At 42.6% G+C, this 144,179-nt stretch overlaps 1 protein-coding gene and 1 pseudogene across 1 annotated transcript; both read right to left on the bottom strand.

The window, feature by feature from the left end:
- Positions 1–23,512: 23,512 nt before the first annotated feature.
- Positions 23,513–26,916, bottom strand: LOC134510234 (C-type mannose receptor 2-like; annotated as a pseudogene).
- A 64,664-nt stretch (positions 26,917–91,580) lies between these two features.
- Positions 91,581–142,715, bottom strand: EPSTI1 (epithelial stromal interaction 1). The gene is made up of 12 exons (XM_063334925.1): positions 142,482–142,715; positions 132,506–132,564; positions 129,402–129,485; positions 125,587–125,660; positions 124,863–124,946; positions 119,101–119,174; positions 108,242–108,335; positions 103,799–103,882; positions 100,981–101,054; positions 98,862–98,967; positions 93,899–93,931; positions 91,581–92,587 (listed from the first exon to the last, which is right to left on the bottom strand). The coding sequence occupies exons 1-11, from the start codon at positions 142,676–142,678 to the stop codon at positions 93,911–93,913; spliced, it is 951 nt and encodes a 316-aa protein (XP_063190995.1). The 5' UTR covers positions 142,679–142,715; the 3' UTR covers positions 91,581–92,587; positions 93,899–93,910.
- Positions 142,716–144,179: the final 1,464 nt, after the last annotated feature.

Below are 144,179 nucleotides of genomic sequence, written 5' to 3'. Positions count from 1 at the left end.
AACAATCTTGCATTTGTGTCAAAATTAATTTTTTTAGTTACTTTAAATTGTCCTCTCTTGCTGCAATTACAGCATTGCATAATGAACCCTTCATGTTTCAATATCCAGAGGGAGGTGCTTGAATAAATATTTTTAATTGCCCTTTTTGTGTTTCACAGAGGTGAGATTCCCAGTATGAAAAATGTCCAAAATGTCTTATTATACTCAATTCTTTCTCTCATACTAATTTTTACGGTATCATCCCTGACGGGACATCACTATTTCCCAGATGAACACAGATCTTCTGTATACTCAGCCATTATTAGAAGCACCCTACAAGGATTTCAGGGATGGGCATTTGCACCTATTTTTTGGTGCCAGTGAAATATCAAACAGTTTTCAGCTATAATACCCTCTGACTCAGGAACGTTCTCTTTATCTGCTTCAAGAGGCCACTTGGTAAATGTTTATCTTTTACTTTTAGAAGCATGAGCTGTACTCATGTACAATCATCGTTTTCAATTGCTTGCTTTCCACAAGAATTCTTTATCTTTTGGCAGGTTGAGTCAGATTCACAAAGTGAGGTTTTTCTTGCTACTACGCATGAATAATTTACCTGTGTGCAAAACTGATCAGCAGCTTTCACATGATTTGCAAGGAATAATCACATTTAAAACTGAAGGCTGGCACATGAGCTTTGCAAGTTGAATTTCCACTGAATCTGGATCCCAAGGATCTTCCTTGCCTTCCCTATGTTTGTGGCTTTTAATGATGCATGTTCTCTGCCAGCTGAGAACTTTACCGGGTTTCTTCTTTTTATCCAGTGTCTTGCTAATTAGGCACAGTTATACCTCTTCACTTCCCCTTTAGGTTTCCAGGGAATTTTCTTCCCTCCTTGCTGGTTTCTAATAGATAAAATGAGAACTCAAATGCTCTTGTCACTTCCTTTTTCATGTCTTTTAAAGAAAACTCCCAACTAATTCACAGGTTGAAATTAAAATCTCATGTTTTCAGGGTAAGAAACTATTAAATGAACAATATAGATATAGACATTCTCTTGATAACAAAGAAAGTAAAATTAAAAAAAAGCAGTGGAAAAAAATGGAGAAAAAAATGAGCAATAGACAGCCAATGGGACTGAAGGACAATCTGTGTCCTTCCCTTCCCCTCCTTTTTTTTTTCCTCCCAGCTTTTTGATTTTTAAATTTGTGTATTGTGAAAGATGCTGTGTTGTGACCCCTCGTAAACTGGAAGATCAAAACCGAAGGACGCTGCCACAGGTCTCAGCTCTGAAAGATGACCAGGGAACCCCCTCAGAGTCAACAAGGAAAAAAGGCCACCCAAGAGACGCACATGGAGGAGGTCAGCAAGTTAGTTCCCGCTCATATTAGAATTAAGGGGAATTTTTCTGTTGAGTTTAAAGGAAGCAGAAGTAGGTCAAAAAGGCAGCCGGGATGCATTTTGTGTAAGAGTCCCAGCAGCTATCTCCTGCTTGGACACATGTTCATAGCTCAAAGGGAAGGATCGTGTGTCTGCAGGAAAGGTTGGGACTCTGCCCTAAAGAAGAGATAGCTCTCAGAAGCATCACTTCTTTTATGTACCATCAGAGTGGAAATGTCAAGCCACATAATCATCCTAAAGCTCAAACATTTAAGATAGAAGAGACTGATAGCAGGAAAAAAGCAATGCCTCCATCTACTGAATCATGCCCCGTTTATGCACTTCTGCACTGTTCTGTAAAGGGTAACTTGTAATGCTTTTTCTGGATATCCTAATGTTATTGCCTCAGGAGCAGTTATTTTCCTCTAGGGAGAGAGGGGGCAGAAGGGCCAAGCTGTTTAATGATGAAATAACCTGCAGGGATTTCTTTTCTTGTTCCGTTTATAACCTGGTTTCTTGCTCACTGGTTGTGTTGTGGTAAGAAAAAACCAAACAACATTGGATTGATATTGCCTCCACTGTTTATGTTTCTTCTGTATTTTTAAAATAATACTTGAAGTTCTACTGCTTCTTTATCATTCTTAAGCCATATGGGTGTGTACATCTTCTGTCTTTGTGTCAAACTATTATTTGGAAAAAATACTTACTATATAGTTCAAGAAACAAGATTCCCAAAGACTCAATATATTGAATAAAATATTTCATTTTACGGGGCAGAGCTTGTTAAAAACCAGTTATGCTCAGAAATCTGCCTGTCTGCCATCCAGACAGCTTTCCTGAATATTTTGATCAAGGTCCCTGCCATCTAGAATGGCATTCCTGTGCCCAAAGCTAGGCACCAAGGAATCCAGTCTCCCTGGTGTAGAGAAACTAAAAGTAGATGAATCTCCGAGGGAGGTTCCTCAGCTCCTAGGTTAGGCTGTTGCCTTCCAGAGTGCTTACTTCTCTCTCCAATGACTATGTCAAATTTTGACACCATGCTTTTAGATGATCTCAGGTAGGTGGATCCCACCTGTAGGATTGGGAAAGGAGGTTGTTCTGCTCTGGTGGAGTTGTCAGTTATTGCTCACTCTGCCCCTGAATGAAGGCAGAGATGGGACCCTGTCGTGCTCCTCAACACACACAAGAGTTTTCATTGCTCTTGCAGTTTCTCAGCCAGTCATGCATCAAGATAGTGATGCAGGTGTGTAAAGGTGGCATGAGATTATCATTACATGAAAAAGCATAAGGTAACAGAGTTTAGAAAAGAGACACTGGCAGACGGCAACTTGACTTCTGGAGAAACAGCACAATAAGGAAGCAGAGAGAGGCAAGATAACCATCCCCAGCTTGGGACCATCTGGCCAGCATATAAATCCATCATCTGGAGAGCAGGGGGAAAAAAAATAATAAATCCAATCAAACAGCTGGAAAATCTGCAAGCTAGCCAACAATCAGATGCATAGAAACTGGCTAAAAGCCTGCAAGACTGCAGATGGCTTTGCAGGGACCTTCGCCCCTTATTTGCGGCTGTCTCCCACCGAATCCAGCGAGAGCTCTGTTGGAGAGGAAGAGTGCCTACAATTGTCAGGCACCCACAGGGAACACCTGGTTGTCACTGAAGTGAGAGTAAGATACACTCTTAACTTCAGTCACTGATTCATAGCCAACCTACAGCGATGTAAAAATCCACTTTGGAAACAGAGATGAAGGAGCAATGTTAATCCTACAGTCTCTGATATGTCCCTAGACCTAGCATTTACCAGCTCAGTGACCGTGATGGAACAGCAGAGATGTTTTTCTTGGTTTAAAGATGAATACACAAAAGAGTTTGGATAAGAAATGTTTATTTCTTTCCCTGTAGCTTCTTCCCTTTTTCCTCTTCCCCCACATGCTCTCTCTGCTCCTTGTAAAGGTGTTTTTTAGAGACACAGATCCACAGACCTGGATAGGATCTTTGGTCATCCTCTCATCCCTGCATTGCTCATCATCTCACCTGCACCAGCTTCAGGGTTTGGACATCCACATTAATAAGGATCCAGAGAACTTGCTTATCTCAAAGGAAAGGCACTTGTAGGGTGAGAATGCCTTCCATGAGGAAGTTGATGAATGTCTAGGCTTTTTTTTTTCTCTTATAATTATTACTGGCAACAGGAAAAGGCTGTGGCTGCCCCTGTCCCAGCTGGGAGGAGACAGCAAAGACGGTGTTGAACAGTGGGCTGAGATGGGCTTTGTGTTGGTGGTGCTGCTTTATATCTATACACGTGAGCAGTGTTCAGTAGCAATCTTATTGAACCTCGACCACATGAGGAACATGCCACGGCTCTTTACAACTGCCACTAGATGGAGAGCTTTAGATACACTCTGCATACATACATCTATATGCAAAGATTCAAAGACCGTAAGGCTGGAGGGTATCTGCATTATCCTTAAGCCTGAGCTCCAGGAAACAAAGAGCAGAAAATTTTACGTAAAGATTTCTGCATTAAGGTCATCATTCCTTGCAGTGCCGAAACATAGCTTCTCGGAAGACAGACATCCTTTATTTCAAGACTTCAAACACGAACCTACTGCATCTATACAAAGTTGTTCAAATGGTTGTTCAAAATATGCACTTCGTTTCTCATCTGGTTCTTGTCTGCTTGGAATTCTAGCCATTACTTTTATACTTTTACTTGTTTTAACCATGATGTCTATAGTTTATAACTGAGCTTTTATCTGCATTTTGTCATTTCTGACCTGTATTACCCTGACCTGGTGTGTGTAGGAGTTGTCCAGCATTACTGGAGAAGCTAAGTGCTCTGTATGAGTTTCAACACTTTGAATTTTTAAATCGCATTTTTGTTTTAGAAGCACTAATTCCACACTTAACACAGTTTAGAAGGGGGAAAAAAAAGCTTTGCTAAAGTCTTCTGCCATTAATTTAGCAAGTTCCAAGGAGAGTTCAGCACCGCCTGGTTTAATTTAAGCAGGGTTACCTTGAAATGCAGCGTTCATGACTACAAATTTCTACTTCAAAAAGAGGCTGAAAATCAGTCATCAAATTGTTCCATCAAAGTCCAAAGCAATGTTAATAACCCTGCTTCTGTCTTGGTCCTTGCTAGTTCTGCAAATATTTGCATTAGGAAGCTGAATCCATACAGCTGCCTCACGTCACCAAGTCTTTTCTGCCACTAGAGGCAGAGAAATATGAACAATATAGCAGAGGAGGTTTCTCTCAGCAAACCAGCTTTCTTGCTATGTTTGTTCTAAGTTCAGTCCCATTTCCACGTCAGGTTATGTGTAGTTGCGGATTCCCCAGAAGTTGTCTGGAGGGCTTGGGAGCATACAAATAAAATGGGAGGGTTTCTGCTAGTGGCATAGCTGATGGTGCTCTCCCTACTCACCAATGTACAGCGGCAGAGGACTTCCTTCCCCCATGCAGACACCTGCATGCTTGCCCTTGAGCTCTCCTTTCCTTCACCCTCAGGTCTTGCCCAGGCACAAGTGGGGGATAAGGTACCACCACAAGGATTCCCACAGGCTTGGCCTGATGCTGCTTGCAAGGGACAGCAAATGAATAGAAAATCCTCTGCAGATCAGAGGGGATGGGCACGTAATATCTCCAGGCCTTCCTGACTCAGGTACTTCCAGGCAGAGCAGGGACTGGGCACACACTTGCCCCAAGCACATGATGTTACAGTCCTTCTCACGGCTGCCCCACCACATCTTGCTGAGCGGTCACCTCTTAATTTGTGCCCTCCCTATCCAAGACCTCCCCAGGTTGCAGGACATCATCACCTACCTCCTCCTGGCCAGCACCAAGCTGTCTGTCGTGGTGCCAGGAAAAGCAAATTTCCTAGTGAGGATATAACGAGGCCTCTAGGGCTAGCTTCCGTCCCTTGACCATTTGCATATCCAAGTGGGACACTGTCAGACAGTGGCCACCAACCCAGATGTCTTCTGTGCATGATGGATACTGCCAGAGGTGCTTTGCTTGGCCGCCTCCTCCCATTACCTTCCCATTCACGTCTGAGCCCTTAACCCTCATACCTCTTCCTCTCTTTGCTCCCCATCATTACTTCTCCTCATGTCTCTGTTTCCTTTAGCTTCCTCCTCTCCCAAGAGGCCTCTCTCCTGGCACCAAAAGAGAAAATGACAGCAAGTCTGCCTGTGATTTCCTTTTGAGTAACGGAGGCTTACAGAAAACACTCTTGGACGGCTCTGCCACGGGGTTGTGTCTGACTCATCCACGCTGAGGCTGCCTCATACTCAATGGACGTGAAATGTACTCAGTGCTCTGCACTTCATGGGGTTAAGTCTGCAGAAGGTCCTTGAGCTGTTGAGAAGGATGAAGGCCTTGTGTTGAGTTGAGGAACTGAGATGAAAAAAAAAAAAACAATCCTGAGTTATTTTGGTGCCACCAATGTTGAAAAAAAAAAAAGGACAAAGAGAAAAGTATTGCTCTCACTGGTAGAGACCCCATTTAAAGGGATGAGGTTAGGTGCAGGAGACACTGTCTAGTTGGGAAGAAAGCAGGAGCTGGTGGGGATCTCAACAGCAACCAAGGCAGGAACACACTGCCTGTGAGAGATAATTGCAGCAATGGCTCTATAAGAGCTGGAGTCACCTCTAACTGCTCAAGAGGAGGAAGATCCAGAAGTCTCAGGGAGGTTTCAGAACATCAGGAAAGAGAAAAAACCTGGAGAAGAAGACATGTTTTGCCAAACAAAACTTCCTTCTCCGGGGGGTGTTTTTATGTCCTTAATTTTGCTACACCCCCACCCCCTCAACCAAAACCAACCTCAACACTGAAGCATCTGCTCTTGTTCATGCACTTATCAAACAAAAAAAAAAAAAGGAAAGTTTGACAGGAATCTGCTCTTTCTGAAGTCTGCATTTTCATAAATATTTCCTTTTACGAGTTTGTGAAATTGAATTTGGGTTGATAACCCTGCTTTGTTCGCCCAGCCTTACATCCTCAGAGTGTGGTGAGAAAAATGAAAAGATTTTAACAAAATGTAATCATGGCAATTCAGTACAATGGCATGGAGACAAAGATAAGATGAGAAATAAGGCACTGTTCTCTCTGCTTTCCTGGTTCCCTCGTTTAAGTGATAATTTTCATACCTTACCTTTGAAAGATATAATTACAGTAATTGGAATCTGACTATTTCTGAGAGTTATGCCATGCAGTCCTTTTTCCCCTTGATATTTGTGTCTTTTTAACTAATATAAGATCTTTAATCTACTAAATAAATACGTGGGACCTGATTGTCTGCTGTGTACATGCACTTTGTGCTTCTCGGGCAGCTAAAAGCTGCATTAATGCCAGCATAAGCAACCGTGGGAGTCTTTATCCTGGAAAAAAAAGGGCAATTGAAAACTATTTTAGAATTTCTGGGACCATAATGAGGTACAAGCACTATTGTGGGATATGTCTTACCTGGCTCTCACCATGTAAACATTAGGCTGATTAGCTGTTCCTAAGAACAGAACAGGGGAAGAAGGTGAGTCCAGAGGGGTAGGTGTTCGAGAGAGAGAAAAAGAGGTTTCTGTTTCTTGCAGATGGGAGGAGGGGTGAAAGGCAAGATGAAAATGTGACCCTTAGAGAAATGAGGTGGTGAGTGTGCCTGAGATGGTGTGCAAGCCTGCAGCATGGCTCTGGGAAGATGGACACAGAATCACAGAATCACACAGAATCCCAGAATGATAGGGGTTGGAAGGGACCTCTGAAGTACATCCAGTCCAACCCCCCTGCCAGAGCAGGTTCGCCTAGAGCAGGTTGCACAGGAACACGTCCAGGCAGGTTTTGAATGTCTCCAGAGACGGAGACTCCACCACCTCTCTGGGCAGCCTGTTCCAGTGCTCTGCCACCCTCAAAGTCAAGAAGTTCCTCCTCATGTTTAGATGGAACTTTCTATGTTCAAGTTTGTGCCCATTACCCCTTGTCCTTTTGCTGGGCACCACTGAAAAGAGCCTGTCTCCATCCTCCTGACACCCACCCTTTAAGTATTTATAAGCATTGATAAGATCCCCCCTCAGCTGTCTTTTTTCCAGACTGAAGAGACCCAAATCCCTCAGCCTTTCTTCATAAGAGAGGTGTTCCAGTCCCCTAATTATCTTGGTAGCTCTTTGCTGCACCCTCTCCAGCAGTTCCCTGTCCCTCTTGAACCGGGGAGCCCAGAACTGGACACAGTACTCCAGGTGCGGCCTCACCAAGGCAGAGTAGAGGGGGAGGATGACCTCCCTCACAGTCCCTAGAGACTTCCCTGGGAAGGTGGGAGACTGCTGCCTTCCAAGTCCTTCAGCCCCTGCAGAGGGTGGGAGTTAGTTGCCTAAACCTGCACATCTAGTTCTGGTTTAGATGTTTTGTTAGTGTCAGGAGAGAGGCCCAGCTTAGTCGCTTCCCTGAGTATGTGTATGACCAGGAATTTTCTTCTGCTCTGTCTCTGAGCTGAGGTAAATGGAAGCAGAAATACTCTGGGGACCAGACCACTGCCCAGCCAGCCCTACAATTTGGGAAGGGCAAAGGTCCATGTTATGTTCTTTACTGCTCTCAGCTGCCTCTTGGCCACTTCTCAAAGCATAGCCAGGATACCCGCTGTCTTCCAGTAACACCGTCCTGGGCAAGAGCCAGGTTACATGACCAGCGGGCTGTACAAAGAGGCCAGTGCTGCGAGCATCAGTGAGCTATAAATAGACTCCCACAGAGTAATACACATGCTACAAAAACCCTTTAAATATGGAGATCCTGCATCTTGTGTTCAGGCATGCATATGAAGGCAGGGAGGTTTTGAGCAGCTGCAGGAAATTGCGGGATCTGGACGTATTTTAGAAGTTTCCACCCTAGAATAAGGCTTCTTAAACTTTGTTAGCTCGATACCACCAAAAGCAGTGGCAGTATCTACATCAGTGAATGCTGCTGTTGTTGGGGAGAGGGCAGGACCCACACCAGCACCCATCCCTGATGGTGCCTTCCAGTCTAAACCTTCCTGTGATTCAGTGTTGACTATGGCTGGGCCACCGCTCACAGCAGGGCTGCAGGATTGCTGAGAAAGTGGAGGAAGCCCGAGGGGCTACCAGGATGGCTGGGGACAGGGACAGACCATGTACAAGGGAGAGGCTGAGGGAGCTTGGCATGTTCAGCCTGAGAATAGACGGTCTGGGGAGAAGCTAACACCAACCTAGTAGGGGATGTAAAAAAGGCAGTGCTGGACCCTTTTCAGAGATGCACAGAAAGAAGACAAGGAACAACAGACCCAAGCTGTAGAAAGGGAAATTCCAGCTCAATATGAGGACAAAGGATTTCACAAGTTTTTTTAAGAGGTGGAAGAGGTCGTCCAGAGCAGCTGTGCAATCTCCATCCTTGCAGATACCCAAAACTCAGCTGGATAGTCTGACCTAACTTCAGGGCTTGGCTTGCTTTGTTCAGGGAATGAGATGATCAGGGTTATACTAGATGATATCCAGAAGTTCTTCTCCACCTGCATCAGCTTTTTGTGATAACCACCTGCATCAGCTGAGCTCTATTTAGCCATGGGGTAAGTTGCTTGACACTTTGGCACCACACTATGTTCAACTAGTGTGTGTCGTTCTAGTGGTGCATATGGTCTAATACATTTTGGTAACCTTCATCCTTGCAGAAATAAATTAGGATTTGCTTTTGCTCTTTTCCCTGAATGTTCTTCCTACTTAACAACCACACAGTACAACTGTCTCCACTGATTAGGGTTAAAACCTGTCTTCTTGAGAGTGACTAATATTTTGTGTTAATGAGCTTAAGAGTCTTTTCTTCAGCACTGCCTCGAATTTATGATTGAGGGAACAAAGCAGGAGAGGGCATATGTTTCTGCATGTGTTCACACTCTTCTGCAAGTCTAATACTGGGCAGGTTTGGCACCTTGGTGTGGTCAATGCTTTTGTTTGTAACACCTGGATGGATCACAAAGGCCATGCTACAGCAGATATCCATGACTTTGCTGCTCCTTAGCTCACTAGATGTGTGTTTTGCATCTGAGCTCCTCTTAAGCTAACGCCAGCACAAAAGGTTTCGATGCTTGGGATCTTTAATCCAGTGCTCAGCCTGCATTTCATTTTCTGTTATGGATATAGCTTTTGTGCCTGCACCCATTTCTTTGTGCATTACCTGGGAGATGGAGTCAAAGCCTTGGGAGAATACTGCTGGGATCAGAGGAGGAGAACGGGCTTGACACTTTTAATGTCTTTTCTGTTCATGCCATTACACCGTGTGAATAACACCATTTTACTTATTTTTTTTTCACTTAAGTTTTACTGAAGTCTTTTTAATGCTTGCCAAATTGCTATGTACCTTTCAGTACAGAAATGTAAGATAAATGCATGATAATATAATTTCAGCTTCATTGACTTTCCATCCAGTTGCAGGAAAGGAAAAAAGGTATATCTTGACGTCTTCCATTTTAGCAAGTACATTTCAGTAGTTTCTCATTCTGTTCTGTTTTGTTCCATCCCTTTGAAAATGATGATGAGATAGTAAATAATCCAGTGAAAATGAGAACAGTAAAATAACAGTGACTCCCAATGTCCCTTTGGAAAATGGCAACTGGACTTGTAGGTCAGTTTTGCCTCCACAGATAGTTTCTGTCGGCATTTTCTGGTTTCTTTTAAATGGAGCTTCCTTTCCAGTATCGTGAACCTGAGCTATCTAGGGTGATTATCTTTTTGGGAAGGTGCTTTATATGCCAAGAAAGCTTCCAGAGACATCACATGCATGGTGACTCAACAAATAGCTTAGTCAGAGTGGGTACTTTTTTTAGTGATTCCTACTTTTTAAGCTAATTTGGACTGGTATGATTGAAGCACAAGAAGGTGGAGTGACTTCCTTACAGTCACACTCTGAGTCAGTGGCTCAGTACCTCCAGGCTTCCCATATTTTTATTTCAACCACGGAGGAGACCACATGGCTTCCTCTTGGCGTGCTTTGGGGTTTCACAGCTGAGAGGTGCAGGCTCTAAAGGCTTTTGTTGCTGATGTGTGAGCTGGTGATTTTACAGCAGAAGTTCTTAATGTAGGAGGACAGGATCCAGCCAGCAGCAATCAGTTGGCTTCTCATCCATTCAATCCACCTCCTGTTTGTGGAGCTCTTCTCAGACATTTTCCTACAGCACTATCACTCACCACACAGTCTCTGCTTACCATGGGAGACAGGAAAATCGCCGTGGTTTCTGTTCCCAGGGCTCTATGTCAACCTTTCGTAGTTTTGGCTGGTGAGGTTCGTAGACTCTTATTTTTGCTCATCTCTTCAACTTTTGAATGAACCTTCCCTCTTCCCTCTCCTCCGCTCCAAAAACCCAAAGCAAAAAATCAGCTGAAATGGCCAATTTCTGCCGGCTTTCAGATGGAAACCATGCGAAACCACCAAGTTTGGCCTGGTGTCTGCCGGAAACTATAAATAGGACTGCTCAACTGAAACTCAGCCCTGGTTTACTCAAGCCACAACCCAAAGTTGTGAGACAGTCTCTGAACCCGGGTGGATGTTTTAGAGTGTGTTGACCAAGTATGGTGGCTATAAGAAAATCAAAATTCTGCTGAGTTACCTGCTTGCTTTGGGGTTTCATTGCAGAAGTTTCACACAGCTGTATTTGCCATCAAATGCTCTGAACTTGTTTCTAGGTACCTCCTGGCCCTCTTTCAGTTTAGGTAGCCTTAGGGAGCCTTGGCTTGATCACTTCTCTTTCTCAGTATCTCTAATTCTCTGTCTGTTTGGTGAATTCTAATTCTTCCTTAACTTTTCAAGATGCTTTGAAATGAAAAGATGAAATTGTGTTTGCACACTTCTACTCTGAGCATAATATGATCTATTCACACCCCAATTTTCTTAGGACCTAACCCAATAATCTCAGTGAGGTACAAGGGCTATTGAAGGAAAACATGTTCTTCCCTTCTATTTAAAGTAACACTAAAGGCCAAAACAAAGGTAAACATTCAGGGCCTAACTCAGCACCTCTTAGCCTAAGACAGGGCACTAAACTTCTAATATGTTCCAAAAAAAGAAGTTAGGCTATAACGGTGTTTGGATCAATACCTTTCCCTTACAGCAAATAAAATACTTTTTAACCCAGAAATTAAATTAACTTTGTGTATTTAAATTATTCCATCCTTAGAGAGTGAAGTGTCTCATTGCATCCTGTTTCTGTCCTTTGCTCCTCCCAATTTTGCGGCTAGGGTAGATTAGGATTTCTGTTGGATTATATAATGAGACAGGAGGCCTTTCCAAAGTCTTTTTTTCCCCAGCTGATACATTAGATGTTCAGTTTATTCACCTGAGATAACAATGTATTCTTGTGTTAGCAGAGCTGTCACACTTCATTTGATAATTCAGAATTTGTTCTTTGGTTTAGTGGATGAGGTGGTTTGGCAAGGCAGTGTAATTTAATGAATTTATCTGCCTGGAAGGTGTCACCCAGAATCTCAGAGAGATCTATCTTTATATATTAGTAGATCAGCCTTGACTCTGGAAGCACCTCTAGGTCACGGGGCATTCAAACCACTTTAGCACCAGGCACGTAAATAGGGAGCAAGAAGCCAGCTCCCAATCCAGCTGTCACACAAGCGCGCTGGAGAAATTAATCACAGGGCCAACCGTGTTTATTGCCAACCAACCATGAAATACCATAACAAGGACCCCTTGTGAGACCATAAACACTGTGTCTTCAACCAGTAATGAGGGCGACACCACCCAAACCAGAATGTCTATCTCGTGCCCTCTGGCCAGAAGAGGAGGCAGGGCTGCAGTTTCCTAGCCCATCTAGGCAGGCCGCTGATGTGCTGCTGTTTTATCGTATATTTCTTATTTTCTGAGAGCCTGTCTTGAGCCTCGGATCTCATTTGCGGAAGAGTTGAGCATTCACAGCTGCAAGCGAACACCAGCAGCTGCACTTTGAAGCAAGAGAGTGCCAGATCACAGGGCGTTACAAATGAGAAACCCTCAGATTAATGGATATTTTTTCTTACTTAATCCCCTCGCTACCCCATTTCTTGGTCTTTAATAGAAAGGGAACACCATTTCCTCATCCTCTGGGGGTTGTGAAGGACTCAGGAACAGCAGTGGAGCTGGGGGAGCACTAAATATCACACAAAGAGCTGACTAGAGCACAGTGAAAACTACATTTCCTGTTCTATGAGAATTCGTGATTTGGCAAAAAAAAAGGGCACAGTAATTTTCAGTCTTATCTGTATCTCAAAAAATAAAGAGGATTTTTTTGGGGGAAAAATGGGAATGGGTTTGTTGAAACTGTATTGTCTTCACTTTCCAGAGCCTTTTTGTTTGCATCCACCACCCCCTTTCATTTTGTGACCTATTCTTAGATGAATTGATATAACTCCATCCTCCTCTTCCCCAAGTTTTTTTTTGGGGGGTTTACTTTTCAGGCTCTCTCCCTCCAGGCTGGGCCCAGATTCCTGCTGGCTTTTTCCCCTCCAGTAACCGGGCATCGCAGGTAGGAAAGACACTGGAGAAAACCTCCCCCTAATTTCAGTTCAGCTTCTGGCTATGGCTGAAATGGCAGGAAAAGCCTTTCTCAGCCCTGGGCTGGGGCACAGCCAGGGCAAGTAGAGCACTAGCAAGCCTCTATTAAGCCTGCACACGTGGTAGTTTATCAAACCGTCATAAGCTGGCCCCATGTAGGCATGAGTTTTTGTTTTCTTAACACTGGGCAAGCCCTTGAGCAAAATGAAGCCTCCCTGTCAAATCTGAACACCTATAGCGTGGTGGCACAGAAGGCATCTCGGGGAACCGCGCAGAGAAATCGGCGTGTTTCACCTAGCTCCATTCACAGAAATGGGTGGTGTTTTTTCAATGAAATTGTGTATATATATGTATAAAAAGACCGACCTGAAGCAGACACAGAGAAGGGGAAATTTCAGTCTAATTGAAAAAAAAGAAAAAATTGCAAAGGGCAACTAAATCCTGTGGCAGGTTAAGCTGAACTGTACTCTATCTGCTCTGAGCTTGTGTTGCTTTTATTCAATTTGTCTGTCTAGACTAGTCTCTTCTTCTGCACTGAACAACTCTCTTTAAAGCAATACTGAGCTCTTCTGAATGTGTAGTACAAAAATGAAACATTAAAGAAGGGGGCATTTTAAGCTGACTGCTTAAATATGGTGTCTCTTTCTTCTTTAAATAAATAAACAGGACTGCCCTGTTACCTCTATCGCAAATACAGCTTTTCTCTGTTTGTTTGCTGGCTATAAAACACATTAAAAGGACACACGATGCTGATGCTGATGGGTCACATGATCCCAACCCAATCAATTAGCAGCTTTTAAAGATGACTCATTGTTTTGTCTGTAACATAAAACAAAAGTCCACAGTGAAAGCCCTCGCACAGTCCTTTAGAAAAACTCCCGAGACTTATTTTTCCATTTGTGGTTTCACTTTTTAATCTTTCTCCAAAGCTGGGAGCACAGATCGTGATGAGCTGATACGGTACGTGCCTGCAGCAGGCTTTTCCTTCTGCTGCCGCTCACATTACTGCCTCGCCTCACCTCACCTGCAAGCACAATTTTAGGGTGGTACAATTTTAGGGTACACATCTGATTCCCACTCCTTGTCCTGAAACAGCTGGGTTCACCCAGCAAGATCCCCAACTTTTGTACAAACCGCCCTATTTGTGTCAGTGAGAGGAGACTTTTATGAGCGGCAAACAATTTCCTCTGCCTGAATCCGTGGAATCCCAACTGTTTGTTTTCATTATGTATTTCGGGGTGTATTAATTCATGTCAAGTCTGTATCTGACTTATGCTTTCAGATGCAAAGAAACTGGAGAAAGGCTGCACTGAAATAAGCTCTCCCCATTTCATGTTACGTTGATAGTATCCCGTTTTAATTCAGAAGACTTGAAAAGGGGCTTTCTTGATTGTCGCTTTGTATTAGTTTAACTTTGAGTCTCGGAACCTATCTTACATCGTATTTTCAGCCCTGAAAATCCACTACAAAGTAATGTGTCAGAAAAACAACAAACCCAAACCAACCAAACAAAGAAAAGCAAGCAAACAAACAAAAAGCTCTTCTCTAAATAAAACCAAGAACGAACTGGAACAAACAGGCATCCCCTTGCAAGATGGCTCTTTCTAATGGGACCAGCTGCCTTCTAACATAGAAAAAAATACGCCTTTCCCACATCTCCTCTCAGACTATAATTGTTAATCACTAGCTTCCTTCTTTTTTTTTGTAGACCCACTAAAAAACATTGAACGCAACGAGCGTAACAGAGGAAGACTTGCTAAGTAGTGGTAGGGCTCCAGCTAAGTTTTCTCATGTGAAGAAAGGGAAAAAGTAGCCCTTGACAGGAGAAGAGCTTGTACAGCTTACTCCGGACAGAATAAGGGAATAAGCCTGCATGCTGAGTGCTTCGCTTGCTCAAGACTCTCTGGCCTGAAATCCGCATGAGTGAAGGAAAATACTGCTTGAGCCTTCCCTCATGCTTACTGTCCCCATACTTTTTCTGGAGAGCCCAATGCATTGCCCTGCCTGAGTGACCCATTGTGGCCTCATGTGCTTTGCGCGTCTGCTTCAACCTAATGAAGACAGTTTCTCACTGAGCTGCACCATCAATCACCTCCTCCTGGAAATTATATACACTTTATATTCTGCATGAGAAGCAGAGAATTAATAATTCCTTGGTTCATCTATTAAAATATTTATTCACAAAGTTCTTTCTACCCTCTTTTTTTCTTAGATATGGCAGTGAGTGATGAAAAGATCTGTCCTACTTTAAGGGCTGTTGCAAGTAATCCAGAAATCTACATTATAATAAAATATTGTTTCCTGTGGTGAAGGCTCCTGAATCTCAAAGTACAACACATCTTTTCAGCTGCCATCGGTGTGCATACAGAGCTGACTAATTAGACACTAACAAGCATATTTTGCCTGAATCTATTAGCACACAGTCTGAACCTGAGTGTTTCTACTAGCAGTCTTGGTGCTGCCTTCCCTGAGCTGAAGCATGAGCTGCTGATTGCAGGGACATAGGTCTGAAATAAGGAAAGCATCTTCGTTTCACTCAAAGGCTGATCCTGCTGATCACCTTCCCTCGCTCAATAGATGAACCATGTTTTTTATCCAATATGTGGATGCTTTACGCAGGGGAAGCAAAACTGCTGTGTTTTTAAGGTGATTTGCATTATTAGCTAAACACGCAAATGATGAGCTTGGAGGAAAATAGGTACCGAAGGAAAAACACAGGTTGTGATTCAGGCTGAGACAGGGGGTTTGGATGGCAGCTACTCTCTGCGATATTTGAAAGAAAAACAGAAAACATTTTCTCTCTGCAGAGATCTCGTACTCATTAAGCTGCTCAGGAGACACCAGAGAACTGCCTTTGCTCACCAGGAAGGGCCTCGTGGCTTTATGAAAGGGGTCGGCTTGGTCTCTTCCAAGGCACTGATTTGTAAGTGTACGTTGTCTCCTGCGTCATGTCAAGACTTCTGCCTTGCTGGTGGTGCTCAGGGCTTGGGCTGCGCTCATGGCTTCTTCACAGTCCATCCACAGAGCTGGAATCCACTTTGCCCAGCTGTTGTCCGAGCAGGGTGACTGGTTAACCTCCGTGGCTGTCTTCCTGCTGATCTGAGTAGTGAATTTTCATTTTATCCAAGAACCTAAGGGGGTGAAGGGAGCTGTCTTTTTCCTCAAAGTATCTGGCTTTGTTTCTTTACCTGTCTCTGTAGCCTTAGCTCAGTAAGATTACTTGATATTTTTTGTTTGAATGGACACAGAAGCACTTAAAACAAGAATCCTTGGAAAATATCATTGGTAGTATTTGCGCCAGTAAATTGTTTCCCTTGTGGACAAAAGCCCTTCAGAATGCAGATGATGGTGCTATTTGCCTGCACGTAGGCATCTATCGACACCTGAGCTGTCTGCCCTCCACTCTGTTCATAGCCTTTGCAGAGAAATGGGGGCTTCTAGGTGTGATTCACTTAATCCTAGCGTAGATGGCTGCCTGTGGTTAGAGGAATTGCTCCCTAAACATGCCAATTATTTTTCAGAGCCTAGGGAGGGAGAGTAGGCTGACTCTCCCTACATGACAACATAGGCAGATGTCTAGGGTTAAATAAGTGAAACACACTCAGGCTTTCATTTTGTCTGCACAAAATGTGGCACAGCAGATTTGTGATTTGTCAGCTTGGGGTCCCAAGGCACTACCATCCTGTAGCTCATCGACTCTGATAATGATGCTGGGAGAAGCAGACACAGGGAAAAGGAGCTCTTCTACAAATCTGAATTTGTGAGAAATGCTTTTGCCTGCGTGATCAATCTCTCACTTCTAAAAAAAAGACCTCCCTGTCTTGCCAACATTGGGTATACTGTTAAAGCTGGGTCAGCTAGTGAGGTGGGGAGGAGTTCAACCTCTTAACGCTTAACGCTGGCAGTGATCTGCATGGACCAGCACTAATTGCCTGTGGTCATAGGTGGTTCCTCGCTAGCAGGTGAAGATGGGCTTGATCTCTGGCCACTCAGGCTCCCAGCACAGTGACCACTTTGTAAAGCAGAGAAGGTTTAGCAAGAGTGGAAAACACTTCTGTGATAATTTAGTGTAACAATGTCCTAGAGAGGTAGCTCAAGAGAGACCTACTTATCTTCTCACCCTTGTACACTAGTGCAGTTCATCTGCCTCCTTGCAGTAAAAGAAAAGCAATATGAGGTCCTGCTGATTCGGTTCCCAGATGAATGGGGTCAGGTCTTTCTTTTGTGCAGTTTTGAGCAGGAATCTCTTTGTTTCTCTTTTTACTGTCTGCTTTTCCACTGGGCCATCTTCGAAGAGGCATTTCTCTATGGATACACAGGTCCTGTCCAGTGAGACTGAACACCTTCTTTGACCAAGTATTTTATTTCTGGGCTACTAAATGCCCAACGAAATTGTCCAATGGTATTTCTTTCTGGATTTGGGGTTTTTTGTTGTTTTGTTTTTTTTTTTTCCTTTAATAACGTATCCCCTTCACAAGCAGAACATAACATTTCAGGAGGAGAAGTGCTGTTTCCCAGGAAGAGCTGCTGGCAGCACCTCCAACACCTTCAAGGAATGATGAATTCAATCCAATATGTGTGCATGGCATAGAGTGTTTTATTGCCCCTTTGTGTATTTGAAGCCTGTGTATTAATCATCACCTAGAAGCAAGAAGAAAATTGTTAGAGTCTCTTGAGGTGAATGCTGTGTGTAAAGCAGCTCTGGGCTTTGTGGTGTATTGTAGTGGTTTGGAAGCTGAATTAACCTGCATTCTTTATTTTTTTTTTCCTTTAGCACAACCAACTGTGGTTCCAGAAATAGATTTCTTACTGTAGAAAAAGAAAAGTAGGGTTTTATATATTTCCTATCAGATCAAAATGAAGAGAGCGGTAATGTTTCATCCTTTCGGCATGGTGATACGGGATTAGATGCATTTGATCTATGTCATTTGTGGACTCTGGTGGACTTTTTATTAAAATTCTATGGCATTTACCTTAACACTGATAGGCACTTTTAATAGCGGAAGGCAGATTTCTGACCTGGCAGAAAAGAATTAATACATTTTTTTCTGTGATCCAAGGATGGTCTTTAATCTTGTCCATGTACCTGCAAGTAGACATGTAGTCTGCGTATGAGATACCATGCAAAATCTGACATTACATGTTCATATGAAGAGCTATGCTTTTTCCCTCCTGGTTAGTGGGAGGAAGAAGACAAAAAAAGAAAAACCCCATCAAAAGAAAAAACCCCAAATAATCTTGGTATGTTTGTTAAGAACATGAAATGTAATACAAAACTGGCAGGTCGAATCAAATGTTCTTCTGGTCCTGTGTACTGATTCCAATGCTTCTGAGATCTGGAGGCTTAGGGAAGAGTGTAAGAGAGGGCAAGCAATTGTAGTGTTTCCCCCTAATACTTTTTCAGCTTCCACTCTCTCTAAAGTTAGAAAATTTCTGAGCCTTTACCAGGGTTTGTTGACCTTTAGTGGACTTCTCAAATCTTTTCAGTCTTCCTTGGAACCTATATATACTTTCTGGATCTACCATTCCTTTGTCAAGGAATTCCATTTGTGAAGAACCACTTCCTTTTGTTTATTTTGAATTTCCTTCCTATTACTGTTATTTGATGTCCTCTAGTCCTACTATTAAATCTTGGCATAAGTGTGAAGTTACAGGTCCAGTCATGGTTAGTTTTGTGTGGAAGGACGGTTCAGAATGCCAGCTGAGAGGCATTTTTACCAATCAAATACTAAGAGTACTTGCAATTTTCTTTTCTTTCCAGAATATGTTTTGGTGTTTCGTTCTGGACCGCACCATCACAAAACAAACACGATGCCTAATTACTCGTATTTACCCCTTTTGCTCGCATGTTGTGGTAGCCGCTTACACAAATCAGGACTAAACTTTTGTTTGCATAACTTAGAGAACTGTGTTAACACGACACCAATCTAATGTCATCGACTGCCTGAGGGAAGAGAACCCACAAGTCAGGCCAAACATGTTGGTTGATTGACTGATGGCAATAAAACTGTCGCATGGGGCTACCACAAAGTTCAGATGGTTTGGCGAGGCCCTCTCAGCTGTATTGTCTCACATTTGTCTCCAATTGTCTGCGAGTAGACAATTTAACGAACACCCGGTCAAATATGTCTTCTGTGGAGAGTGGTGCTCCCCTCTCCATGCCTCCATGTTGTGTTTTGCCACACAAGAACAAACAGCCCAGACACTTCAAAACAAGGTCATCATCATTGCAAGAGAGCATGGGAAATTAGAACGGCAAATTAGGTCACAGCTTCTAAGAACCTTTCTCCTTCATCAGCCTTGAGGCTCTTTTTCATAAATTAAGCTATAAACTCTCAGGGCAAGAGAGTATGTCTTCTTGGCAGCATGGATCGCACCTAGGATAATGAAGCCTCCTTCCTTCTTATGGCCTCTAGGCACCACCGTAATACAAATTATGAATAAAATGATTCTAGTTCATGGTCACCATGTATAGATAAATTCATTCATGTAAGCTGGGAATACAATAATTAACTACTTTTTGAAAAGGAGTTAATAATAAGTATTCCCAAACACGTAAAGCTCGGGGAGTACACTCAATTTATTGTCTGAAAATGGAAGGCCTTTGCTCATAAATAGGATGTGGGAAAGTTTTCAAAGTTAGTCTGCTGGGGTGCCTGTGGATCACATTTCCAAAAGCATTTGGACGCCTAAAGGCGCTGGCATGAAATATTCCACCCTGTGAGTTTTTCTCTGTCTTTTGGCACCCAGAGGTACTGGGCAATTGGTGCTGTCATGCTCTGGAAGGAGGCAGCCTGGCTGAAAGGCCAGGCTGTAGGGCTGGAAGCCGAGTTGTGGTTTCTCTCTCTCCAGTCACTGACACTGTCCTGCAGTGTTAAAATAGGCCATAAACTTATCACACCCGCTCCGGCACCTCATTTCTGCCCTTTTGTAAACAAGATACGGTTTTGCTCACTTTCTGAAAGTTCTTCGGGAGCAGTGAATGATAAAAAGTGACTATGTTCATTCTGGGGCAAGACTCGAGTTCATTGTCCAAGGTCTTGCTATTTCTGCTGACCTTGCCCACAGATATGCTAAATTGTGAGTTACTGCTAACTGTGATAAGGCTTCTCTGGTGTGAACAAATATTCATTAGGAACTTAACTGAAGCAATTGCTTCAGTTTAAATAGCTTAACAGTGATCCACTGAATGCAGATTAGGCTACAGATCCTGTAGTATGGTATGTATTGATGCTGAAGATATGGAGTTTACATTATGAAATCCCTAATCCATTCATTCTTCTCCCCTTGCTGTGCAAAGTCTTTCCATCTTGAAAAATATTGGTTATAGCACCTGAGTTTTCTTAGCACGTGTGCACTCCTCAGGATTAGCCAGGACTTCCCGCAAAGAAATTCCTACTGTTGCAGAAAACTTGTGTTGCAGGTACACAAACTGAATGCGTGTATATAGTTAGGGAATTAGGGATTGCCATCATGGGAGTGTTTAGAAGAGTGTCAGATCAGGGAAGTTTTAAACTTTTAACTAAGTCCATTCATTAAGAACACTCTTTGTGCTCGTGGCTGAGCCCCACACGTTGTTCAACATCATCCCTGTGTGTACAGAACTGTTGGTCTTTAACGGCCATATCGTAAGTCAGCTGTGAGCACACAACACTGGGGAGATGATGCTCATAGTTGGCTGTGGTCTTTGGTGGTGCCTAGTTGTCAGGGTTGGGTAATCAGGTCTGAGAGTTCATTGATGAGAGAAGCCAGAACCGAAGTGGGCTTGTCTTCTTTTTTCTTTGATTTTTTCTTGCTTATGCCTGATGGTTTTATGCTATTTCCTGCTCTCAAAAAGAAAGAACTCATCTGCTCCGCGTGTAACTTATCTTGGTTTTGGCTTTGCCAGTCGTCTTCCTGGTGTATTTGGCAGGGTGCCCTGACTATTTGCAGTCCCTTGCACTTGTCTTACCCTCTGTCTGGCAACTTCTGTTACGTGGATTCCAACTACCTGCAACTACACCCGTCTTTGGTAGTCATGTTGCTCACATACTTATGCAAAATGCTTCTACCTTGCACCTTCCCATGCCTTGAGTGTAACAAAATACTTACATTCTGTTGTTAGTTACAGCATCTTTGTACATATTTGGGTTGAAGGCAAATGAATATTAATTTTATTCTGATTAATACATTTATAATTTCTCGGTGTCACAGACCTCTGTTTTGCTACACCTGCATATTTGCAATGTTGTCCACCTTTCTGACCTGTCTTTCCATGGCACAGCAGGCCTGTAGCCTTTACTCTCTTACTGTCTGAACACTGGTGGCCACACTGTGTCGTGACCTTGTAAAGCAGATGGATATTTTGTCAGCCTTTCCATGGCTATTTCTGCAGATACTGCATCTGCAATAGCCTGCTGGGGAAGAAAAAGAACTGCATTCAATGACTAATAAGGCTCTTCATAACTCTGCCTCAAGGACACAGAATCCTTTGCTCTCTCTAGGGAAAACAATTCTGCCAAAAAATAAGGTGAAGGAGTGGGACGCATCTCTGGCAATATGATGTAGTATCATTTGTAGAAATGATGCTTGGATTAACTGGTCGGTTTGTTTCTTCCCCTTTGAACTCATCCTGTCACTTTGATTTGGGAAACTGCATTCCTTGGTAGATAGAAGGTTTGAAGAATGAGAATGATATCCTCCTTGACTTTGTCCCCAGCTCTGATGCCATCTTCCCTTGTGACCCTGAAAAAACCACTGCAGACATTACTAGAATACTGAAAAAACAGCCAGGAAAAAAATATGTTTTGTATAAAACTTATCTTTTTCTTGGTATGGTTGGCATTGCTTGAGATAATTACAGGGAAAGTAATTGATTTTGAGGGAACACAGCTATCCCAGTGCTCAGGAAGATGAGTCTCTGGAGTGGCCTTGTGTCCGGTGCCCTCTGATCCTTGGCAGTCCTCCTGGGCAGGACCACACCTCAGGTGGCCTAGGTGAAAAGGTATGTGCTGTCCACACTAGATGTTTGTTCTAACAGCAGGTGAGTTCGATCCCCAGGAATCCCTTGACCCAATCTTACTCTTAGCTGGTTCATATCCTCAGTTTACTCATGAATGAGGAAATATGATACCTGCTTTATAGCGAACACCTAGGTAAATAAGGCAGCTGCTGTTTATATTGGTGTAATCATTCTCTGAGGTTGTGCTGGATAATGGGATGGCTGAAATGGGAGGCCCCACCTTGAGCTATTTTTGTGTGTCCATTTTTGGGTTCCTCATCACAAAAAAGATGGTGAGGTACTGGAGTGGGTCCAGAGAAGGGCAACAAACCTGCTGAAGGGTCTGAAGCACAAGTCTTTGAGGAGCGGCTGAGGGAGCTGGGGTTGTTCAGCCTGGGGAAAAGGAGGCTGAAGGGAGACCTTCTCGCTCCCTACAACTACTTGAAAGGAGGGTGTAGAGAGGTGGCGGTTGGTCTCTTCTCCCAAGTAGCAGGCGATAGGACAAGAGGAAAAGGCCTCAAGTTGCACCAAGAGACATTTAGATTGGATATTAGGAAAAAATTTTACACTGTAAGGGTTATCAAGCATTGGAACAGGCTGCCCAGGGAAATAGTGGAATTGTTGTCCCTGGAGGTATTTAAAAGACGGGTAGACATAATGCTTAGAGATATGGTTTAGTGATGTTTTTTGTCAGAGTTAGGTTGATGGTTGGACTCGATGACCTGAAAGGTCCCTTCCAACCTAGGAAATTCTATGATTCTATGAAATGCTAACTAAATTTTTGCTAGTGTCCTTATCCTTCCTAACTAATGATGTGTTTTGTCATCACCCGGATGAGTCAAGCAAGCATTCCTGGCCCAAGCTTTTTCAATTATCTTCTTGGACAGTGAGGGACAGTACCTTGGAATAGGAGTTTGCAAGTAACTGATGGAGTCAAAAGCAATAGGAGTACTTACAAATAAGGAGAACAAAGTGAAAACGTTTGCCTTTGGGGAACACAGTCATGTATCATATTGAGAACTTAGACAAACCTAATCATTACAGCAAGGTGTTTTTTCTTAATTTAACAAAGTGTCATCCTATGCGGTGGTGCACCACCTCCTGGGCCCAATGACGCACTCGTGAATTCTCCCTGTGATTTGGGCCTCAGCTTATAGCTCTATTGCAGTTTATTGAACTAGCCATTTAACTACTTAAATATTAAAAACATTCAATTAACTTTCCTTGAATCTATCTGGCACTAAGAAAGGAAAAATTCTAGGGTTTAAAATGTATGACTTGGCATGATTAAATGGTGAAATGAATAATGTTTTAATGAGTGATTTGTAATTATTTAATAATTAAAGAGCTCTTATGAATATTCTTGAACACCCTGTGGAAAATCTAAATGGTATGCTGATTTCATCAAGCATTCAAATCTAATCAGAATTTATTTTTATAGCATCATTTTAAACATAGTCTACAAGAACACTGCCACAATAATGCAAACGGAACAGAAAAGTGTCATGCTATAATAGCTCTGCTTTTTTAGTATAAGATCTTGATTTTTCCATGCAAAAGATTTTTCTGCACTAATGGACTGCAGCTGAACTCTGTTTCAAGTCCCGCAGCAGCCAGTCAGGTTTCATCAGTGGTTCAGCGACAGGTTAAAGGTGCATCAGTTTTGGTTTGTAAACACAGATGAATGGTAGCTTCTCACGGCAGGGCGATCGGTCCCATTCACCCCTGCCTGGAAACAAAGACAAAGAGAGACCACAAAGGAAAACAAGGAGATGTGAAAAGGGAACTGTTTCACTCCTGACATGAAATCATTCAATCTCAGCTCAGTCTCTGGAAATCCAATTTTCTTTTAATTTGTGTTTCCATAGTATGTACATTGCGGCTTTGGGCAACATTTTAATAAGATGATGTTTTCTCTAGCTAATCCTGGAAATACTCATCCCAGAGGGCTAGCAGAGGTTCAAGAGAAAGGTAAACTATGTGAATCATAAATCATCCCAGGTTTTTCTTAACTCCAATATTCAGGGTCAGGCAAATTTTTATGTTAAACAGGCAGTAAACTAGTCCTCCAGCAGCTCTGAAAAGGGATAACAGAGGCCTGTGGACGAAGGTTGTCAGAGGTCCATCACTCCATTTCAAAAATGACCCCTGCAGGCAAAAATATAACTCCAGAAGCTTAACAGAAACTGCAGGTTGCTATTAAATTCTGAAAGCAGCTTGCTATACTTATATTTGCTGGGATGGAAGAAGGACTGAATGGGGGCCCTCTTCTACATGGATGTCGATACAGTTATTGCTTGTGGGGATATCGATGTCCTGTAGAGCTACATGAATAATTCATTTTTAATTCCATATTACATTAATTTCACCTCATCCTCTCTTCGTGAGTTGTCCTCAAATAAATTGTAATTTTCTTGAATATATTTTTATTCAGAATAGACTACAGCACTCATGAGTAATTCATTGCAGGTAGGTGACATTTAGAATTTGAGACATTCAGGGTGGACACGCAGGTCATTGTTGTGCCCTGTTACATAGGTAAAACTTACAGAATCAAGTTTCTACTTCTAACATGCACTTACAAATCTGAAATTCACTTGCTTTTACTATTCTACAATGTTAATTCTAAATTCACCGTATTAGAAATAGCTCCGGTAGATTCATTGGCTGGAATACTTGTAAGTAAGAAGACATACCAAATGAATTCATTAGAAGAATCTGAAAGAAAATATTAATGCAAGCTTTTTATAACACAAGACTAGTCTAGTGACCTGACACTCTGACAAACAGAGATTAAATAGAGAACTTATTATCCACAGTCCAGCTTCTCCTTTGAACTTTGTACCTCAACTTTCCTTCTTTAGATGATATAAATGGAATATGATTTTGATCAGAGTTTATCACTTCAATTTTTTTTTTTCCTAAAGCTCTCTCCTTCCCCCATTCCCACCCCACAAAACCACTGAAAGATAAAAAAAACCATAAGTTTTTGATCACTCCTTAGTTTTGCTGAGACTGAAAAAAATTTCCATGGCTACAAAGGGAGACTATTTACTTGAAAGCAAAAGCATTTTTTATAGTAGAATTTTTCTATCAATTGAGTCATAAAGTCCTTTAAGCTGATGTTTGTTTTTTCATTTCTGGGCATGGAACACTCGCCTTTTCGTAAGCTCCCCCGCACCCAGAACTGTGTTTCCTTCTGTCCCTGAGCAAGTTTACGAAGGAATTCATTCTCGTCTGCACTGGCAATGCTAGTTAGGTGACCTTCTGCTCTTTCAAGTCCAGCAGGTTTTCTGCACAGTAGAAAGGGTTAAACATAGGAGATGTGAAATGGCTAGAACTTTGTGAATAAGAGGTAAGCAAAGCCAAATGTGGAACAAATGATTGAGGGTTGGAAAGGTACAGGGCCGCAAAAGAAAGTCCAAGAAGGGGATATCTAACAGAAGTGGAAATGTGAAGTGAAAGGGAAATCCATGGAAAGCTTGCATTTTCAAAGGCAGGGAAATCACAGATGAAAAAAGAGAGGAACAGAGAGAGGGGTTGCTCAAAAAAAATCAAAAACCTTAACAGTGGGACGCAAGCAGCTATTCTGCAATTGTAAGTTGGGCCTGTAGTGGAAGAAATTACATGGGCTTTCTGTACAGCCAGTAGAGAACAGGAGCTATCTCCAGACTCATATACCCAGTGTAAGAAAGACACTGGGGGGAGTAGGATGAACTGTCTGTCTGTCCCTGGAGGGCCCTACTGAACAGCACAGCCTAGGTCCCTCCACATTTTTGACAGCTTAATTCAGGAAAAATGAACCTTACACTGAAAAGAAGAAGTAAAAGAAGACAAGTGAGCAGAAATGGAGAGATCAGAAGAACTTGTCCAAAAGGATCCTACTTACAGTCCTTCTTTGTTGTGTCCCCAGCTAGCTTGGGCATGGAATAGACAGGGACAGTTCTCCACTTGGAGACTGTCCAAACAGACTGGGTCCTCAAGAGTTTGCCTTTGCATTTGGGAGGGAAGCATACTCTGATCCATACCTTGAAGCAAGACTATGTATTGTACTGGTCTTTAGGCTCCGGGGAAAACTCTTCTCTTCACCATCCCGCGGCATTTAAATTTTGTACACCCTTCTAGGCACGGCTTAAAAGGAGTATGGTACCTCAAGGCAAACATTTATGGAAACATTGGAGTTTGGCTTCTGAAAGTTACAGCAAGTATTTTTGGAACAGGGCTTCAAGTTACAGGGCTCACCTGATACAATCTGAGCAGGTAGCAAGGTGAAGTCAGAAGGTCTTTTAGCAAGTATGTCTTGTGAGGTTGGAAAAGGGTTCACTATTCACAAGGGGTTGGATAAATCACAGAGAAAGGCCTAGTCTGGTAGGCATCATGCTGTGTGTCATGTGGGAAGCAGAGGGAGAAACCCCTCAACTATAACCCCTCAGTTTTGTGTCCTGTTACAGCCAAAGATCCCCAGGAACCTCCTTGACTTCTCTTCACTGGTGTATTATATATACCTTATTTTGCCACAGAAGGAAAATAGGTCCTATATTCAAAACCCTTGACTTAATAAAGAAGGCAGGATGACATGAGAAAGGAACAGAAGCTCCAGAAGGTCCAAGTTCCAAACGGGATTTGGTTTGTTTCTACTTGACTGTGTCTTGTGGCGAGGCAGAGTGCAATTAACCTCACCAGCAGCACTGAGCTGGAGTATCAAGTGCTTTTGGTCACCACTGATACACAAGAGGAGAAGCAGAAAGAGAGAAAAAAAGAGTCAGGTGCAAGAAAGACAACTGTGGGAAGTAGAGAAGAAATTATGGATACTTTTGTTTTGAAGAAACCAGTACCTTGGGTCCATTCTCTTTTGAGTAAGTAACAGCAACCTTTGTAACTAATTCAGCCTTTCTGACACAGATTTTGGCAGGTCTGTTTTGTGAATGAGTCTTAGTGAGGCAGATCTGGAATTACACTACGTGCAGGATTAAGTCTGGCAAAGAAATCGGAATAAGAACAAGGCATTGCAATGTTTGACTGTGGAGTTCTCAGCACCAGAAAGAAACATAGAAGAAACGCAAAAGGAAAGTCTCACTCATCTTTCCAGAAGATAGAGTATTATCTCCCTATTATCTCTTCTGATTTAACTAAGCTGAGTTCAGCATTTCACAGGGACATTCAGTAAATTAAAACTACAAAATGAAGGGCAAATGCTAGTAGATATTCAGGATCTCGCTTTTTTTCCCCCCTTGCCTTCCAAAAAAAAAAAAAAGTTAAAATGTGTAAAGCATCAGCATATGAAGCGCACTAATTTAGTAGTCAGATGCCATTTAGGTTACAGGCCGAATTAGTTTGCCGCTGTCGTTACAGGGTCCAGTGGGTGCAGCTGTGCTTCAGCAATCCATTTCAATGCATGGTGCAATGCATCACCGTTTGTGGATTCTGCTTTGGATCTGCCCTCTGGAGAGACACCAGCAGGTTCAGCAGGTGCCCTGAAAGGTGTGCGAGTCTTTGCGCATTCCCAAGACTCGGCAGCAAGTGGTTTGGCAAGCCTGGAGCATAGTTTATTAGTCCATCTTTGCTGGGGAAGGCCTGTCTCTGCAATAGTAATAGGGAATTCAGGCTGGTGCATCACGTTGCTTTGGAGAAGGAGAACAAAACAGATCTGTCAGACTTGAATTAAGATGGATTTTTGTTGAAAGTTCTTGGAATTGATTTCTTTCCAGTTTTCTTCTTGGTAAGTAGTCAGCACAGTTGGGTTCAACTTACAAAATATCATTGATTTCTCTCCCCAAACCACGGATGATTCAGCTTGTAATTTCCTTTACAATTATAGAGCAGGTCTCCTTAGAAACTGCTTGTATCCATTCAAAGTTTCATCTTGTGGAAACCACATTTCCCCTCTCTACGGCCAGATGTGCTTGGCACGAGTCCAGACAAAAAAAAAGAGGAGGAAGGTACGATAAATATTCTCTTCCCCCCGTTCTCTCTTTTCTGCTTCCTCAGAGGAGATTCACAGCATTACAATTTCAGCTCTTGGGAGTGCTTTGGGATCTCGGATCATCCCCAGCGGTGGGATCAGCTATAGGGCTGCTCGTGGGTCTGCAACAGAAACGGCCAGCACGTTGCATAGCCTTTCTCCTCCGAGATGGGACAGGGTGCAACAGAGAGGTTGTGGTTCCTCTACCCTGATACAGTGTCATGCCACCAAAGGCTAGTCAAGCCAAGCTGATTGCACAATTGGCTCTGCCTTGGCTGGCTGTCATATGTTTCTCCTCATATAGAACTTCAGCAACACACAGGGGAAGTCTCCACCTTCTCTTGGCATCCCCTGTGACCCTTAAAGCAACCCGTCCTCATGCAGGGAGTCCCTGTCATGGAAATTGCTTGGCTTCTGGGTTTGAGAGATAGGCTCAGATAAACCACAGGATCTACTTTGGACAGATAAATCATAGGACCTAATGACAGTTTGCAGAGATTTGCAAGAGGGAAGCTTGTGCTGGGGCAAGGTCACACGCAGAGTGTCTCTAACCTCTGCTTTCCCCTCAGTAATTTTCTGAAAAGGTCAAGATAACATTAAATTCATTTTACATTTACAAAAAAATACCCCTCAGATTTTCTGCCTTAGTAACTGCAAAGTGGGTCTGTGCTGGCAACAGACGCAAAAACTGTCCCAGTTTGCCCATGTTTTCATCTTCACTGTGCCACAAGAAACCCCCAGAGTGATTTAATTTCAATCATTGCAGTGGCTGTGGATTGACACTTGCGTAAAAGATGTTGAAATCATATCTGCTGTGTGGAAAACTTGCATCCATACCAGTCAAGAGATAGAGAAGGCTTAAGGAATAAATACAAAAAAACCCTGATGCCTCTACAGGACAAAGAGTTGCAGGTATGTGTAAATGTGTCTCTATATATAACGCGCACACACACACACTTATGAAAGTGCATGTATAAATGTGTAGATACATGTTTGTGCACATTTATGCAGACTCATGCACATATGCGTAACAGCTACGCAGAGCTATTAAAAATATGCAAAGAATATCAAACCCCACTACCTTACTAATAAACTGAGAGGGACCGAAGAAAAAGATGTAACAGAAGAAGACATAGATCCCACTTTTATGACCTTGTGCTCTTCTTCCCTGTTATTCCTTCCTCCGTGTAAGGAGACAAATCTCTGTCCTTGAGATATTTATGTCAGGCCAGCTTTTGCATGGTTCTTTGTTCTGGAAAATGAAACCACTTCCAGTATTACACCTGAAAGCTCTTGTTGTGCAAATACTTGTCCTCAAACACAAGTGGATGCCATCTGCTCTTCCCAATACCTTTGTGTACATCGCTTTAAGTGACTTTGTGTATCAGGCCCTTAATCTGAACAATTCATCGAGAAGCCACGTGGATGTGGAGGGCAAATTCCTGTCTCAGAAGGGGAGGCAGCATGGGACACAGCCATCACCCCAGCATTTCTGCTGGCACTGTAAAGTTGTTTTCTGAGGACAGAGAGGTGTGTGCGTGGAGGTTTAATTTATGTAATTTTTTTGCGTGTACCATGATGTGGATAGGTGCCTGCTCATCCCTGCGTCAGCCACAGGGCAACACCCGACGGAGACTTTGCATAAACTGTCCCTTTGGGAGAGGATTTTCACATAATGCCAATATTGAGGTCTGCTGGTAAAACAATGCTATGGGAAAGAGCGGAGAAGCTTTTCAAGCTCTGTTAAATTTACATAGGCTCTTACCCATTTCTTAAATCCTGTTCAAACATCCTCATATAAAACAAATAGCTCCCCCTCTCCCTTAAAAAAGCACTGACGCATAGTGCACATTTGCACTGATGCACTTATTTAAAATACAAATATTTAGTAAAGGGGCCAAAATAACCTCTTCCTCTACACAAACACAGGCTACAAATACACCACTAGGCTCAGAGAAATCTGTTCCTTAAAATTACTCTTGACTCTCAATTGGGGGTGGGATTTGTTTTGATGAGGACATGCTTTTTACAGACACCACAGACTGGAATCCAGGTCTTCCCTAAGACGGGTGGTGTGGGTGGTTTTCAAGAGCTTGCTCAGCAAACACCGAGGTCTAAACCTCCAGCAGCTTTTTGGGATGCTCTCTTGGAAGTCCACTTTGGGACGTGTCCCCAAGCATGGTAGATGCCTCTTACAGACAGCACGGGAGAATGAGATCTAAAATCACATCAGGGAACTCTTTCTAGACGAGCACTTGAATTCAGAAAGCTGCTTCATCTTCCAAATAATACACTGCAAGATGTGCTCTCTGTCTTTTGCGATGAGCAACAGTGGATGAGGATTATTGTGCGAATCCTGCAGAACAAGCGACCAGAATTTTCTACCCACTCTTCAGCCTCAGCACTAAATATTTGTAAAAGACGTCCTTTCTGAGTGCTTGCCATTTGCAAAAAAAGCAGTCTCGCCACTGCAGCTAGATACATAATTCCTACAGGTGCCGATACATTTCATCACCTCTTTTTGTTTCGTTCTTGAATAATCTGTGAATTAACCGTGATCGTCCCAAATGCATTCATTATCTGTTACTACTCACTGCACACTTTTGACAAACAATCCTTGGCTTGTCAGCTCTTTGTGAACAGCCATATTCCAAATATTCATGCAGATGCACAAGACGTGTTGTCTGCGTTTTTCTCGACTCGATAGAATTAATTCTCAGCGGTAGGGTTTCAGATTGTGAATTAAAAATTTTATTTCTATGCATACCTTACAATACTTATTGGAAAGTTACAGTCTCACTCCCTCATTTGATACTGTATTTGTAGTAAATTAGTACAGAAAGTTACAAGGGTTCAGGCATCACATGTGAAAATGTGATTTTTGGATTTTCAAGATTTTCAACAGACTTCATAGCCCACAACCCCCTGATGAAAATCAGTGGGACACTGTAATTCCATTTCATTAGAACTTAAATGAAATGTTCTGCCTCTGCCTTATTAGCACAGCTGAAGTTGGCTTGTTTGAATCACAAAACATTTTCATAGGGTTTTCCTGGGTCTGTTCTTTCTGCCTTTATGAAGATGTCTGTTTGCTGTCTGGTTTTCATAGCATGGACATGTTCTGCTTCCCAAAACAGGATGCGTGATGCTACTCATTTGCACTCAAGCTCTCAGCAGCCCTCTGCGTCCACGCAGAGGTGGTTTTTGAAGGCTGGGCAGGGGTTTCACAGGGGGAATCAGAGCAGCCAGATGCATTGCAAAACAGAGAAGATGTGGTCATCCGAAAGACACAGTGGCGCGATGGCTGAGGTTGGGCAAAACATGTAGATCAGCTCCCAGAGCTCTCTGTCACACGTTCTGTCTCCTCTTCCTCTACCTCTATGTTGCTAGGATATTTGTCAACAGAACAGAAACGATCCTGTTCCTGGGGAGAAAGAGAATTTAATATTAATACTGTCTCCCGTGGAAAAGCGAGAGAGTGAGTCAGAGCTGAATAGAGTTTGTTTTATATACGAAGTCTTTCATTCTGCAAGGTAACTCAAAGCACAGCGCTGTGAATTTAATGCTGCCAGCTTGGGTGGCTGTGTGGGCAAACACAGCAGGCTTCATGCATTAAGCAGCAACAAGCGCTGCTGTAGCCATTAGGAGCAGTTTCACTAACAAAGAAGCAGGGGAGAAACGCTCATCAGAGTCTTTCTCAGTGGGCAGTATTTGCTAAGTGCCACAAGAAGCTTTGAATACACACTGGGCTGAAATCAGGTAGGAACACCTTGCTTTAAATGGACTCTGCTTTGTCTCTGTCTTTCCAGCCTTCTTTGGCTTCTCCTCTATTTATATTCCTCCTCAAAATGAAGCCACTCTGCTCTCCTCAGCAGTGACTCCTATGTCCATGCTGCCCTTATTTCCAAGCAAAATAATAGAACACAGTTTAAAATATCAGGATTCAACGCTACAAAGCTCAAAACAAGCAGTTTTTCCCGTTCGCTTAAGTAAGAACTCCACCTTTCCTTTCAGTGACCTTTCTGTCATCTCTCATCGTAATTGTCCTATGTCCTGCCATGTCCTGATAATAAGTCCTACCAGATGCTGTCATAAGTAGCTGGTGCTGGGTGGAGGTTACCTCCTGGGGATGGAGGTTACCTGATGAATTAAGCCTGTGCAGCTCTGCGTGCTGGTGTACGGATATCACCTCCTGGTCAAACCATCCCGGCAAATGAGAGGCCACAGTTACTTCTATTCTGCTCTGAGATGCTGTTTTCCCTGTTTGTGGCCAGTCGTGGGCAGACATAAGAGGAAGGAGGAGAGAAAGGATAGCAGAGCTGGGGAAAAATATGATGTTTTGTTGATGCTTGCAGGATCCAAGGCAGATGGTCAGTCACAGATGGATGCTTTGGGCTGGCAGGTCAGCCACAACAGCTATCGCTCTGGTTGCTGGCTCTCTTCCCCAGTTAACTGTGTGGCCTGGTCATCCCTATCTCTCTCTCTCTCTCTCTTTTTTTACAGATCTTTCCCAGTCTGGGCAGCTCTGGACGGCTCGTAACACCTCAGCCTGCTGGCTGCAGTACAGTCAGTCTCAAGATGGCTGAAAAGCTGAGTGCAAGATGGAGAGAAAAGGCAGATGATGGAAGAGGAGCTTTGAGAGAAGGGGAGACAGGAGGACTGCATATTTCTGGGTCCTTGCCAATGCAGTGGATGTGATTGGAAATGGTTCCAGTGGGGATCTCATGGAGCTACTGTGATTCTTCAGGTCCAAAAAGGCTTTTGTTACTAGAGTGGTGCAGATGCAGGCTGGACCCTGCCCTTTCTACAAGTCCTCCTTCCCTCCCCCGTCCACTTGTCTTTTTTTTTAATTATTATTATTATTTTTAAGGATGCAAAAAGGGAGACAGACTCATCCCTTCATTATCTTATCTCATTACTTCTGGTGCATCTTTTAATGAACTAATTTCTGACTCCAAGCAATCTCTACACATTCCTTGAGCTTTTCCAGCTGGAGGGTTTTATTGGTGTAATTCAATATCCCTCTCCTCCTTTTGCATCTTTTCCATTTATGCTCAGTGTTCAAGACTAACAGAATATTTATAAATCTGGTGTACACTTCCCAAGATTGTATTCCCAACTAGTGTAAGCCAGCAAAGCCTCAGTCGTTACCATGCTCGCCCGTAGAAGTCAACAAATGAATTCAAGGAACCCTCAGCTTTACTAACACTAATAAATATTGGCAAAAATGCTTTACTGGTTCTTTCTTCCTGTCCCCATCCTTGGACTCTTAGTCCCCAGCAGGTGTAGAGCTGCACTGGCATGACTCTACACGTTGAGGCTTTGAGCTGCCATTTTTCTGTCTGTTGCCATCAGCCACCCATAAGTACCAATCCTTTTGGAGGTAACAAAGGGGGTCTATAACAAGCATCGCATCACAGAAATATGCTCTTAATGGTTTTAAATGGTTAAAATGTTCCAATATAACCCTCACTCCATAGTTTTCGTTGTTTTTATTCCCTGCTTCATTTAATAAAATCTCCCTGCAAGAGAACAGTGGAAGAAGAAAAAAACCCAAAAGAACAAACCCTTTCAAAGCCACGTGAAATTACTTTTGAATCAGATGCAAATTCAGTCCTATTGTTCACAAATTGCTATGTGCAGCCTTTCTCTGCCGGGTCCTGAAGCGAGGGCAGAAATGTTATCTCTACAGCACCATGAAGCTTTATGACAGCAAACCTGTGAGGGAAATACTGTACCACCGATATGAGCGCAACCTCCAGCGGCAGAGCTCATCGGGTAAGTGCCTGCTGGCGTTGTTACGCGCATCACTAACCTAAAGCAATCAGAGCCTGGAGGACAAGGCTGGGGTTGGAGGGTCTTATGAGAAGGGGTTTACGGGCTGTGCAGCCACCGCTCACACACACACAAACGCACACAACGAGGCTAGGAGGATCTCAGGAAGCTTACGGCTATTGAACTGTGCCGATCCCAGCAGAGAGTATGATCACACCGACAGGTACAGACAACACGCTTCCTGCTTTTTATGTGGATTTCTTCACTGAGAAAGTGCCTGTCCCTTTCTGCAGGCAGAAGTGTTAAATGCAGACAGCCAGAGAGTAAGTGTTCCAACGGGCTATTGGTCCTATCCACCAACTTGCCCGGTAGCCATAGCCTTTAGTCAGCCATTACCATAGAATCATAGAATCATAGAACGTGTTGGGTTGGAAGGGACCTTTAAAGGTCATCTAGGCCAACCCCCCTGCAGTAAGCAGGGACATCTTCAACGAGATCAGGTTGCTCAGAGCCTCATCAAGCCTGGCCTTGAACTTGTCCAGGGATGGGGCCTCCATCACCTCTCTGGGCAGCCTGTGCCAGTGTCTCACCACCCTCATTGTAAAGAAAGTCCTATGTCTTTTGTCTTCTTACTCTGCAGCTCCTTGAAAGCTGGGAATCCTGGGCTTTGTGGCTCTGTTAAAGTAGGGCTGCAGAGTTTTCCTGAAAGAGAGCAACACCAGCAGCACCTCTTGGAGATACGTAATGGCATTTCCAAGCATTGCGTGAGCTCAATGAATACCCGGGGATGATTAGGCCCCAGACGATTAAAGATTATTGTAGGACAAACGCAACATTGGTTGCACCATTTAGATTTCTAGGATGAAGAAAGGGAGAAATGCCGAATGCAACCAGTTTCCTTCTCCTGGCTGAGCCCATAACCCTGATTTATCAGACAGGATTGCTGCTGCTCTCACGAGTCCCAGCAGAAGCAGTGCAGAGTCACCGTGAGAAGCCGACTGCCAACAGAAGGCTCAGCAGCTCCAGCTTTTAATTGCGAATGGTACCTTCAGACCCCATCATTCACATTGGCAAAAGCCAGTCAGTTTTACAACCTTCTGCTGCCTTGACTAGTGCTGCTGCGTCTGTGGTTAAGCTAGCTATTAGGTACTGCAGGAGGCTTCTCCTGCACAGCCTCTTCAAAGCTTTTAGGGGTATGTGGCCTTGCCACCACTGGGACAGCAGCTATGGACCGCACGTGTGTATTCAACTGACAACAGATTTATTTTCATTTCCCCCACCTGTCATCCAGGTCACATTACCCAAGAAGAAGTCAGGTTTTACCTCTCTTCCTGGACTGTGCCGGTGAGAGGTCCCCTAGGACAGTCTCAGCTAGAAAGAGCATCTCAGTTGAAAGGGTTCCTCTTGGTGTGAATGAGATGGATTGTACAGACATAAAAATCCCAGGAAAAGAGACGTCAGAGAACTGCTAGCTCCTCTCTGAACACCACTTTCTGTTGGGGTCTTACTCTGTCGCTGGTGGATATATTAAACTGGTATTAACCTGTATTATTTCCCTTTGTCCTAATTTCATCTAGAAATTCATGTAGATTAAGTCCCACAAGGTGCACACGGTGTATTCCTGTCCATGTTAAAGCTTTAAAATGTATCCTAGCTTTAAAACAAAAATTAAAAAATCCAGGTTGCTTTTTCTGAACTATGTGTTGATGTAAGTGATAGGAGGAAAGGCAGATCTGTGGTAGGAACAGTCCAGAAATGGCATACAAAAGACAACATAAAACTGTTCCCATCTGGCCATGGCGATGATTTAGGCTGGGATTTTTAAAGGCACCTGGTGTAGTGATGTGTCCAAAGCCAGAACGCTTTGCCAGATTCCCAGACTTTAATGTGGGATTAAGAGCATCACTGCGTGGCCCACATCTGAAATGCTCCACTCTACTAACATGCTGTTTTTTTTGCTGACCAGCTTTATTTTTGTTTTGAAGGAAAATGACTTGAACAAAGCCAGTGTTTCTGCTTTCTCTCCCATCTCTAAATCAACTGTAGCTGTAGAAGTACTACTTTGGTCCATTCACTCCCATTTTAGAGTCTTCAATGTGCATCAGTATGTCTACTTAAGCTTGGCAGATAAATAGACATGCTAACTGGCTGTTCTACTCCTCCATTCCCTGGGGAACTTTTATTCTTTTAGCAACAGCTTAAAAAAATGGGTTTCTACCTGAAACAAGCAAGGAACAATTAAGACTCTTCATCCTGCTTCTCCAGCCTTAGACAGGGCACCAGTGATCTTACGTTATGCTTGGACCCCTTGAACAGCACATCAGCCTTCCTAATTCTCTTGAAAGGTGACAAGGATGGGGGTGAAGTGAAGGAACCCTACTCTTTGGTGAGGCTTCAAACCTTTTTTCAGGTTTAGTATGTGCCTTCAATGGACCATCTCCCAGAATCATAGAATCATAGAACCAGAAGGAGAGATAAAACAGAGGATGGGGTCCAGATGTTCCTGGCAGAAGCATCTTGGGCTTAGGTAGCACAGAGCCAGCACTCATGATGCCTTTTTGTGCTGCTGTTGTTGAACTATGAGAGGGACTTACCTAAGGGTTGCACTAGCTACCACTTTTCCTGCAAACTGAAGTGGCCCTACTACAGTTAGTCAACAAAGTTCCATCTAGTTTGTTTCTCAGAGGAAAATTATGCATTCAACTAAGAAAAGGATCGTTTCTTCCAAGGAAAACCTTTGACTTGGGAAGTGTAATCTTTAGTTTAGAAGACAGAATAGGGTGTGATATGCTATTATGATACAGACCCTGTTTGGGGCTTGACGTGACAAAGCTTGTGGATGTAATTTTCTCTCAAAAATGTATAGATTTGAGTCAAAAACAAGACCCAGCTTTTTGAGAATTGAAAAATAATAAATTTCCAAAAGAATAAATAAATTCTTATGAGTGTAATTAATATTGTAGTTGCTAAAAACACCTCCCTCCCCCAAACTAAGATAGCTGTGCACATGTACAGGAGTATATTCAGACAATGTTCTAACAACCTAGTAAAAATATTTACTTACATCGACTTTGATTCAATTAGAGGTTTATTCTAAGTAACCAACAGAAAGGAACTCCCTTTCCTTATTAGACCCTTAATAAAATAAGTTCAGTTATATTCTACCTACTTGAATAACTCACAGGGGGAAATTGTGTGAAGAACCAAACACCCTGTTGTGCCTGGTGAGGGGTGCAGCCTGCTCAGCACCTTGCAGGATGAATCCTTCTGAGCCCTCGGCTCTCTGGGGGCTCGCTCTGCAACTCCCCAGCCCTTGAAGGGATCACAGACACATGAAGGGATAATGAAGTCTCTGTCTATACAATTATAATGGATTACTAAAAGTATCAGAGTTGCTGTAAATAAATCATTATATCAGGCTCATTTAGCCTGATTCCTAGCCTCAGATGGCTTGTAATACGGTCCCGGCTCTGAAAGTCAGCCATTCCTTTGCAATTAGATTTATCACTAATCAAAAATGGAAGCTATCCTGCCAGCTCTGAATTGCACTTGGAAATGCCGAGTTGGGCTCAAGCCTCAAAGCTGTATTTATTCATTTATTCAAATTTAAAAAACACCCATCTGCAAAGATTTAGATGGCCTAACTATTAATTAAAACTTACAATGACCATCTAGTGAGGTGCAGCACCCACATTAACCCAGCCATCTAGTAAATCACAGCAGCAGAAGAGCTCCTTTCACCTCCCGTCTCCTGGCAACACATCTTCCACCTTCCTCAAAAACACCATCCAGTAAATGGTTTGCAGCAATCGCATCTCTGCAAGCTGCAATTTTCCCTTTTCACAAAGCCCAGTGGATTAACCAGTCTTGCAGGGACTGTGCGGACCGACCTATGCTGACTGTACTTGGGGCAGAGCTCTCGCTGAGCCAGGGTTGGTGGCACGCTGGCAGGACTTGGTTTGGTGCTCTCTGCCCATCCTCATGCACAAGGCGAGTTTGCACTCCAGGGCCACAGGGGACTTGCTCCTGGCCCAACACTGTCTTAAAAGGCATCTCCCTTGTCTCCCTCACCATCCCACTTGCCACACCAGACTGCATGGTTGCATCTGAGATTGCATGATGGTAGATTTAGATTACATATTATGAAGAAATTTTTCACTATGAGGGTGGTGAGACACTGGAACAGGTTGCTCAGAGAAGCTGTGGATGCCCCATCCCTGGAAGTGTTCAGGACCAGGTTGGATGGGGCTTTGAGCAACCTGGTCTAGTGGGAGATGTCCCTGCCCATGGCAGGGGGGTTGGAACTAGATGATGTTTAAGGTCCCTTCCAACCCAAACCATTCTAAGATTCTATGATCTGATGCCCGGTTCCCCACTGAGCTGCGCTTGCTGCTGACTCTCTCCGTTTCCTCTCCCTTTTGGGTCCCAAATCACTGCACGGAGAGAAAAAGGATTTTGTGTCCTGGAGGGTCTCAGGTCACTTCTAATTCAGGGCCAAATGGTTATGCAAAGGTGAGTATGATCCCTCCCCACTACTGCCAAGGACAACCACAAAATCCCAGCTAAGTAAATTAATCTTCTGCAAATATATATTGGGCCAGGACACCAAACAACATGCTGTGTGGATGGATGTAAATAAAATCCCTTTACCATTGCAATCTAGCCATCTCTCAGCAGCCTTGGAAACCAAATAACAGTACTCAGATTCTGACATTAGTGACAGAGCATAAAAGTTTATATATTGAAACACAGGATAGGTTTACACCAAGTTTCACACAAGGAAGTCAAAAGTAATAATGTATTTACCTGGAGCTGCAATTGGAACCAGGCGTGTGTGTGAGCAGACATCTGAATGTGACCGGATTATATTTTGTAGTTTAATCCCTTTACTATCTTGTAAATAGATTTAGGTGTCAAAATACTCTTTGAAATTACCCTTCAGTGAAATTCCGTTCAATAAGCAGCATTCTGCGAGTCTCTATATGTAGTCTCCAAGGCCACTTTGAAGACATGAAAGTATTTTTCTACCACTGCGTGACCTAATGAAATACTAATATCAGATATACTTCACACGTAATCCTTGGCCCCTGAGGGGATGATGAAGGAGCGGAAGAAATTTTTTGTCTAGGGACAGGAAATTTGTGGGAATAAGAAGTATCACGTGGAGCAGAAGTCCGTTCTGCACAAGGCAGCAACCCAACCCCAGCCTCCATCCAGGTATCCTCCAAGGCTTGTTCTTCAGAAAAGTACAGTCTTAGCTATTAGATAGGGACTGGTAAGGGGATAACAGTCAAAGAATCTGTCTCTTCTTTTTCCTAGATTAAATTCTCTTGCCCAAAATATAACGTGTTGCACAGAATGGTCTAATTTCAACATTGTCTCGTGCTGACTATAATAGATAAAAGTGAATATAAACCAGAAACATTAATAGTATCTCAAGTTGAAGTTTTGTCAAGCATGACATAACGTTTTTGCAATTTAATTTTACTATTTCATTACCACATGTTGTTCAGTAGAGCCCAGTTAGCCATAACTATAATTATTCAGTATATGGAGCTAATTAATGTAGTAATCCAGTGGCATCATGCTATAGATTTCAGTAAAGTGGTCGCAGTGTGCTAATGTGTATGCTTATCTGTGGTAGTGTGGTCCAAGAAAGCTTCTGTCAGCAAAACCACGTAGGACTTGGTGTTGCACCCAAGCCAGTGTACAAAAAGTAAACAAGCTGTCAGCTCTCCATAGCATGGAGGAACACTGCGCAAACACCTCACACGAATCCATACTGCTGGTTTCCAGAACAATTCAGTAAATATCTCATGGCTAAAATCTCCTCTAAGAGCTGATGGTAAAGGTAAGGCTGTTGATTGGATCCATGAGACCTTACTCCCTACTCTGTCACAGTGGTTTACACCTCTCTGACATCAGCATTACAGTAATAAACTGAATCCATCATATTCATAGGAAAACCAATAACGTGCATTGGAACTAAGCAATTAAACAGGATAATATGTTTCAACAAAACAACTGTTTCAATCCAGCAGAAGCAGCAGGAAATAATTTCATTTTATTTTAGAAAACTCTTTTTTTCTTTTTTTTTCTTAAAAAGAACATTTTAAAAACTCATAACAATTCGGGTAAATGTGAAAGGAAGTCTTTAGTCAGCACTCAGAAAATGAGAAAATGGATGATTTAAGATGCAGAACCTATAAAGTTGGCCTCATTGAAGTTATCAAAGCTAGCAGAGGATCTGATGATAAAAGGGACAATTTAAAAGAATGAGAAAATGCAGTAGAATAAAAAGCAGGGACAAAAGCTAAATACATTACTGCAATTATTGTTCAACTTCCTGCCATGTAACACATTAATATAGCACAAACTTTATGTGCAGTTTTGTGAATTTGGCAAAAATGAGAGGAGGTAATTTTGAAATCTTCAAATCAAACGGATACGTAACAGATTCTGATGGTTGATCTGGGCATCACTTTAAAAGCAGAAATGGTGCCGTGGGGTCGAGGTCGTGAGGTGGGGTAGGCTCGTTAGGGTGAACAATGTCCATATTGCCTTGCACAAAGCCCTCCGGGGCAGTCTTGTCTTGAAGAGAGCTGGCTGAGACAAGCCAGCAAATGAGCCATTTAGATGATCGAAGACGCACTGTTTGACCTTCTTCCCTGATAACATAGACCTATACAATCTAATCAGTTATGCAACACAGACCACATGCTGATGTAACATTCCCAGTATGAAAATGAGGAAGAAAAACTAGATCTACCTGAGAAGGTCAAATTCTGCAGTCTAAAACATTATCTTAGGATATAGCTCACAGTATTTGTTAGCACTTCTATAAATATTGAGATAGAGATCCTCATCCTATCAAGATATTTCCAGTAGCACTTACATTGTGCAAGACATCTCTCAAGCATTAGAGAAAAATCACGTCCTTGCCTTGTAAATCTCTTTTACTTTTTTGCAGAGAGACCGACACCTTTTTTATCCCAGCTGCTCCCTTTTACAGGAGGATAAGCTTGCTGTACTGTGAAGGAGGTAATGAATGCATTCTTGAAACTAATTCTGAGCTAAAGGGGATGAACCAGATGACTCACAGGTTTTGGTTGCAGCAATTTTGTTAAGCCCATCGGTAGCAACATCTGTTCCTTGAGTGAGTGAAGCTGGAAATGCTTTTTCTCCTTTTTCAGTTAACAGAGTTATTAAAAAAGGAGGGGTAAGGTAGAGAGCTGGCTCTAAGGAACTCCGTGGTGTCACAGCTAAGCTGCTACTTGCACTTGGATTATTTCATCTGAAGCTTGCTCAGGCCTCTACACTGGACCACAGGGCAAATAATCCTTTACTGGGCCACTGTGGGTATACCTGGAGGGAGGGAAATGTAACAGTTCCATCAACGCTTTTCATTTGACGAACACTCATCCAACACGCAAATGGTCTATTTCCTAGCTTTGGAGAACAGAAAAATCCTCCTGTAGTTTTAACTGTGAATTGACACCCCTGAGATAGCTCAGCTGTAGATGCCAATAATTACAAGAGGGACTTCATCTTCACAAGCCATTTCCACTTCCACCTGCTTTGGAGGAGAGGGAAGAGTTCATGTGAGGATGCAGGTGGTGATGCTGTCAGACTTGAAAGTAGCATTGCACAGGTTCTTGTTTGGAGAGAGCCAGGTAGACCTAGTCCTAGTGCTGTCCTAGATGTCTCATACAGACAGATCCACCAGTCCTCAAATAAGAGGCAGATGGAGAACTTTGTCCTTATAATAGAATGCAAACAGTTCCAGTGGGACTACTCAAGGGACAACTCACTTGTGTGAGAAGGAAACTCCTAATTCAGCCACATACTGAAAATAAACATGTAAACAGAAGTCCTTCACCAGGAGGCTTCTGTCCACCTTGCCCATGATCATTTGGATTCATTCAGGCCTCCTTAGCGCAGGCAGCATGTTAGTCTACACATAATCACACTGGAATCAATGGAGTTTAAGCAATTACTCCTGGGGATCCGTAATCCAAGCCTATGTCCACTGAGTGGTGCTGTACAGCACCCCTCACTGGTTTATGGATATCAGCGATACCTCAAGCACTAAGGGAAGGTGCCTCAGCCTGCTCTTGTCTCTTCACACTAAGTGCAGGAACCATGTTGAAAGAAGGGGGCAGTAGAAACTGGGAGAGAGGTAGGAGGGCTTGTCTTGGTGAACTGAGGAAGGAGAGACACAAAGAATTAAAAAAAATAAAATCATCCACTTTTCTAAAATCACAGAGCGTGGTATTGCTGAGACTGTTTAGTTTGAGGAAGAGGAGGCTGAGGGGAGACCTCATCGCTCTCTACAACTACTTGAAAGGACATTGTAGAGAGGTTGGTGCTGGTCTCTTCTCACAGGTAATTAGCGATAGAACAAGAGGGAATGGCTTCAAGCTGCAGCAGGGTAGGTTTAGGCTGGACATTAGGAAAAAATTCTTCACAGAAAGAGTGGTCAGACACTGGAATAGGCTGCCCAGGGAGGTGGTGGAGTCACCATCCCTGAATGTGTTTAAGAGTCGTTTAGATGTGGTGTTGGGGGATATGGTGTAGGGGAGGACTTTGTAGAGTGGGGCTGATGGTTGGACTCGGTGATCCCAAGGGTCTTTTCCAACCTAAATAATTCTATGATTCTATGAATGGATGAGATGAGGCAGGGCCCTAGCGATATGCAAAATAATCCTGTGCCCAGTTAGGCAGCCCCAGGGTGGCTTTTGTCACACATAGAGGGACTGGCCCCCAAATCAGGAGGCGCAAAATTCCATTTCATGTTTGCTTTCTCTCACATCCTCCCCATCCATTGCCCATATTCCTGAGGCTCAGCTTCTGTTCTTTGTCCCTTTGAAATCCATCTAGGATCCACACTCCCTCCCCAGCACCACGAGGGTGTCAGAATCTGCACCAAGCAGGGAATATTAGAGTAAAGCTGACAGAATGGGGACTAAACCTTGTTTACCCTTCCCACACCCACGCAGGCACAGTACCACACAGTAAGGAGATTGGACGCATTCCTCCTGATACTGGCTGTAATGAGAAACAAGAAGTAATGAGGTGATTTATTACCCTCTGTCCCTCCTGAAGACCTCAGCACGCTCTGGCTCTGTCCTGTTCTCCTCAGCAATTGATTTCAGAGGGACAGAACTCTATTCACTCTTTTGCTGTGGCAAAATACCCTGCCTGTTCCCCAACACAAACAAATGAGGAGACCAGGCAAGTCGCCAGGTTCTCAGAACTTTCCCTCATAAAAGCAATATATGTGCTTATTGTTCTTCTAGATTACAAAAATTGGAAAGGACAAGAGAAAACAGTAAATTGCACAGTTTATTTTATGGAATGGAAAACACAGCAGCAGACCACGACGGCAGTGAAGTCCATTTAGCCATAAATGTGTCAGGGCTTGATGGAGGGTGCCATAGTCATGCAGATGAGTCAAGATTCCCCAAGAGGAGTTTCCACCGAGTTCAGCATGGTTTACCAAATTTGATGGAGAATGAAGAACTGTGGAACTGCTCCAGTGGCTAACTATTCCCGGGCTTCAGACAGTCCACCCCTTAACTGCTATCAGTCTTCTGTGCTCCTGGGTGCCCCACAGGCTCTGAGTCAGCCCTGTTGTGCCAAACATTTTACAAAGAGAAAGGAACAAACAGTCCTTGTACCGGAGACATTATCAGATTATCTTCAGATTTTTACAACATTTTTGAACGGAATCTAAGGAGAGGATGAGATATTTAATGTAGAATTGCGAATTTCTTGCTCCCAATAGATTAGATTCTTAGGCTTTTATGTTAGAATGCTTTTCTTCTTGATCCTCTTGGTTTCTTTGAGGGTCCTGGTGAAATAAAGGCGAAATGGATCCGAATCATGCTGCTAGAAGGCAGGGACCAGTACACCCAGTGATACTGCTGCTACCACTGAGCATACAAGCAGCAGCAAGCTGCCCAGGCTGGTCTGGCTGAATAGGCGTCTCTCCAAAAGAGCGGTGTTGATACAGTCATGGTATACTGAAAAGTTTAATTAATGTTTACTCAGTCTCACACTGTGTGGGACAACAACAGTGGGGTGAACAACTCAGACTGCCTCCAGTCCACAGCCACAAGGGTCCAAATTCTTACATCACTGATGGAAAAAAGTCACAATCACTCAGTTAGGCTACTGTGTCATTTGTCAGCCTGGCCCAGTGGCTGCTTGGTGTCACCAAAAATGTCAGATGTTTTTGCTGGATTGGTCTTTGTAAGCCCTGCTGGGTCTGATGGTACTGAACGTGGTCTACAGTACCTCGTTTAAATGAGGCAGCACTAGTGTCATACCAGATTGTAATCACAAACTGTACTGATAGGCCTGGTGGCCTTCTTCATTAGAAATATAAACTCCACAACATGAATCTGGGAATCTAGACAGTTTTTCATGTGCTGATTAAGTTACAGTGACACGAAGCAGAGACAACAAGCTTGAATTTCAAAATAATTCAGAAGAAAAAAAAAAAGAGTCCTTCTCTAAGTACAGAAGATTATTGTTCTGGGAGACAAACACCCTAAAAATGGAGCTGGCATTCTCTCTGGAGCACTTACAGTGCTTATCTCATGCTGTTTTGCATCACTATTGCTTCTTGCTCTGCAGCAACGAGACACCACACACCCGCTGCTCATTGCCATCCATTTAATCATAGAATCACAGAATGGTAGGGGTTGGAAGGGACCTCTGGAGGTCATCTAGTCCAACCCCCGCTGCCAGAGCAGGGTCACCTGGAGCAGGTTGCACAGGAACACGTCCAGGCAGGTTTTGAATGTCTCCAGAGACGGAGACTCCACCACCTCTCTGGGCAGCCTGTTCCAGTGCTCTGCCACCCTCAAAGTCAAGAAGTTCCTCCTCATGTTTAGGTGGAACTTCCTGTGCTCAAGTTTGTGCCTGTTACCTCTTGTCCTGTCCCCGGGCACCACTGAAAAGAGCCTGTCCCCATCCTCCTGACGCCCACCCTTTAAGTATTTATAAGCGTTGATAAGATTCCCCCTCAGCCGTCTTTTTTCCAAACTGAAGAGACCCAAATCCTTCAGCCTTTCTTCATGAGAGGTGTTCCAATCCCCTAATCATCTTGGTAGCCCTTTGCTGTACCCTCTCCAGCAGTTCCCTGTCCTTCTTGAACCGGGGAGCCCAGAACTGGACCCAGTACTCCAGGTGCGGCCTCACCAAGGTGGAGTAGAGGGGGAGGATGACCTCCCTCCACCTGCTGGCCACACTCTTCTTGATGCACCCCAGGATGCCATTGGCCTTCTTGGCCACAAGGACACATTGCTGGTTTGGGTTTGGGGTCTACTTTGGCAGGCTAGGTATAAGACACACCTGCAGTGTGCTACAAGACACCGGGAGGACAATTCTGAGCTATCAGTGAGCAGGCTTTGGTGTGAATATCCCAGCCAGCACAGTGTCAGCACACGCCCCAGCTCCATCCCAGAAGAGCTGTGGCTGCATTAGGCTGGTGCTGTGCCCAGAGTAATTAGATCCGCCTCTCAAGAAGACTAAGGAGCTTGGGCAGAGTGACAGGGCAATGTAATTATAACCGCTCCCGGAGCTAATTCAGGGACCATAGCATTAGGCTGAATTGCGTAGCCCAGATATTTCAGAAGTTATTCCATTTTGAATTATCTTTGATAAGAATTCACAGGGGAGAGATTTAGCACTGCAGCTGTAGGTACCCATCTATCTCTCCCTCCTACTTCTATCAGCAGTGCCTCCTGTGGTGTTTTCCCTTGCAGCCCCAAAACCCATGGTGCAGCCACATGAGCATTAGACCCCTCCACTTTCCATCAGGATCACAGTCCAGCATGGCTCTCTGTCAGAAAGGCATCTGACACAGCTTCCCATTCAACCTTGGAAAAGAGCTTACTCCAGCAGTTTTCAGGATTGCGGAACTGGGAAGCACAACGTTAAAGGAATGAAAACTAATGGTGTCAAGCATAAAGGAATCAGGTTAGGTTAATAATATTGGAAGGTCATTATTAATTTTTGCTGGCTTTTCAGAGTTATTTTTTTTTTCGAAGCAGCTCAGATATGTTACTGTGATAAGCAGAGCATAAATGCTCAGCCAGACAGTCAGACACTGTACCTTCACCTTATTACGTGTGACTGAAACTGCAAACAGCTCAGATCAATCTCAGAGATATTAAATTAGAGCTGAATCTCTCTCCATCTCCCATACAAAGTGAGCTGAGCTAAATCTGAGATAATGCCCATATCAAGAGACATTACAAACCGTATTCTACTGGGTGAAGATTTATTTTTAGTTTTTCCACAGAATATTTCTGGTTATATGAACAATGGGAAAGGAGAGAAATTCTTGGCATTAGAAATGCATTGAATCTGTACATGCATTATGTAGCAGCTAGAGGTTCTATCTTTAAGACAGGACCGAATAATGATTCTTGCATAATGTAACAATATGATAACTAAAAAGAAGGCCTGGGCTGAAATGGGTAGCAGAGAATATTACAGAATCACAATAACAAGGACTTTTGAAAATGAGGGCAAGCAAGTAAGCAACCCAAAGAAAGAAAAAGTAGATATAATGAACAGAAAGGAAACGTTCATTATGGGGTGGGTGCAGAGCAAGGAATAAATTAGATTCCTAAACTAAACTAAATTGGCACGTACTGGCAGTTTTCTGTCTCTGCATCTTTGAAAAAGCATCTTCTCCCACTCCCCATACCGTTACTGCGGTTCTTAGGGGAACAAAACGGATCCTGCATCCTAAGCACTGAGCTGAGCATCATTGTCACCATCGTTAGAACTAAACGGGTTTAGGCCATCTCAGGCAGTTTTGTGATCATTTTTTGGCTAAACCTATAGTCATAACTAGAACAGAGACAGGTTGTAGGCTAACCTGCTGTCCTAGGATCACCCAAAGTGTTTATTGCTAAAAGCTCTCTGGCATATTTTTGTCTTTTTGTCCTACTATTTTCACAGGCACTTTCTGGGCACAGATGGGGAATAACCCGTGTGAGGAACAGTTTGAATGTGAACACTCTTTTCTGATGAGTGAGGGGAAAGGTTTGCCATGTGGAGATGAATTGTGCTGTGCCACTTGGCCTCGGGGCCAGAGTGTGCTCTTCGGTCTGTTTTATTTGTTAGTGCAAAATGAAGCTTTTGAGAATCATTGAGGTCAAATAAGGTACCAGAAGACAGGGAAAGTGGCAAGCGTAGTGGTTATTCTTAAATAGGGAAAAGATCGAACAACATCAACTCCTAGAAAAAATCTAGAACAAATAATTGACTAAACTATGTGTGAGTACCTGATGGATAACAAAAAGATAAGTAGTAGCCCACTGGAATTTATCACAACCAGGCTGCATTAAAACAATTTAACTTCTCTCTATGACGATCTTACAGATGGAGATGAGGCAGTTCTTTTTACATATTTTGATCTCAATACTGTTTCATATGACATTCTCATTAGAAAATGTACATGTATATAGCCTTGGTGGAACTTCTATAGTATAGGGCAAAATTGACAAGATAATCATATGCTAAGAATATTTTCTGTAGTTCACTGTTAAGATGGCAGGAGGTACTGAGTGGTGTGCCAGAGGGATATGTCTTGAATCTCACTCTACTTCATATTTTAATTAATGACCTGGATGATGGAAGAGAAAATATTAAATATTAAATTTGCAGATGTCCTGAAGACAAGAAGGGCAGCAAATGCACTGGAGGACAGATCTAGAATTTCAGGAAAGTTTGAGAAATGAAAATACTGAATAAAATTCTAAGTGGATAAACGCAAGATATGGCACTAAGGCAAAAGTAATCAATATGTGGTATGCAGTACAAACAATTCTTCAAGACAGGTTCTGAAGGTTGTGGGGGACTTCTGTAGAATCGTAGAATGGTTACAGTTGGAAGGGATGTTAAAGATAGTCTAGTTCCAACCCCCCTGCCATGGGCAGGGACACATCCCACTAGACCAGGCTGCTCAAAGGCCCGTCCAACCTGACCTTGAACACTTCCAGGGATGGGGCATCCACAGCTTCTCTGGGCAACCTGATCCAGTGTCTCACCACCCTTATACTGAAAAATTTCTTCCTAATATCTAATATAAACCTCCCCTCTTTCAGTTTAAAACCATTACTCCTCATCCTATCCCTCCACTCCCTCATAAAAAGTCCCTCCCTGTCTTTCCTGTAGGCCCCTTTTAAGTACTGGAAGGCTGCTATAAGGTCTTTCCAGAGCGTTCCTTTCTCCAGGCGGAGCAACCCCAACTCTCTCAGCCTGTCCTCACAGGAGGGGTGTTCCAGCCCTCTGATCATCTTCATGGCCTTCCTCTGGACTCACTCCAGCAGGTCCATGTCCTTCTTATGTTGGGGGCTCCAGAGCTGGACACAGTACTCCAGGGGGGGTCTCACAATAGCAGAGTAGGGGGGCAGAATCACCTCTCTGGATCCACTGGCCATGCTTCTTTCGATGCAGCCCAGGATGCGACTGGGTCTCTGGGCTGCGAGAGGACATTGCCAGCTCATGTTGAGCTTCTTGTCAACCAAAACCCTCAAGTCCTTCTCCTCAGGGCTGCTCTCAAGCCATTCTCTGCCCAGCCTGTATTTGTGCTTGAGATTGCCCTGACCCATGTGCAGGACCTTGCACTTGGCCTAGTTGAACTTCATGAGGTTTGCACAAGACCACCCCTCAAGCCTGTCCATGTCCCTCTGGATGGTTTCCCTTCCCTCCAGCATGTTGGCCACACCACAGAGCTTGGCACTGTTGGCAGACTTACTGAGTGTGCACTCAGTCCTACTTTTCATGTCACTGTCAAAGATGTTAAACAGCGCTGGTCCCAATACTGACCCCTGAGGAACACCACTCGTCACTGGTTTCCACTTGGACATCGAGCCACTGACCACAACTCTTTGAGTGTGGCCTTTCAACCAATCCCTTATCCACCAATTGGTCTGTCCATCAAATCCATGTCTCCCCACCTTACAGACAAGGATATCGTGTGGGACAGTGTCAAATGCTTTGCACAAGTCCAGGTAGATGGTGTCAGTTGCTCTCCCCTTGTCCACTAACGCTGTAACACCATCATAGAAGGCCATCAAACTTGTCAGGCAAGATTTGCCTTTAATGAAGCCACGTTGGCTATCACTGACCACCTCTCTTTTTTCCATGAGCCGTAACATGGTTTCCAGCAGCATCTGCTCCATGATCTTGCCAGGCACAGAGGTGAGACTGACCAGTCTGTAGTTCTCTGGGTCTTACTATTTTCCCTTTTTAATCCTGCAGGAATACCCAAGCAGTGCTGTGCAACAGGAGCAAGTTTGTAGAGTGAAAAAGCTAGGGCTGAGCACCTGAGAACTCTTGGGTTCACTTTTAGAGGGCTTACTTCTATCTCTAGTCTGGTCTTGTGGACTGACCGTCCATTAGCAGAAAATGCTCAGCAAGTCCACTCTTGAGGAGCATCTTTTGGTTTAGTTTCACCCCAAAGGAAAGCAGGCCATGCACTTCAAGACTGCTCCATAACGCAAAATAGAACGCATTATGTGGCTTAGAGTCTACCACTTCAAAAGTACTCTTTTAGCAACTGAAATAGTAATGTACATGCATCAGCCACCATGAGCTGAACCCAACATCATTCTTCCATTGCAAAAATGGCGGGTCAGGTTTTACATGCAGAAGAACAGCTTGCAAGATGTACTGTTTTGTTCCACTTTTCGTAAGAGCTCAGCTGAAGTGCTCTGTTTAGTTCTGGGTGTCAGAAAGACAAGCTGGAGCCAGTCTAGAACAAAGTGATTTTGAAAGCATGATCTATTCGGGAAGATTAAAGGACTTGCATTGTTTAACTTAAAGACTGATCAGGGAGATGACAACAGATCACAAACACTTAAAGAGAGAAGAGAATAATCTGTTCCCTCTTCCCATAATGGACAGCACAAGCAAGAATAACAGTAAAAGCCTTCTACATCTATGCATAGAGAAGCACTGGCATAGATTGCATATGGCAGTCTCTTTCCAGGAGAATCCTTAGCAATTAGACAAATAGAAGGTATAAATGATCCTTCCTTAGGTTAGGTGGGCAGACTAGGGAATTTCTGAAGATCCTTCCCTATCTATGACTCTGTGCTTACTCTCATGACTCAGTGGAACTACACTATTTTTTTTCAAATTTCCTTGTTTCATGCAGTGGAGACCAGAATATTTTTGTCACAGAACAGCTTATGAACTGGTGTTTAGGATGTTTTTCTGGAATACAGTCTGAAGCTGCTAAGGTGAGAAAGTCCTAGAAACCCATCTGACTCCTGTGGAGGTCTGATTCCTCTTGCCATTGAACTACTGGAGAGAAGAGGTGTAGCCTCCAGGTCTTCCTCCTCTTCAGACCATGGTTTCAAATAAATGTGTTTATGCTTTGCTGGGTGACATCATGGAAGTGGAGATCACATGCAGAAATAAGAGTTTTAGGTGACTTGGAAAATGTATTCCCTGTTTATATGTGCATCTGAGGAAGTGTTGAGAACTGAGTTGTGGCCCTAGATTCTGCTTAACTTTCCACGTCAAGCATCTGAGCTCTTTTGTACATCTTTTGTATAGGTAAAGAACTTCCTTCAAATGTTTGTGAATGTAAACAACTTCCTTCAGATGACATAAGAAGATTGAGGCAAAGACTGGAACATAGCCTGTATATTCTGTGATTCTGTCAAGTGCCTTCAACAGAAGAACATAAGGACACCAGAGAGTAAAAACAGGTGAGGTAACTGGAATTACCAGTTGCAGTGGCATATCCACAGGGAAAATAAAACAAGCATCTGACCACTGAGTGCAATCCTCATGTAGAACAGATACTATCTAGATCCAGCTAGTAGTAAATTGCTGTTAATTGCATAATCTGTAAGTAAAAATCTAGTTTATAGGCAAACTCCAAGGCGGAAAAGTGACTTCCTGTTGGTCTGCACCGTTCCACCTTCTTCCCTGGCATAGTACAAATGCCAGGGAGGAAGGCGCGGTACAAAGGATGCCTTTTCTGAGGGAGCACATGGTCGGCCACAACGGGATGTGGGCGTGAGCAGATGCTCAGAAGCTCAGAGTACTTTGCCACTTGCAGAACGAAGGCCAGACTTCTCACACATCAGAGGGTAGCTGCTCTTCAGCAACAGCATGACATTTAGCAGGGAGTCAAGAGAAACACAATGGCCTAAGCGGTTCTGAATTATTTTGCTGATGACCACATGTGCAGTGACATTTTCAAAATGAGCACTGGCTTTTTAGTGCTCTACAAACTACAAACCTGATCCTTTAAAGCCTCAATGAGTGGAATTCGCATTGACTTCTGTATATGGAGGGCTAGCCAGGTCAAGCGCTGAATATTAAATAATCACTTGCCATTCCTGATGTCGCTGCTTAGAAGTGACATCACATTCTTTCGTTTAGGCAGAAAGCGTTCAAGATTTTTTCGTGCTCTAGGCTTTACTGAACTCAGAAGAGCAATATTTATAGAGCAATTATTCCAGGACGGAAATCTATGCTCTTTTTCATTCCTCAAAAAAACCTCCAAATCTGAAATGAGTATAACATTGGCAATATCTACCCACAAAGCAATCACTGAAAAAAATAGTCAATGTTAAAAAGAATATAAGGCCATCTCAGAACAACCTCCACCTTATTAGGCAGTCTAGACAGTCTGGCTGCAATAACATGAAGAATTTGGCTTTCCCAAGCGACAACATATTATTTTTAGCAGCCAAAATGCTCCATAGGCAACGAGAGCATACAGCCAAGTTTTATTTTGTCAGTGCTGCTAATTTTTTATATAAAGTGGAATAAATTGTAAAGGTGGGGCATTAGTCAGTGGGGCCTGAATACAATGAAATACACAGGTGGGGAGACGGTGTCTCCTGGCCTCCAGGACTCTGCAGTTTAACTCTGTGTCATCCAAACGTTGAAGCCTGACTGAGATCGACTCCTGCTGAAGTCAAGATCAGACTTGTCCCTAGAGGAGGTTAACTCTAGGAACTGTAGTGGTCTGCACAGTTCATTTACTCTCCAGGGAAAATATATTAAGAACCTGTAGCTGTGACATGGCTCCCCTCCTTACAATGTACGAGAAGCTGCAAATCCCTCCATTTTATGGAAACAGAGCATGTCCCTTAAGTATCTGGAAAGCAGCCACGGTGGTTTTCCATCGGGCGAAGTTTTGCTTCTCTAAAGCAGAACGAATAAAAATGGAAATGCAAGGGTAAGAATGAATGCTGATTTCTAGAAAACCGGGGACCTGTAATATAATTGACTAAAAGGTAATATATAGAAGCAGCGCATTTTTACGCAGTGCTTGATATACCTACTAAATTGATCATATTATTTTTTTCTCTAGGAGAGTTTAACAAATGTGCAAACAGAGTCCATTGGGTAAATTCTTGTTAATTGCAAACTTGATAGCTAAAAGATGAATAGTCCATGAGTAGAAACACCAAAGGACTAGCCATCGTTATATGAATGGCAGATGGCCTGAGCAGCCTTGCAAACTTTGTTTATGAAAGTTGTTTTCCATTTGAATGAACATGAAGAGGAAATGTAATGAAATGAGGTTGTTCTTTCACCATCCATGGGTTGGGTCCAGCTCTTGCTGAAGTTGATGATGGTTTTATTCCATGAATAGTGGCCACCTGCTGTAAATGGTTAGTTAGATTCTACTTTCAGGTATATTTTAGGGAAGAATCTGGGAAGAACGTGACTCAAGGTTTCCTTTAGAGCAAGGCATTCAGGCTCACTTCCCAGCCCCCCACAAAAGCCAGTCCATTTTTATTTCTGCCTTTTTATTTCCTTCAGGGTGATAATATATCTGGTACTATGTGCTTGTACAGCACATTATTACCCTAGCTTGTCTGGTGTCCCTGGGCAGTGCTTTCCAATAGATGACATCATTAGCAATATTAATGACAAGGAAGAAACATCAGCATCGGCATTAGTTCCCTCTTCTGTGAGGAGCCTGAAGGTGTGCAAAAGGCTGGAAGGCACTGGTCCTCTCTTTCCTCTGGGTCAGGATTAAAGCTGCCATAGAGAGCAAACTTCCCATACTGCTGTGCATGAGGCACAAGTCCAGAGACTTTTAGGTCATGCCCATTACAAGCACCATGTTTATTTTTGTAGTACTAGTAGTAGCAGTAGCAGTTGTAGTAGTAGTAGTAGTAATAGAAGTAGTAGCAGTTATAATAATAAATGTTCAGACATTAACTGACCAACCTTTCTGAAGGAATTGCCATCATTTGGTGCCAGGAGAAGGAAGACTGTAGGTCTTGATAGGCTGAGGCACTTGGGTCTTTTTAGTCTGGAAAAATGACAGCTGAGGGGGGATCTTATCAACGCTTATAAATACTTAAAGGGTGGGTGTCAGGAGGATGGGACCAATCTTTTTTTCAGTGGTGCCCAGTGACAAGACAAGAGGTAATGGGCACAAACTTGAGCATAGGAAGTTCTATCTAAACATGAGAAGGAACTTCTTGACTTTGAGGGTGGCAGAGCACTGGAACAGGCTGCCCAAAGAGGTGGTGGAGTCTCCGTCTCTGGAGACATTCAAAACCTGCCTGGACGTGTTCCTGTGCAACCTGCTATAGGTGACCCTGCTCTGGCAGCGGGCGTTGGACTAGATGATCTCCAGAGGTCCCTTCCAACCCCTACCATTCTGTGATTCTGTGATTCTGTAAGCGTGGGATCTACTACCCCCACTACACTAATTCCCCCTGTTACTGAGCCTATTAATCTGTTCGGTTATTTCATTAATCTCTTTGGCTAGAGCTAGAGTTAATGTTAAGGCAGTTGTTGGGTTTTTGGGGTTTTTTTTGTTGTGTACTTCCCCTGGCTACGATTCGTCCAATTTCTCGTGCATTACAGCATCTTTTGCAGGCAGCTTTGAGAATATTTCCACCAAGATATGCATAATACGCTATTTACTGAGAAATTCCTAAAGAAGAAACTGCCCTTTAAAATAAACTTTTCTAGACCTAGGCAAATAGATTTAGAAACATTAGAGTCAGAGCATTTTCATCTACATGAAAGGATTCCTTTTTTTTTACCAGCCAACAGCTGTGCTTCATGGATAAGCCCCAGCAGAAGAAAACATGTCCATAGCTGTTATAGCTACTTTAAAGGACTATTGCCAATATCCAGCTTTGGCACTTTCTTCTCAGTGTTTTTCAACTTTAAAATACAGTCATTTCTTTTCTAAATGTCCTCTCAACTGGAAAACATACCCTTCAGGATTTTCTCCAGGATTTTCTGTAGGCAGGCAAGGTGAGCAAACATAGGGCTACTCTGAGACAGAAGCGCAGAAGCTTTTTAATTTGTATGAATGTGGTTCTAATAATCAATGCAGAGCGTCCTCTTATCCAAAACACAAAGACTTTGGTGGTCTGGGTTCTTCTGGTAAATGCATTTGCTTTCCTGGAAGGCAGCATGTAATTTCACATAGGCTCTGCTCAGGGAAGAGGACAACTGCACTGTAGGCACTTAAGTTTTGTATATACTTTGGAGGATGGTAGCCAGCATATTTAAACATATTAATTGTCACTTCATTCCCTGATGTCAGTTCCCAAGAAAAGTCTTACAAGAAGGCCAACAAGGACCAGTTGTTGTTTCATTCTCAAGGCTAGGTGAATACGTTGCAAATACTGGTACCACAATCAGCGTTGGTTACACTGGCTGGTAGCACTTCTGTGAGACAAGTCCAGGTTGCAGCTCATCAGGGACACAATACTACCATTCAGCCTGGGAAAAGCCATCTCTAGTCCACTTTTGCAAGCCCATTTGCAGCTGGGTTGCCTTGCAGTTGCATATCATTCCTTAGGAGTGGTACCGCAAACTGTCTGGTACATCAGGGAAGTGCTTATGTGGTCTATGCACCTCCCTTCGCTCCAGCCTCTGTTGCCTTCCATTCAAGGACGCCACCACTCAGACCCTGCTTTTGCTCCTCAGAAAAGATTTTACCTATCCTGTTTAATTTTTAAACATACGCAGCTGACTCTTTGATCAAACTTCATGTCAAAAACCTTCTTTGAGTGTAGCTTGGAGCTATCGTAGTAACATGCTAGAAGCAGGGCATGTCCAAGGGACGTGAAAACATTAATGCTGGTTGTGCTTTAGTAACACGCTATGCTGGAAACTGTGCTGATTGAACTATCAGCGGAATATTGTGCTTATTTGTGGTTGACTGCCTCATCAATTTTCGTTTGGGAACTGAAATGGATTTGGAGGTGGATATGGTATTAATTAGGAAGGAAATTGGCTGCAATATGCTGGGAGATAAAAATCTTTTCTGGTGGGAATCTGGTTTTGTATCATGGCCAAATTGTTAAAGAAGCATTTTACTGGGAAAGACGTTTTTGTGCAACTCTGTTACCTCTCACAAGAGAAGTGAATTAAACATGGAGATGACTGGATTAATGAGAAAAAAAAAACCCAAACAACCAGATCTAGAAAAAAAGACCTTCTGACTACGATAGATTCTTAAGAATAAACCTTTGGTTGGCAATGTCCACTACATAGCTCCTATGTCTGTGGCAAAAGTCAGGCAGCTCTCATCATTGTGGCACTTTACATTATTCCTTTAAGCAGTCAGAAATGTAAGATCATTATAAAACGTTCACAGAGACATGCATGGCTACAACTTCTGCCCTGTAGTTCATAAGTGCTATTAAATCACATCTTACATACAAGCACCATATAATGGTGGGCATTTTTTTAAAATTTAGGTAGGAATTTGTCAGTGAGTTCTGACTTAAGGGTCTCTGGCATCGATCAACCTCGGACAACAAAACAGAGCTTCTTCAAGCTTTGAAGCAGTTCAGTTTGCTTCCCGATTGCAGAGCACAGCTTCCTGCAATTGAACTGGCCCTGCATGGGGTTTCTTGCTCTACTGGGTCCTAAGTGTAAATCGGGGCAAAGAGACAACAGCAGCAAGGCCAGAAAGAGAAAAAAAAATAATATAAAGGGTACACACTGGCTATAGTCAGATGTAAAGCAATGAATAGCATCACAGAAAAGCAGGCAAGGAGAATCACGGTAGAATACAATTTGGGAGAGGAAAAGGCAGGCTAGAGAACATGCTAGGACACTGAAATTCATTAGAGGGCTTGTAAGACAGAGGAAGAATGAAATATAAGGAAGAAAAGCAAGAAGTGACTGAAGGGTGTGGAAAGACTGAGTGGAAACTGGAGAGAACAACTCCAGCAATCAATAGGAGAGTTGAAAGCTGACAGCAATGCAGGAATTTAAATTCAAGGAGTGAAAGATTAGAGCCAGGCCGACTGTCAACATGAAAACTGAAGTCTGGTCTCCTAAGGAAGAGAGGACTTGCAATAGAGAAAAAAAAGTAATAAAAATTCATGGAAAAGGAAGCTGGCCTCACCAGAAGACAGAAAAGAGAGAAGTAGCTGGATTTCCAAAGATAAAGGAAGATAAAAGAGGAATAGAGATTGACCTGGCAGGAGAAGGCAGTAAGAGCGGGAGTGTGGCATCTCTGCAGTGGTTTTGGGAGTTGGAGGACAACTGCCTTGAGGCAGGTATCAGCAAGACCTAGAAAAGCAAAGACCAAGTGAGGGAGGAGGAGTCAAAAAAACCTTCGTCGAAAAGCTGGAGAAAGCCAGGGAGATGGGTTACTGGTGGTCCTACCATCTGTGTGGTACCAGAGAACTGTGAGAAAGAGACTGTAGCCCAGCAAAGGAGCTAATTTGGGACATGCCATTGTGGTTTGATGCCAAGAGTCCAATTGCTTTGTGGGGAGTGTTGTGGAAAGGATAGTTCTGTTATTTGTTAGACCAAACTTAGACCAAACTAAGACTGCCTAGGGCCTGAAAAACTGTGGTTGCACCTTGTGCCTGGTGGCTTGAGGAGAAGAGGTGTCTTAAGTAAAAGTTTTTACCTTTCATATTAAAGTAAATTTTATTTCTCTGCACAGCACAGCTGGTAAATTTGAGAGAGACCGAGCAAGCAATCAGAAGGAGCAACAATTTCTCTGTCATAGTGGAAGACATTGGGCTTTTCTGGAAGCTCAGAATTACAACTCCCCTTAAAGACCTTCTCAAAGAGAAGCAATCTCTTACCTGGATGTACTTGGCTGGAGCTTTTAGCCACAACATTAAAATTCGATGTCAGAAAACTCAAAGTCAAGCTTCTGTTTCTATCAAAGCTTTAAAAATTTAAAAAATTTAAGGACTTACTTTAGAAAAGGCCCATGGTTGAAATGCTAGTGGAAATGTTTAGCAGATCTGCAAAGCAGCTCTACTTATTTATACGGAAGACCTCTTCTGCACCAGAGCAATTTCAGTCCATGAAATGCTCAAAGATGCAGTGCCACCTTTTGGACAAACCGATGTCATGTTAGGTCAGGCATGAAGTTAAAAGAGGGAAAAAGAAATAACAGGTGACATTCGGGCCCTGGCTAGAATTGGTTCTCCGAGAAATGATCAGTAGTAAACGGAGAAGATAATTGGGAGCAGTACTCATGAATGTGTCTCTGGTTTTTCTTTAGGAAATTTATGGATTTATTTCCCAATCTATTTGAAAAGCTTTTTAAGGTCAGTGAAGTCTACAACTGTAAAAAAAAAAAAAAGGAAAAAAAAAAAGAAAGCAAAAAGAAAGAAGAGAAAAAACCACAACTATGGTTATATAGAACCGGAGTATGGGTGTTAACTCACAGCGCTGAGGCCTGCCTGCTGTAACGTTAGATAAGCAGTACCAATTTCTCCAGTGACTACAAATCTACAGTGCACGATCTTCATGATTTAGGGAAGAACATTCAAACAAATATGTACGCCATCATCTGGATCCAAGGGGACCACCTCTGTGGTCTTGAAGATTTAAAGGCTGACAGCACGGAAACTGCGTGCAGTTCTCATCTAGCAGAGGGATACTTCAAATGATGTATCACTCATCTTCAGTTAACGGCAAAGTCTGTGTATTACCTGGCCAAAGCATCAGCAAACAAAAAGGAAGCTAACCATACAGAAAGGTGAACTGATTAGTCTGGAAATCGCACATACACCCGGTGGTACTCTCCTGCTGTGCTGTACCTACTTTAGGTAATCTCCACGGGTTAATTGTTTCCCCAAAAACACTATAAGGAAATTGTACAAATAAAGCGCTGAACACTGGAAGCATCATGAAAAACACTAGGCTCTACATCTTCCTGCAGCGTAAATCCTCTGGCTCGTACCCAGGCCAAGTCTGACAATAAGGTCCTAGATAATTTCCTCCATTCCTTCTCCATCAGCAATTGCAGCCCTTGCTCAGAACAACTCCTGTGGGCCCCAGTAGTTTGCCACAAAATAATATCCATCTGTAGATCAATCATTAGGGTATCCCAGGGCTTTCCTGCAGTCTGGAGCAGGACAATATTCTGCTGTGGGCTCCTGGCGCTGCCAGAGCTGTTACCCCACCAAAGGAGACAGCAGGCTAAAACTCCAGCAGCACCTGCAAGCATCTGTAAGACTTCTCCATTTTGTCACTGCTGCCGCCATCTGCAGCCTCCATCTTATCTCCTAGTGACCAGAGCTAGAGTTCAGGGATCTGGGAAACCCTTCTTATTTTGTGTGAAGCTACTGGTAGGTATCTTGGTGGTCCTGGAGCTCACCAGATATTTAATCTGTTCCTCCCCTCACAGGGATTGTTATTAGACTCCTCTGTCTACTCCCTTTTCTTCTCACCAACTCGGCTGATTGCAGTCGCAGATAGTTTACTCCAGAGGGGTGAATTACAGAGCATGCACGTATTGCTGCCTAGGAGGGAAGAGGCACTTTCAAGAGCGACGCAAAGTTCCTGTTCCCAGCGGCGTACCTCTGCTAAAGCAACTGTCCTCTCCCCAACGCTTCCCTTGTCTTTGACAAAGGGTATTACAAAGCATCCTCTCTATCTGCCAGCCCATTCCAATAATACTGCAGATTGAATACGATTCAATCTATGGCCTTGCTCATACCCCTGTCGTCTTTTTTTTTTTTTTTTTTAGCTTGGCAGCTAAAACAAAAATATAATGAAGAAAATAAATTTCAAGTGACAGAAATCTTTTTCGTTCAATCCCGGATGAGATATTTCAGTTTAGTTTTGTGCATTTTTCTCATCCTTAAAAAAATTAAGTTGGTCTTGAAATACCACTGGAAGAATACTACCTATGCTATGTATAGTATGCTATATAAATTTCAAAATGTTGAAATATTGTTATTGTTTCGGTATTAGAAAAGAAATTATTAGAATTGCATCCCCCACCAAAAAAAAAAAAATAATCTGTTTGATTTCACCTGTAAATATTCATGGTTTTTGGCAAGAATTCAAATATTGTCAGTCCGAAGCTCATTTTTCCTTAGTAAATAAATGATGCATATGTAAAAATACATCTGACTCTAATCACATCTTTCAATTCAGGCATGTGTTAGGAAAAAAATTGTGCTTGCTTTCAGTTAGCAATAGATCTGAAAACATCAAAGGAATAAAGACAGACCTCTCACAGAAAATGGTATTAGGAGTTAATATTCTACTCAAATTTAGTTCAGATGCCTCTGCTTCACCTCTGCGCAGTGTGGGCACGTACCAGCGAATGGCAATTAACTGTTTGTGCTTGTCTGTAATTGTGGCGCTGCTGTACTGGGCTGTGTTGCAGTTTTGTTGTGGGTTCTGTTTTCTTTTGTTTTGTTTTTTTTTTAAATACGTGTCGTGTTGTGGGGATGCGATACAATATGACAAAACAGTTAAACCAAAAGAAATGCGATAGCGTGTAATTCTGCACAGATGCAGAATCTGTACCTACGATTCTGCAAGGGGGAAAAGGGTGAGCGGGGAATGCAAAGTGAAGGGCCTGACTCCAGCTCTTCTCTCACACCAGCTTTACGCAGGCACCATAAAATCCAGACGCAGCAGAACGGAGAGTTTGAGCCATGGTCCGTCTTGTCGTGGGCAACTAAACCTCTTAACAGGAGCAAGGCTTCCTTTCACTTTCCCCAGATGTAATCAAGTTTGGGAGAATCTAAAACGCTAAAATAGGAGGACACGCACATTAAAGAGATGGACCAGCAATCTGCCGGGCTTAGGGAAAAAAAATGTCCAAATCTCATTCACACAGCAGTCTCCAATAAATGAGATGGAGGAAATAAGGTGTTAGCCTTATTAAAAACACAGAGTAAAGTAGCTGCCATGGATAAGAATAAGGCTATGGTTTAAACCTGAGGTCACGCTGCAATTATTTTTCCTGAGGTGCTAAGCATCTCCAAATCACCATCCGATATTCATGCCAATACGCTACAATTAGAGAGATGACTAAGTAGCAATACCCAGGATGCGAGGGAGGAAGAACTAAAGCCAGCGAAAGCTTTTTGCTTCTCTTCACGACTGCAACAAGAAGGTCTTCTAGTGGGTGCATCAATTTCACTTAGGACACCAAGTCCAATTTTCAAGTCCACACACAGAAGTTGTTTTCCCTTAACAGGACCGATACTGTTAAAGCAATATAAACCCCCTCCAGGACAAACACAGCTGCAATGAGCATCTTTTGAGGTAATAGATTGTCCTCTGTATTAGAAGCTGAATCAGTATAATTACTTTTAAAACGTTACTCTGTAGTTACTCTATAAGTACACCCTCTATAGTTACACACGGAACTGTGTTTGGCTCTTCCTCAAATGTTTGAAATGCAGTGCTTTGCTGTCATGGTTGGTGAGACACGAATCAACATGCACCTTACTCTTATTTCACATGAATGCCATTAAAAACCAAACGATGCACCCATAGCTAGCGTGAAATGAAATGACAGTGCTTGCTAAGTCCACAGACTGCAGGTTTCCTTTGCACCTCTTTTTTCCTGTGAAGGTTTTCAGTATTTCAGTGTAAACTCCTCAATGCAATAGCATTGAGTCCTCTTGTAACCAAGAGTTAGTTGTTCTGAGAAACACGTAGTCTTGGTGTAAAAGGGTGGGATTTCACCCACATTATAGCTTAATCAAAGCTGGTTTCTCTGAGTTCAAATCTGGTAGGAGGTTTTCTTTGTTTAACAGTCATTTTTGCGGGGGGACAGAGAGAGTCGATTAAGCAACACAACAGATTTTGCAGATTCTGTCCACTGTGTTCTGGAGATAATAACACACTGAAATGTTGTTGGAAGGTTGTTGTAAAACTCCTGGGACCAAGCTCCTCAAATCTTCCCGCCTTGCCCATAGCAGTTTAGGCAGTTGTTAGAACCTGTCGGGACGAATCACAGGCCGCTCGAGCAGAAACCACAGTTCAGCAGACACCAGAAAGTGGTACCTCAGAACAGAGTGCCCAGACTTTTACTTGTACGGTTCCTAGGCTATTGTCGTGTGTGTGGAAATACTTTGCATGCAGAAGGTTTCTACGCTTGTTGACACTTCGAGCAGCCCTGATGCAGCGGTTGGTGGAGAGCAATTGGTGCAGCTGGACCAGTTTTAGCTCGCTGTGGAGAGAAGCAGCAGTCAGATGCTCTGCTGATGGGGTGCTTAGCGCAACCTCCGTGTGTCCTCCCCTATTCCTAATTGTCAGCACTGGAGCATCTATATTAATGGTCCGCTGCCAACTGCTCCTAAGAAAAGCCATGTGAGTTGCCTCACATATTCATGTCTGCTCTCCATGTGCAGCTGTGGCACTGGAGTAGCAAAAGAGAGCAAATAAAACATATATGGGCCTCTGCCTTTGTTTCTGGCCCTGTTCTGTAGACCATAAGTGCAGTGGACTGTGCAAATGTACTTTCTAGACGAGCAGATTAGCTTATACTTTATTCATCAAAAGAACGTTAAATACTAGACGGAGGAAGGATTTCCTCATCCAGATCTCCTCTGTCTGATTTCGCAGTCTCCCTATAGATTCTTTCAGGTGAAAAATGCTCAAAAATAAACATTCATGTGGTATCAGGCAGCGTTTATGATGCAAAAGAGAGTGTATTTTGGCAATACCAATGTTTTCTGTAATGGGTAAGACTGCAAAAGTATGTACTTGACTGAACTCTTGAGTGGCAAGTATTTTACTAGCAGTAAACAACAAGATCATCAGAGAGGCATTCACAGGAGAGAGACCAAATCAGTGAGTGAGCAGCAGATGGGGCTTGCGATCCAATAATGAAGAGCATGGGCGACTTCATCTCCTAAATCTATTATTGATTAAACCACGAACAGTCAAGACTCTCATTTCACTGACGTTTAGCGCAGCAGCTCTTGGCTGCCAGGCTTAGGGACTGAGGAACAGAAATTAGAAAAGAGTTGGGTAGCAGAGTCTATGCAGATGAAGAGCAGTCATACAATTACTATTAATAATAATTCATGCACTGCTGAGGCCACTTGCACAGGGACTAAAATCAGAGATGAGGGAAGAATTCTTTGCAGTACTGGTGGCAGCACAGCTGCACAAGTGCGGGCCTGGCACAAATTCCTTGCTGGTGAGTGACTGATGCCCTGAACACCACTATCTGCAACACCTCCTTTCGCTCCTTCCTACCGAGAGTCTCTCTTTCTCATCCTGTTCTTATCCCTGTAGTAGCTGACGCACATCTACAGAAGTACAGGCAGCTCTGCATCATCAGAGAGTGATGCTTTGATTTTCCTTCTCTCCCTTAGCACCTGGTCCAAAATAACAAATTTTCTTTCCTACCATGTTGTACCCCTTTTTACACAGTTGGGTTTTTTGGGGGGGTCTGTCTAAGTTTTGTCTCCTCTTGCTCTTGATCCCAGCCTGCTCCTGAGCATCTTATCCAACCTTTTTTTTTCAGTACAGGATTCTCTCTTTCTTCAAGCGTCTCTTCTGATAAAATCTAGACACTTTTCTCAGGGTGTTAACCTGGTGACAATGTAGTGACCGTCTGTTTCTGCAAGGCAAATAGTGCCTAGGCTGTTAATGGAGTTATTCCTCAGTCTTTCCTACTTCCTATTCTACCTTGTGAGTAGGGAAGCTTGTGTGGCTCAGGTAAGCCATTGAATATCCAAAAACAGGTGCATAGGGTTTGAGTTCCTATTCTTCTGTATTCCTTCTTCTTGAACCTGATTGATATGATTCCTGCTGACTTTGAGAGATTTCCCTAAGGGCACTTGGTAGCACCAACAGCCTTTTGAATTACAAAATGTTACTCATGCTAATCCTGAAAATTTGCTGTCCTCTTACTTGCAAATTGTGACCTGTATCTGAGCTTTTCAGAGGCAGCACTTTTCAGAGGCAGCACTTCTGCTCGACTCCTCTACCTAAGCATGTACTTCTAACAGTGTGTGTAGAGCAGACCTTGGGAAAGCAGGTGCAATGTGACAGCCTCTGTGCCCATTGCTCAAAAAAAAAAAAAAAAAAAGCCTGGCTCCATCTTCTTTACTTCCTCCATCTGGCTTTCATCTACATGGATAAGATCCTCCTCAGCCTTCTCTTCTCCAGATGCTGAACAGTCCTGGCTCTCTCAGCCTCTCCTTAAGTCATAGAATCATAGAATCATAGAATGTGTTGGGTTGGAAGGGACCTTTAAAGGTCATCTAGTCCCACCCCCCTGCAGTAAGCAGGGACATCTTCAACTAGATCAGGTTGCTCAGAGCCTCATCAAGCCTGGCCTTGAATGTCTCCAGGGATGGGGCCTCCACCACCTCTCTGGGCAACATGTGCCAGTGTCTAAGATGCTCCAGCTGCTTAACCATCTTCATGGCCCTTCGCTAGACTGTCTCCAGCATGTCCATGTCTCTCTCGTACTGAAGAGCCCAGAACTGGACACAGTACTCTGAATGTGGCCTCACCAGTGCTGAGCAGAGAGCAAGAGTCACCTCCCTTGACATACTGGCAATGCTTTTCCTCATGCAAGGAGGCTGACGGCCTTTGCCATGAGGGCACATTGCTGGCTGATAGTCAGCTTACTGACCACCAGGACCCTGAAGTCCTTCTCTGCAGAGCTGCTTTCCAACCAGTTGGTCACCAGTGTGTGACCTAGGGTTATTCCTCCCCACGGACAGAGTTGGCATTTCCCCTTGTTGAACTCAGTGAGGTTGCTGTCAGTGAATTTCTCCAACCTGTCAAAGTCCCTCTGGATGGAAGCACAAACCTCTGGTGTATCAGCCACTTCCCCCAGTTTTGTATCACCTGTGAACTTGCTGAGGGTGCACTCTCTCCCGTCATCCTGGTCGTCAATGAAGATGTTGAACAGTACCGGCCCCTGTATTGACCCCTTGGACACACCAGTAGTGACTGGCCTCCAGCAAGACTTTGTGCCACTGATCACAGCCCTCTGGGCCTGCCCACCAAGCCAGATTTCAGATCACCTCACTGTCCACTTATCCAACCCATACTTTGTCAGCTATGTCTATTTTAAGCCCAAGTGGTAAAAACTGGAGTTTCCAGATGGAGGATCCTCTCTTGGGCTAGAAAAGGGGTGAATTTGAGCTGTTGGCTGTGCATATAGCACAGGGGAGTTGTTACAATCAACCACCTGAGTGCTTTTGATTCTATGATAAAGAAGATGGTACCCTTTTCGGCTTCCAACAGCACTTAATCCAAACAGAGCATGACCTGATCAACCTGCAAACTGCTGCCGTCATGTTTTGCTCTCTACTTCGTCTCAAGGGGTGGTTACATCTTGCTTCCTGCTAGACACACCTGGCCACATTTGATTCTGCTCCATTTTTTAAGAGGTCAGGTCTTTAGGCAAGCAATAAGAATTGCCAGTGGTGTTCAGAGATTTACAGGTTTGTTCTATATCCTGTAGGCTTCAGTCCTTTGCATTTGTTCAGAAACCCCTGGGATGGCTAGCTGAGCTGGTTTGCTTTTTTGTACTGGGCTCTTTTTTCTTTCCCTTCTAAATTTATTAACATGATTTTCAATTACTTTTAGAGCCCTGATAGTAATTTATTTTTAATTATCTACACTATGTAGCTGTAACTTGCTAAATACGCAGGTCAGTTTCAGGTCTCCCTCTGAAAACGAGTATTACGGTCATGGAAAGGCTCTCAATCTAGTTCTATTATTGTTATTAATTCTAATTAAAAGAATACTTTGTACTTATCTAGCAGTTTTATGTCTGGACTATTTTGCAAACATTTACTGATTAATTTTCACACAGTTATTGCAAGGTAAGCAGGAAATAAAGGTGAAAAAAACTGTAGTATAGAGTGAAAATAAGAAAGTCATTTATCTATAATAAAAGGAGTTTGTGAGCATGTGTGGCCCATAAGCTCATTCTCCTGGAAGTCTATATAGCTTCCTGCACATGCATGTGGACCTTCTGTACGGTAGCATAAACCGTGCATCCTGAAAGCATGTAAGTTAATGCACACTCTGTTTCCCCTCAGAAGGGAGTAGAGAGCAGAGAAGTTCACGTCATTATGTTCAGCTTGAAAAGAAGAAATTTAACCAACCTAGGATCAGGGCTTAAAGAGACAATAGGTCTCCCTGTCTTGATTCAGAGCCATAAAAAAAAAACGGGATTTCTCAGCACATGGTTAAGTGCCGAGGGAAAAGGACTAAATAGACAAGATTGGATTGAAAGGAAGAGAATGGATCTAAAATTCAAATTAGGCAAGCAATGATAAGCCCTTGGCCCTGTTACCAAATTTGACACTGACAGAGATTAGTCTTGGCACCATCAGTAATGAGAGAGTTGGGGTGCTTTTTAAGCTAAATTTGCTGCCAATATCTAAAAGGTTTGCCATCCATGGGTGAGCACATCGTGTCAGAAGGCCAAGAGCTATTAATACAGTCACCACATAATGAGTGGGGAAGACCAAAGGAGCAGCTTCTGTAAGATTAAAGGCAGTTCCAAGTCAACACCATTTCTACAGTGTTACAGTTCGGTGGACCAGCTACAGCTGAAGTCTGGGACTCCAGTGGAGAACATCAGCGATGCAAAGCCATTGACCAGCACATTTGCCAAAAGAAGCCCAGGGGGCACAAGCAAGTGATTTGCTCAGGAAAAAAAAAATAAATTAAAAAAAAATAAATTGATGGCTCTGCTTCTTGGAACAGAATGGTGCCAGTGTGACACTTCCAGGCATAAGATGGATGCACAGTCTGATCACCAGCCATCAGGAAAGATGATGAAGAAGCCATCGCCAAGACTTCCCAGGACTTTTCCCATAAATGGAACAAAGTACCTCAATGTGTCTGTGGCTTGCAAATGGCTCCTTTGTGTGTATCAGAGGGCAGGACCCATGCAGTCAAACGAAACATGAAGCAGGGTAAGGCAGAGAAACCACCCTTATCCAAGACTGGCCAAATTTCAAAGATGTAATGTCAGAAGACATTATGATGATGATGATGATGATGATGATGATGATGATGATGATGATGATGATGATGTAAAGGATAGGCTGGGTATGTGCAAGAAAGGATGTTGTTTAAGGCATCCAAGCAGTTATTCCTGTTGTCATGAGATAGACAGGTACTGAAACAAGCCAGAAGCACCTGTCAGGAATTACTGGTGGGGAGTATGCAGGAAATAGCGAAAGGGGTATACAGAAAACAGAGAGGAACGTCAGAAGCACATCGCCATCCCAATGTATTGTCTCCACCTACACCCAAAATGAGAAAGCTTTCTTTACTTTTACAGGACACAGCAGAGATCATAGTTGTTTTCTGTTCTTTTGAGCTGTGAAGACTATCGGGAGCACACTCAGATAGGACCCATGGCTAGGAAGGAGCACTTTCAATAGGAAAACTTTAACAAAACCCTTAATAGCTAAAGCCCTGAATAGCCCAGTTCACTACCTTCTACTCTGGTGGGCAGCTGCAGGGGGACCCTGGCTTGGACACAGTATAGGTTCCTACCCTGTGTCAACAGAAAACCTCAGAAACTATCAGCTCAGCCCATTATTTTTCCCTTTTCCATTGTTCCTTAAGGAGCTGTGCATACCTACTTCACCCTGCTCAGGAGTCTGGCATTTACAGGCAAGAAACTCATTATTTCCTCTCACAAACAGAATATGTTATTGTGTCAGATGAGCAAACTCACTGGAACCTCTAATAAGAAGGGTTGGTAGCCATGGCAAGGGTAGCAGTGTCGGAGCTCAGCCTACATGAGCCTCTGGGTTAGTGTCCACAGAAACAAAAATCTGCTGGAGCAGAGCGTATGCTTATTCGAAGCAGGGATTCATCCTTCACTCAAGACATCACCATACCATGTGGAGTGTAGATCAAAAGGTCTTCTCCGTCCAGTCACCCGTGCTCTGCTCTGCCTGTTTTCCTTCAGCTTTGAAGGCACGTCAGGGGCTACACTGTCCTGGAATATACTCTGGTGAGGTCTACTGGCCCACATCTTCACAGGCAGTAGCTATGGATGACCCACAGGCAATGTTTCCCACATTTGTTCTCGCATCAACATCGCCAGCACCCTCCCACTCCTCATGGGTGCTGGGCCAGCATTGGTGATACTGACTCCTTCTCTCCTTTCACCTCAGTGCCTTCACTGCCAACTTGGAAAAGAAATTGCTGAATAGTTTCTTGCTTACTGAATAATTGAGGATTTAAAGTTAATACTTTGACCCTATAGGAAAACCTCAGCCATTCCCCTACTTTTTGTGGATCGCAGAGACAAGGCTGTGCACAGGTCTCTTCACAGCCAAGTACATGTCATGGTTCCTCAGCCTACATGCTTGGCACATGGCCTGGTCTGGGGGAATCTTTGGACTGGAATGATGACTGTTTTTTCAGGTTGGTTGTACAGGTTGACTTATAACAGTCCGAACATGATATTCAGATATCTGTCTTGAAGGGTTGATAGGTGGAGTTTGCAAGGATCGTACCTTGCAGGCTGGGGCACATGCTGCAGGCTGTCCCTCAAGGGGCCTGTGCTGGGGAAGGTCACGGGGAAAGAAAACAGCAGTGGCTAGGGCTGGAGACACATTCTTGGGGGATGTGATGACAATCAGTGCCAAAAAGGGTAGAGACATCCATGAGGAACTATGGCCATGGGTGATCAAAGCTGGGGCAGGGACATCCCTGAGGGACTACAGCCATGGGCAACCCATGCAGGACCAGGATCCTCTAGAGGGACTGCAGCTGTAGGTGACCATATGCCCGGGGAACAGGGAAGATAGACATTTCCATAAGTTTTAAAAATCTAATATTTTTCTTTGGTTCAATACCCAGATCAGTTACTGGGTGTTTGTGTTGGCTGGCAATAAATTAACTAAAGAGTCCCCAATTTCTGTCTGTGATAAATGTCCTATTGTGTTTCACTCTAGGGTTGCCAAAGGTACCTAACAGTACAGCAGTGATAATAATAAGGACAATGAGGACACTAAAACAGACTGTGGATTCAGGATTCAGGATAATCAAGACAGAGTGAAGGGCATATGATAGCATCAACACTATCCAACTCACTCCATTCCAATAGGTGTGTATATATATATAATATCATATATAATACATATCATACCATAATATATAGATAGATTAATGTGTGTATTCTTAAACGCATGTTTCTGTGTGTGAATATACTTTATATACATATTTTGATTTCTGTTGGAGTGGGAGACGGACCCGGAGTAACGATGGAGTCTCAATATGAGTATGATCGTTCTCCCTTTATTCAAGTTTTCACAGAGTATATATAGACAGGCAATAAGAGCACGCGCTAGCGGCAGCTATATGATTGGCTTACAGTCTCTGTTCACACGCTGTCCATGCAGTTCATTCACAGATCAGGTTGGTTACAAGAATTCACATAGTAAATTGCTTAGTCATTAGCACAACATGTTTTCTACCTTCTCAGTTCCCGTTTTTCCCATGTACTAATTCCATCTTCTACCACCTGTTTTGCCCTTAATCTAATCTCTCATAGTAGGGAGGCTGGCTCACGTGACCATTTTCTCTCAGACACATTCCTACAGATTTCTATTATATATTAGCCTTGCTTAGTAGATATTAGCATATTTTTGTATACGTAAATTTATGTATATAGATATTTGAAACTGTGTATACAAATAATCTAGTCCCTATGTACTAAACATATTTACTAGATGCAACATAATATATGATAACCAATGAAAGGATTAAGCCATATTCTTTATGGATTAATGCCGTGCTGCTCAGCCATCCAGTCAGTATCTCTGACAGACAACGGCCTTCTACACTAAAACTCAGGTTGTTTTGAACTTTTAGTCTATATTGATGAAATCTCAATAGATTCCTGAACTGTGACTGGGGATTTTTGATAATTTATTTTTTAAAAAAATGCAATTTTTGATTGTATGTACATTTTTCTATTGTTTGTGTGTGTGTAGATATATATACACACGTATGTTCTCCTGAAAAAAAAAGAGAAGTTTTCTCCTGAAAAAAAGAAGTTTTCTCATAAAATTGTTTTTATGAACTTCAGGCAAAAAAAAAAAAAAATCTTCCCCTTTTCCTATCAGCAGGTTTTGCTCTTCAGCAGCCGTCAGGAATTCTGCTGATTCCCTCCGAACAGGAGCCACCAGGACAGCTCGTGGCCAGTCCTGTCCAGTACCTGTTGATGAGAAGAGCTGGAGCCCTGGGGATTACAGGAGTCTTTGGGCTGGCCCCACGCAGGAGACCAGCAACGGACCAGCAATGCAATGAACCATTCAGGGAGAAAAAATTTATACTTAGGAAAAAATGACTGAAGTGTCTGCTAACAATACATATGAGGACATTTTGCCTCACTACGTAGCGCAATGCCATTTTTTCATATTAATATTTCTGTTCACCTTTCAAGACCCAATGTAATACAATTCCTTAATCATGACAGTTTGGCACCACATCTAAATTTATGGCTAAATGTAGCTTTCATTGAAGTCAACCCCCTGCTGGCATCCCAGTGGCCGTGAAAAGAAAATGTTCTCTTTCACTGCAGAAAAAAGCCAAGGTGTCTGCAAGAGAACGAAGGAGCTACTTATCAAGCTGCAGTTTAAATCTGTACTTTTTAATGTTACGGGGTATTTTTAAGTGACTTATTTTCTTTCGGCTTTCTCTTGCTCATCGGTTGTTCTTGTACCAAAAAAAAAAAAAAAAAAAGGAAAATTAAGTAAAAGAAAACAGAGGTGCTGATCAGAGAATAGATTTGATTTCTCACAGCATGGTCGTGCTGAGGTTAGTTACCCACCTGCTCAAAGACATGGAAAGAATATACAGGAGCAGGACTATTCAAATGCACCCCGGCTTAGGGCAACCTTTCAGAGCGGTTTCTAAGCAATGAGAGCACACGCACACTGTTGCCCATTTGGTGCTGGGTGAGATGATATGATAGTCAGATGGACTTAAACTAAATGGCCGGAGAGATAAAAGAGGGAGCCGACATCTGTGCAATAAAAAAAAAAAAAAAACAGAGTCACACCGATGCTGCTCAAAGCAACACTGGCTGAGGTTTTGGGTTTCCTTCTAATACTGTGTTTTACTAAAATGTTACAGTGAAATAAGCTCAGGCTAGGGCAGCTGTACGTGACATTTCGCTTCACTTCTGGATACCAGGAGAGACGAATGCACGGGGCCCCCCAGCCCGCGCGTTTCCACTGTCATTCCTCCAGAAATGAAATATCATGTACAGCAACTTATTCTTTATGGCTTAATTTCCTTCTGCCCAAGCAGCCAATCGGAAACATAAATGGACAAAAGCAATTCTACAATAAAACTGTATGCGTGTTATATCACAGCCATATTATTCTGAACTTCTGCTCTATTTTTGCCTAAGGATCGATGGATAACTGAAACACAACGGGAAATATTTTGTTTGTTTGCTTCTTAGAGAAAAACAGAACCACGCGACTGATAATAAAAATTGGTATGTGCTTTCCCGTGAATGCGTTCTAGCGCGGCAATTAAGTATTGAGTAAATAATAAACATCTCAAGGCAAACCTTTTACAGCCCAAATAAGACAAGTGAGTTACAAAATGTTCCCTCATAACAGGAAAAAAGTACTTCATCATCACTGGGAGCAACATGAAACAACTGATGTTACAATTCAATTCCTGGTGCTTTCTCAGCAGCCCAGTGGAATACTGGGTATCGGTTGGGAAGGATTCCTTCATTCGAGCATGTGGAAACCGACATTTTCAAGACTTCTCAAATTCTGATGCTGTATTAACCCAGGAGATCGGGAAGTATTGTCTGCATTCACCAAAGGTTTTGTTGTGTGTTCTTTTTTTTTGATCTAAGGGCCTTGAGAGCTATTTTACTTCATAAAGATATCCAGCAAGTGATTAGTTTCCTTAATAGTACGAAAGACATTGATTGTCCAGCTGGCAGAGTAGCAGTCCTTTAATTAGTCCGATCTGCAAGTTAGATGGTCCTCCGTGACACTGTCTGCTGTTGTGTGAAGTGTTGCTCCTGCTGAAGTCAATGCTACTAATGATGTCTGCTGAGCCAGGTTTCACCTACTCAAGGACAGCTTGGGTTTTTGTGAAAACACGCCCGCACCAGTCTCTCAGGTTGCCTCGGGGCAAGGTCTCACTTTTCCTCCGACCGGGGCGAACCCTGAGCATCACAAGCAAGAGATCCCAGCTCCTGGGAACATAACCCTGAGGGTTTCTTGGGGCTCATACCTCCCTCTGAACGCTTTCCTTGGGCATCCCTTCAGCGCTTCGGTTTGCAGTTTGGCTGTAGCCCATTACAAGCGGACGGGGTCACAGACATGACAGGCTGTTCTCACGGGGACTTCGCTTTCTGTTTTGCTTGGGCACTTTGCTGGGGTAGTCAATTTTCACAGTGTGTTTGCCTGCATGTTAACCGAGAGTTTCGTTTGACCAGGAATGGCTTCTCTGGGTTGTGCTGTGTATCACCAATCAATACGGCAGACGCAGAGACATAATGCGGAAATGAATTGATTTCTGTGAAGAGAGAAGAATGTGACTAATTATTGCGAAGCCACCTGCCGCTACAGCCGGATTGAAACATCTCCGCAGTTTGCTGCTATGTTTAGCAGCAAATTGCTAGGTGTGAAGGCTTTCTGCCAGCAGTGCAAATGCCCAGCACAAGAGGGTGCCTTCTTCATAGCGTAATCCTGTGACTTCAGCTTTTGTAGACAAACAAGCCTCAAATTCGCAGCCAGGCACTGCTGGCAAAATAGGAGGTGTACAGCTCACCGCATTCACCCGGCTTTCGGGAAGGTCTTTTGAAGGCAGCTTGAAACTGAGCTAGGGACATGACCACGACCTGCAGTCCCAGCACTGACCTTGTTATAGATGTGCCTGGATTATGCTCTATTGCAGGAAACTCTTTTTTCATTAGTGTTTTGCCTTGATAGGTCTTTTGAGGAGCTTGGCAAAGACTGCCATAATTATCCCCTTTTCCAGATGGGAAAACTGAGGCAGGGAGACACTAGCAACTACTTTCGATGATGGCAGAAGCTGAAAATTAATCCAGGTCATTTGCAAAATCCCTCCTAGGCACACTATTTCCCAGTAACTGCGCATGCGTGCTTCTTCGATTCTGCCGGGAAGTCATTTGCCCTAAGAGAAAAGAAACGATGGATCTCACCTGAGGAATTTTCAAAGCTAGTTATGTTGTTTACGTCGGTCCTAGACCTGTGAAGCTGACCTGGGTACACAGTGTGGCTACGCCAGGTACGTTGCAATGCAGGTTTGCCTGGTTGGTACTAGGTTGTAAGCGATGCTTGTGCCTGTAACAAATCTGTTCATAATGCCTTGATACCATTTGCATTTTTAGAGTCCTCGTGGTCTTCAGACAAATTGTCCCTTCTTTCTCTGCTCACTGAAAAATTAAGCTTTTAGCTCTTCTCCCAGGATCAACATGTGTCTGGGACTCCCTGAATGCATTGAATAAATCACGCTGATTTCTCTAGAGTTTTTTGAGCACCTGTCTTTTTAATACGATTGCTATTCTAATGCAGGGAAAAATTTGCCAGCTCAACATTAATCTCACGGTTGTTGGTTATTTTTTTTTTTTTTAATGCAGCCTGGTTACCTGTCAATCTGGAGAGTATGCTGTTTGCCTGCCACTGTAAAATATTTAATTTGTTATCCTCCTTCTCCTCCTTCATTTCCAAATGGACACACAGACAAAGAGACAGGAAGGCCTTCACTTGCTTAAGTGGGAATATATAGGACTGTATGGGAAGAGAGTTTAATATCTCATATTCCAAATGACCTACACCTCAGATTTCCCTGCTTAAAGTCCCTTTGAAGTTCTATTTTAATTGGATTGGACTCGGAAATTAATTATCCTGATTCTCAGCAGTTAGGGAGTGCTTTACCTCCTCCGAGCCTTGCTCAGATGTTAATGAATTAAGGACAGTTTGCATCTCATTTGGACTAGGTGACTAAACAACTCAGAAAAAGGACCGCGTTTCTATATCCAGGGTCTCATTTTGTCGCTGCTGGGGGAAGTACCTGCTGGGGGACGGATGACATTTAAGGGCTTGTGCAGCGAGGCCACCTCCTTTTGCAGCATGGAGTCATTAGGCTTTGCTCTGAGCAGGTTTTCTTGGCGTGATGCTGGAAACAGTTGAGCTCAGTCTGCTCCCTCCACACACAGGCAGCTGCACCAAGTCACTTAGAGAAAGAGCCAAAAAAGCGCGGACAGCATGTACCAGGGTGGATGGGCATATTAACGTGCTAAATACATTCAGCCATAATCAATGGTTCATTGCTGGTGGGTTAAACAACCTTCTCCCTTGCTGAAGGATTTTATTTGACAGCAAGGTTATAGTGAAGCCCAGAAATCCAATATCCCTTCTATAAAATACAGAAGGAGAAAAAAATTCCGTGGACTGAAATTATGACTTAATATCACATTCAGTTTGTCCTTTGCTGGGATTGGTAGGCTGTGTTTCAAAGCTTGATAATTGATATTGCTCATAACACCGGGGAAAAAGAGAAAGAGGGCAGGCTATAAAGTAAAAGATTGGAGCTGTAAGACAAGCATATTGTAAAGTGACAATAGGGAACAAGGTGGTTAAGGGATCACTAGATGGCAGTCAGCTCTCCAGCAAGGATAATCGAGGAAGGGAGATATAAGCTTGTGGAAACACAAAAAAAACCAGCACGGAGGAAAGCAGCTGTAATGTCATCAAATTATTGCAATGATGTCAAATTTGCTTTGCTTTGAGCCAGGAGTCCCAGAGCAGGCAACGCTCTCGGGAAAGCGGTCTCATTGCGGCAATGGATTTACTGGCGCGGGGAGAGCAGGTGGGACTGGTCATCGGTCTGTGCACACACAAAGCAAGGAAGGGAAAGAAACTCAATTTGAAAAAGAAAAAAAAAAAAAAGAAAATTGTCTTGCCAAGTCTTTCGTCCTTGTATTGGGATATGAAAATGTGATAGTTCAAACTCAAACCCTGATGAATTTTTAGATACAGATTGCACACATTAATGCTACTTACTTGTACAGCACCAGTGCCGGAGCACCATATATTTTAGCAAGGCTGAAAACAGTAAAATATCTGACTGCCTGCATAGTTTATTAATATTGTTTGTTATTCCTATTGCACTGTTCGTGGTGCATAGGCCTGTGCTAACTTCAGCAGGGAGGGAGAAGTATCCCCAATCCATACGCCAATACCAGGGAACACATTCAAATACCTGAATTTGGGATCACCCCAGCATTTCCTTTCCGCGGTTATGTTAGAGGAAGGCAGGGACAAGGAAGGAAAGGTGCACAGATCAAAGAGTAGCTGTGGTTTAGTTCATCTGCATTCTTCCGACTCATATGCCTAACTTTTCCACATTAGCACTCCTCCAGAAACATGGCAAACACAGCTCAGTTCTCCGTAGAGTTTCCTGGAATAATTCCTAATTGTAAGGGACACAGGATTATGTGAATTCCTATATACCAGAAAAGACGATAGGATTACACTGAATAACGTGCTTGCCCTTCCCCCCGCGGCCCCAAGTCCATACATTTTTTGTTGAACTACGGCTACGTTTTTCAACCTGCGGGGCTATAATTTCTCATAGATGGTCACAGTGGGAACTGGAAATGTATTAGTCACAGCCCAAATCCTCCCAGTCGGCACTGCCATGTGTAAGAACTCCAATAGAGGAATTTGTTAACATTACCTTTTTTTCATAAATGTTAAGACTAAACTTGCCTCCACTGGGGGAGTAAGAAATGCATCCCTTTAGAAGGCCATCTAGTTTTGCTTAATGACTTGGAATGATGGAGAAGTTACTGATTTGTCTGTAATGCTTCTTCATCATTACTCCAATAGGCATCACTCTGAGACAGTGATTTACAGGCAAAAAGCCTAAAACCTGCTTGCACCTTGCACGAAGAGTCCACAGAGGAGTCATCTTCCTGCAAAGGTATTATTTTGGAAATAGGGTAAAACTTCTTGCAATATTTGATGTTTGTCTCTTTCTCCTTATTTTTTTTCCCCACAGATGTCCCTTTCTTGGCCTTGACAGTTATTCTATAGTGTGATTTTATCCACTTTTCTTAATGTTCAGTCCTTGGTTCTTCTCTACGCTTAACTAGATGGATCTCCTATACTTTCTTCTTTCAATACAGCTTGTTGACTTTGAACAAATCATTGCCTTGGCTTCTCAACAAACAATGAAGATGGTACTCCTTCAGCCTGCCATGCTGAAATGCATTTTTCAGACTTCATATCTATTGTGTTTATTTCCCTGAACTTTGACATTTTTTTTTAATGTCACTTTCTCAAAAGCAGCGACAACAGGATCAGACTAGATGTCCATGACTTTTCTCCCAATTCTAGAGAAAGGGGAAGTACCACCTTCCTACATCTACATGCACAAAATGTATTAGTGTCCCCATAAGCAGCCAGCCCCCCAGGAGTTAGAAGTAAACCACTAGGAGATAACGCTTAGGTTCTTATCCAACAAGGATACCTAACAAGGTATCCAAGGTCTTCTCAAAGTTGTTGCTTTCAAAGACAATCATCTAGTCTGTTTGGGCCCTCCTCTTTATTTCTAGGGGGTTGACTTTATATTTAACAGCATTTAAATAAATAATTTGAGAATTTTCAACATATGTCAAAAAATGCTGATTCAATAAACTCAAAAGGACACAGTGGGGACTTATTGCTTGTGATGAAACTTATACCTGAGACTCGTCTGATGTCTTGACCAAATTCCCAGACAAGCTGCTTTAAGATTTCGCAAACCAAGGAGTCCTCTGTGCACTGTAGGTAGAGAAGCCTTGCTTTTCTGCTCCCATAGATCCAGGGAGATCATTCATCCTTATAAGAAGAACAAATTGTTCCCAATGTTTCTGAAATAAAATACTGTAGAAAGGTGAAAGGGAAAGAAATGCTTTGGCTCTTCCTTCTGACTCTGCATGAACATTTTCTTCAGGGTCTTGAGATTTTCAATGGAACTGAAATTTTGGGTGTGTCTACATTAGTATTTTAATTCAGATCAGCAGTATACGTTTGAAGCAAATCTCCTCAGTGTGCCAGTCACTGCACTTGGGCTCACATTTCACGATAGCCTTGGATCATGTTCTTTCCAGACCAAGCTAAAGTATAGGAAGGACTCCTGTGTTGCCTCCAACATGCCACAGTCACTAATGGGTTTTCAATCTATGGAGTTAGTCCATGGTAAAACCACTGAAAACAAGGATAGTGTGGGCCTGGGTTTATCAGCAACAACAGTTTTGCTCTACAAATCTGATCCTATTGAGCAAAAATCCCTTGCTAATACGATACAGACATTGCATCCCAGCCAAGCTAACAAAAGCACGCATTTGAATGCACGCAATTTCTCAAGCAATATCCTTGCTAGTCTTCATTATTATTATTATCTACTATATTAATATTTTTTTTCCAGCAATTCAGTTACCAGCATCAGGCAGGTTTCTTGGTTTCTACAAAGGCAGGTTCCCTGCGGTTTCATCTGACTTTTACAGATATCAATTTAGAGTCATCAGCTTGGTCTCACTAAGGACAAAGCAGAAGACCTGATAGGACTAGGAGCATCTGGACTCCTAGAGGCTGCCCACCGATTTCTGATGCAGTTTCAACATGCCTCATTCACCCACAGCCCACAGAGGAATATCAAGGTCTCACAATTTTCAAGGGATCCAAGTCAGCCTGCTTTCAACATCCAGCAGTGGACATCTGAAACTGAACTAATCCCAGGAGGTTCCTTCTGTAGCCAGTGAAGAGAGATGGGCCTCCAAAAATCTTTTAAAATGACCTACATTAGAAACTTTCCTTAGGATAAAATTCATCACCCAACAGAGACAGCTTTTTTACTACACGAAAAGGAGACAAAGGTAACTATGTCAGATCTATATGTGGGTTTAGAAGCAGATGAATCCCATCTGTGGACTAGTTAGAAAGAGATGGAAAATTAAGATTTTGGAGAAGTAGGAAATTGAAATTTACATTTTCTACTGAAATCATTATAAATCTCAGCATAACAAAACAAAAATGCCCACAATGATGAAAAGTTCTTCAAGGGACAGGTCAGGGGGACAGTCTGCTGTTTCTGTGGAAGAATTTAGCTGACATAAAAGAATTGTCCACAATCAGAAAAATATGTATGTAATAAGCAATTATCAGTTAAGAGCTCTGCTCCTCAGGCTCGTTACAGAAAATGCATATCTAGGACTGCTGCTTAGTATCATTGTCTTAAGGTGAGTTTCAGCTTGCTGGAGTCATGTCAAATCAGTGAGCTCTTTTCTTTTACCTTTTTCTCTTTCGTGGTAAGAATAAGACATTTGTCATTTGTTTTCCTGGTGCTATGTTATCTATTTCATGCCTTATAGTTCCCACTTTGCCTGCAGTGCTGCTTTACTTGGCAACATCAAAGCAACTCCATCCCCTTCTTCTTATGTAATTCTGTTATGGAGTGAAGAAACGGGGATAATTCATGTCATTGGACTGGGATTTGTGGATGACATCACGATTCATTAAAACTAGCAAGCCCTGTAGCTTGATCCCTATCATTCTGCGATACAGTTAGTATATGGATTGACACACCAGTAAAAGCAGACGAGGACATTTACGTTTTCTCCACAGAGAAAAATCCCTCTGCTTCATTGCCCCATCTTAGTGATATACTTTCCATACTGCACTTGGGTATCAGTCCTTTGTTACCAACATAAATGCTGGTTCTATCTCTTCCAGGTATTTCCTTCTTCCTTTATTCTTTGACTTTTGTCCTCCTGTAAGTCATATAGAAATCAGCAGAGTTTGTAAAGCTTTCTATAGCTTTTTAAAACCATATCACAGCACTTAGTAAACAACTGCACTTTTGCTAGTTGATGCTATGGGTCAGTAAAACAAGACGGATAAATGCCTTGTGAAAGGATATAGGCTTTTTTTGACCAACTTCTTTTTAGCGCAATCGTTTTTACAAGACTTCTTCCAAAGATGGGCCTCAGAATGAACTTTTATCTCCCAGGGATGCACAAGAAAGACTTGCAATAGCTCTGAGCTGTACATCACACCCCAATCCTGCTCATAGATCTTGCTATTAAGGGCTTGACTGGCACTTAATTTCCATCTCTATCTAGCTCTTCACATTGGCTCCTTTCTCTTTCCTTTACCTTCTTATGACTTTCAATTCTTTGTTTCCTTTCACAACTTCCTGAATAAATTCAGTATACTTCTTCCCGATCTCCTTTTCACGCTGCTATTAGGTTGGAAGTGCATTTGTTTCTTAAAAGCATTGTATTTAGACCATAGAACATAAGAATCTTCTTGTTTCATTATTTCAGGTCATTTCACACCCTAATTATTGTAACCAATCAAGTGAATTTTTGTCACAGAATCATAGAATACCAGGTTGGAAGGGACCTCAAGGATCATCTGGTCCAAACTTTCTCGGCAAAAGTAGGGACTAGACAGGCCAGCACCCTGCCCAGCTGAATCCCAAAAGTGCCCAGTATTGGGGAATCCACCACTTCCCTGAGGAGATTATTCCGATGGCTGATCTCACTGTGGAAAGCTTTCTTCCTGGTTTGTTTTTGGTTTTTTTATGTTTAGTTGAGGTCTTTTTAAAATTATTTTTTATGTGTCTTCTGGTATAGTTCCTAGCTGGCTGTTTCGTTACAAGACAAAGATGCTTTGAGACTTTTGTTCCTTGGTCATGCATCCAGTGCCTTTCTTTCACAGTTTTAAGACAGAATTGCTACTTATGCCAGCTTAGGTTAAACATTCTGTATTCTGTTGCATTCTTGCATTTTTGCAGAGCCCTGCAACAAAGACGACGAGGCCCTTTTCTTGTGCTGGTGATCAAACTAAGAATTAATACTAAAACCGAATCCTTGCCCAAAGAGTGGCTCAACTTTTTTTTATTTTTTTTTTTAAGAGCAGGCAGGAACATACGGTGCTCCCTGACTTGCTCGGTTCCCAGACATATGGATGCCTTCCAGCCACCCCGATGGCAGAGCAGGCTGGCAACAGACTTAATGCCAATGCCACTGGCACACTTGATCGCACAGCCTCCCCCTGCGCTATGGGGGGAGCCCTGGGGGGGCACCCAGGCTGGCACTTCCAGCAGAAAGCTGTCTTGAAGTCCCCCGTCCAAAGATCACAGAGCCGCATCCAAAGACCTTTTGGATTAAACGCGTGGGATATTTGTCACTGTCATCTTTTGAAGATTGTTGTCCCTGAGCCGAAAGGTTTTGGCAAGCTGTGTGCTTGGTGTTAAACTCTGACTCTGAGTAACCGATAATGAACTATTCGCTGTCAGCAAAGATTAATTTATGAGTGTAATAATAGTTATATGCATACTATTAAATATTTCTAAATGGAACGTGTGCACATATGGAATAAAGTCAGTTTTGTGACATCTCTTAACTCTGGTCCAGTTTCATTAACTTTTATTTTCCTCACCTGTTTCCACTGTCATTATTGTCAGCCTGGGGGCAGGCGTTTTTGCAACATTCATTTTAATTACAGCACAATAAGAATACAGCCCCTTGTGATATTTATCAGCGGAATACTCAAGAAATTTTTAATATATTGAAAATAAATCCTGTTTATAGCATACCACTTTCCCAACCGTAGAAGATTTTAGCAGTTCATATATCATGCATTTACCACCTTTTTAACATTTAAACAGAGCCTGGAATTTATACCCTTTGATGACTCACCGGTCCCCGTTGCTCGGATGTAATCATCACTCAATAAGAAGTGGAAGTACTGAGCGAACACAGCTAATGCTGCAGTGCCGGCCGGAGTGGCAGAGCTGAGCAAAGTGGATTAATAAATTCCAGCAGGATCTATTCCTGGCAGCAGACACGGGCACCCCAGAATAGGCTGGGGCTGGTCCGTACACACGCAAGGCCAGGTAACGGCGAAAGGGAGACTGATGGATGCTCAGTACAGAAGCTCTTTACAGAAGTTTATGGTAGACTTTTACTGGTTCCTTAACACTTGAGGAATGCAACCTTTGGTGAATGAATGATTAACCATTTTTCTGTGAGCTTGAGGAAATTTTTGAACGCAATATTTGTATAACCCATTTGAATAGGCTTTGGCACAGAGTACCATCTCTGACAAGCTAACTGTACCTTATTATGGTAGGAAAACACTTCATAGATCCATTTAGCAAGGAAGTGTCCAAGGAAAAGACTAACTTGCCGCTACTGGGAGCCATTAGCACACAGTACTACTGGCCTTTTTCCCTGACATGTGGAAGGGTTGAACATAGCAGCCAAATACTTGGCCTCGCAGCTCCGCAGATAATGTCCTTTTGCAATTAAACACAGTGAGCTGGTTCTGCCTTCGTCTGTGGGCTTTAGCTGTAACTGAGATCAGGCAGTGGCTTGGCATATGACTGACCCTGCCGGGCATCTCCAGTATCTCCTTCAGTGATGTGCACGACTGCGCTGCTTTGGCACCCGCAGCAGACGCACAGTTGGCGTGTTTAGGAGGTGCTGGGAGGTGCGGCAGCAATAGGCTGCAGCTTGCTGAAAGTATTCCCAGGATTAAATCAGTTGCCAGCCCAATCTGCCATAGGGGGTGTCTGTAAATCCCCCCAGCCTGCCTGCAGCCAGCTGTGCGGCTCCTTCACAATGCATGAGACTCAGCTGCTCAGGATTGCTCGCACCGAGATGTGTAATTCATGTGCAGTTTAAAGGACCGAGTTTCACCGAGGCTATGCTGATTTACCCCTCTTTATGACGTGACCATACGTATTTATTTAAAATGCTGTCAGACTCAGGGTATCTTAGAGGTCTGTGTGGTCTATATTCCCTTTAGGATGAAATAGCGTACCAAGTGACATAAACCTCAGTACTGGTCCTAGGTATTTATGGGTGTTGTCATCCCCTTCAAATGGATGTCTGACAAACAGCAGCCGAGTGAAGCAAGGTGGCTCAGGGCCGAAAAGTTTTTTTAGCAAAAATAAAGTCACAATGCATCACCTTCTCATGGCCTGACCCTGCCTGGGTGCCTCCTAGTTGGGATGTGAACGAAAGCCCATCAACGGCAGAGGCACCTCTGCAGGGCATCAAAAGGGAAGAAACAGAAAGGTGCCAGTTAGCCACAGTCAGAGCTCCTGCCTGGCAATCCCACTCCAGAGCTACTGAGTGGTGTCCCTCCAACTCCAGCACAACCATGATACACTGATATACCCATGAAACCATTTCTCTCAATGCATTTTGTCCCCCGAGTAATTTCTTTCTACCCCTCAAGCTGCGTGGACTCGATGGAAGGCAATTCTAGGGAGATGCCACCTTCCTGGGACCACAATATCTTTTAAGCTGTCTGGCCACTCGCGCACTGTCTCCACAACTGTTTCACTTCAGCCACAAGCCCCTCTGCTCTCTTCTGCCCAACAATAATGACCCTCCTTCCACCCCACATTCCTCTTCACCTTCCCTTATTTCCTTTGTTTACTAAATCCTCTCTAATGAACTCGCTGAAGAATTAAATAACTAAAAAATGTATCTGAGAACTCATTTGTTGCTTGCCAGCCATCACGCTGCTCATATATTATATTCTTTTTTCCCCTACCCTCTGCCTGGCCTGTTTAAACGAAACCTCTTTGGGTGAGGGACTCCCACTGCACGGCAATGCACAGCGCTGTGTGCTCACACAATAGGCTTCTAATCTCAGCTGACCCTTCAACAACCCTTAAGCTTCTCCTGCCACGCATATCAACACATAATTTCAGCTAAGAGATGTCCATGAGTACCGAGGCCTCCATTTTAAAGTGCGATCCCCCTATTTGCCTGAAAGACCGATTTGCGATAACTGACTGACTGAAGTGTGGAGTACCGTAACCTCGTGGAAAACCCTTGTGTTTATTTGTGAAAGCAATTTTTTTTAAAAAGGCCCCAGGACTACCCATATAGTTGCAACTATGGGAATACGCTGCAAGTGAATCACTTTTCTTGGTGCTTGGGCTGTCGTAGTTGTAATTCACACCACCCAAAAATTTGTTGTTTTGCCAGCCGTCACTCATTAGACAGCGAAAAGACAGACAGACAGACATCCTCAGAGGCTAATTCATCTTAGGTGTCCAAGATCCCCTACCAGATGGCTCCACAGATCTGCTCTCCAGACAGCTGAGAAAACCGAATCCTCCCCTCAGTAAAGACACTCCTTGGAACAGAAAATAAACTGCTCCGGCAGGTCCAATTTGTGTCTGCTTTTCCTTTTCACATGCAAACTACAAACCTAATATGTGGTCTATTCATACCACCTCCATGTTTGTATTCCACCTACCTTTACAGTTTATTCTGCCTCACAACATTAAAAGACCGCCGTAAAGGTTGCTGTTACCTATGTTAAATTGAAAATTGAACCAGTAAGAAAGGTATCCCCTACGAATCATAGATTTTGCAAAATGCTAACGCAGTAGCATTTGCTTTCAGTGCTTGTTCGTGAGCCCACTTACCCACTCCAGAGTCCTAAAAGCTGTCCATTTTGCATGTCCATTTTGTGATAGCACAGAGCTAACCTGCAGGAGACCCACGTGTTGCCTATCCCACTTGAAGTCAAAAGGAGCTGCAACTTTTAAGGCAATAATTACATTTAATCTGTTTATTAAATTTTTTCACCTTTATGGTTGGGTTTCTTTCCTATCAGTTTAACCTACTTCGATTCCAGTATTTCCCGTTGCCCTGCACTGGAGGCAATTGCCAGAATACGAAGAGCAAGCAATGCATTTTCCCAGATTAAACAGAGAAAGCAGAATGAATCACTGCTTCACACAGTCTTTTTTTGACGGAGAGCCAAGAGAGACATTGATTTAAAGGGTAAAGTAATTGGCACTGCGAGTTTTGATCTCGCATATAGAAAACATAAAAGTTCAAGAGAACAGAGAATTCATCAGAATTGATCCAGTGTGACAAGGTACTGCAGAACTTCTGAAAAGACATGTAAAATAAAGGCTAATCCAAAAAACATTTCCAGCCTATCAAATTCAACCATTTCTTCTCTCTGAAGGAAATTAAAAGGAAAAAAAAAAAAAAGAAAAAAAAGAGACAGGTTGTTTTATTTTGGTTTGGCCTGGTTTTATGGTTTGGGTTTGGAGTTTTGGGGGTTTGGGGCTTTTTTTGCTATTTTATTCAGGTTAAAAATAAATTGGGCAAAATAGGTGAAATTTACATAAGAAACTTCCCCATGTATTACAGCTTTGGAATTGCAATCCACTTATCTTAAGTTCTAATAAAAGGTCCAGATTAATTCATTGTAGCAAGTCTTTTTGATTTATTTAAACGGGCTTGGGTCATGTACGTGAATAAAGAGAAGTAGTCCAGTTTCTAGGATTAAAGGCTCTAGTCTCTGCTTTGCTGTGCTAGCAATTGCTGACCGTCAAGATGTGCTACAACAGCACAACATCTGTTTCCCAGACTCACCACGAAGAAGGAGGAAGCAATTCAGTTGTGTAGATCACTAAAACAAATACAAATCAAGATACAAGCATTGCAACAAGCCTTTTGCATCTTTGTTTAAGAGAGATTGACAGTAGCAATAGAGTGTCTCAACAAAAGCAGAGCAAAACCAAAATAGCATAGGGTACTCTACATTAAGGAGGAAATTGTAGATTTTCAAGGCGAGAAATACTTTTTTTTCTGTTTTTTTTTTTTTTTTTTTTTTTTCATTGAACAAATGCAATAGAACAAACCAGAAAACTTTTGGCTGTAACTGAGAGGACAGTAATGAAGTTAGACCCGGACGTTTTCCTTTTGGCTGCTGGGCCATAGTATTACTCAAAGCTTTGAAGTGACAGTTAGAAGAGAGCCGTGGTGTCAGGGATACACCAGCACTGCGTTTGTTATTTTCCTCTTTTTATAACTTTGTTTTCACCTTTGTAAACCAAGATTTAATATTTTCCTTGGTGCAGCCAATATGGAGGTTGGGTACTAAATCTTATCTGCTATCAGGATCAAATGTGACAAAAATGAGATACCGTGCTTCTCCAGCGGTCACCAGTCGCATACCAGGCTTGTGCAAACAGAGATCTGCAACCCAGGAGGAGTTTGGGAATCACTGGCATTGGAGTATGTCTCCCATTAAGAGGGCAGGGTCATTTGGGGGGTTACTGCTGCAGTGTGCCTACCTCCAGGGAAATACCCCACTCCAGGCAGAGGCCAAAGTATCTAAGACCAGGAGCACCAGGAAAGAAACTCTGACACCCCGACAGATTAGCTCAATAACAAACACTGTGCGAAAGAGGAAGCAAAAGTGCAAAATCCTCACTTCTGGACATAAAATAAATTCTTATTTATTTTTGGGAAACAGACAGATGACTATTTCCAGTTTAGAATAGGGAATTATATATTTTTTATTCCTTTAGTAAAGCAGTGGATTACTAAATACCAACAAAGCAGAAAACTTGGACCATTGGCTGTAGACATATTGACTGACCAGGTTGTTAAATTGCTGTTTTCAAAGTAGGATACTGGGTTAAGTCCTCTGAGATATGGTGACTGTCCAAAAGATTGAACAGAGAAGACAGGAATCAAATTTTTCAATATTTTCAAAAGATAATGTGCTGAAATTGTAACTATAGTTTTGTCAATTTAACGCTTAGCCAGGGCAAAATCTCAGGATGGCAAAATAGGATGTGGTCAATAAAGAATTAGGAGTGAAGAGCGTAATTAATACCAGACAACATTGTTTAATGAAAGATAAAACTTTAAAGATAAATAAGTTGCATTTTTGTTGGGATCACTAGTCTGACAAAATGTGCATTTTTTAAAGTAGCAGAATTCTGTAAGGCCATATGACCTTCTCATTAAGAAAAAAAAAAAGAACTATTCAAACTTCAAAGTCTAGGTAAGCAAATAAAAAATTTACTAGAGATTTTAAAAGAAAATACTAAATGGGAACAACCTTTCTAAAATAACATTTATGGTAGGGTTTTCTTATCCAAATGTAGTTCAGGAGAGTTCATGGATTGGGAGGGAAGGCAAGAGAAACTGGTGGTAAAGGCTGTGGTTGGCACTAACTGAATGAGAGATAAAGATAGCTTCTAGAGAGAGGTCCAGACAGCAGGAAAATCTGGGCTTGCCTTCTTTTAATTAAAGAGCTAGGTGAAAAGATCAAACAGCTAGGAACAGGGAATGTGGTCTGTAAGTGAAATAAAAAATGAACTAATGTTGGCAAGAAAAAAACCCCACCCTTTTTTAATGAGAGCAGACTGGAGAGAGTTCAGATGAGATCCCTAGAAGAGTATGAAATATGGAAAGCCTTTAATGAGTGATTGAAGAAGCTCAAGTGCATTTTCTCTCATCTTCACGCTTGTGTTTCTACCCAGCCCCAGTCACAGCGAATGTTCCCCCTCTACTAACTGTATCAGCATCTGCTGAGTCCCTGCCCATGACTGCTGGGACCTAGGTGTCTCCTTTAAGGCCAGGACAAGAGAAACCGTTTATTCCAAATAGCATTAGATACTTAGAGGTTCCTCCTCCGCAGGCAAGGGATGGAAGTGAGCCATTTAGATCTCAGCTGGCATTCAGGGTCCTGCAGAGGTATCCAGAGCTGCCCGAGGGAGCAAGCGGAGAGCTGGAGGAGAGCCACCACGGGCAGAGCTCAAGAGGACCAGGACTGGCTGTTGCTAACAAGAAAGGAGGGTGAAGACAAAGGGTCGACTCCAAGATTTAGACAAAAAGAAATAATTTGAGATATGGATTTAAACTACTTCTTTAAAAATTAATTTTAAAAGTGTAGAATTAATGTAAACAAGCTACAACATTTTTTAAAAAAGAGGGTTGGAAGCACTTAAAATTAATTGGGGCACAAAAATTTTGCTTTATGTCTGCAGGATGAAACAACAACTTGGATTGTGAGATGAAAGTGGAAAATGTGGGCTGCGGAAAGAAATGTGTGGCAGCAGAAGATGAAAATAGCTATGGACAGATTAGGAGATCACTGCAGGACAGGTGAAGTTCAGATACCTCTGGAAGTCATCTAGTCCAATCTCCCTTCCCAGAGGAGCCAATGCCAGCCGGCTTCAAGTTGGACCCACTGCTGGCCAGGGCCGTGCCCATCAGCAACAGTGGTAGCATTTCTGGGATAACATATTTAAGGAGCAGGGAGGGGCAGGGCGGGCGGAAATTGACTGGGTAATTGCAGACAGAGAGAGGAGTGAGAATATGTGAGAGCAACAACTCTGCAGATGCGAAGGTCAGTGAAGAAGGAGGGGAAAGAGGTGCTCCAGGTGCCAGAGCAGAGATTCCCAGTGGAGAGAAGAACCCACGCTGGTGCAGGTTTGCTGGCAGGACTTGTAACCCTGTGGGTGATCCATGCTGGAGCAGTCCATCTCCGAAAGACTGCATCCTGTAGAAGGACTCACATTGGAGCAGTTCATGGAGGACTGTGTCCCATGGGAAGGACCCCAGGCTAGAGCAGAGGAAGAGTGTGGGGAGTCCTCCCCCTGAGGAGGAAGGAGCAGCAGAGACAACGTGTGATGAACTGACCACCACCCCCATTCCCCGTCCCCCTGCGCCACTCAGGGGGAGGAGGTAGAGAAATCCAGAGTGAAGTTGAGCCCAGGAAGAAGGGAGAGGTGGGGGGAAGGTGTTTCGAGATTTAGTTTTTATTTCTCATTACCTTACTATGATTGGATTGGTAACAAATTAAATTAATTTTCCCCAAGTCTAGTCTGTTTTGCCCATGACAGTAATTGCTGAGTGATCTCCCTGACCTTATCTCTACCCATGAGCCTCTTGCTATATTTTCTCTCCCCTGTCCAGCTGAGGAGGGGAAGGGATAGAGCAGCTTTGGTGACCCTGGCAACCAGCCAGGGTCAAACCACCACATACCTACAGAAGGTCGCTCAGGACTGTCCAGTTTGGTTTTGAATATCTCCAAGGATGGGGACTCAGCAGCCTCTCTAGGCAACCTGTGCCAGTGCCTGATCGCCCTCACAGTAAAAAAATAAGGGGGGAACTATGTGTTTAGACAGAATTTTACGTATTTTAACTTGTGCCCATTTCCTCTTGTCCTGTAATTGGGCACCAAGAGCCTGGCTCTGTTTCCTTTACTCCCCCTCTTCCAATATTTACCCACATATTGGAATCCATTTCTGGAGGGCGGATTTTGGCCTGTTCAGAACACTGGTTGAGAGAGTCCCTTGGGAGATAGTCCTGAAGGGCTGTTGTCTGAAAAGGGGCCAAGCGGTTTTGGCAGAAGATAAACCCCCTTGCGTTCTAACACTCCTCACCGAGGTGGGAGGCTAGGTGCGGCTAGGTTTAAATTCTGAGTGATGCCCAATTCAGCACTATCAGTCCAATCGCATTTAATGTGTATTAAACTATTACGATTTGGATACACTAATAGTGGACTGCACCTTCAGTCTAGTCGTGCTCCTGAACTAGCACGGCCACTCTCGAGTCTTTGGTCGCGTTCAGTGAGAAACCGAAACGACCAGCTACTTAAACAGTGCAGTTTATTTTAACAACAGATATATAGGTTCTTAGGATTGCCTGTGATAAATACACTGTCTGCAAAGCACGTGCAAATGAAAGTATTGTTACATATACAAAACGCGCGACAAAGTTATAAAAATATAGCCTGGCTATACATGTAGAAAAAAGAGTCTCTAGAGAAATTTCTAAGTTTCCCGAGAAAGCACTCGGTATAATCTAAGTCTTACCCAAAGGTGTCCCTATGGGGGGGAAGAGAGGCTCAGCCTGTCGACTGATCCCAGAAGTCAGTGATGTAATTCTTTGCGATGGTGTCTTCCCTGGGTATCCCTCCTCTCTCGGGCTATTTTTATACTATTTGTTATCTTCAAGGTGGAGTTTGAGTGACTTTAGTCATACATACTTTTATCATGATCAGTGTAAATTTTTCTCCCTTCACAATTAAAGGTATAGTTCACGAGAAATTCAGGGCACAGACTCAAGGAGGAGTGATCGCACCTTGGAGGCGGGTAGCCTTCAGGATGGAGGTGTGTTTTGGTATTATAATGACATTATAATGAGCAAAGTTCGCACAAAGGACAGCATTTCATCAAAATTTGACAAAACGTTAGCTCTGAGTAGCGTGTAGGCCACTTATCTGTTCCGTAGTACCGTCTCGTTCCTATACCTGCTATACGTCACAAGGGAAGGCCACAGAACAAGCGCGTTACGTTCCATCCCTCGTGTAGTTTCGCAAACAACCTTGTACGGGGAATTGGCGGATGTTGCATTCTTCGTGTGCTAGCTGCGGCTGTATTCTACCTCAGAAGCCTCTTGATTTTATGACTTTCCTTAATGTGTGAACAATGCTGTACTTTTGTATTCTTTGGCCAATTTAGTAATTATTCCACAAGGGCAAAGGGGTCCAGGAAGGCTGGAGACTCTTCAAGAAGGAAATCTTAAAGGCCCAGGAGCAGGCTGTCCCCAAGTGTCACAAGTTTAAAGGGCGGAGAAAATGGCCAGTCTGGATGAACAAGGAACTTCTGATGGGACTTAGGAATAAAAGGAGGGTTTACCACCTTTGGAAGAAGGGACAGGCAACTCAGGCAACTCAGGAGGAGTACAGAGATCTCATTAGGTTATACACGGATAAGATCCCTCTGAACCTTATATTGTCGAGGCTGAACAGTCCCAGCTCTCTCAGTCGGTCCTCATGTCAAAGATGATCCAGTCCTTTCATCATCTTCTCGGCCCTTTGATGGACTCACTTCAGCATGTTCATGTCTTTCTTCTATTGGGGAGCCCAGCACTGGACCCAGCAATCCAGTTGTGTTTCACCAGTGCCAAGTAAAGGGGAAGGATCACCTCCCTTAACTCATTGGCAATGCTCTTCCTAATGCAGCCCCATATCAAGATGAGAAAGGGTGAGATAAGTAGATGACATAGACAGGAGTCAGGAAAACACATCTGCCTCTCAGAAAGGAGAGAGAAATGATTGCAAAAGAAAGAAGTTACGATGAAGCAGCAAATAGCAACAGTATTTTGTCCATTTGTTCTTCGATAAGATATAGCAGAGAAAGGGTCTGTTGACGAAGGAGTCAACAGTGCAGAGGAAGAATCCATGGATTACAGGCACCTGATTCAATTTAGCTGTTGAAGTAGAGGGTTATAATAAGAAAGGGGGCATGACTGAAGGGAAAGGAGGAGGAATGCTTAACAGAGGGAGCAAAAGGGATTTCTGCCAGCCAGTCTCTACTACAGGAGCAGGACAAGAGAAAACAAATATCTGGAAGTGTGAACAAGTGAGTGTGCTACATGAGGGAGCCCTTAGGGAAGACTACAATGGGGAGCAGAGTCATGGCATGGGCCACAGCAGGAACATCCAGCTCTTGGATAAAGCCTTCTCACTTCACATGAATTTCTGTTCTTTCGCATAAAGCAGAAGAGCCATCACAGCTTGGGTGCTGAGAACTACCCGAAAGAGCCCAGTGGCTAAGATATTCTCCAAGGCAGGAGACAAGAATTTGGATTTCTTGAAGCAGAGGTGTGAACTGAACATGGATGAGTACCATGAAATGTAAGCTATGGATTAGGTCCCTTTCTAGTAGCTGATAATATTCTGCCTCAGTGTCTGGGTAGTGGGGCACATACCAAAAAGAAGATACACATATACCAAATCCTACTGCATCTAAGGCTTTCTGTAAATCTGGAATATTTTTAGGAATAAAAGCTGAAGATGGACTGCAAATTGAATGAAGCTGTCCAAATGTGCACACTGAAAAAAATAAGAGTCCCAAGAACAGAAAACTCTTTAATTTACCAGGCAAGTGGTTAAGAAAATACAACAACAGATACCTGAGACTTGGCAAGTTTGAACTAGGAGTCAGGCAGATATTTTTAAAAGCAGGGAAGAAATTTTAGGTGCATAACGGAGAATCAGTCTTGTAAGTCCTTAAACGAATGTTGCACTTCTTCACAGGAAGGTAGTTTCTGGTTTAGGCAGACCATAAAATCTAAACATGGGAATCTTGCTGTCAAGTTACATCAGAATTCAGAATAGCTGATATAATGGTTTAGTCAGTTTGTTAAAATGAATTTGCCTCAGCAATGAAAAAGCACCTCTTGTAACTTCCAGCCCCATACCACTCCCTGTTGGAAAGTTAGTTTCTGAAATAGCAAGATGATCAGTGCATATAATATTGAGACACCAACAATTTTCAAAACAAAAAAATGAACCTCCGTTTACTGTTATATAGTAATATAATCTGATTTTATGCCACTGCATAATAGGTAACTAATTTGGTTGGTCTAAATTATAACTAGAGGAACCTATTTGTACTTGAAAACCTTTATCTGCTCTAACTGGCAGGTAGCAAACACACCCAACTATGAGTTCCTAGCTCTTGACAGACATGAAGCTGTTTTCCCAGTCTATCGCCAGTTTATTTCATTATAACCTATTTAAAGAGATGTCATAACATCCCTTTGCTTTCAAGCTTAAAGTTTTGGCAGGATGTGTGTATGGGGAGGTGGTAATTCTGAGATACTGCAAGCTTTCCAACAGCATAAGAACAGCATTTTCCAGACATCCTACTAACATCAGTTCTTGGATGCATGTAACGTCTTATCATCTCCATAGCAGGTTATGGCTCTCAAAGACGCTTCCTGGGCCACTGTTCATATGGATTTGTTTGTTTTGTTTAGAAAGATAGATAGGAGAGGAAAAATTCAGATACTTCACCATTAAAAAGGGCTGGAATAGTTAATGTCTGCAATAGTTTGTAGAGAGCATTTCAAATAAGAGATTGAAATGCTGGATAAGGGGAAGCACTTTGAAGATTGTGATCAACTTTCTTCTTTGAAGACAGCCAAAAGAAAGTAGACAAGCATAATGGAAGAGGTTACTCAAGGTGACTTGCCATCACTGTTCCTGAATGCAAAAGTAGCAGCTTAATAAAAAGTTCTTCTTTTTCTTTGGATATAGAAACACAGCAACATGATCACACTGAATTTTAACTTGTCAGTGACCACAGTGACTTCCCCTCCCACTCAGCCTTTGGCAGTGGAGTCCAGGGGTATTGTACGTCAAGTGCAGAGAGGCTGCAGGTTCACTACTTCTAAAAGGCCACCTACAAGTCTTACTCTGATTAGAGTGAGTACAAGGATCTGATTAAAGCAGTGACATTTCCTTCAAAATGTATGTGCATGCATGTACGCATAGCCCACTCTGCAGACATTTAGTCCCAGACTGATACCTACTAAAGGAGGCTGGGTGATGGAGTTCTTGGAGGGATATGAGAATTTAATTTCCAAAGCAGCAGTCTGATAGCACAGCCAAGTACCACTGGCAATACAGTGCCATTGTGTAGGCATGCGAAAGTCTTCCTAAGGAATTTTTCCATTTTCAGATACTCAAAAAAAGGCTAAACCACTGAGCATTACCAAGATGTCTGGCATTTCCTATTAACATCAGCTAGCCAGTAGTACGAGAGATTTCAGTACTTCTCTGAGGCAGAGTGCCAAGGACAACTGCAGAGAGTCCCAGAGGGGAAAGCAAATGTAGCAACATCCATGGTTCAAAAGAAAACTTCAGGTGATCCCGCATGAAGTTTCCATGTTGCAAGGGTGATGGAAAAGTACTGTGGCATGCCTGCACACTGAAAAAAAAACTGCTCAGGAAACCTTTAACTTTGCCTAAGATGCACTTGAAAATGACGCAGATACTTTTTCTTGCCTGCATGGTTTATCTAACATGTACTGTGGACCCTTCTTTTCCATTAGAAATATCTTGGTCATAGAATCATAGAATTGTCTAGGTTGGAAGGGACCTTTCAGATCGTTCAGTCCAACCATCAAGCTGACTCTGACAAAAACCATCACTAAACCGTATCTCTAAGCACCACGTCTACCTGTCTTTTAAATACCTCCAGGGATGGTGCCTCAACCACTTCCCTGGGCAGCCTGGTCATGCATCTGACTTTTGGAAAGTATTGAAATGTTGTCGTCTGCAGAAAAAGGGAGATATAAATTAAATTGCATTAGACTAGAGCGACAAAGCAAAGGAAGAAACTAAAGCTAACCTTGCAGTAGTTTTCCCCACTCATGTAACAGAAGTTACCAAGGTAAAACAAGCAAAGTGAAAAACTGGTACATCATATCACAAAAGATGTGGGAGAGATTGAATAAATTTCAGTGTTATTTCAAGTTTTATTTATTTCATGTGTTGCATTTTTCTAAGAACATATTTAAAAGACCCTGTCTACAAAACACACATCTGTTTCTTCTTCTCTGCTGTTGAATATAATAGTAAAACAATTGCACAAAATCCTCACCAAAAGAAAACAAAAAAGCCCCATACCAACAGTACTTCTCCTTCCCATCCCAAAAGAAAACCCTCTACCTGCTGCTTTACTTCAAGCCTCTGAGATGTTTTTGGCTGAGTATAGTGTAGAAAGTAAACACAGATATTACTGCAGCTTCTGCAGTCACTAATGTCTTCTTTTGCTGAGATCCCAAAGACTAGGATAATTACATTCTGCAAGAGGCAAAACAATTTATGAAAAAAAAATGGCACATTCTCCTATTAAAAATTAAATAGGACTTTCATAATCAGCTGCTTCAAATATGCGTGAATAATGACAGCTAGAAACCACTCTCTGCAGATTGCTCATGAAGTGGGTGTGAAGCTGAAGTCAGGGTAAGAAAAAAAATCACAATGATAAAAGAGAGCTTTCTTGGAGCTTTTACAAGGTCATTTGGCCAAGGCCAGATAAAAGTGAATATTTCTCCAGTACCCTGTAACGAGAAGGAGAAAACAGAATGAAAAATTATCTTTTGCAGCAAAAACAAAAAATCATAGTCAACTTCTCTAGGATTAAGTCCACTGGAAAATAAAGTCTGCCTGTTCTGCCGACAGGTTTTAGCTTTTAATTATGTAAAGCCTTCATGAAGGGATTTCTATCTTTTTGTGAATTTAATTCACAAAATGTCCTAATTATCTACAGACATATTAATAACTCTTTGAACAGTATATTAATGTAGCAAGCTGAAACGTGTTTTCCAAACAACAGTAAAACAAGGCTTAAAAAAGTACACCCATCCATAACTCTTGTACAGTTCATATGCAAACATATTCTTGGTATCGTAGATATTGTGAAAAACAACAAAGAATCCAATGTGCTGAACTCCTTCAGCTGCCCACAGTTTACAAAACCTAATAGCATTGTGGGCTGCAAAAGATGGTAATTTCTTCTCCTGTGGGGATCTGCCTTTATCTACTCGTTGTCATTTCTTTAGCGAATTTGAGTTAATTTTTAATAACAATTTTACTCCTCACAAAACTGAAATGTCGACTCATGGGAGGCCAACAATATTATTTAGATACCATCTTCAGGATACAACCCTGCTGCAAAAATACTAAAATAACTGTTGGAGCAGAAAATGAGGAAGAAAGTCACAGAAGAATATCTGCATTTGTGTGAGAATGGTTGAATGCAAGGTTTTTTTTAAAGTTCGATTTTTTTAAATTCCTCTTTATAAGATCCTAGCTCTCAAAAAAAAAGTTATGTCAAAGCCGTCTCCTCAGGCAAGGATAATGTGTGTCCGTACCTGAGCTTGCTTCAAAAGTCTCCTAGCCTAGAAGTAAAGGCTCTGCACAAACCTTTATATCGTAACTGGGAATTACGGTAGGGAATCGCTTTCAGAAAAGAACATAGGTGCAGTGAGCCTTGTGAAAAAGTAATTTGAAAACAGAGGGCCTGATTTCTCCGATTCAATAGTGGTGTTTTACCAACAGCCTCCACTGGTATGAATAGTCTCCCTTTTTACTCATGGGAAACAGCAGGAAGAGCGCAGCCCATGACAAAGTCATCCTCTTTCACTTAAGACCACTGAAAATTTGCAGAGTTGCCTCCTGAATAGGTATGTGCATTGCCTGGCCCCAAACTCAGAGTTGGAAAGCATTTATTTTAAGATTTATTTTAAGATCCCCTCTCTTATCTAATTGAGAATTAAACCACATGAGCTGTCAGAATGAAATGTCAAATATGAAGTTAAATTAATACCAGCATCGGTACTAAAAAGAACGAACAAATTCATTATTCTTACCTTTCTCTTCCTTTATTCCAAGTAGTTTGATTCCTGGATAAAAGAAAAAAGATGCATTAGTACAGTACCATGTACGATGTACAGTACAATCCCTTATTTATGCAAGGAATTATGGTTGCCCAGTTGCGTGGAACTTTCTTGATTACTTGGTGCACTTGTCTGTCTTTTGAAACTCCACTTAAAACAACAAGTAAATGCTTCCGCGTGATTCCAGTTCTAGCAATAAATATTTCTTCGATTTGAACTCAATATGAATAGCAGGGTCTATTGACTCAGGAGATAAACATATCTTGTTTTTGCCGGAAAAAATCAATCTAGAAGTGTTCCAAATATCTTCAGATGCCTCAATCCTTTCTTGATCTCACACGATTTGAAAGAGAGAAAAGTTTCTTCCACTCCTCCCCAGATTCCTGCTACTCTCTTTTAGGATGAGATTTTTAAAGGAAAGAATGATTGAGCTCAAAGTCAAACCAGGCAGAACACATCTGCATATGCTGTTTGACTGCCTTGTCAGAGGTAAGTCATTAAACTCCGGTACAGCATGCCTACACCTACTCATCTGAGGTTCCTATATTGATGCTGATACTTCTGCTGAGTAGTTTATTTATTTTCTGGAAAGACAAGCACGCTGCTCTCGATAAAAAAAAAAACCCAAAAAACAAAACACAATACACAAAGCAACCAGTTTTAGGAAAAAATGTAATAATCTTCCCAACTCAGATTGTACATAGACTAATGAGGTTAAGTTAGAAAACCACATTCTTCATTAAAACAAATGTAACCATTGTGGATTGCACTCTGGAATCTTCTTATATAAATACTCTATTCTCAATATTCCCATGTTAAAAGGTGTTTCTTTGTGCTGGGAAATCAGCATTTTCAGTGCAACTTTATCCATCTCAAAGTTCATGAAAAGACAGATTGTGTATGGAAAACTGAGACATGCATGCTGGCCTTCTAACTTCAGGGACCTTTGAGCTATGGTTCTCTTTTGCTGTGCAACAGTAAACTTCATGACACGCTCCCTCTCAAATCGGTGGCAAATAGCATAAATCAAGTGCTGGTTGAGACTCCAAAGAAACATTCCCATGGATCATGCTACAAGAGCTAAACCAAGTGCTAACCCACAAACCATGTTTATTTAAAATAGTTTTATCCATAAATCTTGTTTCCTCAAAACAGATTTATCCAGCATCCACTGAGTTCCTCTTCTGTATATGGGAAAGGAAAAGAATGTGGTTTCCTGTCACACTGCACCTTTGTATTCAGGGAATAGTTGCTTCCCACAACTAATATCTAGAATTATGCATCCACTGAAAGAGCAGAGTCAGCATCTGAGAGAGCATTTCTCATTCTTACGCATGACACTGGGTGTAACGAAGACGTGAAACGGGAAGGTGTAATATGTCACGTCCCTTCTCCATTCTACTATAGCTCAGAGAGTTTCAACAAGACAACTAGTATTTCATTAAAGAAGAGCAGACGGATAAATTTCATCTATTCACCATGTGACCTCTCCCCATTAACAGAAATAGACAAAAGGATCCTTGACAGTGCTCCATTTCCATGCACAAAATAAACAAGGGCTTTGTTTCAGGCTTGCCACGCATGAGCACTTGGCCTCTGCAAATCCCTCCGTACTTGAACAGGGGCAAATCTCATCAGGGGGTGAATATAAAAATGTGCAACTGTTTTAAAGTTATTCTTTTGTAAAAATAGAAGTGTTTTAATATTTAAATAAAACTGATCATTTGTGCCATTACAGTGAACAGATACTGTCTCAGTCATAGGTCCCATCTGAGTAATTAAATCTTATTGATTAAACTTTGATGTCAAAATGACAACTGTTATTTTTTTTACCCTCATATGTTTAGCCTTATGTTAGAGACAATGGCAGCCCAAAGGACATCAAAACTTTCTTGATAGCATGCATCAAGACTCGATGCTCTCTCAAGGGTGCAGTAGCTCCCAGAGAGAAGTGGAAATTCATTAATTTGTCTTCCCATTAAAAAAAGGAAAACACACAACCACCCAGAGAGCACCCTGGTATTTATAACCAAAGAGGGAGAAAAGATTACTTCCATGAAGACACTTCTTGAAACAACAGCTTATAAATATTCCTAATAAAACACAAGATGTCTGGAGGGCAGATGAATTAATGAAAGCTGTTTTCCTATCGATTCAGGGACAATTGTGCAATGCAACTGCTCTCCTCCCCCCTGCCCAGACACACACAATAAATTTGCCTTCCCGGCCTCCTTTCCGTCTCCCCTGGGATATCCACATGCCCTTTTGCCTCTCCTAGCCCCCAGGAAAGCAGGGCGGAGCTGGAGCTGCTCTGGAGCTGTGTCCATGCTGATCGGATGGAGGGATGCAGACGGTCAGTGCATGGAGCGCCCAGGTCCTTCCCACCACCCCTCAGAGGCGAGGACTGGTTTGGGGTCTCTCCTCCGCCCAGCCACTGCTTTTCACAAAACGCATAGAAATTTAATTATCTTTGAGACTTATACTCCCTTCCAAATTTGTCCATGATTGGCCAGCAGGCTGAAAGCCTTATTACACGTAGGCAGACAGTGTGATCATACAGACTTAATTTCCTTAGGAAACCAGGCTAATAGAAATATTAATGAAAAATACAGCAGGTAGATCAATAACACAATGCGATGTTCAGTTTCTGTAAGGGTGAAGCTGTTGTGACTGTAAAGAGTTTAAACAGGAAGAAAAGAAGTGGTGAAGAGAACAGATATTTCCTCTTCAGTGCCACTGCACAGAAGGAGCGGGCTCAAAAATTATCAGCAGGTCTTAACTTTGGGAACCTTTTTCATTTCTTTTAATCTTAGTATATAGTCTCACCCGCTTCGCTTAGCTCCCTTGTAATGTAAAACACCACACCGCAGACTACATAACTTGTAAGCCCCATCTTTTTTTGCTGAAAATCCCAAGGGAAGGGAGAAGAATCTTGGTATAATCAAAGACACTGAGGTTGCAGCCTCCAGCCTATCTTTTGAGAGATATTTTTCTTTCTTGCTCCTGTTACCAATACTCATTTTTAATTCCTTTCCATGGTGACATATTCTTTCACAGTTTATTCTTTCCCTGCTTTGTTTAGTCTTCTAATCTCATATCATAGCACAAAGGAAAAATGGATAATCTAGCATTACCCAACAGAAGGCAGGCTCCTTGGGAGCCATTAAGTAAACATCAGAGTAGGAAATTTATCACTTCCACACATGGGGTTTTATTGCATTTGTGTTGATGCATTCTTTGAACATATATATTTTTAAAAAAGCATAGATTGGCTGCATATGTCACAGAGCCGTCTGTTGTTAAAATTGTGCCTGGGATGAGTGCACTTGTTTGGTGGCCCCAATACCTGCCCTGTGGAAGAGGACATATGGCATCTGGCTTAAGGCAAAACCCCACTCCCTCTGCAGACAATGGCAGCGTTTTCAGCGGTGACAGCAGGCGCTCTGGTGGAGATGCTTGAGTTTAGATACTGGGGATCCTGTTTGTGTCACAGGCTTTCTTTCGAGTTTATCAGGAAACAGTTTACAAACTGGGGTAAAGGACACAAAGTGAAATCAAAAGAATAATTTCTGCCCTTTCTAGCTTTGTTAATCTGGTCCCACCCAGCAGACATTACCTTTCACCCCTTACTAGGTATGAGTTGGCTCTGTCCTACCTTAAGTCTCTAATTCTGCTATCTGCAGACATGTCACCCTTCAGGAGATACCTGCCACACAGAGCGCTCTCTTACTCAGACTCTTTTACTATCCTGGACATCTATAGTTTGGCTTGCAACAGCTCCTGGACTTCCTGGCACACAGGCCCTACCAGTAAAGCCCCTAATGACCAGGTTCTCCAAGCAGCTGCCCGCACACCTTACAGGAAGTTGAGCTGGCAGGTCCTGCCTCCTCTCAGCAAGACCAAGAGAACTGCTATGCACAAAAGTGGCCTCAGTCCAAGGTTCCTGAGCTCCCCTCCATGACCCAGGGCTTGCCCAAAGCTTGTAGTGATTAAGACATTCTTTTTTTCCAGTTCCAGTACCTGGAAAACTCCAGCAGCAAAAATAACTGCTTCTTTATCATGCCTTGACTTAGGTAGGTGCTTGAACCCAAGTCTTCCTGGCATTCACCTGCCAAGATACACACCTGCACCAGACAGGCCAACTAATCCAATTCAAGCTTTTCTGGTTATCAAATAAACATCTTTCTCTACACTGGCACATTCACTAAATTCTCTTAGACTCTCATCCTTTTGCTGCTCAGTCTTTGTAAATCTCCCATTTTTGCACTATGGTCCTCTCAGCAATGGCATTTCAACCTAATGGAAATTTCCATGATGGGAATACTACAGATTTATTTTTTTTTTAACACTGAAGAGTGCAATTCTAAATAACAGTCACATTAATGACTCACTAGGACAACTGAAAAGATTTAATGGATGTTTAATAGGCTACAGTCAAGATATCTTTTCTTTAAAGATACAAATACTATGTATTTTGAATTGGATGCCGTTGGCTCTTCTTTGTCATAATTTTATATGGGTAAAAAATAAACAGCTGTACCCTTTCATGGGATTTTTTTTTCCCTCCACTTTCAATATCATATTAAAATATTTGCAGCATTTCCAAACACCTTTCATTTAAAGACTTTCCAAAAAATCCCTTACGATTCTTGTTCTGAACTTAAGGAAGTGCCTTGGATGCGGTTCCTTGCAGGAAGTACCTTGCATGCAAAGCAACTGAGCTCTCCTGCAAGAGCAGCTGTTCCTCCCTCCTCCCATTTGAACAGCTTATATATTTAAGACAGGATTTCTTCTTAAAAGCTATTGTAGGCAGCCAGCCAGGACTGTAAGTTCTGTCAGGCAGGCTAAACGCACACAGATACAAAATAGTATCTGGGGAAAAAGTCAACTTTTAAACAAGCTCATTGCTATCACGTTCTGTACCCAAAAAGCTTACCCAGGCGCCGTTACTGAGGTAATCCAGGCTCCCAGAATATCCAGGTTGGCAGATGCTATTAGGTTGTGTTTTGTTCTGGAGTCGGTCCAGGAAAGCATTATTTACCCTTAAAATACAACAAAAAACGAATAATGATTGAAGGTAGCGGAGGCATTCACAAACTTTTGAATTTTAACATTCTATGAGTGGCTTTCCCCAGTCTCAGTTCAATACCCATCTTCTGATGTTTTTCAAGCCTGAGCTGAGTAACCGTGGACTGGCATGAGATAGGGTGGATTTCATTTTCAATTCACTAGATTCATCCTTATCCTGTGATCCGTCCATTGTGATTAAAAGGAGTACCTCAGCTGCTGTGAGAAATGCACCAAAATTCTCCATAGAAAGATGACCTGCACACCACCACCCACTTTATCGGGGAGACGAGCTATTTCAACAATTCATCTTAGGTAGTCTTTCAGCTTTCGGTACAAAAGGAGAGTTTCTAGAAGTACTGATTTCCCAATGCCAATGAAAAAACCCGAACACTTAAGCTTGTTACTAATAGAGACAATTTGTATAGCTGGCAACTTTCTCTACCATCCAGCTCTCTAGCAATTTCTTGTACTGCTTTATCACTCTGGAAAGAGTGCATAAATACACTTTTCCTCAATACGTTCTACATATTTTCAAACCTTCTGAAAACTGTTTCTTTTTTCCCCCTATTAATGCTTAGGACTGACACACATGCTTAGACATGAATGTTGTTTTAATGTCTTACAATGCTATTGGTAAGAATGATGTAAAACACAAGATACTGGATTATTTCTGTCAAGGGACATGAGATGGACTGAATTGAAACTCCTTCATTAACTTCTATGGATAATTATCTCAATAACTTTGCTAGAGAAAAAAAAAAGAAATGAAAGCAGTATGGAGAGTGGTTGCCTACAGAAGTAATTTTTTTATGTATTTCCCTAATGATAGAAAAAAAGAAACAAATGGTATTTTTGAGCCTGAGCGTTGTTTCTTTTTACCAGCAGAAAAAGCTGAGAATAAAGCTGTGCTTCAAGATAATGGAAAGTCAGTTAAGTGACAGAAGTGCAAGATTAGAGCCGCTGAACACAGAGAGAGCACAGCAGTGGGGCACAGCCTGGGGCGTGCAGCAACGCAGCTGCAGAAGGCCTTGCTGCACTGCAGCTTCTATCTGTAGAGATATCAAATCCCATGTTGACTGCGTCCAGCTCTGGAGCCCTCAACATAAGAAAGACACGGACCTGTTGGAACAGGTCCAGAGGAGAGCCTTGAAGATGATCAGAGGGCTGGAGCACCTCTCCTGTGAAGACTGGCTGGGAGAGTTGGGGTTGTTCAGCCCAGGAGACCTTATAGTGGCCTTCCAGTACCTGAAGGGGGCCTACAGGAAAGATGGAGAGGGACTCTTTATCAGGGAGTGGAGCGATAGGATGAGGGGTAATTGTTTTAAACTGAAAGAAGGGAGATTTAGATTAGATATCAGGAAGAAATTCTTGACTGTGAGGGTGGTGAGGCACTGGAACAGGTTGCCCAGGGAAGTTGTGGCTGCCCCATCCCTGGAGGTGTTCAAGGCCAGGCTGGATGGGGCTTTGAGCAGCCTGGTCTAGTGGAAGGTGTCCCTGCCCATGGCAGGGGGTTGGAACTAGATGATCTTTAAGGTCCCTTCCAATACCAACCATTGTATGATTCTATGATTTAGCTCTGCCTTTTAACCTCAGCGGTAGTCAAAATGTAGCATAGATGAAGTACTCGATTCTAAAATAAAGTGAAAATAAATAAATAAATAGATAGTTAGATAAATAAATAAAATGTCTCCCAGCTGAAACTACTGTACTAGTAGTTACCCATGAAACTACGAATAGTTTCTACCCTATGCTGTGTCCTACACCAATAGGATGAATAAAGTGTAAAAGGCACTCTGAGTCACACTGCGCTGCAGTGAACAGCTGTAACGATGGACCTTAGTGGCTCATTTGAAGGCAAGGTTAAACCAGAGGTGAGGTCAGGGATCCTCATTGTAATTGTCTTCTAAAGCATGAGTGCCTGCAATTTTGAGAGCCTTTCCAGATAGGAATGCAATTAAAGTGTATTCTGCATTTTTGCATCATACCTCCTCTGTTCGTTTTGATGTGCTCTCGTCCTGGCTTCCTCTTCCTGCTTTTGTTTAAATTCCATTAATTCAGCCTGGGAATGATAAAAGTAAAAAAGAACTAAGCAAAATAACAAACTTACTTTTAATTAGCATACCTATGTTGGAAACCCAATTAATTCCACATGGTGTTAACTTCAGCTAGAGTCACGTGTCATTCCCAGAACTTCTCTCAACAGCAATTTATTTATGCGACAGCACTATGTTAAAAACTGAGCTCATTGTTCTCTTCAGCATTGCACCAGTGCACCAGATGAGGGGGTTTTTTTGTGCCTTAAAAACTGGGAAGTTACTGGATTCAGGCATTTACAGTCCTACATTTAAAGGGGTATGTATGCCAGACACCAATCTGCTTCCTCTTGCCCCAACCCACAGGTTGGAATTTCCCTGGAGGTCCAAGGGGAAAGACAGCTGAAGACATCTAGCAGGAGCAGACACAGCTGTCATGCCCGTAGGGTATGAAGGAGTCATGCCCTTCACCTCCTGCCTCCATGGAGGGTGAGGAGAAGACGAGAACCAGGGGTATGATGTGTGGTGTGTCACCTCCAGCTCCCTGGGGCTACCCCACGGGTGAGGGAAAGGTAAATGGTACTTCTTGGTGTGGTGAAAGCATGTGCAAGCTCCCATCCTTACATTATGTAATATTAAGGTATGTAAACAGTGTCAAAGGGAATTCTTTTCAGAGGAGAGTTTGCTCATGCAATTTTAGCCGAGACTGCAAAGGAAACACAGCCTGTATGACTCTTGCTCTGCATGTGTGCTTGTTCGTCTGGCTCTTGCTCCCTGCAATGCGCCCAAGAATTGAAGATGCAAATGTTTCTGCAAAGAAAATTTGGCTTGCAGGGCGAGGGGGAAGGGATAGGAACTGACCCATCTTTTATATTTTCCATAGCAACTGAGCAGCTGTAGGAATCAGAACTAAAATAAAATGATGCGGTTAGATAAAAGCTTCGATAACTGAATGGTATCACAAAAGTGTTTTTTTTTTTAAAATCAATTTAAGGGGAACATTAAATAAAAACTACGCAATAAATGTATGAAGAAAATCAATAACTGCGAATGTGTTGTGTATCAATATTTGTCTAGACCTAAAAGAAGAAACAGGATTAAGAAATAAAAAAGCCAACCTTAATTTTCACTGTTTTAAATAACTATTCAACCTGAAAATTAAAACCCAGTATCTGACTTTCCAATATGCTGAGTCCTCTCTTGGAGTCATGTTCTGAAATATATTGTATATATATGATGCAGTGTTCAAAGAGTACTGAAAATTTCTAAATCAAGCAACACATACTAGAACTGTTCCAAAAAACAAACAAAAAAAGGAACTGACAATACCTATACCTTTTATAGCTACACTGTGCTAGGAGGTACACACAAGGCAGAATTCACAATTACTTTAATAAATATCAGTTTGAAGTAGAAACAAGCCAACATATATCTGAGGGACAATTATTGGAGCCTTTAAAATATATATTATTTACAGTAGGTTTGTAAGTAGTGCATTACTCTGCGCAATAGGTAGCAGCAACTGTGAAGGCCAGGAGCAGCTGGAACCGTGTACCAAAAGCGAGCAGCCTTAGAAGCAGCCAGCACCTCCTTAGCAATATGTGGAAACTGGTAGAACTAGTCTAAAGCTCTACTCGAGTCCCTTAAATAAAATTCATAAAGTAAGGGCATGCTAATTCGCATCTGTAATTATTTTCTCTACCGAGGAATAAATGTGAAGAATACAAAAGCTACAGCCCTTACACCCATCAGGACTAGCTTTCAAAGATTTTTCTGCTGTATAGTTCCTGGGAATAAGCAGTTTAGAGCCTCCTTTTCCCCACCTTTTTATTTCCAGCATCCTGGTTGGCAGAATACTATGAAATGAGGACGCTTACCCCCAAGCATTTAAAGATATCCGCGAGGGGGGCTGAGTCACTTGTACAGCTCTACTAGAAACTCACTGCATGGAATTTATTGCACCAAGATTCTGCTTCTGGGGAAGTAGTTTAACATTAATTTGGATGGTAGTAACAGCAAAGGCATAGCAAGAGGCTCAGTATTTGCTAATATGTTTCCGAATGATTTGCAGTCAATGCTGCCCTCCCCAGACTTGCACAGTCAGACCTGGAGCCAAGACAGACAATGGAGCACCATGCTGTCGCCTCGTGTAGATGAACTTTACGTGGCTATGGATCCCAAATCCATGCCAGAGGGCCTACAGTGGGACTTCAGATGCATTTCAGAAGACAGAGTTCAAATTTGCAGTTAGGGCACGCCTGCTTTTTAGACAATTCAAAACACTTCATTTAGGCAGTCTGCAAGGGAGCAGAAGCACGCAGGCTTAACAGCAAGTCCGAGTGTTTCCACATCCCCATTTTGGGAGGCAGGGCACATGGGCATCAATCCTCTAGAAAGAGACTATTCAGAAACTGAGATCTCCATGAATATCTCGGTAAGATTACTTCTGCCTGACAGAGAGGAAATCGGTTTCCTTAGCCTATGAAATAGGGTACCATGATCAAAAAATGCTCTGCACAGCTTTTCAAATGGAGAGGTGAGCAGGAGCTAGTCATCCAGATGCAAATAGCCTGGAACCCAGACGATAATTGTCCTGTCCCTGTCCAAATTTTACAGCTTGGCTCATCTCTCTCACAATATTTGAAAACAGTGACTAAATACTTTTGCTGAAGAGAAACTCTGTGCGTAGGCTACAAGTAATCAATGTATTTAATTGGTTTCACAGCATGCAAAAAAAGATACAATATGCAAACTGTTAATGTATAATTACCTTCCTCCGTTGTTCTTGCTTCATTTCCTCTAATCTTCTGTTTTCTTCCTCTCGAAGAGCTTGCTTATAAGTATGGGTCCTAGACTATTGTTCAGCAGAGAATATAAATATATTGGTGTGGGGGAAGGGGGAACCAAAATCCCAAATCTTATTCCTAAATCTTTATACAGGTAATAAGCAAAACAGAAACGGTCAAATGATCCCAGTTACTCAAAAAACAGATCAGTCTCAAGACTAGAATTTAAACAAGAAGTAGTCTACAGCTTCTCAGTCATTCGATTTTGCTGAATGTCCACCTGTGCATCAGAACCAGGGAGCCACAGCACGTGCTATTCCACGACCCAGTGGCAAGCATAAAGATACCCCGAGCTTTTTGTGAGAAAACTCAATCAGGATATATGACAGTGAGATGGGGTATTCTGTGAAGAAAGAAAAGTACCAAAAATATTACCAAGAGAACGGAGCAGAAGGGAGTGTGGTAACAGAGGGGAACCCAGCATTATGGGGAGCAGGGAAGTGATGGTGCCTCTGTACTCGGCACCGGTGAGGCCTCGCCTCGAGTCCTGTATTCAGTTCTGGGCCCCTCTGTACAAGAGGGACATTGAAGTGCTGGAGCGTGTCCAGAGGAGAGCTACCAGGCTGGTGAGGGGTCTGGAGACCAGGTCATGTGAGGAGAGGCTGAGGGAGCTGGGCATGTTTAGCTTGGAGAAGAGGAGGCTGAGGGGAGACCTCATTGCCCTCTACAGCTACCTGAAAGGAGGTTGGAGAGAGGTGGGGGTTGGCCTCTTCTCCCAAGTGAATAATGACAGGACCAGAGGAAATGGTCTGAAGCTGCGGCAGGGGAGGTTTAGATTAGATATTTGGAAGAATTACTTTACTGAAAGAGTGGTCAGGCACTGGAACAGCCTGCCCAGGGAAGTGGTTGAGTCACCATCCCTAGAGGTGTTTAAGAAACATCTAGATTTGGCACTTCAGGGCATGCTCTAGTGGCAGAGATTGTAGGGGGTTTTTTTGTGTGTGTGTATGGTTGGACTCTATGATCTCAAAGGTCCTTTCCAACCACGAAGATTCTATGATTCTATGGTTCTACGATTATTTACACAGGAGTACTGGAAAGGCATTTGTGGACGCAGGGCAACAGAAGCTGAAAGACCAAGTCTGCTATATTATTTGTGGGGCAGTCAAAAGAACTGCAAATCTGAACTACACATCACAAATAAAGTATTCAGAGGGCAGCTGTGTAGGTTTTCATTAAAATAACTAGCCCCAATCTTTCACAAGTTGTAGTTCTCAGCAAAGAGCCAGGCTACCATTAGGATCTTACAGGATCCTTAGGATCTTATATACAGGAACTTAACTGTAAAGTCTTTGAGCAGATACATAGCATAGCACACTAAATAATGAGCCAGTATAATTTAAAACAAGAAGTGTTGCAGGTTTGACTTTAGTGAGGAATTTGTTGCAGGTCTACGCAATGTTCTCGAAACTTGATATATGCACACAGAATGACACCATTAAAACGACAGGCACATCATTTGCTAAAAAGACTGAACAGAGAAAGCAATTATTAATAGCTCAATTTTGAGTTGGGAGGAGTTGTTACATGTGTCCAGGGAGACTCATTCTGCGTCCAATATTATTCATTACTCTCCATAATGGCTTGGAGAATTGTGTGGAGTGTATGTTAATCAAGTTGGAAGACAGTAAAAATCTACACAGGATTGGTAACACTTTGAAAGACAGGATTAAAATTAATTATGAGCTTGATTAAATAAGCAGGCCAAAAAAAGTCACCAATGACAGAGTCACTCCAAAGAAGTCAAATTTGTTCACGCACATCAAGTAATATTTGACACTGGTATTTGAACAAGGTGTGCTAAATTAATATCACTATCAAAGAAATGATGTGAGGAAAAAAAATTGATCAATGTTACATTGTTCCAAACTTTTTTTAGAACATGAATTTTAAATTTAAAAAATCACATCTATATGTGCCCCCCTTTTAACATGCATGTCAGGCACTTCCTAAGCTTATCGCACTTCGCTATTTCAAACACACTGTTCCTGAATCTTTTAATTACTCCACACAAAGCACAGGTCCAAGATAACATCAAAATTAGAGTTCAGGTTTTCCCACTGGTTTAGCATTTTGGTACTACGCCAAGTTTATTTAGATAAAAACTCATTGGTTATGTGCTTCAGACGCCTCACACAGAGCATGGAGGCTGTGCGTACGCCTATAGACCGTACCTCATCCAAGTTGCCTGGGAAGACATTTTGCTAACTGCACTGCTGTGTTATAAGCAAGTGCTGAATTGATTCACAAAGCTACAGAAATGCTGCCACGCAAAAGACATGTATAACATCAGATGATATTAATTAAAACCAGTACAAATAAATTACGTATTTTATCTGCTTGGACACTGGTGAAGCCAAAGATGGAACTATAGTATGGAATTTGGCATAAGTTATTAAGAAACTACTCAAAAACTGGAACGAGAAAGGCACATGTAGGTAGGTGAAGTAGAAGGCAAAGGCTAAAAGTAGGACTTGTATGTCTGAAAGAATCATGGAATCATGGCATTTTCAGAGTTGGAAGGGACCTCTAGAGATCACCTAGTCCAACTCCCCTGCTAAAGCAGGATTGCCTAGAGCACATCCCTCAGGGCTGCATCCAGGCGAGTCTTGAAAATCTCCAGAGAAGGGGACTCCACAACCTCCCTGGGCAGCCTGTTCCAGTGCTCTGCCACCCTCACCGTAAAGAAGTTTTTTCTCATATTTGATCGGAACTTCCTATGTTCCAGCTTGTGCCCGTTGCCCCTCGTCCTGTTACTGGGAACCACTGAAAAGAGTCTGGCACCATCCTCCTTCAACCCACCCTTTAGATACTTGTATGCCATAATAAGGTCTCCCCTCAGCCTTCTCTTCTCCAGGCTAAAGAGTCCCAGCTCTCTCAGCCTTTCCTCGTAAGGGGGATGCTCCAATCCCACAATCATCTTTGTTTCCCTGCGCTGGACTCTCTCTGGTAGTTCCCTGTCTCTCTTGAACTGGGGAGCCCAGAATTCGGCATTCCTTCAGGCATCCACCCACTTCTGTATAGATATGAACACAGCACACAAAAATGCTGAAATCTGAGTCAGTCCTGGGGACATGAGCTCACTTGTCTTCGCAGTTCAATGTTCACACCATACGAAAGGCTGCAGAGCTGGGTCTTCCCTACCAAAGAACAACTTCCCCACTGTTTGGAGCACTGGATGCTTCAAGAGGGAGATAGAAGTGGTTTCAAGACATCTTTTTTACCTTCTCATAGTCCATCTTGTTTGTCCGCCCAGGACTACAAAAGACAGTTTGAATGCCACTCTCCTGCAATTGACCTTCTGCTCAACAATGATGGTCAGAAGTTGGCTCCTTCAAGCTAGGTATCTGCCCAGATATGCTAAGATTTCTTTAGGGTTTTCAGGGACACTAAATGACCTGAGGAATCGAAGGGGAAAGGAACCTATTTGCAATATTACCTTCCCTTTTCATGCAATGCAAACCAGGAAGAGATACCAGAGGCAAGACAGAGCTGTCATCTATTCTGGTTGCAGCAATTCCTACAACGGGAGGGTCTTGCACATTTCCAAGGCTTCCGAGGAAATATGGAGGTAAATCTTTCACTCCCTTTACTCAACTGTTGGTGTTCAAGGTTGTATACAACACAGAGCTGCCCATATTGGATACTTTCAAGTTTCTGCTGACTAAGGACCATTGCTCATAATGACAATTTCTGTCCACTTGGCTGTCTGCTCTCTGTCTTCCCCCAATTACAAACCTCCCTAAAGGAGAAATAATTCTGTCTCAGGGTTAATATTGCTCACTGCAAGTTTTTACATCAGTAGGAAACTTGGTTTAGACAAGAAGAGACTAATCATATGTGAAAAAAGCCTTTTTGAAGGAATTAGAATAATGAAACTTAAGCAATACTTTATCTATTTCCTAATTACATTGATACTTATCAGGCCCATTCAAACTGGGAAAAAGTCCCCAAGCAGCCTATGAAATCCCTTTTAGGATGCAGTGAGAAATAAGCTTCTCTTCTGACTACATTTTCAATGCAGTAAAGCATCCGCTGACATGAACTAGTTGAAATTTCATAAAAGCTTGCCACCAACGGATGGATACAGAACACTTTTAAGATTCTGACCTGACCTTAGAATATAAATCTGGTTCTCATTTAGCAGTGAGAGATCTGTGAGTAATAAAGGCAGTGCCCTACTATGTAGGATACTCTGCCAGTGTGTAAGAGACAATGTAGGCAATCTCATTTACCCAGAAAGACTCCTTGGTACTCAATGAGTTATGTCTAGACAATTAAGGTCAATTAGAGTATTCTAATATTCCACTATTAACAGCACCTGGAAAGCTGACGGAAAATATAGCACATGCCATGATTTTGCTTACCCATGCTGTAGATTCTGGACCACGATTAGCAATCTGACAGGAATCACTCCTTGGCAAACCCAAGTCCAATCTGTTCAATAATTCATTGGTTTTGCTATGAAGAAATCCAATCCAAATAGACTTGTTAGTGCTTCAATAAAAATAAATACAGCTTTTTATTCCACCCTTGGAATCTAGCCTAGACGTTTTGTCATGTGACTGCTGGAAAACATCACAGGTGGAACAAATGGTTATGTAGACAGGCAGAATTAAATGGGACAGGATAAAGAACCTATATTGTGGATAAGACATTTGCTGGGAGGAATTTTTAAGCAAACAATTATTGTCATTTGCATATTTGGGGTCTACGGTGGCTGTGCTTTCTTTCCTGATTGTAAAGCTCCTAAAACACAGACTTGCATACCATTGGACTTCATCAGGATGCAACTGCTTCACTGAATTGTTGCAAATCCTTCTGCCAGATCTATAGATCTCAGAGACGTAATTTAAAAGATTATTTTAAGGAATTTTCCTTCATGGTTAATAGAATGCAGCTTTACAACAGATTACTTAATCAAGCAGAAAGACTTCGAAGCATTTTGTAGCATTGAAAAAAATACAGCTTAGTTGGAGCAGAACTCCACAACATTGTCACTTCTTATTCTGGCAAGGGCAATTTTCTTTTTCCAATCGCACGTTTTATAAGCCAGATTTTCAAAGTAGCATCACTTGGCTCACAGTTTCAACCAAGTACAGTTAAACAAAGTCACAAGCAACAACATAAACAAACGTTAAGAATAGTGCCGTATCGAGAATCAGTTTCCTAACCTGCCATCCCAGGCATATCTGTTCAAGTCTTTGCTTGCGCAAAGGAATAGAATTAGAGGAAAGAGGCAATTTTATTTCTGTATACAGCTTTGGAAAGCATGAAAGTGCGGAAGTGAGAGCAGAAAGAGTGCTTCAAGAGGCATTTGACACAAAGATTTACTCTGCTAACAGGGCAACCAGCTAGCTCTGTGGGGGAAATGCCTCTACCAAAGACAACTACTTAACCTTGGAGAAAAAGCCTTGGCTGCTAAAGAGTGATGATGACTAATTGGTGAAACAGACTACCAAGCGTGGTTTTGTCTTTCACTCCATGATCTGAAAAGGTGAGTAGATGAATTTTTGGAAAATGTCCTGCTGGTCAGTGGGTATATTGAGGAGAAGTGGGGAAAAAGAACAAGAACCCACAAGTTCTTCTCTGCTACTCTACACAATACAAAACCCTGTTACCACTTCAGGTACAGCATACTTGCTCAAGCTGTAGCAAGCCATGCTTTTAGAGTCTCGGCATTCCCAGTTTACTCCCTTTCCTCCATTACCTGGGCAGTTAACATGGACCTTGGCCAATACATAATACAGAAAGAACAAAGCGAAACATAAGATTCCCTGATCTCCAGAGCACCTGTATATCAAGGTTAAATAAATTAGTAGTCTTCCTACCCAAGCCTCAAGAACACACATTTTTTCCATGAAAGATGACTGATTGAGTGGTGAGATTGCACAGAATAATTTTGGGAACTTGAAGTTTTAAATTGCAGATTTTGTGTTTCTCTACCTATGCTAAAAATGCTAAAATAACGATTTATTTCTACACCAGAAAAACTAAGAACTCCTACAGAAAATCTGGAATATATTTAAGAAAGTGAAGCTTTGCAAAGAAATATCTGGCAACTTAAGGGTATACCTGGATGTCCTAATTCCTTATGGATGGCAAAAGAATGACATGAATTTCTCATTATTTGTATAAAAATGGGGTGGAGGGTTAAGACACTGCATTTCCCAGATCAGCACACTGATAGATGAAAAGCTAACTCCATTTCGGTATTCGAAAAGATGATTACAAGAGTGGAAGCAAATTAAATTTCTCAGCAAGACTTTGCACTGCCTTTGAATACAGAAAAACCCTACTACACCAAATTAAGTAGTACGTTAATTAAGTGTCCTTATCACGAGAAAGGGGCTCAGGTTTCCAAACCTGACTAAAGACAAACTCAGTCAATTCAGTCATATATATTAATTCATTGTGTATCATCTCTATGGAAACCCAGCAACGCATCTGGAGTTGCCACACTGTCAAAATATTGTTTGAATGGTATTTTTCAAAATATTAAACCTAAAGTCATAACAATGCAGAGCGTAGCATAAGCCATGCTGCAGGGAAAGGGGGAAGTCAGAGAGATGACAGTTCAATTAATGTTCCAGAGAGGAAACCATTATCTCCAGAAGGAAATCAGCATTTCAGAGTGTCCATAGGTGTTCCACATTCAGACAGTTGGAGCAACATCTCACTCACTTGCGAAAACTTCAAGGGCTAATCAAAAATGCTAATAAAATGTGTTCCTCTAAACTAATTAACATTAAGGAAAGAAGCGCATGAGCCGAAGAAATTAATTTGAATACAGCAGCATGCTGATACCCGTCAAAAATAGCTAGGCAAAAGGAGATCCAAAATTTAGACAAACCAAGAAGATGGCACCCTCCTAACAGGCTGCTAACCTGAGCTCTCACTACCCCTAAGCATCAAGCTGAAGGAAAAGGAGATGTTCAGATGCACTTGTTAAGCTGGAATGATCTTATAAGGTTATTTTATCTTTCTCGGTAGCCCTGTTTGCCGTTACGCTGCTGGGAACAAGCCTTTTGCTCTGCTAATTAAAATAGGCTACTCCCATACTGGTACATTTAATAGCACTAGGCAATACTCTTAGCATGGGAACTCACCCATCTATGTTGTGGTAACAGTTCCTGTAATAGTTTTGACCTGTTCCAAATAGACCTTTCCCAAACTCCTGGCTGCTTTCTGGGAATGAGTATCAACCACAAGTAACTCCCAACAGGCAGTTTGGATGCAATTCACCCATTTTGGGAGGTAAACAATTTGCTAGCAATGGAAGCTGGTAGTCTCAGGCCTGTTGGCCTCAAAAGTGACAGTGATTGACAGTGCTTAATTTATTAGTACAGACGCAGCCATGGGGGAGTGAAGCACAATACTGGACTCAGGGGCTGAAAAACTCTGAAGAGCTGTCATGGGAAAATACTGACTCTGCTGCCAGGATCATTGAGTAACGTGCTAGAAGGGGACAGTGCATGACTCTGGAAATCAGTTCATGTTGCAGATGCTCTCTGTGGGTCCTTCAGATACACGGCTTAACATTTCACAACTCTTCTTCAGGCAGAGTCCTTTCTTAAAAGCTGTTTCGTAAAAGCATATTCTTGAAGCTCAAGAAGTACATGTAAAATGCTGAAACATGAATTTGCTAGATGTTCCACTGAGAATGGCATAATTTTGGGATTTAGAGTTGGCACACTGCACTCACAAGCTACTGTAGATCAGGGCATCCACACACTTTTCTTATTGTTTGGGACTAAATACGCGTACTCTCCACAGTCCTATTGGGGTGAGACAAGGGGGTGGATATAAAAGCTGGTGTGGCCCTAGGCTCCTCTGGCCTAGGTGGGAGCTTCCATGCTCTAACAGGGTCAACAGCCCTGACAGCCAAGAAGCAGAAAGCTTCGCAGTTGACTCCAGCGTGCAACTGTGGAAGATGTGAAGACCCAAACTGATCTCGTTGCAGGACCTGAGGTCTAAAATCCTGTGCAGAATATGGTCTTTAACTTGGTGTGTCATTTGGTCTTAACTCCTGTCGCATCAGACAAACAGAAGAGCCAGTTCTGAAAAGGATTCATCCTTAGGAACATGCATAAGGATATGGAGTCAGGCCCCAGCATCTTCCTCCACCCAAGATTTGCGCAGCACCACGTGCTAAGCTTTTCATTTGAGACTGTATTCCTCTCAGAACAAAGATGCAAAGAAAATTATTTTTGTGACTACATATAAAGTTCTTGGCTTTAATTCTGTTTTACACACTAACATTAAAAACACATCAATTAGAAAGGCTTCTTGTAGTTTTCATTACTCCTTCCCAATGAAACCAGTGGCAGTTAATTCTTTTGCTTTAATTGATGGATATTGAAATGCCAGGACAGAGAAAAATATATTGTCTTTTATGCCAGTGCTTTTGAAAAAAAATGCACAATACTTTTGCATATATCATAAATATCTTTATTTCTCTTGACAATTTTTAAAAGATAATGGCCACTCTTATTACTACTGAAAACAAGACAGCTCCTGAACTCTTTGTTTTCTCAAGCTGCAGGATCTCCAGCATTACAATTCTGCTATAATGAATGTCCACAAGTATGCTAAGAGCCATTCAAAAACAGTTATAAGAAATAAAAATAAAGAATCCCAAGCCAGGTAAATCATTATAGGCATTTCAGAGAGGAGACAACGTGAGTAGTCACAAAGACAACAGAAGTAGCATCTAACGATGAATGACACGGACACATCAGCTTCCAAATTCATTGCCAGTAAGCAGCATTAAAGTAATATTTCACCGTTTTCTTCCAATTTAGCTGACAAACTAAGAACCATGCATAATGCACAGATAATGTTAGTTTCACACATCTGCCCAGAAGTTTCACGGTGGTTTTTAAAGAATAGCAGGACCCCCCCCCCCCCCCCGCCACAAAACCAAAACCCAAACCCAAAACTGAATTTCATTCAGGACGCATCTTTTTGCAGCACCAACAAGCATACCTACGCTTTTCCCCACTTCAACATATTTAATTGGCTAAGCGTAACAACTTCCTCAACTTTTGCAGAAATTAAGATCAGTTGCTTAACTCTACCAAAGTCTGCCTACAAGAAAAGCTGCCCTTCATTTCTGTAAGGTCAATGGTGGATGTGTTCTTACTGACGACCTTGTTCCTTGCCATGTGCATCCTGGTCAGGCACTGGCTATGACCCACAGGCCAGGCTGGCTAGTACTAAACCATATGCATGGCTCTTAGTTTGTCACGGTTTTAAACATCGTTGCTCCTCTGTCACTTGGCCTAACAAAATCAAATGTTAATATAGAAGAAATTCCAGAGGTCGACTCAAAGGTCAATGAGATTGCTCTCTATTTATGCAGGTTTCCCATAGATTCTGTGTTAGGAGATGGAGAAAGAGACTCCAAAGGGAGGTGTAGTTGGGATTTTCACTGACAAAAATCATTTGCTAAAGTGGGAACAAAGCTGGGGGCGCGATAATACCATCGGTGAAAATAATTCCACCAAAGGTAGATATTTCAAAATTAATCCATCAACAAACTTGCAAGTAGCCTAAGTGGGGCCACCAATGGCTTTTGCTGGTATATAGTGATACATGCCTTCTCTCACACCCCCTCCTTTTTGCAGAGATTTACTACAGCAAGAAGTTTACAAAGTTTAAGTAAGTTCAGAAGGCTACGAGCAACTGTCATGTTTCCCACAGCTGGGCGGTGACAAGGGGCAAGGTAGTAAAAACACCTCCATCTGTCAGCAACAAACATGCCCTCAACTCTACGTGAATTCTGGTTCTCCTGTACCTCAACTCCAACCCACACCTGCCTGACAGAGTCCACTTTTGGGTAAGAAGGAAAAACAAACATCAGACATGTACGAATTTGTCAGCATGAACTAATGCCCATTTTTTGGTGTGTGCGTAGGTGGGGGATTCATCTTTTGCTGGAAGCCATAAGGTGAAAATTTACAACGTGAAATAATTAACTCATTAAATTCCTGTCTGATGTTGATGGCTCTTCCGCAATGCCCTTTACTGGGAAGAAAGGCCATCCTCCAGGTATTTAGTTCACTTGCTTTACAGCACAAATCCTTCCAGTAGCCACATACCAAGCTTAATGCAATATTCACATATTGTGCTGGGAGTAATGCACAAGCATACTAAGGAGGACTTGGATAAATCTAATGACAATGATCAAAAACTGTGCTATCTTTGGCTGGTAGGCTTTCTTGTCTGCAAGTTCTTGAGCATGCGTTCCTGTTCTTGGGGATAAGAACAAAAAATGTGGCACCGGTTCATTTTAGGTATAAGGCTTCAAGAAAGTATAAAAATAGGTTTGTTTTTTTTTAAAAAAAGGCAACTTTCTCAGCAGAATTATTTTCATCACTTCCCACCCACGCTCAAAACTAATCTTTCCTGTCAACCCACTTGCTTTTTTTGTTTTCCTGACTGGATGAAATAATACAGCTAGGCTATTCTTTCCTCCTACCAACTCATCCAATAGTCTTGGAAGTTATTTTAGACATCAAATTTCATTTCTTATCTGAAGTAATAAGCATATATCCAGTTTTAAGGAAAATGCAGTTTTGTATAAGTCTATTGCATAGATCTTCCATTCTGTGTGCTCCATCTGCATGTGCAATCTGCTTCTATATTTTCAGCCAGCTTGCATGGGCAGATTAATGCGTACAATTAGAAAGCAACCTCACAGGCGTTCAATAAACTGCCTTCATTATTACACTCAAGAGAGTCCCTTTGGATGTCTATAAAAGCCTAGTTTTCTGCCTGTTAGCTAAATAATTGACAACACTTAAAATAATCAGGAGCAAATGAACAAAACCAAGACCATTGTGGTGAAAAGAAGCAAACAAAAGATTCTCAAGGCTGCAAACCCTTTTTGTGCAAGCCCTCTTTCATTCTCTCTAGCAACCCATATTAAAAGTCCGGTCAGGTTTACATTTGCACTTCTGTGGGGAGAATTTGTTACCAGCCTGCTGTTTGAACCACACATCATAGGGGACTGAAAACTAGCAAGGACACTAGTATTTATCCTGTAAAAATAGATAAATAAATAAAAACTCTGTTTTGACTCAGGTTTTATTTTCTTGCATTTTATGACTTTTGAGAGAACCGCTTTGGCAGGCAAGTGTATATCAGCTCGGGCTGGTGAACCTCTTGCATTGTGTTTGGAATATGCACTTAGAGGCACTCTGGCAAATTCTGTTTCCAGTTCCAAATTCTGAGCAGAATATATTGAGTGCACACATGTACCCCAGTGCAGCAGTGCCAGGAATTTTTACAGGAGTACAACCTTCACAAAACCAGAGGCACAAATATAACAAAGGGAAGGATGAAATGATACAACACTACATCACATACTATTAAAAACAAACCCTACGTGCTAGACTGCTTTTCCCATTACATAAATAGGTAGATGGCTATTAGAAAAGCAGTGGACCACGTCCAACACTACAGTTTCTGGAAAGTTGAATCCAAATTAAATAAAAGCACCTTACTAGAGAGATGGGCTAAAACCATATGGTGAGACACGCTACGGTTCAGGCACAGATTCGTACCGCCTGCACAGCAAGCCACAAAGAAAAGCAAGTCATGAGGTAGCCATCCCTCATTACTGTTTAAATGACAATTTTTGTGTCCCCAACTAAAGAGGGATGTCCTGAAAAGTCCTGGGCCAGCCATCTAACCTCTTCTTTGTTCCCATTTGGAAAGATGGACACTCAGTCCTTTCCTCACAAGGAATAGCCAACCGCAAAATATGGACTACACAAGCGTTCCTTACCTTTTAACACAGCCTCTATCACATGCATCCAAGACAACATGACTCAGAAGGAAGGACTCAATTTCATGTGAAAGTAGTTTCCAGTAGAAAAGTGCACGTGCACTCCTTATTTTCTAGATCTGATATCTGCAGAGGCAGAATCACAGTGAAGCTATCACCAATAAATCCCTCAAGTGCTTCTCCTCTGTTAGTACAAACCGTAGCAATCCTGCCATGCAGCAACTTCTCCAGCCCAAAGTCTGCTCCTGTGTGCTCTTCAGGCTTTTTAAACACAGCTACTTTAGGAGATACCTTGTGAGTTTTGTCCATTTTAGTCATCTAATAGGGCTTGACCTATTGACCTTGACCAGGCTTTACCTGGGTAAAGGAGATGCTGATCCCAAAAGAGAAGCTGCGGATCCCGAAAGAGAGAAGCTTGCAGACTTTTCCACAGTACTCTGCATGCATGTCTGGACCTCATTCTCACAAGACACAAACACATACTCAAGCAACTGTGATAACCGATACAGTTGACTTTCAAGGGCCAGTTGTACACACGGAAGCTAACAAGGCTTTCAAGAGATAGGAAGTAACCTTATCCTGCAGACAGTGGACAAGGTTGCAGGCAATTTTTCCTTTTGGCGTTCACTTACTTCATGTTACAACCTTGGAAAGGGGATTTCAGTGAGAAGTTCTTGTTTTTAATAGTGACAGGAATTTAACCAGAACAACAAACTTCTGGGCAGCATCCTACTTTATTGTCACAGTATGTTTATGACATGACAATCTTAAGTTCCTTTCCTTATCAAATAGAAGCGGCACTTCATACAGGAGAGGTACTGATTGTACCTCATGGGCTGTACCCCATGGAGGCTGATACAGCTAGAGGTGGTGATCAATTTTAGGAGGTTTCCCAGCTAATGAGACTGCTGGTAGGCATTGATCTCTCCAGGGAAATTGTGAGGTGGCAGCTACAGATGATTACAGAGGACAGACTAACAAGGCAGCTTATCTATTGAAATGGCTCCACAGGGCATGACTTTGCAGAGGTCACTGCTTTATATGCAGGGCATGACCTTCCTTCCCTCCACTCCCAGCAAGCAGGGGAAGAGATCAAAATGCTCCACAAAAGAAAGCAAGGAAAGGAGCACAACCTCATATTTGTTCTCTTCGCCTCCAGACATGGGGTCTTAGCTGATGGAAGTAATGAGTCACTCATTTTTGCATAGCAGGCAAAAGCACCTCTTTAAATACCAAGCACTTCTATGCAAACATGTCTCTTAATAACCAGCAGTACTTCAGTGGAGTTACTTTACAAGATCTGAGATGTCACACAGGATCCTTCCATTACTCCTGGATGTTGTGCTCCATAATGCCAGTGTATCTTAGCAATGCAAACTCAACAACATCCAGTGGTAAAGACTCCTCTTCCTTCCTCTGTCCACCAGGGAAGTCACTAGTGTCACTCTGTACAGCATGGCAGGTTTTTGCTTAACCAAAATTGCATTCACTGTAGGTGGATTTTCAGCTCACTTCCTCCAGGTGCAGTATCTACAGTATCTCCTAGTGTATGTTCAATACATAGTACATACAAATAATCTTCTGATAGTTGAACACAATCTCAAGCAATGGAGCTCAACGGTCCATCTTTACCTTCAGTTGCATCAGTCAGGTTGGTTTCCTAAGATGACACCAGCTGGATGCACACAAAGCTTTCCTAAATCAGTGGACAGAATGGCTGCCAGGCCAGTCTCCTTCTCAGTGCCCGGCAGCCTGAGCTCCTGCAGTTGGGTTGGGGACCAACTGACTGCTCACATGAAAGTGTTTCAGGGGGTTTTGGCCTACTTTTGATAGAACCAAGCTTATTTTTAATGGAAAAAGCGCTGATCAGCAGAATTCACTTCACCCTAAGCAAAAAAAGGTGCAGACAGGGAAGGTGAGGGAAAGGAAGAGATATGTCTCTCTTCACAACTGAATAAGCCTTAAGACAAAAGAAATCAGATTAAATGGGAAGATGAGAACCCTGACAATCCCCTCAGGAAAAAGCACGTCCCCTAACCAAGGACCCTGCGCTGAAAAGATCTGATGAGGTTGTTGTTGCGTTAGGCTCAAAGAGCCTGAAGGTGTGTCGCCTGCCAGAAGCAGGCAGAGACCAAAAGGTGTGCAGGGTCTTCAGAAGTCCTGAGGAATTCTGCGGGGGGGGGGGGGAAATCCACACCAGGACAAACAGAGGACAAACAGCAGGCAAAATACCAATATCTAGAGAGAAAACGTTGGCAATGTATTTAAGGAAAGAGCTGTATCTAAAGCCAAGTGGGAAGAAATAAAAGGAAAAAGACAAGAAAGGCTGAGATCAATGAGAAAGCACCAAAATGTCTATACATTAGAGAACAGAGTCTGGGCAAATGATGAAGGAACTGGAGCTACTAGCATGGGACAAAAGTGACTCCTTTAAAGGTCACCCAAGAGGAAAGAGCAATTAATCATGCTAAGAATACAGGGGAGTAATTTCAGGAGACAAAGATAAAAAAGGTAAAGGTGACTAAACAGTATTGTGTGTTAATTATGTGATAGAATTCATTTGGATCAGTTAAAAATAAATAAATAGGCTAGAATGAACTGGCAAGGCAGGAACTTCACTGCCAGTGGAATTAATTATGTCAGGAGTTAAGCCATATCTAAATCTGACATAAAGAAGGTATTTTGGGGAAACAGGTCTTCACAGCAGATCTCTACATTTAAGCTGTAGGACTATGCTAAATATAGGAAGTCCTTATTATTTCCATGCAGGTTAAATTTCTTTACTAGTCAGTAAAATAAATGGGTGGAGATGTAATTTAGATCCTGTTTCGACAATTAGTCTTGGACTGAATGACCACATATTGATTCAGTTAGAGAAAGAAAGCCCAAAGTCATTGTATAATTCACAGTTTTCATTTCAAAGTATATGTTTTGAGAAGCTAAGAGAAATCTACTGAACCAAATTTCTCACAGAATAAGTTACGGAGGCGGCTTGGAACATTTCACAGAATCATAGAGTGGCTGAGGTGGGAAGGGACCTCTGGAGGTCATCTTGTCCAACCTCCTGCTCAAGCAGGGCCACCAGCTGCCCAGAACTTTTGCACATCTCCAACAGATAGAGACTCCACAACCTCCCTGGGCAACCTGTGCCCATGCTCAGTCACCTTCACAGTAAAAAAGTGTTTCCAGATGTTCAGGAGGAACCCCCTGTGTTTCAGTTTGTGCCCATTGCCTCTTGCCCTGAAGTCAAAAGTTTCAAGTCAAAAAGTGAAAAAAAAAAAGCAACAGAAGCCAAACCTTTCCTGAGCCCCAAACCAGACAAAAGCAAACAAGTTAAAACAAAACAAAACAAAACAAAACAAAAAAATCCACCTCAAACCAGAAGGACAAGCAGGGGAGGAGTTCTAGGTGTAAGTCTGAAATTTTACTTACTAATATTGATCTTCAAAGAACATCTCTCTTCTTTGCATTTCTTGATGCCTTTTTTTAACTTCAAGTCTCTCCGCCTATGGCATTAAAACCAGGAAAACATACTTGAGATTTCCAGTAAGCCAGAAACCAAACATTGATTATTTCAAGTATTTCAATATTCTGGTTTTTAAAATAACTATGTCACAGCTGGGTACAGAAGTCACCCAATCCCATGCGTTCAGATATGACCAAACAGTTCCTAGTCAAGAGACCAGTCAAATAGAAAACCGCCCTGTGTTCCTGGCAGACCCACCTGCCCTCACAGAGGGCCGCAGGAGCCTTCGGAGTTCTCACGCCACAGCACGGTTGGGACCATCTCTCGGTATAACTGGTATCTCGGTGTAACAGTTGGTCCTAGTAAGAAGGTAGAGGATGCGAACTACTGCACCAAAGCAGGTGATAGTCTTGTAGCACTGAAAGCACAGTGATACGAGTACATGTAGCTCTGCACGTGGACCTGTGGTCCTTCAGGAGCATTAGGTACTGGCCAGTTTAACACATGCTAAGACAGATGAAAGTGGGAGACATTTGTACTTAACCAGCGTTATTCTGCCTCAGATACCATGCAAGAATCAACCGAAACCTTGACACACAAAACTTCTCTGGAAATCTGGATGCCACATAAGTGATTAAGGCCTTTAATATAAAATTGCACGTAATTTCCAGTGGAAGGGTCATCTAAGCCGCCTCACACCCCAAAATCAAGTAGACTAATACATTAAAATAAAGCAGAAACTAGAGAACTTGCTACAACAGCAATATGTAGCTCAAGCTAAATTCCAGTCAAAAAGAGGCCAGCCAAATTTATTTTTTGACACGCAGGCTGCAGGTAGGTCCAGTGGGAAGAGCAGTCAAAAGGCAGTTCGGTGTATTAAAAGCACAAATCAGAAGTGCCAAACCGGGATTTCAGCCCTGCTATATTTTGAGCACAAGCTCCCCCGCTGCAGTTGGCGGGGGGATGCTCCAACAGGGGCTCCCACCCGGGGGGTTCACAAGGACTAGCATGTTGAGCAAAATGCAACCTCAGACTGTCACTCTCCTCATCGCCCACCCTCAAAATGAAAACAAGTAATCATTTGGTAACCCATCAACCAGACATTGCTCTCTATAAAGTGCCCTGGAAATTTCAGACAATACCAAGGTCAGAGATGAGAAAAGAGCTGGAGGTGGGAATGGCCCACTTGGTCAGAGCCCCAAATCAGGGAGAGGACACTGTACCTGGGAGGAGGCCAGGTAGAATGGGGTGGGAGGGTGAGGGGGGGGTTGCGGGTGTGTGTAAGGGGGAAAGTGGTGTTAAGAACACGGCTGCAACCCCCGCCCTCATCATTTTCTTCCTGTCCTGCAGTCAATAACATTTCAGAAAAATTACAGTTCCACTGGCAATTACTCAATTGCTTTACCTTCAGTGATTTCGGGGTGGGTATTTTTTAATTGGATAAAGAACGACTGCCTGCAAGAGATTCGCAAAACAAGTGCAAATTCCTCCTCGGCATGTATTGGATTAAGAAAAAAAATACTCTGTCAGATGTCTGGAGATAGGAAAAGAGCCACTAGGTTGTGTAACAATATAAACTGTTGGAAGGCAAATGACTTAGAAGTTGTTATTTGGAAAAAGGCAATGGGAAAATAAACAAAAGGAGGAAGATGAATCTCTGAATAAGATGTCCCACTGCTCAGTCATTTGACATGCTGAGACAGTGGTAGAATGTACGAAGTACTGAGGCAGTTAAAAAAAAATAATCAAAACTAAAGTAAGAAATATCACTCCACAGTATAGGTAAATTTTGATAGTGTTCAAGGGATATCTTGTTTGCTCCTAATCCCTCCACCCAGAGACAGGGGATTTCTGCGGCAAAAGATTCCCACCCATCTGTGCAACTTAACAATTTACAGGGAAAGAAAGGAAAGAGGAAGAAAGGAAGTCTGATGGCATCTATTATTGTCAAAGGTGATGTTGATACCCTCAAGACACCAGGAATTTTCCCCACCACTGCTCAACACTGCAAGCTGATGCCTTCACCTCTGGAAAAGCATTTGACATGGCATCCACCCTCGTATTGTAAGGCTCCTGAAAGCTCCAATCCAAAGCTCACTGGAGTTGCTGTAGTCTAGCTCCTAGCTAGAACAACACAGTGATATTAACTTCGATAAATACAATCCTTCAACATCACCCCTGGCTCCCACTAGATAAGAAAGAAGGAAATATCCTGCAGCTATGCTACCATCAGAATGGTGCCTGAGGAAAAATCCAGCATCTTGAAATTATTTACTTGTGGTTGCTGCAACTATTTTCTGCTCTGGAGGTTTACCCTGGGACCCCCGCTTAGGATGCGTACAAATGACAGGCAACGGGACTGGGACATTCTCTAACTAATGACAATCTATCAATAGACATTGCCAAAGCACTCCACGTTTGGCACAGTCTTCAAAAACAAAGCCAAGAGTGGAACAGCTGTGATATTGAAGGTAAACATGTTGAAAAGCATTAGCAGAAGGTCTGTAAAGTGCCTGGTTTTGACAAATTCCCGAAAAAGGCCATTCACGCTGATTAACACAGTCAAATTAAAGAGCACATGATTTGATAAAGAATAAAATGAAATTACAGCTTATTCTAAATAGGATAGTTTCTAAAGACAGCAGGACTGTTACTATGTAACGTAAGAGCAAAAGAAAGTTGCACACAGCAGAATTACACTGAGCCTTTTCACTTCAAATCTTTTTAACCTTTTAATATTTAGTCAAGGTTTAGAATATACAGGGAAAGGCTAAAGGCAGGGTAACAGGAACAGAGGCTGAATAACAGGAAACGGAAATACCCAGTGTGCTTAAGTTACGCTAAATTGTGTAGAGCACAAATGCAAAAAGCTTAAAAATCAAGAAGCCAAATATCAGCCACTTCTTTATTTTCTTGGTAACTTTGGCAGTCCCTTCACCCAAAAGACACAAAGAAAGTTATGGTTCCGTCCGGTCAAAATCTGTGATGTGAAGGGCTGCACAAATGACACCCAGCTGCAGACACCTGCTACTAATGAGCAAATAATAATAATAATAATAATAATAATAATAATAATAATAATAATAATGCTCTTTCCCATGTACTCACGCACTTTCTGCAGATCAGACACACATCTCAGTACTAGGAACAAATACAGAAATAGGGACTCCCGGGCTAACGTTATGAAGTCTCTCCAAAATTATTTCAGTGAGCACTCAGAGATTGCGAGCTTTGAAGAACAGCGAAACTCATGCAGCCCAGGGTTATCCCATGAACAAATCAAAGCAGTCCCAGGACAAGCTGCCTCACATAGTACGCACGGGATCCCAAATCCCATTCACCGCTACACACAGAGACCCATTCACACAAGCTGGTCTTGTGGAACACAGAATGAGGGGGCAGGATCCACCATTCTTCTCTCTGGGAGCTGGAGAGAGACACAGTAGATGCCAAGAGCATTGGTATTCCAGCACCTAATCTCATGGTTAATTAAAGAACGACAGAGACAGGCAGGTGGACTGGTACAGATGGTAAGGCAGACCTTCCATATTTGGGTTCTGCTTTGGCAGACACCCAGTTGTCTCTTGGTCACAAAGATAACGGAAGGGCGGATACTGCTTTTCTCTGCAAAACAAGCGTTAAAGCAGTAACACAAACAGATCCTATGCTCATAAGCAGCACTGGCTTACAGTACATCATCCTTACAATCAAGAAAGAACTGAGCTGAGTACCAGCGCCCACCGTTCTAGTCATCGCGCATTAGTCCGTAGAGCTTCACCATTCACATTTGTTGGCAAAGTAGCTCTCCAGCTGTGAAAGTTTCAGGGCCCCCGCTGATAAAGCTGGCTAGCCATTATCTCCTTTCAGACTGTCAGACAATTTAGGTTTTATTGAATGAATAATAACCTTGGGCAAAAGAAGGACAGGCCAACAAGAAAAGGCGGCTTGTGAATTTGCAGAAAGACATGCTCTCAGGAGATGCCCTGCAGGTGTGGTCGTCTACAAATCTATCACTTTAAAAAAAAAAAGAAAAAAAAGTTCCTCTCCTGCGGTAACCAGGGTCCAGCGTTGGTTGTATGGCACCAGTTCTTTAAGATATCTTTCCTGTCATCCTCAGCTCCCGGGAACCTTTCAACTACAGGCAGGGTGAGACAGCCAAATTGACACCTTTTAGTGGCTTTTCAGCATGCTTTTCTTAAACACAGAGTTGAATTTTTAATGTATAAACATCTTCCAAGCAGAACTCTTCATCAGCTCAATCACTATTGTGGAAGACAACCCGAATAAACAAATTAAAATTAAGAGTTCCCTTTCATGCTCCTCTGTTTTGCTTGTTTGCTTTGTGGGTATATGTTTATTTATTCAAATTAAACAGTCTGTTTGGCAAAGATGTTTGCCATGATGTTGCATTCTCCTTTAGAAGAAACTGATAGTTACAGTTTTACTATCTACATCTATAAAGATTTTATAATCTGTGTGAGCGAAGGTAAGGAAATTAAAGAGCATGAAAACAAAACTGATACATCGATGTATTTTCTAGGTGTAATTATAAATTATAGCAGTTTTGCAACGTTTTTTTCTTGTCCAATGCCCATGGGCAAACAACATATATTTAATAGGTGAATAGAATATAATTAATCCCCTTTCTGCCGTTGCTATCATCACTGCTTCTGGAGCTATACATGAGCTGGTAACTTGTAATGACATTTTCACATGAAAATATTTATTGCCCCTGTGAGCTACTGTGTATGGGCTTATGCCCAAAGACTAAAGCTAACCACTGAAAGACTGGGAACAGACTAACCCTCGCCTAGAGGCAAGTAAGGCCATTTTTGTTTTTGCATGTCCCTGTATGCCATCCAGTAGCGAAGATTTTCTTAATTAACTCTCAGCATTCAGCTTCTGCACAGAAGATCATTTCCACTGTTGTGCAGGCAAAACTTGCAAAACTGAAATCTCCCTTTCTCTCACTACTACCGTGCACATCAGTGCCATGCTCCCCCTCTTTTCTTTTTTCATTTAAATCACACGTTACATTTTCAACTGAGTGTTACTCGGAGACACGAATGAACTTTTACAACAGTTTATGCAGCACACAGGACGAGAAGACGCTTTGTGAGAATTACGAGACAAAACAAATAAATGCAAAATAAAACTGAAGATTCAAAAGTGAGCCAATATATGGCCAATACTAGAAGGAAATGTGATCTTACATATTAGCAATGCCTCTGGGTGTGCCCCCCCAGAGGAGCTGGAGTGGCATCAGAATTTTCACTGACCTTTTTGTGATTTGAATGCCTTTTTCACCATGACAGACTGTATTCTTCCCATCTGTACAGCAAGCAGTTACGGATTTCTATAAGGTCTTTGTGCCATCTGCCACAATCCAACCTTATAGAGAAAGCTCGTGCCAAAGTGAACTATATAACCTGTACACACAACATTAATCCTGACCCTAGTGTTCTCCCCTTCTGCGAACTCTTCAGGATGGATGCAAATGAAAGGCTGGAGTTTCTGAAGAGCCAAAGGAACGCTCAAGCCCCAAAGAAAACCAGGTCAGGCATCCTTCAGTCAGCTTCAAAGAGAAGGAGGACTGATTTCCTAACTGTTTGATGCAATTCGGGGCTACCATTTAATTTAAGTAGACTGTTCCATGTAGTTCAGCAAAATCAAGCATCAAGACGTGAACTTTGTTATATGGCTCCAATTCTTCGGTAACCATGTTTACCTTTTCTCTCTGAATTGCTTTCTTTTTCAGGATTTCAGCTTCTTCAGCTGCCTTTTTTGCTTTTACGTATTCTTCCCTCTTGTGCTGTATGACATAAACATAGAAAATTATTTCACATATGTATGTACACAAAGCACACATAAGGTAACTTGACTTGACTCCTGTACTGCACATCTGTCAAACCTAAATTGTGTTTGAGGAAAGTTTCCAATTTTTTTTTTTTTTCTTAAAATGAGGCAATGAATAAAGCAGGCTGTGCACCAGCTACTCCAATATTCACTTTATGAAATTTGAGAAATCTAGGACTGATAAATGGGCACCCACGCAAGGAATCACACAGCTGATTGATAACTTAAAAGCATTTATACCTTTTCTAACAGGAACAACACTTCTACACAAGCACTGGATGGGGCGAATACATTGATCAATTAGTCAAAGTGTAGGCAGCATGCCGGAAGGTACGGCAAGGCATATAAGTGGCTTTACAACTGTACTGGTTATCATTTTAGATATGATCTGAGATACGGATTGCTACATATTTACAGCAGATTTCTCATTTTCTTTGGTGCGGAACATTTGTTTCCAGTTTTCTGCCGCTTCCTTCGAGTTTCATGACTTTCTTTTGTCAAGCAGCTGCGAGTTTGTTTTATAGCCATATGAAACACTTCACGAAAAGCTTTTTTTTGAGTTCTTAAAATAATCGAACACATTTATTCTTCCTGACCTTTTGTTGGTATTTAGATTGCATGAGCATCATTTGCTGTTTTTGCCTTGCTTGAGCTTCTGATTCCTTTCCACCTTAAAAAAAAAAAAAAAAAAAGAAGTATAAATTGCATTTTGCATGAGCATTTTAAGTTCAAATGCCAGTCATTTCAGAACAGAGCAATATAACAGGTCAGATATATGCATATACAGGAAATTTTTCATAATTACAGTAGCTATCTGACATTAAGGAGAACAGACAGGAGACCTTTTTGATCATTTTATCCATCCGTCAAAGCCAGTAGCTTGTTATTTACCGAGCATCCACTGTATCATCCACTCTACCAGCAAATATGTCCTATGATATATGATCAATTTACTGAGGAACTATTGCATTTTCAGAAAAACAGTCATGCTTCACAGATGAGTCTTCATTTTCAGATCCAGCTATCCCCACCTTTGCTCAGTTCAGTTTGTCACACAGGGTCAGAAATTTTATTGCCAAAAAGTTTCTCTTTTGTCAAATTTTGGAGCTTGCAGTCTTTGCCAGCTCTAATGGGATGCTATCATTTGAATGTCTTCTAAGTAATGTCTTTGGGCTCGAGGCAGAAGCCCCTTTCTGAAATGGAAATCAAAGCCTTTTTCCGCTGACCTCTTATTCCTATCCAGGTAGCAGAAGGTGCCCTTTCCAAAGGCATAGGCTCCCTTTTGAGAACATCTAAAGCTCTGGCCATACTGTTCAGCCTTCAATTAAAAAAAAAAACAAAACAAACCCAAAACAACAAAACAACAAACCCACAACACAAAACACAAACAAAAAACCCCAAAAAAGCCAACCACACAGAGAACGTGATAACAGGTCTTAAGGGATGGAGGGAGTGGTTTTGATTGTATCATTCTGCTCTACTATCTATTTTCGAAAGTATTTTCTTGCTTTGGGAAAGCAAATAATTCATTCCCTCAGTTGTTGGAAAAACAACAGCAAGCCCCCACCCCATTTTGAGGGTCAGGGCTGTATTTTCATCCAGTGATTTTCTGAGAAGTTCCCTACTATGTGACTATTAATTCTATAGAATCAGCCAGACTGATCTGTGCTACTTGAGGTGCCTGAAATGCAAGACAGCTATACTAGATCTTTCAGGAGGGATCACCCTTCACTAAGAGCAGCCTTCTCCACTTACTAATGGAAGGTAACTAATCTTTAGGTGCCTCAGTGAATAGGAGATCAATTCCCTAAGTGTGGAAAGATCTCTATGCACTCAAATAACTCCATAAGATTAAGCTCTCGAGAAAGACTGGCCATACAGTACAGAAGCAACAAGCCTGCAGGAGCAATAAGCAGACAGCTGTCATTGTAGAGTGGCTCCTCCCCAGGTCTAGGAAATAAAATTTCTACTAAACAAGTTCTGAAACCGTTTGGATGCTTGATCCTTCTTTCTTTCTAGCCTTGTATTGGCAACATTCAACCCTCTTGTGTTCACTATACTTTTCTGCATGTACTGCTGGACATTGTCTCTAAAGAAGTATTTTACTGATTGTTATTAGCCATTGCCTGTAGCCTTTCAGCCAGATTTAATTCATTCAAGTTGGCTTGGCTGTAACGTGTTGAATATTTCACTGAAGCCAGAGTATGCTGTGACTGGCTTTATATATAATGTGATCAAAAAAGAGGCCATTACATTTATCAGGCATGCTTTGTTGCTCCACTCATTGTTTACAGAGGAGGGTGCAACTTGCATCCTTCATTGCTCTCATCCCTCTACGGTACCTGAAAGTTTGCCAGTCAAGTATTACAGAGTTGAAATCCAAGATACTTATTTCCCTATGGAAAGCATGAGCGTTGAGAAACCTCAACTTTAAGAATTCTCAGGTGATTTGGACTAGACGTGTAGTCTCTTAAAACCACTCTGAGAAAATAACGTAGGATACTTTTTTACCTTAATGAGTACCTACAGTTGTGAAATTAGAGATGCCACTTATATTTTTTTTCCTTCCTTGAGCTCTCTTCTGTTCCAAATTTGTTCCTGTGGGAATGATAAGATCTAATAATCTTTGCACCTTACCTCTTTTCAGAGGCACTGAACATAGTGCATGTGTCTCAGTCTCCAGGGGTCTTTCTAAGTGGCAGCTAGACAGTGACTGAAGAGCTCATATAACCTCCTTGAATTCTTTCAGCTTTTTCTCGTCTTTTTTTCTTTTTAATCTTAATTTGCTTCTTTCCCAAGAAAGTTTTCAAATGCAGTGGGACCAGAAGTAGTTAAGACTCCCCACACCCAATCACTGCGGGTTTGCCACCACGTCCCCAGTCACGCCGCCAGTGCATAGACATCACACGCCAAATCTCTGTTCTCAGATTTGACTTTCTTCAGCAAAAAGCTTTATGGTCCTCTTGGGACAGAAGCATGTCTTCTAGGACCTGCTCACAGGCAAGAAGCAGCTAGTATGTATGATAAACACACAAAGAGCATGGCTGGCCACACGACTGCACATGATGGTGGGAATACAGAGCATTACACCAACTTGCAAAGGTAGGTTCACCACTGCAAACAACTGGGACTCGCGCTCCAGGGCAAAACAAACATGTGGGATCAGTATCACCTTGACCACAAAGAGCAAATCTTGGTTGGAGTCAGTTCAAATTCCTCTATCTCCCATCTGGTATCTATTTTTATGCACAGTACGCCATCCCGTACTGTTCTTGTGTGGCATGGCAAAGAAAGAACTTCGTTCCCAGGTCAAAGCAGACAATAGCCTGCACTGTGCACCCCAAGTTCTCCTATGACAGACAAGAGAAGGAAGGGGAGCTCTAGATGTACAAAACTAATAAAGGCATCATTATAATCATTTACTTTGTCAGAACAGATTTTGTTCCATTTCTGTTAGTGCAGTTCCTCAAGGTCATCCCATTTTTACTGTGCAGTATCCTCATCATGTTCTCTATGGATGATGCTTTCAAGTCTTGTCTTGTCAGCAAGTTTCATCAGCTCTCTCCTACTTTTTGTGCCAAAGCCATTAAAGAAAGATACTAAAACAAGATAGGTCTGAAGACTGGTACTTGAAAAGCACTTCTAGTAACTTTCCTTTTGCTTCAGCACAACCTGCAGTCCTATTCTCTGTACAAGATTGGGAGTGGGTTGGAGGTTTTTTCCGATCTTTTTATTATTTTTTTTAACTAACTCTCAAATAGCATTAAATTAAATGCTTTGTAGCGGTTACAATGGAAGAGTTTCTCCCAACTGTCTAGAAAAAAAGTTGGTTACCGTATCAAACACATCACTGCAGTTCAGAGTGACTTAAGTTCCTGTAGCTTTTTATGCTGGTTTTCATTTACCTGTCTCTGTTGTTTTTTTTATAGATAAAATTGGTAATACAGAGTCTCATACACATTTAGCCTGAAAATGCCTGAATCTGCAGGGATCACTTCTGCCTCTTCAGGAGCCATCAGGAAAGCACGTGTACTGGCCCCTAACACAGAGGAGTTTTCTTATGGGTAACTGGAGGGTCTCCGACACATGCTGTCCACCTAATGCCAAGTGTGTGCCCCCTCAGAGACATCAACCACAGACACTGTCAGCAGCAGGAGGGATAAACCACCTCTTTCACAAATGCTAGTGGAGATTTTCTGCACTGATCCCCACAGATTTCTTGAGCGACAATCTATGCTGTTTTGTTTCAGAAGCATCTTCATTGCTATGACCAAAGAGCACAGAAAGCTCGTGGCAACTCTTATTGACACTGAATCTCTTTAATAAGTAGCATGTGAGAAAAAGTGAAAAATGTCTTATGTCCTGGAATACAAAATTTTGCTGTTCGTAATAGCTGATTTACATGTCTTACCCAGTCTCTGTGGAACCAGCTTAATTGGCCCTGGCCTGTGTTCTTCCTTCCACCGCTCCAGGTTGTTTAGCTCTTTCTGAGCAACTGAGCAGGTACAAAAAGAAACAAAGACATGGAAGTTAGAGGCAGTACTAAAAAGCAGGCGGTATCGTTAATTGTATGTAACCCTGAAGACCCATCCAGGAACAGACAAACCTGTTATCAAGAGTTGAAGACAAACCCTAGGAGGTTACACAGCCACTGCAGTGATCAGCTAACAAGGCAAACATTTTGCCTAACTTGACACTGTACTGTGAGCGAACCCTAGGACTCAACCCCGAAAGCAAAACAAAAAAACAGCTAAGAGACTGCTAATAGACTGGTTTTTAACCCCTGGAAACCTGTAGGTAAACGCCACAGTATTTACTCCTGGAGGTAAAGCAGACGTTGTTACAATTAAGATGTTATTGCCGTATGGAGGGAAATGCTTGTGGTGTCACGCTCCTCAGCAGGGAAATGAAGAATAAGTAATTTTCCCTCCCAACCACATGCTCCCTAAGTAAAAACAGGAGGAATGCACGATTCAGCTTCAAATTAAGACACTTCAACATAGGTGTCCACATGTGAGATGGGTGGCAAGCTCCCAGCATAGTCAGTGGAAGTCTAGTCAATACAGCCAGGGGAGCCAGCCATATGCTCTAGGATGGCTGGTTGATTAAATTGCTCTCTCAAATCAATTGACATAGGAAAAAAAAAAATTCCTTTCAATAGCAAGATGCACAAAGCCTACGGAAAGAGGAGCTGTGTTTTAGAGCAACTGAGGTGTTACTCGAAGAGCTCAATTCACTCTTACTAAAACCAACATGAACCATGTTTTCTAATGGCAGACTATGGCTATAAGACAGTAACACCAGCTCTCCTCTAACAAGGCAGACAGTTCCGGGGCAAGTCTCTAAAGAGGCCCAAGACAGACACCAGCCTGTTATTTCACCTTTAAAACAAGCACTTAGGTAGAGACTGGATTCGGTGAGGCCCTGTTTCTGCCAGTATCCAAGGCAGAAGTACTTGGCATGCTTCAGACCTCGCACGCAGGTGGCACAAACTGAAAGCAGATCTTTATCAGAGCAGCACCTTTGCTGTTACCATCAGTCAGCTCTACAATGATCTGCTTTTATTCCTCCTTCCAGGAGATTATGGTTTGGTTCAGGAGAAGTCCATTTTCTTTCTCGCCACCAAAGGTAACCCGACCTTACAAGCAGCCTGCTGATGAAGCATTTCAGCCAAACTCACAATGTTTGAGAATAAATGTTTTTATTGCACTGTTTCCTTGAGGGCTCAAAACATGAGGAGTGCTGACTGACACTCCTTCAGCCTTCATATCTTGCACAAATAAACAGCCAGGATTGCAGGACTGCAGTGCTTGGTCACCTCTGCATACAGAATTTGCTTCATGGCTCTTTTGTTGTAACCTTTGGCAATGAAAGCTTTTTAACACAACTAATATTTCTGGTGGAGGTTCAGGGTGTTCCTGCTTAGCTACTTTTACCAGCAAGACTTGAAGCCAAGCAAAAGTGAAGATATTTTCCATCTAAAAGGATCTTCCCCATCTTCATTAAAAGATCCACCTACAGTCCTTAAATGGAGACTGAGGAACCAACAGTGGTTCTAATTGCTTGAGTCTCCACGCAAGAGTGCTTTCAAAAATATTTCTTACTTATATTTTTCTTCTTCCTCCCCGTAACACAGAGGGCATTCAAAGTTTTGCTCTCCAATCTAAATTAAATCCGGTAAAAGTGAGCTCAAAAGGTAGTGATTAGGGGCACAGAGTCTAGTTGGAGGTCAGCGATGAATGGTGCTCCCCAGGGGTCAGTACTGGGTCCAGTCCTCTTCAATATATTCATCAACGACCTGGACGAGGGGATAGAGTGCACCCTCAGCAAGTTCGCTGATGACACAAAGCTGGGGGGGGTGGCTGACACACTGGAAGGCTGGGCCGCCATACAGAGAGACCTGGACAGGTTGGAGAGTTGGGCAGAGAGGAACCTCATGAAATTCAACAAGGGCAAGTGTAGGGTGCTGCACCTGGGGAGGAATAAACCCATGCACCAGTACAGGTTGGGGGCTGACCTGCTGGAGAGCAGCTCTGTGGAAAGAGACCTGGGAGTCCTGGTGGACAACAGGATGACCATGAGCCAGCAATGTGCCCTTGTGGCCAAGAAGGCCAATGGCATCCTGGGGTGCATCAAGAAGAGTGTGGACAGGGAGGTCATCCTCCCCCTCTACTCTGCCTTGGTGAGGTCACACCTGGAGTACTGTGTCCAGTTCTGGGCTCCCCGGTTCAAGAAGGACAGGGAACTGCTGGAGAGGGTACAGCAAAGGGCTTCCAAGATGATTAGGGGATTGGAACACCTCTCATGAAGAAAGGCTGAAGGATTTGGGTCTCTTCAATCTGGAAAAAAGACGGCTGAGGGGAGATCTTATCAACACTTATAAATACTTAAAGGGTGGGTGTCAGGAGGATGGGGCCAGGCTCTTTTCAGTGGTGCCCGGGGACAGGACAAGACGTCACGGGCACAAGCTTGAGCACAGGAAGTTCCACCTAAACATGAGGAGGAACTTCTTGACTTTGAGGGTGGCAGAGCACTGGAACAGGCTGCCCAGAGAGGTGGTGGAGTCTCTAACTCTGGAGACATTCAAAACCCGCCTGGATGCATTCCTGTGCAACCTGCTCTAGGTGACCCTGCTCTGGCAGGGGGATTGGACTAGATGATCTCCAGAGGTCCCTTCCAACCCTATGATTCTATGATTCTATGAAAAGTGGGATAGAGCTAATTCCAGCTGAGTCTTGTAGAAGCCAGCTATTCTAGCTGCAGCACTGAGATTACTGAAAACCTTTTCCTGAACAAGACTCATTCTGCAAGAAGTTAAGCCAGATGAGAAGTTAATCTTAAGAAAACCCTACAGGATGATGGAGAATGCTCATAGCACTGACTTTACTGTCACAGCTGCACATACAAAAGCATTGTAAATTTGAGGATAAAAGTTGCAAGGGCAGTAAAGCACACAAAACCCTAAACTTATGCAAGTAGAAATAATGTATTACCATAGTAGACAACTCAACTTACTTTGTTGCAACTGGTTTCTTCTGGTTTCATTTGGAGTTATCAAGACATATGGGCCAACACTAAAATGAAAGAGAACACACTTATTTTTTTCTTGTCTACAGAAAAAACAGGACTGGAAGGGGTTTCCTTCATCAGCAAGGTTAGTTTTCTGCTGTTGTGGCAAACAACTTCATATCTAACCCAGTATTTATTTTGCTTCGGCTCTTCAGGAATTTTTAGTAAATACTCTAGAAATACTTGCTATATTTGGAATTGGCTGCAAATACCAAGGATATAATTCTCAGACACTTTTAGATTAATCTTCACTTTTCTTATTTAAGTCTCACTCTAGACTGCTGACCTCAAATCTCAGCCATTTCAAATCAAATCAAACAGTTCCACGTGGTAGACAAATACTTCCATAGCTTGCTCAAGGACAGAGGAAGACCACTGTCTACTGGGAAGAGCACTGGGGCTGGCTGTCCCATCCCACTAATCGAGGGCACCACGCACCTCGTAGATTTAGGCAATCTGTCCAAAAGTTGTCCAAGGAGCGTGCAAAATCGTACTGTTTGTGACGGACCCAGGTGACTTGCTCTCAGCCCGAGCCTCAGTTTCCTTGTCAGCCTTGCATTCGTCAGGCACAGGGAAATCCTTGGGCATATTTGTCTTGCTGTCATGCCTAAGGTCCGACTCACTGAATCAGGACAAAGGCCCTGTTTTGCTAGACTTAATTCAAAATGCAGTTGCTGTCTCAAGGAGCTATCAATCTAACGTGACAGCAAAGAAGCAGGACAGGGTTCAGAGTGTATTAGAGACTCGAGGTGATCAAAAGAGTGATGAAAACATGTCAGTTCCACTTGGAGAAAACAAAGGGTTTTATCTACACGGTGTATTGTGTGGGCAGGAGTTTACACCGCTCCTGCTCAGCAGAAGCTAAACCACAGGGGGGCAGGTTCACCAGAAATGCACTAAGCAGCAGTTGGCTCCGCGTATCCGAGTAAGCTCCCATCTCTCTGCAGCATTTGGCAGGGCTTTATCTGCACGCATGGGCACAAATATTTCATCTGACTTCATCCCGGGGAAGGCCCAAGGAGAAGAACAGAAAACAAAGAATAACAAAGGGTGAAGGCTGAGCCTCTTAAAAGAAGAAAGAACCACAGGGGGTGGCCAGAGGACAAGCTAGGAAAGAGAGAGAACAGAGCTGGCTGTGGAAAAGTAATGAGAGAATAAGGCTCGGGACTAGGGCTAAAAAAGGGGAATGGAAATCATGCAAAGGGATCAAAGTGCAAAAAGCTGCCTGCTGCTGTATCACTGTAATTCAGGGTTTGGGAAGGAAAGTATTTATATCCAATTACCTCTTTCTCTTTGAAGACTTATTCTAGGTGGACGTGGATTAATTTATGAGATTAAACTAGTAAAGATAGAGCTGTGAGCTTTAATGGTGCCATTTAATATGATCCCTTCCCTTCCTGCCAGCTTAATGTGGTGCCTGTGAGACTGTTCTTCACCTCTCCACCGAATCCCAGACCCTCAAAGGCAGGAGCTAAGAGAGCAGCAACACTCCTCTGGCATTCGTGGCACAACTGCAACAGTTACTTAAGTGTTAAAAAAACGTCTTGCTTATGGCATAATATTCCCCATCACTGATGTTTTTTCAGTTTTTTCTCTATTTCACTGAGTAGTACCATTTACAATTTATCCCAAACTGCCTTTGACAAGCTGCTGTATGGTTTATCAGTTTCAAGGATTTTTTTTAGTAGTTTTCCTTGGCTGTTTCAGATCATGTTTCTCTCAAGTTCATACACAACAATTAAGTGCCTTTTACACTCCCCTCCCTTTGTCAGTTAAAAAAATGTCTCTAATTGTAAGTTGCAAGGCTACGTATTTTTCCCAAAAAAACCCATCAGTGCAACTCAGACATCCCACTGCTTCACAGCACTAGAGGGCAGAAGAGTTTTTATATCATCAGATGTACTTTGATGACTTCAGTTTTCCTTTGGTTGGGTTTTTGTTTTTTTTTAATTAGGAATCAAATCAAAAAGAAAGCAGGGACCTCTGCATGTCTGCACATGTATGAGAAATCACGAAATCAAATCCAGCCCTAATGCTGTGAATCCTTTCCTTTATCTGCTTGTGCTTTTTGGCTGGAAGACTTTGAGTCCAGGAGGCCAGGTGCGGGCCACTCTTCTGACATCTGGCCATGGCCATTATCCAGGAGCTCAGGTCAGCACACGGAATCCAGCAAAGATCAAGCAGTTTATGAAATGGGTAGAGGTGACACTACGCCTGCCACCAGGGAAAGCTCAGCTCTGTTTTCCGAAGAGCAGCATAAGAGTCATTGTGGTTAAAAGAGTGATTACTTAAAGGCCAATCTGGTTTCCATGTTGTTGAAATAAAGGCAAAGTTAAAATAAAAGGAGGATTTCAAGTCTCCAGAAGGGGAGGGAAAAGGAGAACAGAATACCGACTTTTGTCTGTCTTTTACCTAGTGCTTATACTATATGATTTGTTTTAGTTCAAGTTTGAAAAATAAAAGTGCATTATAGAGTTTATCTAATTTTATAGTGTTCACCTTGGTCTCCAGAAAGACAGACATGTAAGAGTGCGGCTTTGGGTACTGGAATCAGGGGGAAGGAAGAGCGAGCCCATGGTAATCTTCTTGTGGGGTGGGTGAAAGGCAGGGTGTGAACCGGTCCTTGCTTCTCAAGCCTACAGCCAGAGAGGAGCCAGATGAGCTGTTGCCCAAGAGACTGCATCTGCCCTACTGGATCTAATGCTAGCATCCCTCATTTTCTTGAGATTTTTTTTTTTTGAGGGAAAGAAAGTTAATGCAAAACCCAACCACCAGCTTTCACCTTGTGTTTTAGCCAGTTTGCAGGATATTGCACGTCATTTCTTTGTTCAGACAAAACCTCTGATCCAGTAAAGCCTATAAAACCAGCTACAGCCTGTCAGTTTAATATTCCAGTCAGTTTCTGAGTTGCCACAGTAGCCATAAGTCTGGAGCAAATTATCCTACTTACCTGGGTAGCAATTAAGGAAATGTGAAGATTTGAAGCTATCAATGATGTGCAGACTTTTTGTACTTTATACCAATATATGAAGTGCTTCAAAATCCACAACCAGAAAAGATTATAAAGAATTTAACTTTTCAGGTTCCCTAATAATGACTCTTATTGTTATATGACTTAAGTCTATCTTTGCGGTATGGTTGTTTTATAAATAAAAACACAGAAGTCACTGGAGGAGTGGGGGGGGGGGGTGGGGAAGGGGAGAATATCTTACCCAGGTTATAGCTCTTCAAAATAGAGAAACGAATAGTCTTCTACCTTTATAGATCATATTAATCTTGATGAGACCTTATTTTGGTTTATTTTCTCTGCAGAAAATGGGAATGTATTGACTAATTACACAGACTGAGCAGATATTAACGAGAATATGAAAGTTATAACCCAATAAGAGAATGTATCTGTATTGAAATAAAAACAAAAAGCAACCTCACGTGACTTTCAAACAGATAGACATCAAATACCGTAGTAGTGGGAAGATAAATATACAATATGTAACAATATATATGAATAGATAGATACAGAAACATTTCATTCAGGAGAAACATGCGGTAGAGTCATAGAAAAATCTGCAAAGACAGTTTACAGTTTGAATGATCAGCAACACAGAGAACACCATGTCTCCAATCTTAAATTCTTAAGCCCGTGTGTAACTCTGCTCATCTAACTAGCACTGCTCAAGGACACCTTTCCAATGCTTTCAGGGTACAGACCATAGAAACCTTTGTTCTGCTTTCTTTTTTGTTTGTATAAAATAGTTTATTTCTAAAACTAAAGAAACACCCGAGAACTGCCATTCATCAGTGACGTTTTTTGCAGAGCTGTGCCCTTCAGTTTTTCCTCAAGCCTGCTCCAGCCATCTACCACTGGGAAGCCTTCCAAATGAAGTGTGAAATAGTTTAAAGAGTTACAAAAGTAATGGCTGTTATAAACTATTTCCAGTTCCACTGTGTTTTATACTGCGAGTGCATCGGTACATGAATGCCACAAAGCTGAAAGCTAAATATTTTGCTCTGCTGGGCAATGTGCTCTCTGTAAGAGACAGAAACCAAGGAGAGCGTAGTTGGAGAGCAACACAAATAACTGAAGCTTGGGGAAAAGAACTAGGCAGGTTCTGTCTGGAGGAAGGACTTAAGGTGAAAGGACTACAGGTGAAATACTGCATTCGGTAATATGTTAAGACTGAATTTAAAAGAGATGAGGGACCAAACTGCCAAAGACAATTGTTGAATCTCCTTCAAATATATACTAAGTTGAACTTTGCATCCAGTTGTCAGGAATTGTTTTAGAAGCAGTCACGTCCACGCCACCACAAAGTATTGTTTCCACCATGGCTCCCACGCCTGATGGAGCAGCCATATGCTGCTGAGCACCACAGAGGCTGCCAAATCAGAGGGCTACAAGATGCCAAATCCCAGTGAGCAGACAACTGTCCTGTAGGTATCCCCATTTCGCAGTGCACACGCAGCCAGATGCTAACAATAACCGACAGCCACAGTTCTAGACCTCAGTCGAGCAATATGCTCTGTGCCCCGGCGGTGCCACGAGCAGAGCTCTGCGAGGGTATACAAACCTTGCGTGCAGCTTTGGGGCTCTGGCTTTCCATCTTTATCAGCGGCAGCATCTTACCAGTTTACAGCTCAGAGACAAAAGTGAATTACTGGGGCTTAACATTATACACTGCCTGATTCATCCTAGCTGCGAGTGGGCTCTTAACACGAGAGGCAGAAAATAAACTGCATTAGCAGAAAATGTTTATCATCAAAAGTCTGCTTTCATGGATTTTGTCCTGTGTTTGCCACAGGCTAGGAGTGCACTTAATTACCACAGTTCAGCTGATGTCTGGAAGCTTATTAGGCCAGGGTAACTCACTTCTGTATCTGGTCCCTCTGGTTAGCTAAAGCTTTCATTAAAACGGCCAACATTTTTGCCATAGTGAGGCCGCAGGATAAAACAAGGAGTTAAATCCTGCAGAAGTGAACTTGCACAGGGAAAGAACGAGAAGGAAAAGAGCAGCAGAGAGAGGCCCAGGACAAGGTATGAGTCAGAAACAAGCAGGAAAGCAGCAGACCTGCAGTTCTGCTGTTGGCACTCAAATCTCAGTTCTCCAGTACCCACAAACTTGTAGAGAAATTCCTGAAGTTAAAATTTGGTCCAAAGAGTAAAACTAAAACTCAAAACTAAATTTCCAGGAGTTAAGACAGGGCTCAGATTCACCAGGTTAGTTTGGGCTCAGCACACGATAGCACAGCGGAAAGAAGGGCAGGTGCTTCCACCAGCACCCCACTTGGTGCAGTGAACACATCGGTGCTGGAAGACGATCTTAACCACCCTCTAAAGCTCCAAGGAAATTGTCACAGTGATGTATCAAATTAGGGACGGAAGGGATAGCTCTCAGCACAAACTCGGCCTGCAGCACAGCTTTCTCTCTTCCCTGGAAACGCTAACGTGCCGTTAGTCAGCAGACGCTCGTGAGCAGACTACACCAATGGGAGAGAGTTTGCTCTGGCAGTGTGGCAGATCAACATAGGACCCAAAGTCTATGAAGTCCGATGTGGCCATGTTTATGCTGTCCCCAGGTCCCAAAGCATCTCAGTTACCTCAGCACAGTGCCAGGGATGCAGCAAGCGTGCCAGAGCCAGCTGGAGCACCTGGTAGTCACTGGCCATGAGGAGCGCAGAGCATCCATACGTGGGCAGGCCAGACACTGGGCTTGGCAACACCAGCACTCAGCTGAGCTACCCCCCACAGAGGTGTCCGTGTGTTGCAACTCAGACTTGCCAGCACACCCAGGGAGCTGGGCAGGTCAGACACTGTATCACATGAAGATTAAGACTTCAGCTAGTGGCACGTTCATCTCTGCTTCCCCCACTTTCTTTTCAACAATATATTTCCTCTTCCTCCTCCTCTGCACCACAGTATTTGTTGTCCTCTTATTGCCCCTGCCCAAACACAGTATCCTCACGTATGTTCCTTATTCATCATCTCACCACAGCTCCTCATCAAGTTGTGCATCAAAGGAACATGTCAGGGCTTGTGCAAATCAATCTCTTCTTTGAAAGCCGCCTAATACAGGAGTTAGAAGGACTTCCTTCCCCACACACACATGATGAGGAACACAGAAACCCCCATCACCCAGACCCACAGAAATCTAACTTCATATAGACCCTGCCACCAACCACTTGTTTGAACACAAGGCTGGCTACTGACCACGGCAAAGGTGGGCATGTCCGAATCGCCCCACTGGGCTGTAAAGATCAGTACACCAGCCTGAAAGACAGAGAGTTGTGAGATTTCTCCTGCGCAGCAAATGCAGAGCTCAACTCTAAACAGATTGTCCATAATTACCCTTCTAGCACTCCCACCAGTGGCAGGGCAGTGGGCGACACAAGCATTTTGCTACGCACCTGCCTCCAGTTTCATAGACTAATTTGGTGTTTTTAAAAAGACATTTCGGACCGTGAAAGAAAATAAAATTTTCAGAAGAACTGCTAAGTATACTCTACTAGCAAAAGATCGAGAGGTCTTTCAACACTATAGATATATTTTATTTTTTTAAAATTCAGAATGAAGATTGGAAAAGGAAGGAAAGAAAGCCCTGATGGATTTGGCTCCAGCAGTCAAAGAATACAATTTCATGAGTCAAGCACTCTAGTAACTCTGCTCTCCTTTCACAGAAAATGATGAGGGACTGTTACCAGCTGTGCAACAATATATCTTCACTTTTTATTATTTTGAATTTGATTTTTTTTTAATGGATTTTACCAGAACCAATATTATTCTTTCCAGCTTTAAGGGCACCAAGGACAGACTGCTGAATGGGGGCAGCATTTTCTTTTTCAGGCAGTAGTTATAGTTCAGCCTTTAATTTCCCCACTTGCCTCAATCCTTTCTTCTGCACAGACTTTTGTTTCCGAATAGACATGAACGGGGCAATTTGGGAATTCACTTTCTACAAGTTAATTTCATGGCACTTAGCAGACAAAGTGAAGTAACTTAAATGCAGGCTTATTATTATAAGCAGCTTCAAGCACTTGTCATCCTGGTGATTTTTTCTCCACAGCCCGAAACCACATCTATATCGAACTGGAGAGGGATGTACAAAGTTTCATTTCAATTTTGCATTTGAACAAGTATTTTTCTTAACTTAATTAGGATCATTTCTCAGCCTTGACATATCATATAAGGGCTTTTCCAAAGCAAGAGAAAAAATACCCTCTAAGACCAGTTGCCCACCTTGTACTTTTTAATAGTCAAGTTTGAATATCGACTACTGGATGAGACTCCAACATGCCACATCCCACACATATTTCATGTGTCCAGTCTACCTGAAAAGTCACCTCATCCCACCCTAAGATGCTGCTAAGGTGTTTTCCCACTCCCAATGGCTCTGAAGCACAGCCCAAAGACTGAGAGTTTGCGTGGAAACAACCCACACACATCCTTAGAGGCTTCGACAGAGATTCCGACTCCCACTTTGCTGGCAGCAAAACCATATCCTGGCTGTTTCCAGAAAACAGCAAGCAGCACACAAGTTGGAATAGAGCCACTTCTTGGCACAGAGGTATCCTACTTGGGCTCCTCATGTTCCCTCTGCTATGCATATTCCAGAAAACCTTCTAGATTAATGCTAATCTGTGCATTTTTTCTTCTACTGACAGCCTATGGCTTTACCTCTCAAACCACTCTGTTCAACCCTTGGTTATCCCAGAGCCGGAAAACCTGGGCTATTCTGAGGGTATCCTAGTATTTTAGTTTTAAGGATCACCTTCAAAAGGCTTGAAGGGCAAAAAGCTGAGTCAGCTTTATCATCGCTGAAATGTATCTTAATCCAAGACCTTTCTTGCAAGGTAACTTGAAGTAACAGAACAAAGATATAACAATGAATGTAACAGTTAATGCTGATTTTAAGAATAAAAACCTCCCCTGGTCTGCTTCAGCATTTCAACATTTCAGATACCTTCTACCACTTTAATCGGGGTTAGTTAAGGAAATCACAGTTTAAATGGCTTCATCTCCTTCAAACTGATGGCTAGCATCCCCCTCCTCGAGCGAAGGGAGAAAACCTCAGTTTTGTTCACTTCTTTTTTTGACTATTTATTCCCCACTTATATTACATGGTTTGTTTGAACCTGCCTTTCCCTCGTTGCTCCTTCTCATTAACTACACACTACGGCAGACTTTACCGTGTACACTCCAGGTTTAAAAAACAATTCTTTGTTACAACTTTGTGAAGACAGAGAATCTTTCATATCACGTAGCAAAAAATATTAAGCGCAAAGTCCTTGCAGTAGATGCACAACAGCTTTCTCTCTGCAAATAAAGATGAAAAAGGGAACAGAGCTTTAAATTATTGCTCCCCAAAAGCTTACCGAGTTTTAAGGGGGATCCCACCTCTGGTCAGAATCAGTGTGGATATATTTGGTCTAGCCTTAAATTCTGCACGGGGCTCAGGTCAACCAACTCATTAAATATTTACCTAACCTATACCAGGGGGTTTGTATCCCAGACTAAATCCGGGCAAAGACAATACCAATGGGAAAACTCCCACTATTCTCCCCTCAAAAAAAAAAAAAAAGGCAAAAAAATGCACATAGCACAAATACGTAAGCCAACTAGGGCTGCTCTCACTGTACTGTGTATATATGCCAGTGTGAGGGCAGGCAAGACAGAGGGTTTTTCACATTTGGAAACGGCAGAAAATAAACATAGACTGTAACTCAGGAATGGTTGTTTGCTCTCCTGAAAGTCTGTCATTAAAGTGCTGTCAGATTTCAAAGCTACCCAGCTCTCAATAGTCCCAGTATCATTACTACCTAGTAGGCAAGTGTTCATGGGTTACAATGGAAAGCTGCTGATTGCTGCTTGTGACAGCAGCCTGCCACCGCTTTCACAGCGTGGCTCCACCTTCTTCATCCAGAAAGAAGGGAAAGGAAACTGAAACAGCCTTCCGTTTCCCTCAGCTGCACTTTGAAAAGCAGGGGCGGGGCAGAGGGGGGGAAAAGGCAAGCTAAGAAACCCCAGCATACAAAAATAATAGCATTACATGCATGGTTACTAACAGCTCCAGAAAAGCACATCTGGGGAAGCAGACTGTAAACAATTTGCTTTGGTCAGATAAGCACGTATGTATTAAGCACGTGCACATAAAATACACACACACTACTGACAGTTTCTATTCTGTACAAGAATACAAGCTATCTAATTGCCACTGGAAAACCAGAGGTGGACTGAGCATAGATCTCAAGAAAGCCTAAAATGAAATTGAGTGCTGAAGCTTTGGCTTTACTTTTGTCAGCATGAAGTTGTTGGAAGCCGTTCTGTGTCCTGGACTGCATTCAGATCAGTGCTGGAATATAGCCATCTCTGCCTACATCCATCTCTTAAGCCACAGGAAGAATTTTTACTTTCCAAGATGAAATATTAGGAGACAGAAGACAGGGAGCTAGAACTAGATCTGAAATTTCACTTTGAAAACTGATGGCAAGAAAACGATGCTACGTACAGCAATATCAAACGCACAGAACCGGCTGCTGCTATTGCTCGAGGTGTAAGCCGTGTCACCACAAAGCCTCCCAGAACAACTTGGGTCCCATGGAGGAAGAGTCGTTCATAGGTAGGCTGGATGGGGCTTTGGGCAACCTGGTCTAGTGGGAGGTGTCCCTGCCCATGGCAGGGGGGTTGGAACTAGAGGATCTTTAAAGTTCCTTCTAACCTGACCCATTCTATGATTGATTCTATGATTCTGTGATTCAGGCTGACCTCAGGTGGCTCTGAGAGGACGAGGACAAGCTGCTTGTGTGCCCAATCCCATTCACAAGCTCTGTATAAAGTATTTCTGCCTTTGAAAGTGCACACCTTGCGTAAGGTGGAGAACAGGCACCCGATACACGCAACACCATCTCAGCCAGGCTCCTTGCTACTTACTACTGCTCTTGCTGTTGTTGGTAGACTGATGCTTGGCCACTTTGCTCCTCTTCAGATGTTGTCAGCTTCTGAGGGTTTTCAGCCTCCTCTCTTTTATTGTTGCCATCCCAGAGGTCACCCTGAGATGAAAATGGGGTACCGGATGCAGCAGTCGTCCTGTACCTGCTGCCTTCCCTCCATCCTCCGACGCCAGACATTGCTTTGGGAGTACCTTGCCTTGTCAGAAAGGAGTATTGCGGCTAGGGAAAGAGTTCTTATCTGGTTTCATTTTCAATTTAATTGGTTTCAATTCTCTGTAAGACCCACCCCTGACTGGACTCTCAGCTGTAAGACATGCAAATGCACGCACTGCTTTCTGAGTCATCCTCCAGCTGAAGCTGAATTTGATCATCTCAACCCCAGCACCCCATCAGACTGGAGTCACGGGGGTGACAGGAAACCTGATCTGTACTAATAAAACAGTCAACAATACTTCGTGCAGTCTCAGAATAGACGGCTTCAGCATAATCACACTGAGGTCTGGCTGAAAGACCTCGAGGTCTGGCAATTTTTTACCCCAGCACTTCACATTTGCTGATGAGAGAGGGGAATAACTCTAGGGGGTTTCCTAGTTTCTACTTTGCAGGAGTGTACAAAGAAAGATGAAAGCGAAACTAAAAACTAACCCTCGGTAAATCCTAAAGCAATGGTCCTGCACAACTCCAGTTCTGCCTCTCAATTCTGCACAATCAGAAAACTTTTTTACTTTGACTTTCCTAATTCTACCTGATGAACAGAGGACAAATACATGATCCTCTGTGAAAATGCAGATCCCTTCAGTGAACACATCTGAGCAGTGGTATTGTATCTATGGGATTTGGTACTGCGGCATCTGCCGGGCTGGGGAAAACCAGCAACATTCTTAATACCACTAGTTAAATAAACGTTTGGCAGCTCCTAAGCCAAGAAAAAAAGAACTAGTAATGCTACTCAAGCTTTATGCAGCAGAGCTAGGGAAATTCAGCTGTACACCTGCAGACCTTGTGACTTTTTGTCCTCAGCTGCTCTACCAGCTGCACTAAAACCATACTGCTGAAGGGATGCTTTTGTGGCCAGGTTTCCTGACTGTCCAGATTCTCTAGGTCTTACAGCACACCCCACACACGCTGGGAAAGTGGCAAGATGAAATGCCACATGGAGACCCACAGACTGCCTGGGATTTGTGATGCTCCTCGAGGTACTCTATGGTACCCTGTCACCAGCAGCACACCTCCCAGATCTGCCACATCCAGCAGCACGTATCTCCTAGAGCTGCCCAGTGAAGGCAGCATCAATGGTCTTTCCCTCCCACTGTCCCTCCTAACATGCTCTGTAGTAGGGATGATCTTCGTTTGTACACAGACTCTGGAGTGCAAGGGCTGTATGTTGCAAAGGGAGGAGCTGGTGGATCGTCCCTTGCACCCTTCCCAGAACCGTCTTGCTTCTGGGCAGTGATGGGACTAGCCTGGTCTATGAACACAGAGGAACACTGTAGGAGAGTCCAGTATGGGCACTTCTTGGAGACAGATAGCAGAAGCCACTCAGAAACCCTCTCCCTACCTTCTGCCAAGCCCTGATCTCTCTAATCCCAATCTCTTTTGAGATAATGATGCGGCATGCATTGAGACATATGCAGAAGCCGTTCCAGGTTGGCAGTAGTTTGTCTTTTTGGTTTCTTAG

This window comes from Chroicocephalus ridibundus, chromosome 1 (assembly GCF_963924245.1).
Source record: "Chroicocephalus ridibundus chromosome 1, bChrRid1.1, whole genome shotgun sequence".
In the NCBI taxonomy this organism is placed as follows: domain Eukaryota; kingdom Metazoa; phylum Chordata; class Aves; order Charadriiformes; family Laridae; genus Chroicocephalus; species Chroicocephalus ridibundus.
This window is presented reverse-complemented; position numbering and strand designations above follow the sequence as displayed.

Coding starts and splice junctions, on each gene's coding strand:
- EPSTI1 (XM_063334925.1), bottom strand. CDS start 142,678: ATGTCTGGCGTCGGAGGATGGAGGGAAGGCAGCAGGTACAGGACGACT. Junction 129,486..132,505: donor AAGAAACCAGTTGCAACAAA/GTAAGTTGAGTT, acceptor GTACCTGCTCAG/TTGCTCAGAAAGAGCTAAAC. Junction 93,932..98,861: donor ACCTCAGTAACGGCGCCTGG/GTAAGCTTTTTG, acceptor TCTTTTATCCAG/GAATCAAACTACTTGGAATA.